The 111,969-nt window shown below is 43.7% G+C and overlaps 1 protein-coding gene across 2 annotated transcripts; it reads left to right on the plus strand.

Moving 5' to 3' along the window:
* The first annotated feature begins 57,014 nt into the window (after positions 1 to 57,014).
* On the plus strand, positions 57,015 to 111,386 carry egfl6 (EGF like domain multiple 6). Of its 2 annotated transcripts, XM_033033334.1 has the most exons (13): positions 57,017 to 57,366; positions 65,001 to 65,107; positions 69,971 to 70,063; positions 72,014 to 72,133; positions 78,168 to 78,287; positions 78,725 to 78,859; positions 82,647 to 82,769; positions 86,062 to 86,124; positions 89,811 to 90,110; positions 101,753 to 101,833; positions 103,277 to 103,372; positions 105,147 to 105,415; positions 110,771 to 111,386. In XM_033033334.1, the coding sequence occupies exons 1-13, from the start codon at positions 57,272 to 57,274 to the stop codon at positions 110,888 to 110,890; spliced, it is 1,722 nt and encodes a 573-aa protein (XP_032889225.1). In that variant the 5' UTR covers positions 57,017 to 57,271; the 3' UTR covers positions 110,891 to 111,386. The 2 variants fall into 2 exon arrangements, with proteins under 2 accessions (XP_032889226.1, XP_032889225.1); XM_033033335.1 differs by lacking the exon at positions 78,168 to 78,287 and having other exon boundaries at positions 57,015 to 57,366.
* Positions 111,387 to 111,969: the final 583 nt, after the last annotated feature.

Raw genomic sequence — 111,969 nt, forward strand, 5'->3', positions numbered from 1 at the left:
TCGTCTATGTCTCTCATTCCCCTTTCCCGTGACTCTCAGTCTGAAGAAGGGTCTCGACATGAAACATCACCCATTCCTACTCTCCAGAGATGCTGTCTGTCCCGCTGAGTTACTCCAGCTTTTTGTGTCTGTCTTCCACTGGGTTGTAAGCTGCTCAAGCGGGCACAGAGAGAGTGGTGAATGCACTGTGTGGGACTCAAGGTGTACTGAGGGAGGAGTAACATTACCCACTCATTTAGTAAGTGATGTCAACATCAAAACAATGTGTTCGGCAGCAAATCATATGCATTCTCTCTCTTTTATTTGTTGCCTTTCTCTTCCAATTGTTATTAAATTGTGATGAGGAAATTGCAATTTGCCTTGTGGGAAAGCATCATCTATCTTGATTATGCACTGTATTATAAGTGGGGCAGCTACAAAACAATGTCACGGTCAGTCAAAAAATTAAATCACAATTCTCTCTCTTTTTGGAAATCTCATTTGTTAATATTCATCAAGAGGACGTCAGCATGAGTAAGACATGACTGCCCTTGAAGTTTGCTTGCACCTCCTCCAACCTCATCTATTGTATCCGCTGTTCCAGGTGTGGACACCTATATATCGGTGAGACCAAGCACAGGCTCGGCGATCGTTTTGCTGAACACCTCCACTCAGTTCACCTAGGCCTCCCAATTGCTAAACACATTAACTTCACCTCCCATTTCCACACTGACCTTTCTGTACTGGGCCTCCTCCACTCTCAGAGTGAGGCCCAATGCAAATTGGAGGAACAGCCCCTCATATTTCACTTGGGCAGCAGTATGAATATTGATTTCTCTAACTTCAAGTGACTCTTGCTGTCCCTCTCTCTCTGTCCCTCCCCCACCCTAGTTCTCCGACTAGTTTCACTGCCCTTCTGATTAATTTGCTGATTGCATGCCTCCTTGTCACCTTCCCCTCAGCCAACAACAAACCATTCTACATTTACTTATCATCGTCTGTTTTGATCTATTGTTTTCACACCTTACCCTTCCATATCTCTGTGTCTCCCTTTCCACTGACACTCAATCTGAAGAATGGTCTTGACCCAAAACGTCACCCATTCCGTCTCTCCGGAGATGCTGCCTGACCAGCTGAGTTACTCCAACTTTTTGTGTCTATCTTCAGTTTAAATCAACATCTGCAGTTCCTTCCTAAATATCCTTGAGGTTGTGGTGAGCCTTCTTCTTGAAAGGCCTCAGCCTGAGTGGTGAGGCACTCCAATGATGCTGTCTGATAGCGGAGTTTCTGGATTTGGAGACACATAATGATACATCTCCAGGTCAGGACAGTGTGTGACGTGAATTGAAAATTGAAGGTGCTGTCTTCCCATGAACCTGTGAATAGTATACAGAAGAGTATAGCACAGGGACAGGCCCTTCGGCCCACATTGCCTGTGCCGAACATGATGCCAAGTTAATGTCTTCTGCCTGCATGTGATCCATATCCCTGATGACTTTGTAAATTGATCCCTCACCTTTGTCTCCTCTGTGTCACGTAGTTCTCTGACCTCCCCCCCCCCCCCCCCCCCCCCCCCCCCCCCCGCCAGATGGAAGATGGAGGAAGTTCCCCTGGCCATTTCCTTTCACCCCACCAGCCTCTGCATCCAACACATCATTCTCTGCCAACTCCTGCACGGACCAACCAAGTGGGGCTTTTGCGGCCATCTTCGACCTCTCTCACTGAGATCGGAAGTTCTCACGTGCTTTAAATGGTCACCAATAATATCAGTGGCCCCATCGCAGACGCGTCCATGTCACGGGGCTGGACACTGGAAGTATCCCGAGCTAATTCTGCTACCACCATTATCTTTTGCAACAAGTGACGACTCCCACTGATTGTTGCCGGAAGCCTGCGTTCTTTTCAGGACGGATGATGACAGTGATGTCAACATTTCAAACATGGAAGATGGGCACGAAAGTAGAAGAATAATATCAATGCACAAGAAGAATAAGGTGACGCGACTCAATCACTACCAACAGTAGTGATTGAGTGATTGTACAATAACGTCTGTGGTGGTGAAGTGCTTTGAGAGGTTGGTTATTGGGAATATAAACTCCTACCTTAGCAAGAACCTGGACCCACTACAATTTGTCTACTGCCACTGTAGATCGATGGCCGATGCAATCTCACTGTTTCTCCAGTGTGTGTTCAACCACTTGGACTATACACATACATCGGACTGTGCTTCATGGTCTACAGCTTGGTGTTCAATGCTATAATTTCCTGCTACCAAGCTCAAGAAATGGAGTCTCTGCACATCCCTTAGCAACCGGATCCACAAATTCCCCATCAACACAAAGCAATTGGTACAAATTGGCAATGACGCTTCCTCTTCAATAACAAACAGCACAGGGGAACATCAGTCCCTGCTCAGTCCCCTGCTCTACTCATTCAGTGCCAACTCCATCTTTAAATTCACCAACGACACCACCGTTGTTGGACAATTTTTTTTTAGAGATACAGCGCGGAAATAGGCCCTTCGGCCCACCGGGCCCGTGTCAACCAGTGATCCCCGCATATTAACACTATCCTACACCCACCAGGAACAATTTTTTTTCTTTACATTTACCAAGCCAATTTCCCTCCATACCTGTACGTCTTTGGAGTGTGGGAGGAAACCGAAGATCTCGGAGAAAACCCACGCAGGTCACGGGGAGAACGTACAAACTCCATACAGACAGCACCCGTAGTCGGGATTGAACCTGGATCTCCAATGCTGCAAGTGTTGTAAGGCAGTAACTCTATCTCTCTGCCATCGTGCCGGATTTATGGATAACCATGAATCGGAGTATAGGGGGGATTGAATTGTGCCAGAACAACAACCTCAATCACAGTGAAATCATGCGGCTGATCGTTGAATTTAAAAGAGAAAGGCCGAGGATCCATGAATCTGTCTTCATCAAGGGGTCAGCGATGGGGAGAGTCAACAACTTCAAGATCCTGGGCGTGCATATCTCTGAAGATCTGTCCTGGACCCAGCACATTGATGCAAGCAGAAAGAAAGCCCAGCAACTCCTCTACTTCCTTAGAAGACCGAGGAGATTGGGAATCTGTGGAATTCTCTGCCTCAGAAGGCAGTGGAGGCCAATTCTCTGGGTTGCTTTCAAGAGAGAGTTAGATAGAGCTCTAAAAGATAGCGGAGTCAAGGGATATGGGGAGAAGGTAGGAACGTGGCACTGAATGTGGGTGATCAGCCATGATCACAGTGAATGGCAGTGCTGGCTCGAAGGGCCGAATGGCCTACTCCTGCACCTATAGCCTATTGTCTATTGTCTATTGAGATTTGGTATTTCGACAAATGCTCTCTTGAACTTCGACAGGTGTATGGTAGTGAGCATAGAGACCGGTTGCATCACGACCTGGTTCGGCAATTCGAACGCCCAGGAACGAAGGAGGAAAAAGTGGTGGACACTGCCCGTCCATCACGGGTACTGACCTCCCCACCATCGAAGGGATCTATTGGAGGTGCTGGCTCAAAAAGTCAGCCAGCATCATCAAGGATGCACACCACCATTTCACACCTGCCATCAGGAAAAGGAGGGAGTGGAATCTGTAACATCCTTGTTCAGGAGCAGCTTCTTCCCAATAACCATCAAGTTATTGAACACTACGAACTCCAGTTACACTCTGAGCTATGAACTGACTTGCCTGCACAATAATGGCAGTTTTATTTATTGTTCATTATGTTATCTGTGGAGTTATTGAGCACTGCGTCTACAAACCTGTTATGCTGCTGAAGAAAGTAAGAATTCTTTTGTTCGGTTTTGGTACAAATCACATTTAGGCTGTGGGCCGAGCATCAAAAATGTGTCGAGAAATCAACTTTCGTGACCCATGTCTCGGAACTACATTTGGTATTTATCATTTTTATTTAACAGTTCACATTATAACTTTATAAAGATGAATCAATTGAAAATCAAAATGATCATTACCTTTATTCCTTGGAAACCTCGTAATTGTTTTGATGTAATGAGGAGGCAGCCATGATCCCAGGGTCCTCGCTGCCTAGCGACCATAAAACAAAGCACGGGATTGGTCAATTTGCGTCCTACCTCAATGTCACACGTGCATTGATTGGACAATTACTACTCAGAAAATTTGAGGTTTTCCTCATATTTCTTAAAAATGTGTAGGTTTTGGTCTTGATGAGTTTCAGGTATGATTTATATAATATTTTTACACAATATGTTAAAGATTTATGTAGTTCCGTGAGTTGGGTCACGAACCTGAAAGAAAAAGCTCCTCGGTCTAATTTAAATACTCTTGACACATGCCTCTCATGAAGTAAAACTGAGAAAGAGAGAAAGCAAGTTACATGAAGGAGTTTAGTAAGTAAGTAAGTACATTTTATTTATATAGCACGTTTAAATCAACTCACGTTGAAACCAAAGTGCTTTACATAGAAGAAATAATAAAGTTTCCGTACATCCATAGAAAAATAAAAAAAATTTAAAAATGACACAACACATTATAGAATTCAACATGAACGTCCCCCCACAACAGAATCAACATTTTCCACTGTGGGGAAAGGCACCAGAAAGTTCAGTCCTCTTCCTCTGTGATCATCCGAGGTCGGGGCCTATTTGTGGCCTCCGCAGCCAGTCCGATGTTTTCAGGCCCTCTTGCCGGGAAGATGGCACTCCGGCGTCGGGTGAACACTCCTCAGCGGCTTGGAATGTTTGGAGCGGCCGCTTCCTCCCGGGAGACCGCGGCACCCGAAGTCCTCAGGCCGCGCTGTTTGGAGCTCCGACTCTGGCGATCTCGGATCCCAGGCTCTGCGGTGATTTAAATCCAGCGCCGCCCGTGGCTGGACGCCCGCAGCCACAGCTCCTTGGAATGTTGGAGTCGGCGGTCACAGCACTCCGGAGCTTACCGCACGGCGACTTGGTAAGGCATCGCCCGCTCCGTGATGGTGTCCCAGCGATGTGCCGCTGCCGAGGCTGGGGTTCCGACCGATCCCGACAGGAAACGCCACTCCAGTCCTATGGTAGGCCGTGAGGAAGGGGCAAAGAAGCAACTCGGAGGGAAGCTGCCTCTACGACCAGGTAGGGATTAGGAAATAAAGTTTCCCCCTTCCCCTCCCCCAACCCACCACATAAAAGAAGACCTCCAACAAACATTTTGTTTTTAACAGGACTGAAAATAAAAATAAAAAAGGGTGAAAGGACGGACTGCAGGCGGAGCAGCCATAAACAACGACGACCCACTCCTGCAGTCCGCCATCTTAAGATGAGTTTAACAGTCAATTTAATAGCTGCATTATTTTACCCTCTCAAAGGCATTCTCTTTGCTCCATCCCTTGCTCACCTCCACCTTCTCTGCTATTCTGACTAAGGAGATCATACATTTTTCCTGATGGGACAAGGCAAAATTCAAGCTAGGGGTGTCACGGTGGCACAGCTGGTATAGCTGCTGCTTCACAACACTAGAGACCCAGGTTCGATCCTGACCATGGGTAGTGCCCGTGTGGAGTTTGCACATTTTTATAGAAAAGGAATGAAGGTAATAGTAGGATGGATGTAATAGAACATTGAACGTAGAACAGCACAACACATGAACAGGCCCGAACATGATGCCAAGTTAAATTGATCTCATCTGCCAGCACTTGATCCAAATCCCTCTATTCCCTGCACTTCCATAAATGCCACTACCGTAGCAGCATGTTCGAGACCCCACTAATCACTGTGGACAAAACCTGCCCCGCACAATTCCATTAAACTGACCCCCAATCACATAATAGCTGGATGGACATTTCCACCCAGGGACAAAGGTTCTGATTGTCTTCCCTATCTACGCCTCACAGGTAGCACTGCCCTCTACCCCAATAAAGACATTCCAGGGCCAACATCAGCTAACCCTAGCAGAAAGTGGAGTAAGTTATTGTTTTATGAGTGGGAATCCTGAGAAATGGAGAACTGATCGGGTGAACTGGGAGCACTGCGTTCTCATCATAGATAACTCGTCATAGATAACCATCATAGATAAACAGGGATGTAAAGCTGGAGGGCCTGTCCCACTTGCCGATTTTCTTGGCGACTGCCAGCATCATGGACCGACATATCAGGTCACCGAAAAAATTGCGGCATAATGCAGCGTAACGCGGTGGTGATGTGGAGTGACGCAGAGAGTTTCCGCAAGTGCTGAAACATTTTTTTTGTCACCGCTGGATTTTGAAATGTTCAAAATCTTTTGGCGACACTGATATGACGCCAGCAGCCACCGAAAAAAATGGCCAAGTGGGACAGGCCCTTGAGGCTTTATAAGGCACTGGTCAGACCGCATTTGGTGTATTGTGAGCATGTTGGTCCATATATCTGATGAAAGATGTGAGAGGGTCTAGAGGAGATTCATGAGAATGATCCCATGAATGAGTGGGTTAACATATCTTGAGCATTTGAAGGCACTGGGCCTGTACTCGCTGGAGTTTAGAAGGAGTTTCAAGTTTAGGGGGGACCTCATTGAAACTTACCGAATAGTGAAAGGCCTGGGTAGAGTGGATGTAGCGAGAATGTTTCCACTTGTGGGAGAGTCTAGGACCAGAGGCCATACCCTTGGAATAAAACGATGCCTTTAGAAAGGAGATGAGGAAGAATTTCTTTAGTCACAGGTGGTAAAGCTGTATAATTCGTTGCCACATACAACTGTGGAGGCCAAGTCAATGGATATTTTTAAGACAGAGATCGACAGATTCTTGATTAGTACTGGTGTCAGAGGTTATGGAGGGAAGGCAGGAGAATAAGGTTGAGAGGAAAAGATAGATCAGTCGCAATTGAATGATGGAGTAGACTAGATGGGCCGAATGGCCTAATTTTGCTGCCAGAACGTGAACCTATGAACCACACGTGCACACTCTTCCATCCCACACTTCCCTCACCACATCCTTACCTTCATCATCATAAATTCACTCCTCGAATGAAGGGTTCATCCCTCAGCATCCTACAGAGGATAAACCTCAAAATGTGTAAAAATGTAAAGATCATTCAATGTCTTTCTACTTCTCCATTTAGGACAAGGAAACAGGAATGGGAGCAAGTCATCTGAATGCGAGGGTTCATCCGGAGTGCAACATCTCACCAGGCTGAAGATGTCAGTCCTTCTCCTCGTGGGCAGAGACACCTCTGAGGCTGCAATCACCTCTTGAAAAGAAATCTGGCAGGTTTCATTGCTAAAGGTGGACACAAAAAGCTGGAGTGACTCAGCGGGACAGGCGGCATCTCAGGAGAGAAGGAATGGGTTTCAGATTGAGACCTTTCTTCAGACTGAGAGTCAGACAATAGACAATAGACAATAGGTGCAGGAGTAGGCCATTCGGCCCTTCGAGCCAGCACCGTCATTCAATGTGATCATGGCTGATCATCCCCAATCAGTACCCCATTCCTGCCATCTCCCCATGTCCCCTGACTCTGCTATCTTTAAGAGCCCTATCTAGCTAGGGGAGGAGTAGATACAGAGATAAGGAAGTGTAAGGCGTGAGAATGAAACATCAAAGAGGATGGAGATCAAGGAAAATGAGGAATAGATTATTGTCAGCTATGAGAAGGTGACAACAAAGCAAACAGAGATAAAATGGAATCAGGGACAGTTAGATTGGTCGGAGAACTGGGAAGGGGGAGGATGGAGTGTAAGGAGATTGCCTTCTCCTAGCTAACTGAGAAGAAAGAATCAAATACACAGGACAAGATGTTAAGAAGTCCCTTGTGCCAATAGGTGGGGAGCATTTCACGACATTCGTTGATTGTTGAGAGTGGTAGACGCTCAACATCGGTGGGGGGGCGGGAGGGGGGGGGGGGAGTGGATACGTATATCTTGGCCTGGGTAACCTTCAGGACAGTTGGGCACAGGACACATCATCAGTAGTGTACCCTTGCATCACTGGGTGTTTCGGCCTTTTAACACTATACACCCTCCACAAGGGCGGCCCGCTGCAGGATGATCAGCCCTCAGCGCGTGTCCCGTGTCAAACCGTCCCAAAGATTCACCCTGAAATACTTGGGGCCCAGCATGGGTCTTTACGCTTGAGCCAAATCCACCGGCTGCTTCTTTCAGCCGCCTCTGAGTGATCTTATGGTCTTCCGCAGAGCCTGACCGTGGATTCCAAGCTCCTTCAGCAGTCTGATGGTAGATGACGCAACAAATCCTCTGCATCCCACTTCAACTGGATAGACTTTGGTGTTCCAGCCACGCTGCGTTGCCTCTGCTCCAAGCTCTGCGTAACGCAGCTTCTTACGCTCATAGGCCTCCTCAACAGAGTTCTCCCATGGAACTGTGAGCTCTATGATGTAAGCAGTCTTCTGTGAAGGGGACCAGAACACCAAGTCTGGCCTGAGGTTGGTGGAAGCAATTTCAGGTGGAAAAACTAGTTGTCGGCCGATGTCCGCCAGCATCCTCCAGTCGCGGGCCCTGCATAGGTTTCCTTCTTCTGATCTGGTGGAAGGATGTTTAGATGTTTTCTGTCCTTCTCGGACAAAGGTTGTTGCCCTTAGGGGGGGGGGGGGGGTTGCTTGCTCTCGGAGGCAAGGAGTTGGTCGCACACCGCCTGTTCTCAAGGGCTGATGCCAGGCTTTTTAGTACCTGATTATGCCGCCACGTGTATCTCCCTTGCGTGAGGCTGGTCTTGCAGCCTACCATGATGTGTTTGAGGGTCGCTGGAGTTGGGCAGAGGGCACAGGTTGGATCCTCGCCGTACCACTGATGGAGGTTCTTTGGTGATGGAAGCACGTCATAAGTCGCTCTGATGATGAAGCTGGTCTTGCTTGCTTCCATTTCCCATAGTTCTTTCCAGCTGATCTTCCTCCGCTCCACACCTTCCCACTGCATCCATTGCCCCTGTTTGGCAAGAGAGACCGCCTTTGCACTTCTTGCGGCCTCCTCTTGTCGCCGCACCTCCTCGACCACCAATGTCCTCCGCTCTGATGTTGTGGCCTTTCGCCAAGTTGGTTTACTTGTCGTAAGGCCAAAGCCTCCTCTTCCCTGCTGGACTTGCCCCACGATGTCTTTGTGTCTCAGGGCTGATGAAGCTTGCTGTACTGCATCAGATGGTGTCCACTTCCGGCCAGTTTCTAGGGGCGGCGCAACAGCAGTGATGGTCTTGTCTCTAGAGTCCCTCAGTGTCATCTGAAGTCTTACTTTAGAACACTTGTATTCCTCTGTTAGACTAGTGAGAGGTAGTTCCAGGACCCCTTTGCCATATAGGCCGATGTTAGTTAGACATCGTGGGACACCGAGCCATTTCTTCGCGTATGAAGTTATGGTTCGCTCCATCTTCTCCACAGTTGTTATTGGGGCTTCATAAATGGTCAGTGGCCACATTGTCCGAGGAAGGAGTCCAAACTGTAGGCACCAGAGCTTCAGTTTCCCAGGCAGTAGGGTCTGATTGATGTTCTCCAGGTCATTGACAATTTCTTGCCTTTGTTGTTGCACCTGCTCTTTGTCCTTGAGACTTGCGTTGTACCATCTGCCCAGGCTTTTAACTGGCTGTTCAGACACTGTTGGTATAGGGTCGTCACCGATACAGAACCTTGTGTCTCTAAGCACCCCCTTGACTATGGTGATGCTTCGAGATTTACTCGGTTTGATCTTCATTCGGGCCCACTTGATGTTCTCCTGCAGCTTTCCAAGTAGCCGCTTGGTGCATGCTGCAGTAGTGGTTAGTGTGGTCATGTCGTCCATGTATGCCCTGATGGGTGGCAGACGGAGCCCAGCCCTGGTTCGTTCACCGCCCACCACCCATTTTGAGGCCCTGATGATGACTTCCATGGCCATTGTAAAGGCCAAGGGTGAGACTGTGCAGCCTGCCATGATGCCTACTTCCAAGCGCTGCCATGTTGTACTGAAGTCAGCTGTTGTGAAGCACAGCTGCAGGTCTTGGAAATAGCTCTTGACCAGTGTGGTGATGAGCTCTGGTACATGGAAAAAGGCAAAAGATTCCCAAAGGAGTTCATGGGGAACTGAACCAAATGCATTGGCCAGATCGAGGAAGATCACATGTAGGTCTCTCTTCTCCTTCTTAGCTGCTTGGATCTGGTGCCAGATCATGCTTGTATGCTCCAAGCAGCCCGAAAATCCTGGAATTCCTGCTTTCTGTACAGATGTATCAATGTACTTGTTTGTTACCAGATAGGTGGACAGCCTTTGTGATACAATGCTGAAAAAGATTTTTCCCTCGACGTTGAGGAGACATATTGGCCGGAATTGGCTGCTGTCTGACGCATCCTTTTCTTTAGGTATTAGCACGCCGCCGGCCCTTCGCCACGCCTTAGGTATTGTTTGCTTCTTCCACACCACCCTCATGAGCTTCCATAGAAAGCGTAACACATCCGGTGCGTTCTTGTAGAGCTTGTATGGTACTCCGTTTGGCCCCGGAGCTGATGCTGCTCTTGCTCGCCGGACAGTGTTCTCTACCTCTTTCCATCTTGGAGGGCTGGTGTCCAGGTTGAATTCAGGTGGTTGAATAGGCGGGATGTCATGTGGGATGACTAACTGCTCATGCCTTTTCGTGTCTTGGTGGGCCTTTTCCAGGTGTTCCTCCAATTCCCGTTTTGATGTTTTCAAAGTTCCACTTTTTTCCTTTGCGAAGAGGTCTTTGATGAACTTGAAAGGGTCTTTGTAGAACCGTGTTCTTGTGTGTTCTTTCTTCTTGCGAAGTTTCCTCAAGTTCTCTGCTTTTCGCAAGGTTGCCAATCGGCTCTTGATGTCCTCTTGGAGTAGCATGAGACCTTCTCTCTCTGCCTCAGTTGCTTTCTTCCATTGCTTTTTCAACTGTCTCCTCTCTCTGATTAGCCTCTCGATCTCCTGCTGCCTCCTGGACTTGATTGGTGTTGGTAATTTCTTTCCACCTCTCCCTTTACTCACCCCAAACCGTTCTTCTCCATAGCTGTAGATTGTGTTGCCCATCCTTTCAAGCTTTTCCACTGCTGTGCCCGCTTGTTGCTCCAAGATATGTATAAGGTCACTGTTGACCGTCTCCCACTCTTTCTTTTCAACAGCTTTGGGCCATTTCACTCCAGGTTTGTGCCCTTTGATCTTTCCCTCCAATGGAGGTCTTTGTCGTTGTTGCGTGGGCTCCTCCACCAGCATTTCTGTGCTTGTATCACCCTCTTCAGTGACATGGGTGCTGATGCTCTGCGAACTTTGGTTTGAGTCCTGTCGCTGTGCTTCACTCGACTGATTTGACTGGTTGCTTCGTAAGAAGTACTGGTCAATGCGAGGCCCATGTCTCTGCTCTCTCAAGCACTTTTTCCTCCCTTGGTGGATCTTCAAGCCCTTCACTGATGTAATTTTCTCCCAACCACAAATGCACACCTGAAGTTTGTGTCCCGCAGCTGTTGTGGATGTGTCATGTGCCATGCTCTCCTTGTCCGTAGTCGTTTCCGTTCCTGGGTCTGTAACCGTGTTATCAATCGGTGAGCCATCTTCCGCCCCCGCTCTCGCAGGCTCTAGGGGTATTCTCTTTAATTTACTTTTAGTAGCATTTAGCGGGTGTCTCCAATGTGATCTATTCTACATTTTCATTGATTTCCATCCTCTTTGATGTCTCGTTGTTTTTATTCTCCCCACATTCTTGTTAACTCACCCAGATTCTACCATTCACCTACACACGAGGGAATACTTCCAGTTGCCAATTTAATTCCTAACCGCATGTCTTTGGGATGTGGGAAGACAGCAGAGCACCAGGAAGAAACCCACAGCATCAAGGGAGTATTGTTCCACCCTAAGATCAATGTCAATGCTGATCAAGATACCCCATCCACGCTAGTCTTACCTGCCTGGCTTTGGCCCATATCCCTCTAAACCTTTCCTAGCTGCGCATAATGTTCGATTCACAGTGTTTGGAAGTGGCTGATGCCAAATCAGAAAGGCTTGAAAAATATTATAGTGCACGTCTAAAAGCTTCCAATTTACGTATCTATAGATGGTTTTACAGTCAATATGTGACTGCAGAGCCACCAGGGATGTACAATAAATGCTGCCATGTTCATAAACAATAACCATGTTCCATAAACAAATTAATAAATGTCTGAAGAAGAGTCTCGACCCGAAACGTCACCTATTCCATTGATCCAGAGATGCTGAGTTGCTCCAGCTTTTTTGATAAATCTTTGGAGTAAACCAGCACCTGCACCCACATAAGAAAAATCTGTAAGGTACACAAAATTGCTGGGGAAACTCAGCGGGTGCAGCAGCATCTATGGAGCGAAGGAAATAGGCGACGTTTCGGGCCGAAACCCTTCTTCAGACTGATGGGGGGTGGGGAAGAAAGAAGGAAAAGGGGAGGAGGACGAGGAGCCCGAGGGCGGGCGGATGGGAGGGTGGGAGGAGACAGCTAGAGGGTTAAGGAAGGGGAGGAGACAGCAAGGGCTAGCAAAATTGGGAGAATTCAATGTTAATGCCATACGGACGCAAGGTCCCCAGACGGAATATGAGGTGCTGTTCCTCCAATTTCCGCTGTTGCTCACTCTGGCAATGGAGGAGACCCAGGACAGAGAGGTCGGATTGGGAATGGGAGGGGAAGTTGAAGTGCTGAGCCACCGGGAGTTCAGGTAGGTTATTGCGGACTGAGTGGAGGTGTTCGGCAAAACGATCGCCCAACCTACGCTTGGTCTCCCCGATGTAAATCAGCTGACATCTAGAGCAGCGGATGCAGTAGATGAGGTTGGAGGAGATACAGGTGAACCTTTGTCGCACCTGGAACGACTGCTTGGGACCTTGAATGGAGTCGAGGGGGGAGGTGAAGGGACAGGTGTTGCATTTCTTGCGGTTGCAACGGAAAGTGCCCGGGGAGGGGGTGGTGCGGGAGGGAAGGGAAGAATTGACGAGGGAGTTGCGGAGGGAGCGGTCTTTGCGGAAGGCAGACATGGGGGGAGATGGGAAGATGTGGCGAGTGGTGGGGTCACGTTGGAGGTGGCGGAAATGGCGGAGGATTATGTGTTGTATTTGCCGGCTGGTGGGGTGAAAGGTGAGGACCAGAGGGACTCTGCCCTTGTTGCGAGTGCGGGGATGGGGAGAGAGAGCAGTGTTGCGGGGTATGGAAGAGACCCTGGTGTGAGCCTCATCTATGGTGGAAAATCTGTGGTGGGTGGTCTGTGCAGAGGCCACAAGAGGGCAGCACAAACCTATACCAGTGAGCAGGGTAACTCGATGGTGTTCAGATCATTACTCATACATTGTGCAAGAAATAACCGCAGATGCTGGTTTACTCTGACACAAAAATACCGGAGTAACTCAGATGGGACGGACAGCGTCTCTGGAGAGAAAGAATGGGTGACGTTTCAGGTTGAGACCCTTCTTCAGACTGAGAGGCAGAGGAATGGAAGGGTGGTGTGAAAACGACAGATCAAAGCAGCCGATGGTCAGGGATGTGTAGAATGGTTCATTGTTGGCTGAGGGGAAGGTGACAACGAGGCACACAAGTGGTAAAGTTAATCAGGAGGACAGTGAAACTAGTCGGAGAACCAGAGTGGGGGAGGGACGGAGATTGTCTGCATTGCTTCTACCCACAATATTTTTGAACTGATTCAAAGTCTGGTCAGGTCATGAGGTTTTGATAAAGAACACACTATTCACTGTCTGTTATCTACATAGGTATTCTGGAGATGTCTGAGGTTGTTGGAGACATCGTGGTTTTGTTTTTATCTATAAAACCTTTTTTTCTGGAAAGATACCACTGAAATTCTGATTTACAGTCGTTCTACCATTCCAGCCTGAACACGAGATGTCCGGAATGAATCTTAAACCTCACTGCACAAAGAGACATAAATATTCAGTGATATTCGTGACCACAGCACCATGTTATGGAAACTGAAACTGTAAATAGCTCGTTCTAAGCTTCCCCCCCCCCCCAGTCTAGTTTCAGTAAAAAAATCACTGAGTCAAGCACTTGCGCAACTAATCTTTATTTTGACAAAACACAATTACAGTTCCCATTACTATAGCTAACCACCGCAGGTTCGATCCTCGTATCTGCCTGGCCAAGCCCTCTTTAGACTCCTTCAAGCAGAGACACTCCAGAAGGTCATGCAGTCCCAAGCGTTCTCCCAGAAGATCGAAACAGGACCTCGTGGGAGCGGCCTTTTATAGGTCCCCGAACCTTGAGGGGCCGAACCACATGGGGGTGGTCTCTTTACAGTCCAATAACAGATATCGATTAACCCAGTACATGATAGACATTTCCCCAACCCAATAATATAGTGACTAATACATTGTATTCAAACTGAGCTTCTGAAAGGAAACAAACATCGCAACATGTGCCGTGATATTCAAGAAACCCAGACAAGGCTCAATACTTAATCCAATCGACATCCAGCAAAGTAAAGCTTTGCAACATTATTTACAATGTATACTAGACTAAGTGGGACCCGTTGGGTCCCAGCATCACACAGGAGGGCTGGTCATCCAATGCAATATTTCACCTCTCCACCAATTCTAATATTGGTGGCCAGTTGGGGGGGGGGGGGGGCTTTCTGGAGTGCTAGTATGGGTGTTATGGGCTGAAGGGACTGGTTTCCAGAAGGCTAGTATGCAAATTGTGCGCCAAATGGATTCTTGGGCTGGCGTCTCAGTCAATCAAGCCTGTTGTGCTGGCAACTCACTCACGGCTGATGGGCTGGTAGTTGACTCACGGCTAATCCTTGAAATTTTATTTCAAGCAGGGTATAAGGCCACCAAATTCAAGTGCAGTTTCTTACCACTTCTAGCAGGGTGCAAGCCCACCAAATTCAAGTGCAGTTTCATACCATTTGAAGTAGGGTGCAAAGCCACTAAAGACAGCGAGTCGTGAACTCTCCCTCCTCCATCTTGCAGAGACTGAGCCACACCCACATTTCCGGGTTTTATAACCCCTCCCCCCCCCACCGGAAAAGGTGTGGCTTTCATGGAGTGATTGACAGGAGAGAGATTCTCAACATTTAAAAAAAAACTAATAACACTTTTATTTTTCATTGATAGGAAGAATTCTCTGCATCTGCTCAGCGGAGGGGGACTGAGTAAGATGGCCAAAATCACAGCCGTAAGTGGTAGCGTTTTATCTAAAATCAATATACAGTGCAAACAGGAAGTAAGTGCATTTACAGTAGTGCCTTTTAACTTCAAGCCAAAGCACCCAAGCCACCATTTGCAGTAAGTAGTGCCTTTCAACTTCAAGCCAAAGCTCCCAAGCCACCACTTGCAGTAAGTGGTGTCTTTCAACTTCAAGCCACACCCAAGCCACACCCAAGTCAGCATTTGCAGGAAGTAGTGCCTTTCAACTTCAAAGCTCCCAAGCCGCCATTTGCAAATGGTAAGTAGTGCCTTTCAACTTCATGCTACCATTAGCAGTAAATAGTGCCTTTCAACTTCAAGCCAATGCACCCAAGCCACCATTTGCAGTAAGTAGTGCCTGTCAACCTCATGCCGCCATTTGCAGTAAGTAGTGCCTTTCAAATTCATGCTACCATTAGCAGTAAATAGTGCCTTTCAACTTCAAGCCAAAGCACCCAAGCCACCATTTGCAGTAAGTAGTGCCTTTCAACTTCAAGCCAAAGCTCCCAAGCCACCACTTGCAGTAAGTAGTGCCTTTCAGCTCCCAAGCCACCACTTGCAGTAAGTAGTGCCTTTCAACTTCAAGCCACCATTTGCAGTAAGTAGTGCATTTTAACTTCAAGCCATTGCACCCAAGCCACCATCTGCAGTAATTAGTGCCTTTCAAATTCAAGCCACACCCAAGCCACCATTTGCAGTAATAGTGCCTTTCAACTTCAAGCCAAAGCAACCAAGCCACCATTCGCAGTAATAGTGCCTTTCAACTTCAAGCCAAAGCTCCCAAGCCTCCATTTGCAGTAAGTAGTGCCTTTCAACTTCAAGTCAAAACTCCCAAGCCACCATTTGCAGTAAGTAGTGCCTTTCAACCATGCCACCATTTGCAGTAAGTGGTGTCTTTCAACTTCAAGCCACACCGAAGCCATCATTTGCAGTAAGTGGTGTCTTTCAACTTCAAGCCACACCCAAGCCACACCCAAGCCACCATTTGCAGTAAGTAGTGCCTTTCAACTTCAAGCCAAAGCAACCAAGCCACCATTTGCAGTAATAGTGTCTTTCAACTTCAAACCAAAGCTCCCAAGCCACAATTTGCAGTAAGTAGTGTCTTTCAACTTCATGCCACCATTTGCAGTAAGTAGTGCCTTTCAACTTCAAGCCACAATTTGCAGTAATTAGTGCGTTTCAACTTCAGGCCAATGCACCCAAGACCCCCATTTGCAGTAAGTAGTGCCTTTCAACTTCAAGCCACACCCAAGCCACCATTTGCAGTAAGTAGTGCCTTTCAACTTCAAGCCAAAGCAACCAATCCACCATTTGCAGTATGTAGTGCCTTTCAACTTCAAGCCAAAGCAACCAAGCAACCATTTGCAGTAAGTAGTGCCTTTCAACTTCAAGCCAAAGAAACCAAGCCACCATTTGCAGTAATAGTGCCTTTCAACTTCAAGCCAAAGCTCCCAAGCCACCATTTTCAGTAAGTAGTGCCTTTCAACTTCATGCCACCATTTGCAGTAAGTAGTGCCTTTCAACTTCATGCCACCATTTGCAGTAAGTAGTGCCTTTCAATTTCAAGACACAACCAAGCCAAGCCAACCAGGGGGAGGGGTGGGTGGGGGGGTGGGGCTTTCTGGAGCGCTAGTATGAATCATTTTAGAACCAATAGACTTTTTTTTTGCAAGCTTTAGAACCAATAGACACTTTTTGCAAGCTTTAGAACCAATGGTCATTTTTTGCGAGCTTTAGAACCAATAGACATTTTTTTGCAAGCTTTAGAACCAATAGAGACATATTTTTGCCAGCTTTAGAACCAATAGACATTTTTGCAAGCTTTAGAACCAATAGACATATTTTTGCAAGCTTAGGACCAATAGAGACATTTTTTGTAAGCTTTAGAACCAATAGACACTTTTTTTTGCAAGCTTTAGAACCAATAGAGACATTTTTTGCAAGCTGTAGAACCAATAGAGACACTTTTTGCTAGCTTTAGAACCAATAGAGACACATTTTGCAAGCGTTAGAACCAATAGAGACACATTTTGCAAGCTTTAGAACCAATAGACTTTTTTTTGCAAGCTTTAGAACCAATAGAGACATATTTTTGCCAGCTTTAGAACCAATAGACATTTTTGCAAGCTTTAGAACCAATAGACATATATTTGCAAGCTTAGAACCAATAGAGACATTTTTTGCAAGCTTTAGAACCAATAGAGACATTTTGTACAAGCTTTAGAACCAATAGAGACATTCTTTGCAAGCTTTAGAACCAATAGAGACATTTTTTACAAGCGTTAGAACCAATAGAGACACTTTATGCAAGCATTAGAACCAATAGACACTTTTTGCAAGCTTTAGAACCAATGGACATTTTTTTGCAAGCTTTAGAACCAATGGACATTTTTTTGCAAGCTTTAGAACCAATGGACATTTTTTTGCAAGCTTCAGAACCAATAGACATTTTTTTGCAAGCTTTGGAACCAATAAACATTTTTTTGCAAGCTTTAGAACCAATAGACATTTTTTTGCAAGCTTTAGAACCAATAGACACTTTTTTGCAAGCTTTAGAACCAATAGACACTTTTTTGCAAGCTTTAGAACCAATAGATACACTTTTGCAAGCTTTAGAACCAATAGACATTTTTTGCAAGCTTTAGAACCAATAGACACTTTCTTTGCAAGCTTTAGAACCAATAGACATTTTTTTGCAAGCTTTAGAACCAATAGACATTTTTTGCAAGCTTTAGAACCAATAGTCATTTTTTTGCAAGCTTTAGAACCAATAGACAGTTTTTGCAAGCTTTAGAACCAATAGACATTTTTGCAAGCTTTAGAACCAATAGACATATTTTTGCAAGCTTAGAACCAATAGGGACATTTTTTGCAAGCTTTAGAATCAATAGAGACATTCTTTGCAAGCTTTAGAACCAATAGAGACATTCTTTGCAAGCTTTAGAACCAATAGAGACATTCTTTGCAAGCTTTAGAACCAATAGAGACACTTTTTGCAAGCATTAGAACCAATAGAGACACTTTTTGCAAGCTTTAAAACCAATAGACTTTTTTGCAAGCTTTAGAACCAATAGAGACACATTTTGCAAGCTTTAGAACCAATAGTGACACATTTTGCAAGCTTTAGAACCAATAGAGACACATTTTGCAAGCTTTAGAACAATAGACATTTTTTTGCAAGCTTTAGAACCAATAGACATTTTTTTGCAAGCTTTAGAACCAATAGACATTTTTTTGCAAGCTTTAGAACCAATAGACATTTTTTTGCAAGCTTTAGAACCAATAGACACTTTTTTTTGCAAGCTTTAGAACCAATAGAGACACTTTTGCAAGCTTTAGAACCAATAGACACTTTCTTTGCAAGCTTTAGAACCAAGACATTTTTTGCAAGCTTTAGAACCAATAGATATTTTTTGCAAGCTTTAGAACCAATAGTCATTTTTTTTGCAAGCTTTAGAACCAATAGACACTTTTTGCAAGCTTTAGAACTAATAGACATTTTTTGCAAGCTTTAGAACCAATAGACATTTTTTTGCAAGCTTTAGAACCAATAGAGACATGTTTCTGCCAGCTTTAGAACCAATAGAGACATGTTTTGCCAGCTTTAGAACCAATAGACATTTTTGCAAGCTTTAGAACCAATAGACATATTTTTGCAAGCTTAGAACCAATAGAGACATTTTTGCAAGCTTTAGAACCAATAGACATTTTTTGCAAGCTTTAGAACCAATAGAAACATTCTTTGCAAGATTTAGAACCAACAGAGACATTTTTTTGCAAGCTTTAGAACCAATAGAGACACTTTTTGCAAGCTTTAGAACCAATAGAGACATTTTTTTGCACGCTTTAGAACCAATGGACATTTTTTTGCAAGCTTTAGAACCAATGGACATTTTTTTGCAAGCTTCAGAACCAATAGACATTTTTTTGCAAGCTTTAGTACCAATAGACATTTTCTTGCAAGCTTTAGAACCAATAGACACTTTTTTTGCAAGCTTTAGAACCAATAGATACCTTTTTTGCAAGCTTTAGAACTAATAGACACTTTTTTTTGCAAGCTTTAGAACCAATAGAGACATTTTTTGCAAGCTTTAGAACCAATAGAGAAACTTTGTGCTAGCTTTAAAACCAATAGACATTTTTGCAAGTTTTAGAACCAATAGAGACACATTTTGCAAGCTTTAGAACCAATAGAGACACATTTTGCAAGCTTTAGAACAATAGACTTTTTGCAAGCTTTAGAACCAGTAGACATTTTTTTGCAAGCTTTAGAACCAATAGACATTTTTTGCAAGCTTTAGAACCAATAGAGCCACTTTTTGCATGCTTTAGAACCAATAGATATTGTTTTGCAAGCTTTAGAACCAATAGACATTTTTTTGCAAGCTTTAGAACCAATAGACACTTTCTTTGCAAGCTTTAGAACCAATAGACACATTCTGCAAGCATTTTAGAACCACTAAGGGCACTTACATTTGAGCAGACATGTGTTCATTGTTATTCACAGCTCAGAGAAACATGACCCTCTGCCTTCCTCCATCTTGAAGAGTGAGTGAGGCACACCACTTCCTGGTTTTATAGTCCCTCCCCCCTGCCGCCAGCGGGGGCAGCAGAGAGAATGGGGAATTTTGTAGAAACATTAATATCTCTGTCATTTTTAATCGACAGGAAACATCCTCGGCACACATGCGGCGGAGGGGGGCTCTGAGCAAGGTGGCCAAAAATGACGGCCGTAGGTGGCGGCGTTCTCTCGGAAATCGCAGCACAGATGGCCAAAACCGGTCAAGAACAGACTTTTAGTAATATAGATAGATGTCTGGTTTGCATTCATCCAATCTATTCCATGCAAGTTGCACCTAATTGGCAGGTTCTGCAGATGTTCCATTCTCTTCCTGCAGCTCTTATCTAGGCTCTAGACAAACTGACACCATTCTGCAGCTTGTCCCATTTCTGCGGAAGGCAGACTAAAAATTGACCAAATGGCCCAGCAGCCCAGAAGCCTTTACTCAATTTTAGTGTCCTGGCCTCTCCAATTTGACCAGAATTAACAAAACATCTGGTGTAAACGTCAGTAAAGGAGATCTAGTCACATTCTTCACTTACACTGATTGATTGAGTCACAAGTATATTTTATAGGAGCTGAGAAATGTGTGGATACTTGTCTAATGAGGGTTTTAATCAGGAACCATGAATCCGAGGGATTGTTTCACACCAAAATATGTAAATGATTAAATGCAATAAGCTGCTGAAAATATATGGGTACGTGATATTATGGAAGTCTTTTTCTCTCTCAATTATCCCTCTCACTTTATAGAGTCATAGAGTCTTACGGCATGGAAACAGGCCCTTCGACCCAACTTGCCCACACTGGTCAACATGTCCCATCTACACTAGTCCTACCTACCTGCATTTGGCCCATATCACTCTAAACCTATCCTACCCATGTACCTGTCTAAATGTTTCTTAAATGTTGTGATAATCCCTGCCTCAACTACATCCTCCAGCAGCTCATTTCATACACCCCCCACTATTTGTGTGAAAAAGTTACCCCTCAGGTTCCTATTAAATCTTTCCCTTTCCCTTTCAACCTAAATCCTCTGATTCTCTATTCCCCTCTCTATGGGCAAGTGACTGTGCATTATTCTGATCTATTCCTCTCATGGTTTTGTACACATTACTCTTTCTATCTCAGCTTCTCTCCATCACCGTATTCCTTCATTCTCTTTCTCTTTTTTGGCCTCGCAGCATTGATACAGGGTCATCACAATCACAATCACAATCACTTTATTAGCCAAGTATGTTTTACAACATACGAGGAATTCCTGCCGTTTCTCTGATCCAGGTGAGTTGTGTGAAACGATTATTAATTCTCTGCTATCACCACAGGTAGGCGCCATCTCCTTACCTTCTAAAAGCCAGGAAGAAGGTACAGGAGCTTGAAATCTGGACCATCCAGGTTCAGGAACAGCTTCTTCCCCACAGCCATCAGGTTATTAAACACGACATCAAACAAGCTCTGAACAATAACAGTCTGTTATTACTATTGCACTTTATCTGTTTATTTATTGTGTATATATATGGTCTATGGTCTATATACACACTGAACTTTTATCTCCTGTTCTGTATTATGTTTACATATTCTGTTGTGCTGCAGCAAGCAAGAATGTCATTGTTCTATCTGGGACACATGACAATAAAACTCTCTTGACTCTTGACTCGATTTAATTTGACAAGTCAGTCATACAAATAAAAAGCAACGAAACACACAAAACACCTTCCTCTCTGTGATGCAAGGCGAAAAAAGTTCAATCTCTTCCATTTGTTCTCTCGAGCCCTCCGTTGATGGAACGATCTTGACTCCCATAGCCGGCGGCGTTTGGACCTTTCGCATCGGGGTGATCACCTCCTAGATCAGGGGGATGTCAGCTCCCCCTCGGCGGTGATCGGACCCCGCGTCAGGGGCTGGTCGAGCCTCTGCGTCGTTGGAGCTTCCGACTAGCCTCTCCCGAGACTGCGAGTTCACGCTGGTAAAGTCCGCAGGCCACGGTTGGAGCAATCCCAGGCAAGGGATCGGCTCCGATGTTATCCACGCCCCCGGTGTGGCTCAAGGTCAGTTCGAGAAGGCCTCCAGCTCCATCGATGGTAGGCCGCAGAACGACTGGATGCAGGATCCAGAAAGTAATCGCATCTCTGGCAAGGTAAGGTGTCAATCTCACCCTTATTGAAATCGCTTATTTCTAACTTACAGAAAAATTGGTTTACGGTCAAATCTCAGAAACAATATCCAATTATGTTACCCTGGGATGGTTGTACACTATCCTTGCTGAAATATGAAAACAAATTCATTATGGTTTGCAACTCCCCAGAGACGCTGACTGTCCACTGAGTTACTCCAGCATTTGGTGTCTGTCTATGACTGTCGGTCAGTACATATGTACGCACTATACAAATGTGATGATGAGGGATTCAGCCTCAGGTTTCCAGTCCTCTTCCACCCTCTGGGTTAAAAAAATACTTCATCTCTCTGTCCATCAACCACATAAGAAACTATTAGAGGTGAAATAAATGTTCAGCACCATGGGTTTTTTAATCAGTTTAAGGAAATTTGAAAGGCAAAGCAGCTAGATTTCTTAACATGCCGTATGAGATGTGATGGCTATGTTTTTGTGGGACACCTATCTTAAATATACCTCATAACTCCACCAAACTCCATTACTTTACTGGTAGGTAGACAAAAAGGCTGGAGAAACTCAGCGGGTGAGGCAGCATCTATGGAGCGAAGGAATAGGTGATGTTTCGGGTCAAGACCTTCAGACTGATGTGGGGGTGGGTTGGGCGGGAAGAAGGAAGAGGCGGAGAAAGTGGACTGTTTCAACGGGATACCACCACTGGCCACATCTTCCCATCTCCTCCCCTTTCGGCTTTCCGCAGAGACCGCTACCTCGGCAACTCCCTGGCCAATTCGTCCCAAAGATAGACACAAAATGCTGGAGTAACTCAGTGGGACAGGAAGCATCTCTGGAGAGATAGACTGTGACATTTCAGATCGAGACCCTTCTTCAGACTGAGCTACTCCAGCATTTTGTGTCTATCTTCTGTTATTTCAAAAGTCTGCCTGTCCCGCTGAGTTAACCCAGGATTTTGTGTCTATTTCCCTTCCCATTAACACTCAGCTACTGTGTAATGAAAATAAGCCTTTTATTTTTACCATATTTGAATAGTACCATTTATATCCATGGCCTTCATTGTAATAAATTAGAGCCCAACTCTTCTTATATACCCAGATAACAAATTATATTTAGCATCTGTGTACATGGAAGATTTGGGCTCTCATTTATCACCACGAAGGCCAATAGCAGAGTAGTCAAAGAGGAACAGAGGGATCTGTTCCCTTTTTTGGAAAATCTATTTCCTTCAAGTTCTGGATTCATTAGAATCCCAAAGCGTAATGTACACACCCTCTTACCAGTTAGTGTTTCATCATTCATCCATTTATTTTCCCTCTGCCGGTGCAGCCCTAATTCTTTACATTGTATCTTCTCCTAGGTCAGAACTCTATGATTCTCTATGGTTTCATAGCACTTCAACTAATTTATATTCATCAGCACCAATAGCAAGTTGTATCAAACATGGGGATATCCGAGCCATGCGCAGGAAGGAACTGCAGATGCTGGTTTACAACAAAGATAGACACAGATAGATATTCCGCTTGGGAGGCTTACAACCTAACGGTATGAAGATTGCATTCTCCAATTTTAGGTAAATTAACCTACCTACAAACAACCCTTCCCTCTTCCCCTCCCTCACTCTTCTCTGAGCCAAACCTGGACTAGGACTCATTTCTCTCCTTCCCCTTCCACCTATATTCCTTCTTTTGCCTTGACAATTATGACCTCTTCTAACCTTACCTCACACTTTTTGTCTTTTCATTTCTGGCCTTGGTCCAAACAGCTGCCTATCAAAACCTCTCCTCAACTATAGACCGATGTTGGGAGCTCCAAAAGCCGCACGATATTTGACAAGCCCCGACCCGGGGTCAGGTCGCCCGGCGTGGGGGAGCTGACATCCCCCCCGATGCAGGAGCTTGATCGCCCCGATGAGGAGGCCCGCCGCCGGCTACGGGAGTAAGATCGTCCCGTCAACGGAAGGTTAAAGGCCCCCGACCGCTGGAGAACAAAGAAGGGAGAGATTGAACTTTTATTCACCTTCCATCACAGTGAGGAATGTGGAGGAGTCACTGTGGTGGATGTTTATGTTAAAATGTATTTTGTGGGTTCTGTTGCTTTTTATTGGTTATGACTGTGTGGCAAAATTCCTCGTATGTTGCAATAAAACATACTTGGCTATTAAAGTATGATTATGATTATGAACTAGTAGCCATTCAGACTCGATGGGCCGAAGGGCCTGTTTCCGTGCTGTATCTCTAAAGTAAACTAAACAAAACTAATCAAGTCTGATAACCTTACAAGGGTCTTTTTATTCTCAGTATTTGCTTTCCATCTCACAAGATTTCTTTGAAGTGCGTGCAAGAGAAATTAGCTTGATTATTATATGTTTTTAATATTTGCTGCCAGCAAATAGTAGATCTTTAAAAATAATGTAGCAATAATTCAAATGGACAACCGGGTCATATCAATAACTAGAGTCGTTGCCTGATCAGATATGGTTTCCTTTGAAGTTTACAAGCTTCCGACTTTCCTGAAATCTGATAGTAAAATAAAAAAGGTTATGGGCTAAAAAATGAAAGAAAGCTGATGATCAAAGTCCTGCAGAGAGACAGATAAGTTGAAAAATGTTTTATTGGTATAGCTTGGTAAAAGGTCAAAATGAAATTCCTGTGTACCCTAAAACCACGGTTGTTAATACAAGATGTCTTGTATTAACCCGAGTTAAATGCATCATTCAACAGTCAGATTTTCTCCAGGAGTGTCAGGACTCCATCAGAAATCAATCACCTTACAAGGGAAAGGCAGAATGATTTATTTTTTAAGTTTACATTCAATCTTAATCAAGCCTGGAGCTGGTTTGTTACATTATATTATTATGTTCTAGTTATGGCACCATCAGAAGTTTTCATGGTTTGGACGTAGTAAGTTAGAGTTGTGTGTAATCATTAGTTCCAGAGGGGGAGCGGCTGTGACACCAGACTAGCTTGTTCTCGATGGCAAAATATATCACTTAAGCTCAAAGAAACCATCCCGTAGGCACTCTACAAATTCCTTCTCTTGGGATACAGTACCAACTTGATTTTCCCAGTATACCTGCATATTGAAATCCCCCATGACCACTGTAACATTGCCTTTCTTACATGCCTAATGTATCTCCTGATGTAATTGTATGCTATGTTTGAAGGCCTGTATATCGGGTCTTTTTACCTTTGCAGTTTCTTAATTCTGTCCACAAGGATTCCACATCTTCTGATCCTGTCACCCCTTGCTGAGGGCTGAATTTCATTCCTTACCAGCAGTTCCACCCCATCCCTCAGCCCCTCAGCCCCTCAGCCCACCTTTCCATAGGATGTCGAGACCTATCTTCAAGGGATTTAAAGTGTTTGGCAACCGGGAGATCAGGTAGGTCCAGGACTGAGCGAAGGTGTTCAGCGAAACGATCGCTCAGTCTACGTTTAGTCTCGCTGTTGTTTCACAGACTGTAGGAGGTTACCCTAAATGCAAAGGAGGAATCAAAAGCCTTTTATCAGCTCACTGTGACTAAAAATACAATGATCAAGAAGGCCATGTTTCCAATTGTAACATTTAAAATAGCATTTCCTGTCGTAAAATAAGGCAATAAATTTTCAGGCATTCAACAAAATAAATTGGCTGCATGTCTTCAATTCTCACCGTTCAATTTCCTGCTGCTGTTCTTTTAGAACAGTGTTCTGAATAAAGTCATTGTGAACTTCTGACTTGCAGGAGAAATTGAATTAGAATTCGAGTTGGCTTTCACAGATGGCGAACAAACACACAGCCATTGTTACAATTATTGACCAAGTTAAAGAAGGGAAAGTTCATGAATTAACCTTCATAACAAATTCCAATATGCCAGACATCTGAGCTTTCTTGGCAGAACACTTAAAAGTTTGGCTTTAAGTTTTAAAGAAAGTCATAGATTGGTCAATGAAAGTAACCTTACATAAAGTGTCCTTTAAAGTAGTATAGTTTAGTTTAGTTTAGAGATACAGAGCAGAAACAGGCCCTTTGGCCCACCGAGTCCACACTAACCAGCGATCCCCGCACATAAACATAATCCTACACTAGGGACAATTTTTTTAAACCATTTATACCAAGCCAATTAACCTACAAATCTGTTCGTCTTTGGAGTGTGGAGGAAACTAAAGCTTTTGGGGGAAACCTATGCGGTCAAGGGGAGAATGTACAAACTCTGTACAGACAAGCACCTGTAGTCAGGATCGAACCCGGGTCTCGGGCGCTGTAAGCACTGTAAGTCAGCAACTCTACCGCTGCGCCACTGTGATGTCCAATGTTCTTCAAAGAAACTTAACCTAAACATTGATCCCAAAATGGTTTGTGGATCAAATTCAAAGGCACGGAGTCTTCGTAGATTAAGCCTGCTGCAGGGCAAAATGAGGAGATGGGCCCTAAAGGGAAGACAGATTCCTAGAGCGGAGGAGGTACAGAGGTGAGGAGAATCATCAATAAGAAAATGAAATGAATTTTAAGCTAGAGAGATTTAGAGTAAATATGAGGTGATATATAAGTGATAGGAGCAGAATTAGGCCATTCAGCCCATCAAATCTACTCTGCCATTCAATCATGGTTGATCTATCTCTGCCTCCTAACTCCATTCTCCTACCTATCCCCATAACCCCTGACACCCGTATTAATCAAGAATCTATCTATCTCTGCCATAAAAACGTCCACTGACTTAGGCAGCCTTCTGTGGCAAAGAATTCCACAGATTCACCATCCTCTGACTAAATAAAGTTCTCCTCATCTCCTTCCTAAAAATATGTCCTTTAATTCTGAGTCTATGACCACTAATCCTACCTCTCCCACTAGTGGAAACATCCTCTCCACATCGATTCTATCCAAGCCTTTCACTATTCTGTATGTTTCAATGAGAATATAAGGTTAGATAGAGCTCTTGAAGATTAGCAGTCAAGGGATATGGGGAGAAGGCAGGAACAGGATACTGATTGTGGATCTGTTTCTACTGATTGTGGATGATCAGCCATAATCACATTGAGTGGCGGTGCTGGCTCGAAGGGCCAAATGGCCTACTCCTGCACCTACTGTCTATTGCCTATACCAGAGTGTGAAATTAAATAACTAAGTAAATCTTTGGAGAGCAGACATTAATATTGGTTGTGTTAATCCTGACTCCTTGTAGGTTCATGCCAGGCATACCATAACTGTTAAAAACAAAGTGCTGGAGTAACTCAGCAGGTCAGACACCATCTCTGGAGGATAGACACAAAACGCTGGAGTAACTTAGCGGGTCAGACAGCATCTCTGGAGAAAAGGAATAGGGGAAGACATAGATAAGCAACATTTTTGGTCAGGACCATTTTTCAGACCTAAAATGTCACCTAACCATGTCCTCCAGTGATGCTGCCTGGCCTGCTGAGTTACTCCAGCGTTTTGTTTTACTCAAGATTCCAGCATCTGCAGTTTCTTGTGTCTCCATGTATGTCAGTATGTCAACATAATTTATTTTCAAAAAAATAATTACGTTGTAAGTAAAATGTAATTTCCCATTCCCTAAATCAATTTTGCATAATTCAGCAATTAGAAGCAAAATTCTGTTTCTAGTGTAATGTTCCTGACTATAATACTTTTACTTCAAGTCAATGTGCTAAGTGCAGAAACTGAAACCAGATTGTCAAAGGGAAAATAGATTATATTGAGCTAGTTAGTTAGTTCAGTTTATTGTCACATGTACTGAAAGAATATTACGTTTCATGTCCCATGTCAATTTCAACCAATTTGGGCATTCACACTCAACATGAGTTCCTTATTACAGTAAATATCTCCTCTAGTCATCGGCAGGATCCCAAGAGCACACATAGCAAGGGCAAAATGGACCTCATGTTGTTCACAGCAGGCAGCCCCTCAGTCACACAGAATGACACGGCTTGCAGTTAGTTTTCAACACCGATGTACACGATTGCCCTATTCTGGTGAAATATGCAGGAAGGAACTGCAGATGCTGGTTTAAACCAAAGATAGACACAAAAAAGCTGGAGTAACTCAGCGGGTCAGACGGCATATCTGGAGAGAAGGAACGGGTGATGTTTCTGGAACGATGATCAAGGAAAATGTAGAATGGTTCATTGTTACTGAAGTCTGATGATTGGTCTCGATCCGATACATCACCCATACCTTCTCTCCAGAGATGCTGCCTGCCCTGCTGAGTAGGTCCAGCTTTTTGTGTCTATCTAAGGTTTAAACCAGCACCTGCAGTTCCTCCCTACACATGTTATCTGATCCACTGAGTTACTCCAGTGGCTTATCTTCTATTCTGGTTAAATCTATAACTTAAAGTAACATTTCTATTTGTAATCAGGTCCCAACATCGCCCAAATGAGATGTGGAAGGAATAACAGTGTAACAGAGCATAACCATTCAGCAAGTTCTCAGCAGGAGAGCTAATGGGGCAATGATGTTCACACAGAACACATAATGAAGCACTGAATGGCAACTAGAAATTTCCTCGGATTCTCATCTCATTATATTTCGCTTCACAATCTGAGTTTGCTGACAGGTATCAGTGAATTCAACCGGCCACTATTTCTTTCTCAGTAATGTCAAGATAAGGTTATTTTGTGAAAATAGTATGAAATAATTTGTCCTGTTATTAATACCCTGCACACTATTGAGTGTTGTGGATCTCTGTTGAGCCTTATTTTAATTAATGTTTGGGACATACAGTATGTGCACATAACTAAAACACCTGGTTCGTATACAAGATAAATACAAAACGCTGGAGTAACTCAGCGGGACAGGCAGCATCTCTGGAGAGAAGGAATCGGTGACGTGAGCTCAGTCTGAAGAAGGGTCTCGACCCGAACCGTCACCCATTCCATCTCTCCAGATGTGCTGCCTGTCCTGCAGAGTTGCTCCAGCATTTTGTGTCTACCTTTGGTGTAAACCAGCATCTGCTGTTCCTTTCCACACATGGTTCATAGATCTGTCTGCAGTAATTCAAGAATGGAATAATGTTGCCAAGGAATGAAAAGATAAATTATTATTAAAGATCAATTCGTGCAAGCAATTTAGTGTTAATGCAAGTCGTAACAAAAGCGATCTTTCTTATCACAGCATGTGATGGCCTCACTACGACTTAAGCAGCCAGCTAGCCTCACCACCGCGACACAGGTAACAGGTTAAAGAGAGACCGTTCATGGCCCCATGTGAGAATGGAGTATTCCCTGTCCCGTCCTTCAATAGACACTACAGGCAGGATCTATAAATCATACTCCTTAAAGGGCCTGTCCCACTTGGGCGACCTAATAGCCGAGTTTAGAAGAGTTTAGGAGAGTTTGAAAAGATGTCATGTTGAAGACCTCCTTCGCCTATGTAGAAGACCAGTTTCGACTAGTTACGACTAGCTACGACTAACTTCGGGAAAATTGGACACCGAATAGTGGAGAGTGAAGACAACCTCCTTCGATCTCCTTCGACCTCCCTTCGACCTCCCTTCGACTATGATGAAGACTATCTACGACAACCTTCGACTACCTTCGACTACCCTCGATTACCCACGACTAACATGCCAACCTACTACGACCTACTACAACTAAACCTACGAGTAAAAAAAGGGTTGATTTTTTTCCATGGCGATCTTTTTTTCCGCGCGGGCATTTTTTTTAACAATTTTTAACAGCGACCTAGCTGAGGTCTCGAGTACGCGGAGACCACTCTCGAGCATGAAGGAGTGTTACGAAGACCTTCTGCGAGTATGAGTCGAGGGCAAACTCCCCAGAACTCGCGGTGGAGGTCGCCCAAGTGGGACAGCCCCTGAATATCTGAGGGGAAGCTCAAGGACATAAATGCAGAACAGACATAAGCAACACAAAATGAAAAGAATATTAATTCTAACTCTATAGGAAATCCTCCAGCCAGCTTACTGCTTCCAGGTTGCCTCAGTGTTATGACCACCATGTTCATGGACACACAGTGTTCATTTCAATGCAACGTGTTAAAAGGGTTGATGAGTGAATTGGCCTCTGTAAATTGTCTAAAGTGCATAAGTGAGTGGTAGAATCTGGGTGGGGGGGGGGGGGTGAGGGGGAGGTGATGGGAATGTGGCAAGAATTTAAAAAATATTAAATATTAAAGATTAAAAAATATTACCCCAACTTACTAGTAATGGGAAACATTGGCTATAATAATAATAATGGATGGGATTTATATAGCGCCTTTCTAATACTCAAGGCACTTTACATCGCATTATTCATTCACTTCTCAGTCACACTCGGTGGTGGTAAGCTACTTCTGTAGCCATAGCTGCCCTGGGGCAGACTGACGGAAGCGTGGCTGCCATTCTGCGCCTACGGCCCCTCCGACCACCACCAATCACTCACACACATTCACACACATTCACACACAGGCAAAGGTGGGTGAAGTGTCTTGCCCAAGGACACAACGACAGTATGCACTCCAAGCGGGATTCGAACCGGCTACCTTCCGGTCGCCAGCCGAACACTTAGCCCATTGTGCCATCTGTCGTCCCAATATGGGATGCTATGGATAATATTGAACCCACAATATCAGGCTATCACTGCAATGGGTTGGATCACCCAACCCACCGGCCTCATACATTGCTAGCTCACCAATACTTCTATCTGCAGATCCTTTGGCTTTCTTCTTGGCTACTGCCAGGGTTTCAGTCCTCCCTCTCTGCCATACCTACAAATTAATGAAATAAAAATAGTACTTTTGCCAAAATGTCGAAGTCATAGAATCACACACCATGGACACAGACCCTTCACCCCACCAAGTCCGTGCCAAACATCAAGTGTCCATATATACTAACCCCATCTTATATTCTCACCACATTTCCATCAACTGTCTTTGGGATGGAGGGAAAAGCGCTGAACCCGGAGATAAACCCACACGATTACAGGGAGAAAGAACAAAAACCACACAGACAGCCCCCAAGGTCGGTATCGGACCGAGCTGTGAAACAATAGATCAACTTGCTGATTTATTTGCTATTCAGCTGCAGTTTTATTTTGAAGATCATTCAATGACATAGATAGGGCATAAGCAACGGCATTTAGTTTTAGTTTAGTTCAGAGATACAGCGCGAAAACAGGCCCTTCAGCCCACCGGGTCCACACTGACCAGCGATCCCCGCACATTAACACTACCCAACACGTACCAGGGACAATTTTACATTTATGCCAAGCCAATTAACCTGCAAACTTGTACGGCTTTGGAGTGTGGGAGGAAACCGAAGATCTTGGAGAAAAACATGCAGGTCACGGGGAGAATGTACAAACTCCGTATAGACAGCACCCATAGTCGGGATTGAACCCGGGTCTCTGGCGCTATCAGGCAGCAACTCTACCGCTGCACCGCCGTGCCAAAATAACACAGACTCCATATCTGAATGCACCCTTCAGTTTTCCCATGGGAGTCACCTGTGCTAAAATGAACAGATATAGCGCAGTATTCTTAACCAACCGTGCATAAAGCTGGGTGCAGGAAATACAGAGGATCTACAGCTAATCTACATTGGTGAGACCAAGCGTAGGCTTGGCAATCACTTCGTCGAACTCCTCCGCTCGGTCCGCAACCAACCTGATCTCCCGGTGGCTCAGCACTTCAACTCCCCCTCCCATTCCGAATCTGACACTTCTGTCCTGGCCCTCCTCCACGGCCAGAGTGAGGACCACCACAAATTGGAGGAGCAGCACCTCATATTATTTGCTTGGGCAGTTTGCACCCCAATGAATATTGACTTCTCTAATTTCAGGTAGCCCTTACTGTCTCCCCCCCTTCTCAGCTCTCCCTCAGCCCTCTGGCCCCTCCTCTTCCTTTCTTCTTCCCACCTCCCATGGACACATGAATAATCCAGCAACATTTTAAAACTAGGTATGCATTGTAATAGGTTTACTGTTTTTAAACAGTTTCTACTTTTCCTGTGATGAATTTATTTAAGTTTTACACTTTGTTCATTTGAACATTTAGCTCTGGAAAAAGGAAGACTTTCTCTGATTCTGAAGTCAGTCTGAAGAAGGGTTTCGACCCGAAACGTTGCCTATTTCCCTCGCTCCATATTGCTGCCTCGCCCGCTGAGTTTCTCCAGCATTTTTGTCTACCTTTGATTTTCCAGCATCTGCAGTTCCTTCTTAAACACTTTCTCCGATTCATTTCTTTGTTGTTATTTCCTGATTTGTTTGAGAAAATAAATCTTAAACTCACTTCCCTGAATATTCAGCAACATCTGTGCCAGTATTGAGGATAAGGATTGTCTGTATGGCCGTGATATTGTGAAATATTGGCTCTAAGTATTAAGCAAAATGACTCAATGGGACCAGGAACAGCTGCTATGAAGAAAAATTAAGACTAACAAATTTTTCATGCAATAATTCTTAACTCTTTTAAGTGGGTTTCCTTTACATCTCCAAATCGTAGACATTTTGGAAACTCCGAATATCTGGCATGTTCTAAATGAGAGATTCATAGTATTCCATTGCCAAAATATCCATAAGCCTTCTGCTAAACTCTTTAAATGAAATAATACTAAAAGCAACTGTGTAGACTGGAGAAAAGGGGTCAGAAAGGACAAAAGACAGACAAAACCATACAGAGGGAAGGAATCTTTCTAACGCACCTTCATCATCCCAGGACATTTGCATAGCCCATTAATTACTTCAGAAGTGTAGAATGAAGGGGCACGATTTCAAAACATTAGCGATCAAGGGTGGCACGGTGGTGCAGCATTAGAGTTGCTGCCCTACAGTGCTTGCATCACCAGATACCCGGGTTTGATCCTGACTATGCGTGCTGTCTGTGTGGAGTTTGTAACTTCTCCCTGTGACCTGCGTATGTTTTCTCCGAGATCTTCGGTTTCCTCCCACACTCCAACGACGTACAGATATGTCGGTTAATTGGCTTGGTAAATGTAAAAAATGTCTCTAGTGTGTGTAGGATAGTGTTAATGTGCGGGGATCGCTAGTCGGCATGGACCTGGTGGGCCGAAGGGCCTGTTTCCGCTCTGTATCTCTAAACTAAACTAAACTAAAGTACTGAAGCGAATTTTTATTTTCCATTCAGATGGAGTGAATAATTTATTGAGATACTTGATCCCATGAATTATGTTATTTATTGCATTTATTGCAAAACAGCATTGGTAGATTTCTGGATATTAGATGAACCAAGAACTATGGGGAAAGGTAGAAACAAGGAACTACAGATGTCGGTTTACTAAAGAAGATACTAACTGCTGGAGTAACTCAGCGGGTCAGACAGCATCCCTGGAGAACATGGATAGGTGATGTTTTGTATTGGGATCCATCTCAGACTGAATGTGTGTGTGTGTGTGTGAGGGGAGGGGGGGGGGGGTGAAGAAAGCTGGAAGAGAGGAGGGACTGGACAAAGCATGCTAGGTAGTAGATGAATATAGACAAGGGGGGTTGATAAGCAAATGGTTGGACAAAAGCCAAAGATGTATAAAACAGATGTTGTGAGGTCAAAGGATTGAAGAGTTGTGAATTGTGAAGTCAGAGGAAGGAATGGACGTGGAGGTGAAGGGGCAGGGGAAATATACGTGCAAGACCATGTGGGGCATGGGGAAGGGGTGGGAAGAAAGTTGGGGAGAAAGGGGAGGCGGAGTGGAGGAGTTGTTACCTAAAATTGGAGAATTGAATAATCATACCATTGGGTTGTAAGCAGAATATGAAGTGCTGTATCTTCAGTTGGCATGTGGCCTCACATGGAGGGGGCCCAGGACAGAAAGGTCAGTATGGGCAGGGGAAGGGGAGATTAAAACGGTTAGCAACTAGGAGATCTGGTGAGCATTGATGGATCGAGCACAAGTGTTTGACAAAATGGTCATCGAGTCTAAGCTTGGTCTTGCCGATGTAAAAGAAGCCATAATGGGAACAGAGGATGGGGTTGGAGGAGATGCACATGAAACTCAGTCTCACCTGGAAGAAGAGCTGGGGTTCCTGGATGGCGGTGAGGGTCAGGTGTTGTATCTCCTGCAGTTGCAGAGCAAGGTACCTGGTAAGGGGTTGGGAAGGGATGAATGAACCAAGGGGTTGCGGAGGGAGCGGTCTCTGCAGAAGGCGGAAAAGGGTGGAGGTTGGAAGATGTGATTGGTGGTGGGATCACGTTTGAGGTGACAGAAATGTCAGAGGATGATGTCAGTCCAAAGAAGGATCAAGATCCAAAACATCACCTTTTCCACTTCTCCAGAGATGCTATATATCTGACCCGATGAGTTACTTCAGCTTTTTGAGTCTATCTTAGCTCAATGACTCTCAGATTCTAGTCTTCTGTTTGAGATTTCAGTGAAATGTATTTCTCTGGGGACATACATTTAAAAATTAAATCTCTCCAGAGATGCTACCTGTCCCGCTGAGTTACTCCAGCATTTTGTGTCAATCTTCGGTGGATGAAGACTATTTAGCAAAGGGTCAATAGGCACTTCAGGCACATGCATGCCCACTGAATGAGTCTAGTTTCTTGGCCATTGATTCTGCATGGCACAGTGGTATAGGAGCATGAAGAATAGATAAGGTAGTATGATGGTAAAGGTCGGAAGGAACTGCAGATGCTGGTCTAAACCAAAGATAGACACCAAATGCTGGAGTAACTCAGCAGGACAGGCAGTATCTCAGTCTGAAGACCCGAACGTCCCCCATTCCTTCTCTCCAGAGATGCTGTCTGTCCTGCTGAGTTACTCCAGCATTTTTTTTGTCTATAATGGTAAAGGTGATGGTATAGTACCAGATGTCCAAGGACAGGTGTTCTAAATACCAGCAGTGGGGTATTTCAAATCAAACATTGAAATAAATCTGAAATTTTAAAGAAAATCTAATATCAGTAATGGTGACTATGTAATCACAGGTTATTGTAAAAACCCATCTGTTGCACTATTAGGGTCTTTAGGGGATTTCACACACTAAAAGCACTCAACTTTCTTTATCTCTAGTTTATCTGAATTACCAGGAGAGATATGTAATTATCTGTTGTGCCTGCAAACAACAGAATTTGAAGGCTTTCAAATGCCAAGATAGGAACTGCACTACGCACCATAGAGACCAGGGTATTAAATATGTAGACCTAAACAGTGGTCAGACAGACCAGAGAAATAAAATATACCTATCAGTGCACTGACCTAGTCTTGATGAGACTCCAGTTGCACTAATGTAGTTGGCTCTCAAATGGCTCCTCAGTTCTGGGCAATAATGAATGGACAATAAATAGCTATGAAGAGACCTGAATCTGCAGAATACATTATCCTTTGGAATCTCCTTTGTTCCTCTTGCAATAAAATGTGTTTAATATCTATAAAAGAAAACAATATTTCTGCTTTCATTTCCTTGTCGTTTCTGCCTGGCTTAACCTGTCACACTATCCCAGAATTTTAGTTCTATGATTTATGGCTCTTTGGTCAGCACAGCACTCTAGACATTTCCCGCCAGTCCGGTAATATTTTACAGAGAATTCCACTACAGAAATGGCTAAAAACGGCCAAAATCAATAGCCAAGTGAAGTTATTTCATTAGTTACACTGTGGTCACAGTTAGTGAGATATCAAATGTCTGTGATTTGCCTCAAGAGTCCAGAAAACATTGTAATTAGATAGCTAGGCAGAGCAATAGCTATGTTCAAATGACTTTCAAACCAACAGTGCTTGAACTTTAACTTATCTTTATCTAACTCACTGTCAGAGGTATGTGTAGCAAGGAACTGCAGATGCTGGTTTACACTGAAGATAGACTCAAATGCTGAAGATGGGTCTCGCTTTCACACCTCACCCTTCCATATCTCGTTTCCCTCTCCCCTGACTCTCAGCCTGAAGAAGAGTCTCGACCGGAAACGTCGCCCATTCATTCCGTCCAGAGATGCTGCCGGTCCCTCTGAGTTACTCCAGCATTTTCTGTCTATCTTCACCGCCAGAGGTATTTGTTTATCTTTTGTAACTCGGAGTGTTGCATTTGTGAGGCTTTCAACAGATGAGTTGGGAGTTATAATGCCTCGTTTTTTAATCAAATTTCTACACATATCAGAAATCAACACATAGATCAGGACACATCAGTCTGAAGAAGGGTCTCGACCTGAAACGTCACCCATTCCTTCTCTCCAGAGACGCTGCCTGTCCCGCTGAGTTACTCCAACATTTTGTGTCTATCTTTGGTTTAAACTAAACTAAACTTGTAGTTACTGAGATTGCAGAGCAATTAATTGTCTGAGAACTTAAAAAATACAAATATTGGTTCAGTCAGGATCCGCTCATCTAAGTATGAATCGGTTCTGATGAAGGCTCATTGACCTGAAACATTAGGTCTGTTTCTTTTCCCAAAGTTGAGGCCTGTTCTGCTGAGTGTTGCATTTTCTGTATTTTATTTTAAACTCAACAGCCTGGATTTCAAACAGATCGCCTGGATGCTTAATAAATGATTTGCCAACCTTAAAAGTCTCGTCTCAGTGTCTAACCCTATTTCGTCCACTCATGCCAACGTCATTTATTCTGAAGATTATTCATGTTTTCAATGCATTTTCATGAGCAAAGTAAATTTTTGGATCTGGGAACAAACTCTAATCTTGGCCCGAATGTAAAACAGAAACATTCTTCTGGAAAGGGAACCAAGAAAGGAAGGAATTTGTAACGCAATAGTTTACTTCTACAGTTTGAATCTTGTATCCTGGTACTTTAGACAAGATGTCAGGACTTTTATTTATTTTTACTTTTATTGGCACTTCGATTCTTTTCCACCAGTATTTATTAGTTTCCTTCTCCACTGTGATGTTCCATTCTTGCCTCTGTGGAGAATGGATCTATATTCAGTGGCAAAGACAATCTGAAGAATAGCGTGCTCTCTTTTGGTGCTTCTAGAGATTTAATTTTTAAATGTATGTCTCCAGAGAAATACATGGCATTGCACTCTTGAACTGAAGAATAGAATCAGAGAGTCATTGAGCTACACAGCATCGATACACCTTCTTCCACCTTCTTGTTCATGCCCACCAAGTTGGCATTGTGGGCCCATCCCACTTTGTCCACATTTAACCCATTTCCCTCTAAACCCTTCCTATCCATATACTGTATCTGTTCAAACATCTTTTGAAAGTTACAAATTGTAAGTTATTGGGGCAAATCCTCCAAAATTATGGAAGAACTCGGATAAGGACATGGACATTTTAAAAAGACAGACTTGCTGGCTGCAAAGGGGAAAAAAAAACAATCCACAAAGAAAGAATCAGTTTCAAGTTTCAAACCTGTCTGGCCTGTGGACTTGGGCATCACACAACTAGGCGGATGGTGTGGGCAGGAAAGGCTGAGACGGAGATAATGAGATTATCTTGGAAACACAAAGGAAGGTACCGAGCCTGAGCAGACGGTGGTAAACATGCCAGCACAAGCACAATCACCATCGTGGATGACCCATCCATCAGGACAATGGGAGCCCATGTAGGCGATGGGATAACGATCAGGCTGAGGGATCATGACATCAGCAAACTCCTTATCATCGGAAGCCTATTGTTCATGCCAGATCGAAACTGGGAATCATCAAAAGAACCCTTTTATCCAGAGAACCACCTGGGGGTTTCAAAGGAAGCTCAGGTATAAAAACAGGAGTCAAGCCAGAACTCGCTCTCTTTCTGCTCTGCTGGACGGCTCGTGAGCCTGCATCGACCTAGCTGTGAGTAGTGACCTGGTGAAATTCCCGAAATAGGATAGTTGAGAGAAGAAAGGGAAAGGGGGAGTGTACTTGCAAGTAAAATTGTGTAAAGTAAGTTTTACGACGTGCCCGATAGTTTTCCTTCCATACTCTTAGTTTAAAGCATAAGTTTAGCCACGTATTATGTAGTGTTGGTGAGATTCGATTTCTCATTGTTTAATAAAGCCTGTAAATTTTAGACTTGCTTTGAGTCCATCTTGGTTTCTGTTTTCTCTCATCAGCACACTCTGGTCAATTCAACCTTTTATCATATCCCACCATAATTCCGAGGTCTAGAACCTAGGGGAATCCCTTTTGTTGTATTCTCTCTCTTGGAAACCGCTCGAGTGGAGTGGTGGCCGTTTGACCCTCCGACAAGGGAGAGAATAACTCGGGCAGTTGGGCCCGAAGTGGAGTAAAGGGAAACGCAAAACCCCTACAGAATGTATCTGCTACTTGCGTGCTAGCCACAGAAGCAGATCTACAATCACATATCACAATCGCTCCACACTCTTAAATCTGTATTCTTACAGCAACATTTCTTAATCACCAAACGTTATTCCCTTATCATGTATCTGTACATTGGTGGCACCGAACAATGACTGCCTCGTCTTTTCTTCTTTGTTGTTTTAAGTCTGTTGTTAAATGTGTGGTTTAGTGTATCTTTAGTTTTTGTATTATGTGAGGGGTGGGTGGGGGAAACTTTTTTTTATCTCTATCCTCGAAGGAGATGCAACTTTTTTTCGTATCATATCTCCGTCCGCACTGCGGCCTAACATCATGGAACTGGCAGTCCCTTTTGCCCGGGATCGACCTCGGGAGCTCCAACCACGGGAGCCTGTAGACTTATCGTGGAGCTCGCAGTCCCTGGTTAGAGACCGACTACGGGAGCTCCAAGCCGCAGGAGATTCGACCGACCCGACGCGGGAGCTTCGATTGCCCCAACTGCGGATGGTCCGACTGCCTCGACAGCGGGAGAAAAGGAGGAAAGAAGATAAGACTTTATTGCCTTCCATCACAGTGGGGAATATGGTGGAGCTGCTGTGGTGGATGTTTATGTCAATTTTTATGCAGTTGTGTGTCTTGTTGCTTTTTTTTTGGTATTTTTTGCCAAAGTGCTTTACATTTCTTATAAGAATAGCACAACAAAACAAACTACATACATATATACATGTAGCCCTCACTCAGAGGACGTCAGGAAAGGCTTGGGAGTATAGATAAGTCTTTAGTCTTGACTTAAAAGAGTCGATGGAGGGGGCAGTTCTGATGAGAAAGGGGATGGTGTTCCACGGTCGCCCCTGAGCTTATGCCTAGACCGTGGGATATTCAGCAACCCCAAGTCGGCCGATCTGAGGGGCCTGGAGGTGGAGTGGTGGGTGAGAAGACTTTTTATGTAGGTGGGGGCAAGCCCATTGAGGGCTTTGTAGACATGGAGGAGGATCTTGAAGTTTATACGGAACCGCACAGGGAGCCAGTAGAGAGAGGCCAGGATCGGGGTGATGTGGTCCCTTTTTCGGGTGCCCGTCAGGAGTCTCGCTGCGGCGTTTTGGACCAGTTGCAGGCGGGACAGCCTAGTATGGTCTTTCTGCTGACTGGATAGCACTCAACAAAAGCTTTACACTGTAACTCGGTACACGTGACAATAAACTAAACTGTAACTGTTACCATCACCTATTCTTTTTCTCCAGAGATGCTGTCTTATTGTCTTACTGACCTGCTGTGTTACTCCAGCTTTTTGTGTCTATCCAGTTTAAACCAGCATCTGCAGTTTCTTCCTACACATAAGATCAATAGAGAATGGAAATGGGTGGGCATTGAGGACAGGAAGATCCCTGTAGTCATTTTGGGTCTGAAGTGGGGTGAGGAATGCCCAAGATATTGGATGGATGTAATAATTGACCATATCCATTTTATTGGCAAAAGGGTTTTCAATTGAACAAAATGATGAGGGAACCTAAAAATGTCAGGACACCAGAATTTTCCATGTATCCCATGAAAAAGCAGACATATCTCAATATGTTTTTAATGTTAAAATTATAATTATTACCAGCAACAGTAAGTAAATTGTGTTAAGAAATATTCATAATGAAGTAACTGTGCATGAACCAATGAGTTAATAATGGGGACAAAATAATGGGAACACATAACTGCTCGTATCCAAGTCAATTAATTAATACCTTTTTCAAATATTCGTGTATAATTATTAATAAGTAATAGACAGTACATAGTAAGCAATTACAATTCATTAAAATACCATAATTCATAAATTTATCGTAATGCAAAGTTTATACATAATGTAACTGATATGATGAATAACTGTTTGGTTTAACACCTAATATTGTGAATACAAATGAAATACTTAGTTGTTGATAGAAATTAATAACTTGGCAACTTGCAGATGGAAATGGGCTCACAGTGTAACGGATTGTCTCAGAGCAACTTTAGGAGGTGAGAGTAGGTGGAAAATTAGGTGGGACAAGACGTTCGAACAGCTGCTTCTAATTCTACTAAAATAATTGCCAACTGTTTATAATATTAGAAAATGTTCACGGCAATTCACAACCTTCAATCGTGTCAACCTTCTCCTTCCCTGCTCTGTAACTAATCAGCTTTGTTCCATTTCTGAATGCTTCACCTGACTCCTCTTGACAGTAGAATACCACTTCCGCTTTCCGAGCCCCACTTCCTCATCTTTACATAAAATCTCACAGTCTGAGGAAGGATCTTGACCCAAAACGTCACCCCAGCGTCATCTCCAGAGATGCTGCCTGTCCCGCTGAGTTACTCCAGCATTTTGTGTCTTCCTTTGCTTTAAACCAGCATCTGCAGTTCCTTGTTTAAGAAGGTAGACAAAAGTGTTGGAGAAACTCAGCGGGTGAGGCAGCATCTATGGAGCGAAGGAAATATGCAACGTTTCAGACTGATGTGGGGGGGGGGGGGCGGGAAGGAGAAAGGAAGAGGAGGAGCCAGAGGACTGAGGGAGAGCTGAGAAGGGGAGGAGACAGCAAGGGCTACCGGAAATTGGAGGTCAATGTTCATACCGCTGGGGTGCAAACTGCCCAAGCGGAATATGAGGTGCTGCTCCTCCAATTTCTGGTGGTGCTCACTCTGGCCATGGAGGAGGCCCAGGACAGAAAGGTCGCATTCGGAATGGGAGAGGGAGCTGAGGTGCTGAGCCACCGGGAGATCAGGTTGGTTAATGCAGACCGAGCGGAGGTGTTCGGCGAAACGATCGCCAAGCCTACGCTTGGTCTCACCGATGTAGATCAGCTGACATCTAGAGCAGCGGATGCAATAGATGAGGTCGGAGGAGGTGCAGGTGAACCTCTGTTGCACCTGGAATGACTGCTTGGGTCCTTGAATGGAGTCGAGGGGGGAGGTAAAGCGACAAGTGTAGCATCTCCTGCAGTTGCAAGGGAAAGTGCCCAGGGAGGGGGTGATGCGGGAGGGAAGGGATGAATTAACAAGGGAGTTATGGAGGGAGCGGTCTTTGCAGAAGGCAGACAGGGGGGGAGATGGGAAGATGTGGCGAGTGGTGGGGTCACGTTGGAGGTGTCGAAACTGACGGTGGACTATTTGTTGTATGTGACGGCTGGTGCGGTGAAAGGTGAGGACTAGGGGGACTCTGCCCTTGTTACGAGTGGGGGGATGGGGAGAGAGAGCAGTGTTGCGGGGTATTGAAGAGACCCTGTTGAGAGCCTCCTCTATAGTAGGGGAGGGGAACCCCCGTTCCCTGAAGAATGAGGACATTTCCGATGCCCTGGTGTGGAACACCTCATCCTGGGAGTAGATGCGGCGTAGACGGAGGAATTGGGAGTAGGGGATGGAGTCCTTACAGGAAGCAGGGTGGGAAGAAGTGTAGTCCAGATAACCATGGGAGTCAGTGGGTTTATAGTGGATGTCAGTCAGAAGTCTATCACCTGCGATGGAGATAGTGAGGTCAAGAAATGTTAGGGAAATGTGGAAATGGTCCAGGTGTATTTGAGTGCCGGATGGAAGGTAGTGGTGAAGTTGATGAAGTCAGTGAGTTGTATGTGGGTGCAGGAGGCAGCACCAATGCAATCATCCCCTTCTCAGCTCTCCCTCAGCCCTCTGGCTCCTCCTCTTCCTTTCTTCTTCCCGCTCCCCCACCCTACATCAGTCTGAAGAAGGGTTTTCGGCACGAATCGTTGCCTATTTCCTTCGCTCCATAGATGCTGCCTTATCCGCTGAGTTTCTCCAGCACTTTTGTCTACCTTACTCACCATTGTCCTGGGATGTAAATGAAACAAGTTATTGACATTTTAAACTTTACAAAAATCATTTTTCAAACCACGTTCCCACTTGCCCTGCCCGTCAGCCATGTTCGACATCACAATGAAGTCACAATGGGATCCCGAATCTCATTTACATTAAATTCTAATCAAGTACTTCCATTTTCATTAACAGCCAACATTGTTTAGGTTATTTTACAGAAAAAGCGTTATTTTCATTGAGAATTTCATTTTTTTAAATCCCACACTTTTCATTGTGAGGGGGGAGGGGGGGTGGGATAGTGGGGGGGGGGGGCTTTATTTCATTTTTTTAATCGTGGTTTTCAGTGTGGGGGTTGGGATAGGGGGGAGGTGAGGATTGGGGGAGCAGGGGGATAGAGGGAGAGGAGGGGGATATGGAGGTGAGAAGGAGGGGAGAGTGGAGGATACGATTGCTTTCATTTTCAGTCAATGATGCCGGCAGATGCCGAAAAATTTGCCAAGTGGGACAGGCCCTTTAAGGTTCAGTTAACATTGGCGATAAAGAAATGCAGACACAGAAAGTTCAGCCACCAGATTTAAACATAAGTCATTGTGGTCCATTGACTTCACGAACCTGCAAGTGAACACAGTCACGCTGACAAATACTAAAACACATCCCTCCACAGTTTGATTTATATTGGGATGGATGAGAGGGACTAATGATAAAAACTGATGGCTGCGGCCACTGCTTTTCAAACAATTCTCACAGTCACTTTATCTGTCGAAAGTATTGAAGTGCATTCTCACCATACACACGGGATTGTGGTGCTTAACCAATGCCAAGTGTAAGCCTACTGTGTATTCACTGCTGTTACTTCAGTTGTACTTTTCTGAAGATAATTAACTTCTCACGATCGTGAATGACAGGCCTAAAATTTCTGAAAGACAAAGTTTTTGGGAGAACTTTTACTGACTTCCAAATTATAGACAACAGACAATAGACAATAGGTGCAGGAGTAGGCCATTTGGCCCTTCGAGCCAGCACCACCATTCAATATGATCATGGCTGATCATCTCCATTCAGTACCCCGTTCCTGCCTTCTCCCCATATCCCCTGACTCCACTATCTATAAGAGCCCTATCTAGCTCTCTCTTGAAAGCATCCAGAGAACCTGCCTCCGCCGCCCTCTGAGGCAGAGAATTCCACATTCTCTGGAAAGTCAATTCCAAAATAATAAATACTATTCTCTTTCTCTATTTGTTTCTCACATGGACGGAAAGAGCTCTGAAACATCGTCACACTATTTCACAAAAAAATATTTTTTTCTGCAACATTTATCAGTGGAGGAAGGAACTGCAGATGCTGGTTTAAACCGAAGATAGACACAAAAAGCTGGAGTAACTCAGCGGGACAGGCAGCATCTCTGGAGAGAAGGAATGGGTGACGTTGTGGATCGAGATCCTTCTTCAGACTGTGTGGCCAATTATATATTTTTCAAATAGGAAATACTTTAAGAAAAATATTTTATTCTTTGATGTTCTGTGATGCCTGCTGGAAATTCTTGATTGGTACGGGTGTCAGTGGTTATGGGGAGAAGGCATGAGAATGGGGTTAGGAGGGAGAGGTAGATCTGCCATGATTGAATGGCGGGGTGGACTTGATGGACCGAATGGCCTTATTTCTACTCCTATCACTTCGGACCTTATGACCTCACAGTGCTTTAAAGAGCATGCCCTTAATGAGGTTAAAGGAAATTGAAATCAGTAAACGATGCACAAGGGAGGGAACTGCAGACGCCGGCTTACACCGAGGATAGACACAAAATACCGGAGTAACTCAGCGGGATAGGCAGCATCTCTGGAGAGAAGGAATGGTAACATTTTGGTTTGAGACCCTTCTTCAGACAGAGAGTCAAGCGAGAGGGAAACTAGAGATACGATGACTGAATTGATAATATCTAGAGTTCGCTGACTAACTAACAAAGACTCTTCTATTTACCTCAACGAAAGGGGAGCTAAAACTAATAAAAGTCTTTATCGCCATCATTTATTGTCAAGACTACCCCTCCTCATTTAATGTTTTGCTTAACTCTCCTAAAATTTTAACATTTTAGGAATATTTAAATCCCAATTTTGAGCACTTTGTAACCAAGTCTTTGTCATTTTCATCAGGTTATTTATTTCTGTTTGTGCTATTAATTCTTGTTAAAAACGCTCAGTGCATTCAAATGCAAATTGTTTCTTTACCTTTTTCCTATGTTATGTCCTTTTGTCCTTTCCTGACATGCCATTATCATGATTGAATTGACTACACTGCAACCTCGACAGACTTCCGGTGGCGCTATGGAGGCTTGAGTCCAGCGCCACCTAGCTCCGTGCCGAAGAAACTAAAAACGGGAGAAAATCGGGTCTTACCTGCAGCGATCGCGATCTGAACGGCTGCCTGCGTGACGTCATCAGGCGCGCTACTTTACGGTATGTCGTTACAACGTACCCCCCCCCCGTGTGACACAAAAAAAAGCCGTTAAAGGGAAACCGCAGATGGAAGAGGAAGGCCCTACAGAGGCCTCGGCCTCAGTTACAACGACGGCCCAGGAAGACCCTCCGAAGAAAATGAAACAGAAAAAGTCTGAAATGGAGGATCTTAAAACCTTTCTCGCTGCCGAAATGAAAACCTTTGGAGAGAATTTTAAAGAGGAACTTGACGCTTTTAAGGTAGATTTTAAAGCAGAAATGCATTCTACCGTTCAACAAATGCTGGAAATCTGGAAGAGGACGAGGGAGGAAGAGGTCAAGGATCAGATGGAAGTGCTGGAAGCCAGGCTCGTTTCGGTGGAAACGAAGGTTAAAACGGAGGTGGACCCCATTCATCACGAACTTGATCAACATAGAACAGCGATAACCGAACTTGAGAAATGGGCGACGACAAGTGCGGAAACTGTAAGTCGACTCCTTACTGAAAACCAACGCCTCTCCGATATGGTGATCAAATTAAGTGATAAATGTACCGATTTGGAGGGGCGTCAAAGACGTAAGAATCTAAGAATTGTAGGGGTGAAAGAAGGAAGTGAGAGGGAAATGGGCACTCGGGATTTTGTGGCAGACCTATTACAAAAAGCCTTAAAATTGGATCACAAACCTTCACTCGGTCGAGCTCATAGAGTGCAGCGACGTCGTACACAAGATGATGCCCATCCAAGACAAATTATCGTAAAAGTGCAACTGGATCATGAATTTGACGATATAATGAAGAAAATTGTTCGAGGCGGACAGCTCCTTTTTGAAGGTGTGAGATTCAGTATTTACCGAGATTATCCGGCAGAAGTCTTCAAGAAAAGAGCGCTGTTCACTGAGACAAAAAGAAGACTGAAGAATGTACCTGATTTGAGATACAGCTTGCTTTATCCCGCAAGACTAAGAGTCTCCTACAAGTCCAAGGAGCACTTTTTTACAGACCACGAAAAAGCACTGGAATATGCCAAAGAAGTCGGTAACATGACCATAGACTGAAGAATTTACATTACTCCTTAGGAGTCAAGGACTAACAGGACCGCCAGATCTAAAAGGACCCTTAAAGTTCTTTTAAGAGCTTTAAGGACATTCGGAAACCGAAATCGACGGAGGATATTGGATAAAACCGTGATCTTTGTTTTTTTTTTTTTTTTTTTTTTTTTTTTTTTTTTTTTTTTACTAATCATTATTATTATCTGTATATTCATATCTAACTATATATGTAACAACTAATACTTATTAAATATCCATATTACCACTAAAATTATTAACATTAACATTTCTCATAAAAATTTAATACTGTATATGATTGATAACAATGATTAATAATTAATAGTCTTCGATTAACGTAGAAATGAATTACATACTTATATTATATAGGAAGATATGCAAGAGGTAAATTAGCCTACGTCATAATAAAGTTTGACGGTTTTTCTCTTTATTTTTCAATTTAAAATTAAATTTATAGATTTAGCGAAAAAATTAATATGATATGTAGAGAATAATAACGTTGTGAATTTTTGCTGTTCTTTAACTTTTCTGCAGGGTTACGTGCTTATGTATGTATACATATGGGTATATATATATATATATATATATATATATATATATATTGTGTGTGTGTATGTATGGGTATGGGTAAATAAGTTTGTTACTCCCAAAGAAGTTATTTGAATGTTAGAAATAATCTTTTTTTTTCTTCGGGCACGGAGCTGGGAATTTTTTTTTCTTACAAAGGCTACGGAAGTCTTTAGAATTCTAGCCACGTTAGTGTGGCTATCACTAACTACACTAATTGTAGATGTAGTTCTTTTTCTTTCACCCTACACTAATCAACTCTATCACTTTTTTCACTTTAAATATTTTTATAACTTAATGTTTGAATGGAAAAATAAGACTAATACAAGGAGATGTGTTCGGAAGAGCGACGTAAATGATTTTTAATTCATCTATTTGAGGTTCGGGAGCAGGGTCAGGTTCTATGTGTTGTACCTTCTGCTCGGTTATAGACCACCTTAGAAACAATATGCAAGATGTTAACATGACAAGAGGGGGTCAGGGAATAACATTTTGTAGTTGGAATGTCAAGGGAATCAATGAACCAATTAAGAGAGGTAAAGTTTTGGCACATCTAAATTTAATCAAAACAGATATAATATTTCTTCAAGAAACACACCTTAAAAAGGAATCTCAACATAGACTTAAAGCTAAGTGGATCGCTGAATCATATCATTCCTCCTTTTCCCATAAGTCCAGAGGAGTTGCAATATTAATTCGTAAAGGAATACCTTTTACGAACTCTTCAAGAATAGTGGATATTGATGGCAGATATATTATATTAGTTGGAGAGTTAAATGGAGAAAAAGTGATTCTTCTTAATGTTTATGGGCCTAATTTTGATAACCCCACGTTTTTTAATAAAACATTTAATAAAATTCCTGAATTTACACAATATAAATTAATAATTGGAGGAGACTTCAATTGTACATTAGATTCATACTTAGATAGATCATCAAGGCAAAAAAAAGTAAAATCTCAATCAAGTGTATTTCTAAATTCATTTATTAATACCACTAATATTAAGGATGTCTGGAGAATAGAAAACCCAACTGGACGGGAATATTCATTTTACTCACCAGTACACAAAACATACTCAAGAATAGATTATTTTTTAGTTGACTCTACGTTTATCCCATTTATTTATAATTCAAAATACCATAACATTATAATCTCAGATCACGCACCTGTAACATTCATGATTAAATTAAATGGAATGTCCGAGAAACAAGCATATTGGAGATTTAACCCACAAATTTTGAACGAAAGATCATGCCAGGAATATATTATTAAACAGATTCAAATATTTTTTGAGGTAAATGACAACCCTGACACACCTACTTCTCTTATGTGGGAAACGTTCAAAGCGTATGTTCGAGGTACATTAATTTCTGCTCAAGCATTTTATAATAAAGAGAACAGGATTAAGCAACAAACATTGGAAAGTGAAATCAAGCAACTAGATATAGAAAATGCGAGAATGCCATCTACTTTAAAACATAATAAAATTGCTGTATTGAAATATAAATTAAATAAAATGTATTCAGAACAAGTAATAAAACTTTATCAAAAAAACAAACAATTACATTTTGAATTTGGAGACAAACCACAAAAACTATTAGCACGTCAGTTACGAAAAATGGAAGGGGAAAAAATAATTCATAAAATTAGAACAGAGACAGGAGAATTATTAAAAATGCCCAAGGACATAAATGATAGATTTCTCCAATACTATCATAACCTTTATTCAACTAAAACCGTAGCACAATCAGAAGGAATAGCATATTTTTTAATAAAATGTAATTTAAAAGGTTTAGATTCAAACGATAGAGAATTATTAGAAAGGGAGATTACGATAAAGGATATTGAGGAGTCTATTGGCTCTTTAAAAAATGGTAAAGCAGTAGGACCAGATGGTTTAGGCTCCGAATTTTATTAAAAAATTTATGATTTGCTTTGCCCACATTTACAAAGACTGTATGAGTATATCTATACTCAACAGAAACTTCCAGACACTTTAAATGAATCTATAATAACACTTATTTCTAAAGCTGATAAAGATCCGGGAGACCCGGGATCATACAGAGCAATTGCACTTTTAAATACAGATCAGAAAATATTAACTAAAATACTAGCGCATAGATTAAGTACAGTGATGAATAAATTAATACACCCTGACCAAACAGGCTTTATTCAGAAACGGTACTCATATTATAATCTAAGAAGATTATTTAATATTATATATTCCAAGAGAATTATTAATGAAGATCTAGCAATAATCTCACTTGACGCTGAAAAAGCATTTGATCAGGTCGAATGGTCTTATTTATTTTCGGTGATGGAAAATATGCAGCTAGGGGAGAAATTCTGTACATGGATAAAACTGTTATATACAAATCCCACGGCTAGAATATTTGCAAACCAAAGGTTGTCATCTAAATTTAGCCTATCTAGAGGTTGTAGACAAGGATGCCCGTTATCTCCATTATTATTTGCGCTTGCTATTGAGCCACTGGCAGAAAGAGTTAGGGGGCATCCGGAAATACATGGGTATAACACAAAGGACACAGTGAATAAAATTTCTCTATACGCAGATGATGTATTAATTTACATTACAAAACCAGAAATTAGTATTCCAAACTTATTAAAGCTAATAACCCAATTTGGTTCACTTTCAGGATACAGAATAAATTGGAATAAAAGTGAAATTATGCCAATAAGGGAACATAACAAACAGATAATACAACAATTCCATTTAAAATAGTAAATGAAAAATTTAAATATCTAGGTATTTATGTAACTAAGATATATACATAATTTTTTAAAGCAAATTTCCCCCCATTGCTGAACAAACTACATAAGAATATTCAATACTGGAAAACACTTCCTATCTCAATGGTTGGCAAAACTAATGCCATAAAAATGATTTTTTTACCGCAAATATTATACCTTTTTCAGACAATTCCGATATATCTGGCAAAAAACTTTTTTTTTAAATTGGACTCTATTGTTAATGATTTTATCTGGGATTATAAGAATCATAGGATAAACAAAAGACACTTGTGTAAATCAAAAATAAATGGAGGCTTGGTTTTACCCAACTTTTTGTTTTATTTCTGGGCAGTTAATATTAAAAATATGAATTTCTGGTTGGAAGAAATAGATCATCAACCAGACTGGTTAAAAATGGAAAAGGAAGATTGTTTACCTTTTGATATCGGTTCGAAATTATTTGCTACGTCTAAATTAAACAAAAAAATTTATAGGGAAAACCCTATAATATTTAGTGCTATACGAATTTGGAAACAATTAAAAAAGACATTAAAATTAGATAATTTATCACTTTTTCTTCCAATTGTGAATAATCCTTTGTTTAAGCCCTCATGGTTGGACGGGGGTTTTACACAATGGAAGAATTATGGAATTAAAAATATGGGACAACTTTACAAGGAAGGCACTTTTCTGACATTTCAGGAGTTGCAACAGACTTATGGACTTCGAGGAAATGATTATTTCAGATATCTTCAACTTAGAGATCATGTAAAATCGAACTCTCAAAATTTTCGAATTAGAAATTCAGAAATTCTTGATGAATGTTGGAACAAACATCCTAATACAGAAAAATTAATATCTTATATATATAATATCTTATTAGACAGTGACATTCCTTCAACGGAATTACACAGACAAACATGGGAAAAAGAATTAAATCAAGTAATAACGAAAGATACTTGGGAAGAAAGTTTGCAACACATACATCAGTGTTCACTAAACGCCAGACATTCTCTAATACAATTTAAAGTAATACATAGGTTACATTATTCAAAAACAAAACTACGTAAAAATTTTCAACATATCTCACCTATATGTGATAAATGTCAACATTTAGAAGCTACATTATCTCATATGTTTGCAAACTGTATAAAAATTAAAAAATTCTGGGTAAATATTTTCAGTATAATATCTAAAGTAACCAACACACAATTGGACCCAGATCCAAAATTAATAATACTCGGAATATTAGAATTAAATCAAACATTTAGAACAACACAAAGAAACTTTATTGATTATAGTTTAATAACAGGAAAAAAATTAATTCTAAAATTTTGGAAAGGCCCTACGGCCCCCACAATCAAAATGTGGATTATAGAAATGACGGAGACCTTAAACGTGGAAAAAATCAGATTTTCCCTGTTGGACAAACAGGAATTATTCGTTGGAACATGGTCTCCTTTTATTGATTACTTAAAGGGTCAGAATAGTTCAGCACAGGAACCTGACTAGCACTCGGGCTAAAGAATGGATGAAATCCTATACTCTGAAATGTACGAATATATCTCGAATGAAGTTTTTTATTTTAATAAATTTTTCCATTCTTCTTTAACTATCTTTTTCCTTTTTTTTTTTTTTTTTTTTTTTTTTTTTTTTTTTTTTTTTTTTTGTTTTCCTTCTCTTTCTTTTCTTTCTTTACTTCATCTATCTCTTTAGTTCTATCTAGTTTTTTTAAAAAAAGGAAGAAAAGGGCAAAAGGTATTGGAGACAATGTAATAATAATTGACAATATTATCAATTTAAAAATGTAAGACTGTAATGATGTAAATAGGTTATGTACCTATCTCCAATAAAAAATATTTTCAAAAAAAAAAAAAAACCTCGTCCTTTGTCATTAATCTCCAAAACAACGCCCCCACAGAACTCTTCTCTCTATTCAGTTTAAAGCCTGACTTGTAGCCCTGGTTATCAATTAAGCTCATGAGCCTGGTCACAGAATGAAACATCCAGTTCATTCCCCACTTGTTGGTCAGTCAGACCATTTTGGCAACTGCGCCTTCATCAGAACTTTAAGATTTTCAAACAATTCTTTAAGATAAACAGCCGGGGGCTGAATCCTTAAAAAGTATGTGAGTTTGAGATGAGGTGCTGTTCCTCCAATTTGTGTTTGGCCTCACGATGACAATGGAGGAGGCCCAGGACAGAAAGGTCAGTGTGTGAATGGGAAGGGGAATTGAAGTGTTCGGCAATGGGAGATCAGGCCAGAGATGCGGGTTCAATCCCGACTATGGGTGCTCTCTGTTCTCCCCTGACCACGTGGGTTTTCTCCGAGATCGCATTGGCATAGGTGGTCAGCAAAACGATCGGCCAGTCTACTCCCTGCTTTCTGGTAGCCAGCATTCTATCCATTTTCTGTAAATCCAAATCTATCCAAGTGAAATTTATCGCATCCCCAGCCTATCAGATAATCATTTTTAAAAACACCCCCCTTAACAGTTTATGTTTTCTTCCCAATTATCCTAAATTTCCTGGTTCGGAAGGAGATTCTTCCGACTTATAAAAGCCTCCTGTGATTTTTCAACCCCTACATTAAATCTCTCCTCACTTTCTCCAACTACAGACAGGAGAATGGCCGCTGAGGTTAGTGATTGGAGAATTATGAATGCCATATGTTGGCATCTGCTCTCCTAGCGAGTAAAATTAGATGCTGCCTGACATCAGAGAGCTAACAATACACAATGGTTGTGTAGGAAGGAACTGCAGATGCTGATTTACACCAAAGATAGACACAAAACGCTGGAGTCACTCAGCGGAACAGGCAACATCTCTGGAGAGAAGGAATGCATGAAATATCTGGTCGAGAAGAAGGGTCTCAACCCGAAACATCACCCATTCCTTCTCTCCAGAGATGCTGCCTGTCCTGCTGAGTTACTTCAGCATTTTATGTCTAATACAGAATCTTATACGACTTGAACATGAAGAGATTTGTGATCCATATTTACTTCTCCCGCGTAATATTTTTTCCCCATAAAGAAAATGCAAATATCTTTGAGTTCCAGCACGTGTATTTTCTAGAGAACAATTATAATGAGAATAAAGTCCAGGCAAACAGCACTGAAGCTTTATGGAACAGAGCAAATGAGTTCCTCTCTGTATTCCCAATAATACGCTTTCAAATTGTCGATGTTGGAGCCTGAAGAAGGGTCTCAACCCCAAACAGGGTCTGAAGAAGGGTCTCGACCCAAAACATGGTCTGAAGAAGGGTCTCGACCCCAAACATGGTCTGAAGAAGGGTCTCGGCCCAAAACATCACCTATTCCTTTTCACAAGAGATGCTGTCTGAGCCGCTAAGTTACTCCAGCTTTTTGTGTCTATATTCTAATTCTTTCTGGACATTGATTTTACCCTCTCAACATTGACAATTGCTAATAAATTGAAATTATTAATGGACTTCTATTTCTTGTACTTGGTAGTAAATCTGGATACATTTCCAGATGTTTTGTAGTCTCTGTATCATTATTGCTTCAAGGTGAGTGTAATTACCTAATAACAGGGAACTCTAATAACCTGCCCTTTGGCTGTTCTGGGTGAGGAAAGGTTATGACTCTAAAACATTCTCAGTGCAGGAACCAATTTTGCCACCAGGATAATTAAAGAGCAGCCACGCATTGGTCCAAACATTCCTAAATGTACAAGAAAAACATGACATTTAAAAAAGATGTTCATGAAAAGTTGTAATACATCCGTTTCCTCCAGGGCCATTGGAAAACGTTGCCAAGTCTATTGGTCTGACTCAGTAGTATAGTATACAGGCAAATTATTGTGAGCAGTTTGGGCCCAATATCTGAGGAAGGATGTGCTGGCTCTGGAGAGGGTCCAGAGGAGGTTTACAAGAATGATCGCAGGAATGAGTAGGTCAACATGTGATGGCTCTGGGTTATGTGATGAGTGTTTGACAGCACTGGGCCTGTACTCGCTGGAGTTTAGAAGAATGAGGAGGGGACCTCATTGAAACTTATCGAATCGTGAAAGGCTAGGATAGGGTGGATGTGGAGAGGACGTTTCCGCTGGTGGGAGAGTCTGGGACTAGAGGTCATAGCCTCAGAATTAAAGGACGATGGAGATGAGGAGGAATTTCTTTAATCAGAGTGTGGTGAATCTGTAACATTCTTTGCCACAAAAGGCTATGGAGGCCATCAATGTTCTTAAGGCAGAGATAGATAGATTCTTGATTAGTATGGGTGTCAGGGGTTGTGTGGAGAAGGCAGGAGAATGGTGTTGAGAGGGAGAGATAGATCAGCCATGATTGAATGGCAGAGAAGACCTAATGGGCTGAATGGCCTAAATCTGCTCCTATCACATGACCTTTTGACCTTATTTTCGGCAATGATTAATGTTTTTCACTCCATGGAGCTCTTTAGGTCAGTGGACAAAACTGCAAAATACTCGAGGATGAAATTGTGATAGGACATCAATGCTCCATCTGAAATATTAATTTTCTTGGTCATTAATCAAAGTCATCATTAAATACTGGTGAAGTGTCGGAGGACCGGAGGGTGGCAAATGTTGTGCCTCTATTCAAGAAGGGTTGCTGGGAAACCCTGGGAACAATAGGCCAGTGAGTCTAACATCTATGGTTCTTGACTCCCCTACTCTGGGTAAAAGACTCGGTGCATCAACCCTATCTATTCCCCTTATCATCTTAAACACCTCTTTTTAATTTAGTTTAGTTTAGTTTCGAGATACAGCGCGGAAACAGGCCCTTCGGCCCACCGATTCCACACCGACCAGCGATGCCTGCACACTAACACTATCCTACACCCACCTGGGACAATATTTACATTTACTAAGCCAATTAACCTATGAACCTGTATGTCTTTGGAGAGTGGGAGGAAATCGAAGATATCGGAGAAAACCCACGCAGGTCACGGGGAGAACGTACAAACTCCGTACACGTAGCAGCCGTAGTCAGGATCAAACCCGGGTCTCCGGTGCTGCATTCGCTGTAAGGCAGCAACTCTACCACTGTGCCACTTAGCATCACTGGAGAGAAGGAATGGGTGACATTTCGGGTCAAGACCATCCTTTAAACTGACCAGAAACGTCACCCATTTCTTTCTCCAGAGATGTTGTCTGTCTCGCTGAGTTACTCCAGCATTTTGTGTCTATCTTCAGTGTAAACCAGCATCTGCAGTTCCTTCCTGCACAAACCATTGATGCATTTGGACCAGGACCCTTGCAGCACACCACTAATCACAGGATTCCAATCAGAAAAACATCCCTCCACAACCTTCCTTTGACATCTTCCATCAAGCCAATTTTGAATTGAATTGGCCAGCTCACCTTGGATTCCACATGACCTTTTGCATGAGCCCACCTTTGACAAGGGCCTTGCCAAAGTCCATACAGACAAAATACCCCTCATTAATCCTCTTGGAGACCTCTTAAGAAACCTCTGTTAGATTTATGAGACATGATTATCCATGCTGGCAATCCCTGATCTGTCCGTGCCTAACCAGGGGATATTAGGGATACCATCACTAAGTATCCCCTTCAATAACTTACCCACCAGTGACAGCAGGCACACCAGCCTGGATTTCCCTGGCTCACTGTATTTTAATGAATGAATGAAGAAGTTATTGGATAAGTATGTACACATACAATGAATTTGCCTTGGTGCTCCGCTCGCAAGTAGCAACATGACATACAGTAAACAATCTTCAACCGATGGGGATTTCTTCTTTCAATATGTTACCGAAGGCATTTGTGCTCATTTGGAATCTTTAACAAGGCCTTAATTAATGTAGTTTTGTTCCCAGACATCCTTTGGAGGCTGACAAGCTCCCAAGTAGTTAGATAAACGCTGCTGTTTCATTCTTCTTGCCTACCTTAGAAGACCATGGGTGACCATGGTTTTGAGTTCATCGGAATTGGTCAAATTGAATGATTCAATTGTACTTTAGTGTCACATGTACCTAGCTGCAGTGAAATGATTTGATTTGTGTACAACCCAGTAAAATCAAGTCAAGTCAAGTCAATTTTATTTCTATAGCACATTAAAAAACACCTCTCATTGACCAAAGTGCTTCACATCAGTGCAGGTACTAATGTGTTACAAACAGTGGTACACAGATCTAACAATACAAACATAAATACACACATACAGCACTCCCTCAGATGACCTCAAGAAAGGCTTGAGAGTAGAAATAGGTTTTAAGTCTACTTAAAGGAGTCGATGGAGGGGCAGTTCTGATGAGGAGAGGAATGCTGTTCCACAGTCTATGATTCACAGTCCACTGGCACTCCGACAGTCCCCTCGCTCTCCGGCGATTGATTGCGGGACCCTCCTCGCGCTCGCAGCATGGGTCCCATAGACGCCAGTGGCCCGGGGCCGAATCAAAACAAATCTTTAGCTTCCATGCAGTGTTCATCCCCCATTAGCAGTGAGCGTGGATCTACCTTTACTGATCTAGCCGAATCAGGGAGGGAGAAAATGAGTGGGCAGAAACAATGAAGAGAAAGCATGTGAAGAAATTAACAAATTCAAATTCAACTTGACTCTTCCAGTTTACAGGAGTACAATAGATCAATTGTACACATACAAAGGGGAAACTCTGTCTGCCATTGGTCTGGTCTCAGTGGAAATTGGTTCACATATTTTAACAGGCATGCGTTCTAACCATTATTGTTGGATCATTGTTGGATCACTCCGCATAGAAAAAAGCACACATTTTCCCAATCATTCACAGAGCAAACAGGATGTCTGAAGAGAGTACACTTGAAGCTTTCATTATTGGTGTGCCCAACTATTCTCCCTCTCCCCCCCCCCCCCTCTCCCTCTCTCTCTCTCCTTCTCTCTTGCTTTCTCTCCTGCTCTCCCTCTCTCTCTCCTTCCCTCCCTTCCTGTCATTCTCGCTTCTTCCCCTCTCCCTCTCTCTCTCCTTCCTTCCCTCTCTCTCTCTCTCTAACTCTCTCTCCCTCTCCCTCTCTCTCTTCCTCTCTCTCCCTCTCCCTCCCTCCCTCTCTCCCTTCCTCTCTCTCCTTTGTGTTTTCTCTCCTGCTCTATCTCTTCCTCTCTCCCTTTCCATCTTTCCCTCTTCCTCTCTCACTCTCTCGCTCTCTCTCTCTCTACCTCTCCCTCCCTCCATCTCCCTCTCTCTCCCCCATTCCCTCCCTCCCTCTCTCTCTCTTCTTCCCTCTCTCCTCTCTCTCCCTCTCCCTTTCTCTCTCTCTCCCCCTCTCTCGCTTCCTCCATCTCTCCCTTCTGCTGGGGATGCCCCTTGAACAAGGGAAGGTATATCACTCCAAAGGGCCATGTGAGTAGCAAGGGTGTTGTGTTCAAAGAAAGTTGCGAACACTATTGAATATATAGACACTGAGAATGTGGAAGAGATTTTGCACAGTTTATTGTTTTGTATATATATATTTTATTCAGAATAATATATATATGTCTTGCTCCCAATGCCCCAAGCATTGCAAGCTTGGTGTTCTATATTAGAAGAATTTGGATGTATTCTTACCATGAGAGCCAGTGGCTGACAATGACAACCAAGAGCTCAGTTATAAGGCCCATTATAAACATGAGTTTATGTACATACATCACATATTTACTTATGCTATAAAAGCCATTGGGCTATTGAGTCAATGCCTGTTCCACCGTCATTTTAAAAAGCTTGATGGATATGTTCAGGTTAGTTTATTGTCGTGTGTACCAAGTTCCAGTGAAAAACTTATCTTGCGTGCTAACCAGTCAGCGGAAAGACAATACATGATTACAATCGAGCCATTTACAGTGTACAGATACATGATAAGGAAATAACATTTAGCCAGCATAGTCCAAACAAAGATAGTCCGAGGGTCACCAAAGAGGTAGATAGTAGTTCAGGACTGCTCTCTATTTAACAAGAATTTTCATTTACCTTTATCAGTGTGAAATAATTCATATCTTTCACCACTTCAAAGTAATTCCACACCAATTGGGATTTTGATTCTGTGCAATAACGCCCCTTTATCAGGTTAAAACAATTAATATCTGAAATTCATATCATGTTTGAAAACTGTTCCACAAAGTCAAACTTGTTTTAAATTGAGATGGGAAATCAAAAATACAAGACCCCGAAGATAGACACAAAAAGCTGGAGTAACTCAGCGGGCCAGACAGCATCTCTGGAGAAAAGGAATAGGTGGTGTTTCGGGTCTCGACCTATTCCTTCTCTCCAGGGATGCTGTATGACCCGCTGAGTTACTCCAGCTTTTTGTGCCTATCTTCATTTAAAGCAGCATCTGCAGTTCCTTCCTTAAACAATACAAGACCCAGGCACTGGCATGAATAATGTTAGTGAAACTTCTCTGTGAGATGCATTACTTTATAATGACTCTAACCAGTGTTTCTATCTGACTGAGCTGCAAGGTTTCGGCGCACTGCTGTGTCTAGAGGCAGGACTTGCAGCCCTCAGCCTCATCTACACCCCAGTACTTCATTACTGCAAGCCCTACTCATAAATCTGCCGAGCTCCAGCCTCCCAGGGCTGCTGGCAATCCAAATAGTAGCAACGTCACTGAATGGTTTCCTGGGGCTGCCAGGTTGTATCATTTACACAAGCACCACCATAAGTTGTGTGGGGGAAGGGAGTAGAGAACAAGAGACTTTCCTTTCAGCTCAATAGTGTAAACCATAAGTTGCACTGTGCACATGTACAGAGGAGAGGAAGGGAGACAGAGAGAGGGAGATCAGGAGAGAGAGAGAGAGGGGGAGAGAAGAGCCTGAAGTATTTCCAGCTGGAAGCATTTAAACAGTGCCTAGCCTGCGAAGTGCTTTATGGAAGAATTAAAGAGAAAGATGTTACACAGCATGTGGATAGGTCTGCTGGCATTTGTAGAGCTTACTGTGAGCGGGAGAACAGAGATTTACGGGTAAGAATTTTGTTAACTATGAATAAAGATTTCAGGAAAATTGTTGTTTTAAATTGAAATAAGACAACATTGTTCATTCTAACCCAACAGATTTCACCAAAATAGAAATGAAGTGCCAAATTTAAATGTTTTTGTTCATTAGGTGGGTATGTTTTTTGAGATTTTGCAATTAAATGAGGAGCGATATCAAATGATATACTGGACAGGCAACAAATACTAATTTACTAATAGTCCAACAAGATACAATGTACAAGTTTTGATCAGATATTGTGACATAAATATTGAATTATGCATGCATTTGCATTTAAATAGGGCAGTTGAGATTCTAATGCACTAAAAGGAAACTGCAGATGCTGGTTTGCATCAAAGATACAAGTGAAGTGAAGAAGTGAAGTGAGGGAAGTGAAGAAAATGAAGAAAGCGAATGGTATGTTAGCATTCATAGCAAAAGGATTTGAGTATAGGAGCAGGGAGGTTCTACTGCAGTTGTACAGGGTCTTGGTGAGACCACACCTGGAGTATTGCGTACAGTTTTGGTCTCCTAATCTGAGGAAAGACATTCTTGCCATATAGGGAGTACAGAGAAGGTTCACCAGACTGATTCCTGGGATGGCAGGACTTTCATATGAAGAAAGACTGGATAGACTCGGTTTGTACTCGCTAGAATTTAGAAGATTGAGGGGGGATCTTATAGAAACTTACAAAATTCTTAAAGGGTTGGACAGGCTAGATGCAGGAAGATTGTTCCCGATGTTGGGGAAGTCCAGAACAAGGGGTCACAGTTTAAGGATAAGGGGGAAGTCTTTTAGGACCGAGATGAGAAAAACATTCTTCACACAGAGAGTGGTGAATCTGTGGAATTCTCTGCCACAGAAGGTAGTTGAGGCCAGTTCATTGGCTATATTTGAGAGGGAGTTAGATGTGGCCCTTGTGGCTAAAGGGATCAGGGGGAATGGAGAGAAGGCAGGTACAGGATACTGAGTTGGATGATCAGCTATGATCATATTGAATGGCGGTGCAGGCTCGAAGGGCCGAATGGCCTACTCCTGCACCAACTTTCTATGTTTCTATGTTTCTATAGACGCAAAATGCTGGAGTAACTCAGCGGGTCAGGCAGCATCGCTGGAGAAAATGGATTGGAAGAAGGGTCCCGACCTGAAACATCACCTGTCCATGTTCTCCAGCGATGCTGCCTGACCCCCCTGAGTTACTCCAGCATTTTGTGTCTATTAGTCGAAATTTTAGTTTGGGCATGATCAGAAAATTGTTGAAAATGCACTTGAAATTACACTGGTTTGGCTGAGTTTCGGGTTTTCACTGATATTTATTTCATAAGCGCAAATATTAAATCTTCCACAAACCACATGCAATTGGGTAGCAGAATAGAATGTAATGGTGACCAAATTTTAACTTCCTAATAAAAAAATATTTTAATATATTTTGGTTTTGTAGGCTTATGGACTTTTATTAAGGATTTATCACAAACATAATGTTTTAAGTAAAGGTGGCCTTAACTTCCTCTCACAGCAGGAATGTCATACAGCACAGAGACAGGCCCTTCAGCTTGCCATGCCCATGCTAACCATTGTCCTTATCAAAGCTGCTTGCACTCAATCCATAGCTTTCTGTCCTTGGCAATTTAAGTGCTTGTCTAGGTGCTTCTTAATTACTGTAGAAATAAAGAAGTGTTCACTGGTTAATACACAAAAGGACACAAAGCCCTGGAGTAACTCAGGCAGCATCCTTGGAGAACATGGCTGGGTGACCTTTCGAGACTGGACCCGAAATGTCACCATTTATGTCTGCCAGAGATGCTGCCCGATCCATGGAGTTACTCCATCACTTTGTGTCCTTTTGCTTATTAATCACAATTGATTGTAAATTGCCAATTCATTAGCTTATTCTGGTCATGTTTTTGTCCCTGTCTTATGCCACCCTAGTTTTCTCTACAAGAATGTGAAGTATTTAAAATATATTCTACGTGAGTTTGTATTCAAATGTTTGGGACGCGGATGAGTGATGTCGATTTCTGTGTGACAATGTATAGTGTTATCTGAAAGTCGTAATCTTGACTTCATTGTAGTTCATTTGACATTGCCAGCCTCTCCCTGGTGATGTTTAAGAAGGAACTGCAGATGCTGGAAAATCGAAAGTAGACAAAAATGCTGGAGAAACTCAGCGAAGGAAATATTTGAACCTTTCGGGCCGAAACCCTTCTTTCGGGGGTTTCGGCCCGAAACGTTGCCTATTTTCTTTGCTCCATAGATGCTGCCTGCCTCACCCGCTGAGTTTTTCCAGCATTTTCGTCTCCCTGTTGATGGATTGGTGTCAATTTTCAACATTTCCAAAGTGTACAAGACCATGCTCTACAAAATGGTACGCCATGGAAATTGAATGAAAGGAAAATAGTGATTTACTGTCAATGAATGGTATGGAAAAACAATCAGGTTTCAGGTAAGAATCACACAGGTTTTCCTGTTTCATAAAAGGAGAAGAAACATTAGTACACCTAAGATAGACACAAAATGTTGGATTAACCCAGCAGGAGAGGCCCTTATAATTGTCTCGACCCGAAACGTCACCCATTCCCTCTCTCCAGAGATGCTTCCTGTCCCACTGAGTTACTCCAGCTTTTTGTGTCACCCTTCTTCAGAATCCTGATAAACCAGGTGCAAGTTTTTCAGTGAAAATGTTGCAGTTATTTGAGTTAAAAACTGCATAAATGCAACAAAGTGTTAAAAAAAAACAGTATCAGAATAATGTTAATATGTCAAGCAAATGGCACCTCTCTCTCAATGTTGCCTTGCCTGGCACTTGACCAAATGGACAAGTTGGCTGTCCGCCAGGCAGGACAAGCAGTGACAGGAGACTGCAGATGGAGGGGTGGGGGCAGTGGAATCTCTGAGAGCGTAACAAGCAGAGCACATCGACACTCGTGGTGAAGAGTTGAACCAAGCCAGTGAGTAGACAGCGATGAAGCGATAGAGGAGTCTGATTTAAGGTTATTTATAAGGTTCCTCACCTCTTCTCATTCATGTTTCCTCATCTACACCCATCCATTATAGATTATAGGGACATCATCCTCAAGACCAACTGCCCTCCATTAAGGATTCACAATAAATAACTGGCAATAAAACACTTTTTACTGATCTGTACTCATACTATATCTGAATTTCTTAACACTCCACAAAGGGCTACGGATATTACCCACTGAGTGTAATTTACAATAACGACTGTTTTCCTTGTGCTTTTAGCTGTTTTACATTTTCATGCATTGGTTGTCAAATGTTCATGCAGTGGATTTTATTATTTTTCTCAAATACATAAACTCAGTCAAATTATTAAATACATTTACGAAAGAGTTATAAATTGTTCTTAGGGCTAGTGGAATCGAGGAATATGATTTAAATTAGGGTCTCAATTATAACCCCTACTTCCCCAAGAAGATAGACACAAATGCTGGAGTAACTCAGCGGGACAAGCAGCATCTCTGGAGAACAGGAATAGGTGACATTTTGGGTCGAGACCCTTCTTCAGACTGAGAGTCAGGGGAGAGGGAATCTCCTGAAGAAGTTGTTGGCAAAGGTGGGTCATAAGTGATAGGATCAGGATTAGGCCATTCGGCCCATCGTCTACTCTGCCATTCAATCATGGATGATCTATCCTTCCATCCCAACCCCATTCTTCTGCCTTCTCCCCTAACCCCTGACACCCATACTAATCAAAAATCTATCTATCTTTGCTTTAAAAATATCCATTGACTTGGTCTCTGCAGCCTTCTGCAGCAAAGAATTCCACAGATTCACCACCCTCTGACTAAAGAAACTCCTCATGACCAAAGTGATTTCTACACCCAAAGCCGGAGGATTCTCCTGTAGCTACTTGATCTCCAATGTCAAAAGGCAATTGGTGTCCAAGAAACAAATATTAATTGAGATCGAGTGATGTCACAGGAGTTACGAGAGAGTATGGGAAATCAGTGAAACCTTCCACCTGATGTTGACTACCTGACATTATCACAGGAGTTTAAGGGGAGAATTTACCCAAAGTCAGAAGATGCCTCTTCTGCAAAGCTTATTGGTCTGCAGGCGAGAAGGGGTTGGTTAGGCCACATTTAGAGTATTGCGTTCAGTTCTGGGCACCATGTTATAGGAAATATGTTGTCAAGCTGGAAAGCGTAGAGAGGAGATTTACGAGGGTGTTGCCAGGACTAGAGGGGCTGAGCTATCGGAAGAGGTTGAGTAGGCTGGGATTGTATTCCTTGGAGCGCAGGAGGACGAGGGGTGATCTTATCGAGGTGTATAAAATCATGAGATGAATAGATCGGGTAGATGCACAGAGTCTCTTGCCCAGAGTAGGAGAATCAAGGACCAAAGGGCATAGGTTTAAGGTGAAGGGGAAAAGATTTAATGGGAATCTGAGGGGTAACATTTTCACACAAGAGGTTGCAGCTACTAGACTGTGGAACAGCAACCCTCTTCCCATCAGAACTGCCCCCTCCATCGACTCATCTGTACTCCCAAGCCTTTCTTGACGTCCTATGAGTGAGGGCTATATGTATGTAGTTTGTTTGTTACACTATTCTTATACCGATGTAAAGCACTTTGGCGGGTCATTCCGATGCATTCATTGCCATTGTTCCTCTGGGGATCTTATTGAAACATATAAGATTGTTAAGGATTTGGACACGGTAGAGGCAGGAAACATGTTCCTGATGTTGGGGGAGTCCAGAACCAGGGGCCACAGTTTAAGAATAAGGGGTAAAAGCCATTTAGAACGGAGACGAGGAAACACATTTTCTCACAGAGAGTTGTGAGTCTGTGGAATTCTCTGCTTCAGAGGGCGGTGGAGGCTGGTTCGCTGGATACTTTCAAGAGAGAGTTAGATAGGGCTCTTAAAAATAGCAGTCAGGGGATATGGGGGGAAGGCAGGAACGGGGTACTGATTGGGGATGATCAGCCATGATCACATTGAATGGCGGTGCTGGCTCGAAGGGCCGAATGGCCTACTCCTGCACCTATTGTCTATTGTCTATTGGTTGTAGACTCTGAGATTGGGGGGGGCACTTATTACACCACAAATATGAACGGGGTACCAATGACCAACCTATGGTGGCGCTTGCCAGTGCTGATAAACTAGTGAGGTCTGCAAGCTATATACATGGTGCTGATATCATGAACAATAATTTCTTGCAATGATCCCCAGACCCAACCCTCCCAAATCCCACAGCACGTTAAAATCCTGACCTCTGCTCCTTCACAAATATTCCAAATTCCTGTGGCAGGTTGCACAGTTAATTTGGCTCTTTCCCAAAATACTAATCCCAGCTCCGTTGGAATTTGAGCCATTTTCACGAAGGAATTTAGTTGAAGTCTACTGCACTGGTTTTATTGATCTTACACCGGTATTTATTCCATGATAGTTGATAGAACAGAGATGGCCTGGACTAATTGTGTGGATGCTGCAGTACGACAAAGGTTAAGATAGTTGTACAGCACAACAACCTTTAGGCATTCATAGACGCACATCAATGTAGTTTAGTTTAGAGATAGCAAGCTAGGACTAACCATTTAATTAAAGCTGTTGCATATTCATTACGATGTTGTACTTAATTGACTGATTGATGTTCTCACTTTCCAAGATGAGAAGGCATTTATTGTTTAGTTTAGCGTTACAGCACGGAAACAGGCCCTTCGGCCCACCGGGTCTGTGCCGACCAGCGATCCCCGCATATTAACCTTATCCTACACACACTAGGGACAATTTTTACATTTACAAAGCCAATTAACCTACAAATCTGCACGTCTTTAGAGTGTGTGAGGAAACCGAAGATCTCAGGGAAAACCCACGCAGTTTGCGGGGAGAACGTACAAACTCCGCAACAGCACAGCACCCGTAGTCGGGATCGAACCCGGGTCTCCGACGCTGCATTCGCTTTAAGGCAGCAACTCTACCACTGTGCCACCGTGCGGCCCTGAACCTAATGTACATAACAGATATTCCTTGAAGCACACTACAAGGTTCAAGAGCAAGAGTCGAGAGTCAAGAGAGTTTTACACTACAAGGGTCTAGATAGTCATCCTTGCTGAAAATTAAATAAAGGAATAAATGGCATGCAGTTTTACTCTAATTAGTGTTTTTGCATATGTATTGGTGTTTTGAGAACGTATTGTTATTGATGATAAGAAATGAGAAATTGTGCACAATTTCAAGGGTCAAAATCTGTATAAAAGTTAACCGTTGCGAGTGGAATTTCAGACCGTATAGTAAAGGGCCTGTCCCACTCGGGCGACCTAATCCGCGAGTTCTGGCGAGTTTGTCCTCGACTCATACTCGCGGCATGGTCGACACGAGGTCGTAGGAGGTCTTCGTACCTCTTCTTCATGCTCGAGAGTGGTCCCCGCGTACTCGAGGCCTCAGCTAGGTCGCGGCGTTTTTTGCAATAAGTTAAAAAATGTCCGCGAGTGAAAAAAGGTCCAAATGGAAAAAATCGATACTTTTTTTTATCTCGTAGGTTTTGTCATAGTAGGTCATAGTAGGTCGGCATGTTAGTCGTAGGTAATCGAGGGTAGTCGAAGGGAGTCGTAGATAGTCTTCATCATAGTCGAATGGAGGTCGAAGGGAGGTCGATTAGGTGTCCAATTTTCCCAAAGTTAGTCGTAGCTAGTCGTAGATAGTCGAAGCTAGTCTTCAACATAGTCGTAGGAGGTCGAAGGAGGTCTTCTACATAGTCGAAGGAGGACTTCAACATGTCATTTTTTAAAACTCTTCTAAACGCGCCAATTAGGTCGTGCAAGTGGGACAGGCCCTTAACTGGGACTGTGTTGATCTCCTTGTGCTGACATAAATAAAGTGTGTCTGGAAAATGAATGCCGTTGTCAGAGTCCAGTTGATCGGCGACGATAATAGAGCAGTGGATTTAAAACGAAAACAATCCAGATAAACCCAGGGCTGGTCACAGAAAAGGCATCGCTGCTGTAGATGGCTGATGAAACCTGCACTCAGTTTTCACTTTAGTTTATTGTCACGTGTAACGATGTAGAGTGAAAAGCTTTTGTTGCGTGCTAACCAGTCAGCGGGAAGACAATATATGATTGCAATCGAGCCATTCACAGTGTACAGATACATGATGAGGGAATAACGTTTAGTGTATGATATAACCAGCAAGGTTCGATCAAGGATAGTCCGAGGGTCTTCGTTGAGATAGAAAGTATCCACTTGTTAGGTAGGTGGGAGGCATCACCTTGAAGTTAAGGTTCAATGACATTACTTTGAAGAAGATCAAAGGTGTTCTCCTTATTGTCCGAACCACTATTATGAATCAATCATTCTACATCTAAAAGCTGGGTATCGAGTCATAATCACTTTGTTAGTTGTAGGAGATTGCAGTGCAATGATCGGCTCCTACAATTCATACACTGCTCCGCTGGCTATACATCAGGGATGAAGCCCGTGGCTGTAAACCACTTTGGGACATTTTGAAAGGCGTGTGAAAGAGTGCACGCCCTTTAGTTCCCCGATGCTGGTACTTGAGAGGCTGTCAACTTTAATGCACAGGTCTGTTAGCAGTATGAGGACAAAAACAGGAAATAGCTCTGAGTAGATGGTGATACATCTGTGTTTTTCTTCCTCAGGATTCGAGACCGAAGGCATTCTGCAATTCAGCTAGGGGTTTGTCGCTATGGATCCCGACTTGAATGTTGTTACGGTTGGAAAAAGAATTACAAGGGGCGCTGCGAAGGTACAAAATAGCTGTATCCTTCTTTCAATGTACTAAACTGCACCTCACTCACTGTATGAAGTTACTGCAACTTAACTAAATGTAACTGTACCTCCCAAACCTTTGGCTTCTGGCACCAGGTTTACCAGAATGCTACTGAGACTAGGGGGTGTTACCTACAGTATAACGGGCAGGTTACACACACTTGTGCAGGAAGGAACTACAGATGCTGGTTTACACTGAAGGTAGATGCAAAATGCTGGAGTAACTCAGCAGGACAGGCAACATCTCAGGAGAAAAGGAATGGGTGACGTTTCGGGTTGAGACCCTTCTTCAGACCCGAAATGTTATCCATTCTTTCTCTCCAGAGAGATGCTGCCTGTCCCGCTGAGTTACTCAAGCATCTTTGACACAAACTTGGATTGTTTTCTCTGGAATGTCAAAGGTTGAGGGGAGACTAAAATGATGTACATAAAATGATCAGAGTCATAGATAGGGTAGACAGTCGTAACCTTTTCCCCTGGGTGGAAATGTCCAGGTCTGAAGGACACAGCTTTAAGGTTAGAGGGGCACAGTGAAGGCAATGTGTGGGACAAGTATTTGACAGAGGTGGTGGTGGAGGCAAATATGATAGTGGCGTTTGAGAGGCTTTTAGAACGGCACATGGATATGTGGGGATTGGAGGGATATGGATCATGTGCAGGCAGAGGAGATTAGTTTTTAACGGCACGAGGTTCGACACGGACCTTGTGGGCTGTATTGCTGGCATTATCACCAATGTCTATGCCCTGTAAATGGACGTTAAAGGACATCGTATGACCTCTGACTGAAGACAGAAAAATATTACATTTAGTGTAAATACCATCATCTAAATCCCTGAAGGTGTCACCAAGCATTACACGGACACATGCGGTGACCACTTTGTGAACAGCGTGGACCCATATTTATATTGCCCCATGTAAATATAAAAATGCTTCACACTGCAACGGAAATGACTTCCAAACCTGCAAAGGTGTTATTAAGAGGGATGATCAAACGTGCGAAACATTCAATCAGAAGTGTGAAAATGCGCACCTCTAGATTCAGGGACAGTTTCTTCCCAACTGTTATCAGGCAACTGAATCATCCCACCACAACCAGAGAGCAGTGCCATCTACCTCTTTGGTGACCCTCTGACTATCCTTGATCGGTCTTTGCTGGCTCTACCTTACACTAAACATTATTCCCTTTTCATGTATCCAAACACTGTAAATGGCTCGATTGTAATCATGTGTTCATGTTTTTCCGTTGACTGGTTAGCACGCAACAAAAGCTTTTCACATTACCTCAGCACACGTGACAATAAACTAAACTAAACTAAACAGATGCTTACGTGGAGGTGGGTTCCAGGGGTGTTCTCTTGAGAGAATAGAGCAAGCTGACAAAGTGGAGGGATATAGGGAGAGAATTCCAGAGAAATGGACCAAAAAATCACCAGAAACAGCTTGGTAGAGTATGACATGGAACCAAATGTTTGCAAAGTGAACGTGTGGTCTTGTACATATTTAGCAATGAACTGAAGGCTGATTTCTGTCCCCAAGCTCCTCTAAACACATAGAGAAATGGAGCTTTCCAAGGTAATTCCACCCTAAAAGGCACAACGTTTGGTGCAATTTGGTTGTGCAAATAGGGTACAAAGCATTTGCAAACTTGCACCTCTATCTGTTACTGTGTCTGCCACTTTGCTGTTACGTTCTCCTAACTAACAATGATCTACTCTACATTTTCCTTGATCTGCATCCCATTAGTCCTGTTTTCACAACTCACACTTCCTTATCTTCGTATGTACCTCCCACACTCCTGACACCAGTCTGAAGAAGGATCTCGACCCGAAACGTCACCCATTCCTTCTCTCCAGAGATGCTGCCTGTCCCGCTGAGTTACTCCAGCATTTTGTGGCTATCCTGGATGATAGCTCAGGTGCTGGAGCTCAGTGCCAGATCGTGAGCAGAAGCTGAACAATAACAGTAATTGCCAAACGTCTAGTTTACTTTGAAGTTTGATTACAATCCGTGGATCACCATTTTTGACGAGGGCTTGTGAGAACCAGTCTTTGCAAGCAGACTGCACGAAGCGAGCACACCTGTTTTGCCAATGCCCCGGAGTGAGTGCATGAAGCATCTGATAAAAGCTACCGCACAGGTCATAATCTTGTGTGCAGAACTATTTTCCCACCAGCTAAGCCTTAGCTGTGAGAGAACAAATATTTGGCTCCAATCTCAAGAAAGAAGCATGCCAAAGACAAGGGAGCCCAGCAGCTGTGTGTCTGGATCCCACTGTCTGAATGGTTTACCACGTGTCCAACTATCACTCAGGCAATTATTCCACAGACGCTAATATCTATTGTGTTAATACATTTCTTATGTACCGACTGAGGAGTTACATTGTGCAGCATTAACTCTTGGTTAATGTAAAATTTTCCTGAGTATTTCTGTCCGCTGTCAATTAAATTGATCGTTTAAATGACACAATGCCGTGATGACCTGTGCAGTAGAGAAGGTACAAAAACTGAAAGTAGATTTGTGGCCAAAATTTCTTCCGACATATGGATTTTGTATTTAGAATGTGCAGCACGCAGACCTAAAGAGTTTTGAGGATGTGCAGGAAATATGGCCGCCTGTAGAGATGCTTATCGCTGGATCCCTAGAGACACAATGGTTGTCAGCCAACCGTGACTGTCAGTGGACAGCTCTATAACTGCCCCTCTGGGCATTTCTCCTCAATTCAAGATTGGATATTTTGGTGACTATCTTATATGAATAACTGATCAGCTACCCCACAAGATAAACGACCATCTTCACACCTATTCCATCAAGCCTTTTCATAAATTCCAAAGCTGTTTCCGCCATTTCTGTTTGATTCTACCCAATACCTATTAGGGGCGGTACAGTGGCACAGCAGTAGAGCTGCTGCCTTACAGCACCAGGGACCCGGGTACGATCCTGATTGCGGGTGCTTGTCTGTGCGGAGTTTGTATATTCTCCCCGCCCGTGACCTGCGTGGGTTTTCTCCGAGATCTTAGATTTCCTTCCACACTCCAAAGATGCACAGTTTTGTAGGTTAATTGGCTTGGTTTAAATGTATGAATGTAAAATTGTCCCTAGCATGTGTAGGCAAGTGTTAATGTGCGGGGATCGATGGTCGGCGCGGACTCGGTGGGCCGAAGGGCCTGTTTCCGCGCTGTATCTCTAAACTAAACGAAACTGGATGTAGACAAGTATAACATTAATGTATCTGTGTACAGAGTTATTCCAAATGTGGCCCAAGCACATTTCTAAGCATTGGACGTAACCACTCTTTAATAAATCAGCCCCAAACCTTGATTTGTTTATTACAAGGTCTTATGAACTGTCATTGTGCCATTTTGGTAACAACACCCCCTCACCCCCCCACCCCCCGCGTGGGTTTTCACTGGTTCCAAAGACATGTGGGTTTGTAGATTAATTGGCGTTGGTAAAAGATGGTAGGACAGCGCTAGGTATGGGGATTGCTGGTTGGCGCGGACCTGGTATTTCCTCTCTGTATCTCTAAACTGAACTAAACCGTGTATCACGTGGCTAAGATTTCCACAGCCAATAATCACTGATGCCACCTACTTGCTGTAGGCAGGGCCCCAGCTAAAGACCAGTGCTTGGATCTCAGTTGCTGGAGCTAAAGGTCACGATGATCCTGAAGGTCATCGCCCTAGGATCATTTCAGGCAGCTACAGATGAATGCTGCACATCTGTTACTTTAGTTTAGTTAATTATAATGCGTGTCGAGGTACAGTAAAAAGCTTTTGTTGCATGCTATCCAGTCAGCAGAAAGACAATACATGATTACAATCGAGCCATTTACAGTGTATAAATACATGATAAGGGAATAACATTTACTGCAAGGTAAGGCCAGCAAAGTCCGATCAAGGATAGTTCGAGAGTCATCAATGAGGTAGATGGTCTCTGGTTGTGGTAGGATGGTTCAGTTGCCTGATAACAGCGTGGAAGAAACTGTCCCTGAATCTGGAAGTGTGCGTTTTCACACTTTTATACCTTTAGCCCAATGGGAGAGGGGAGAAGAGGGTGGCCAGGTTGTGACTCGTCCTTGATTATGCTGCTGGCCTTGCCGAGGCAGCGTGAGGTATAAATGGAGTCAAGAAGGGAGGTACAGAAAAATGCTGGAGAAACTCAGCGGGTGCAGCAGCATCTATGGAGCGAAGGAAATAGGCAACATTTCTGGCCGAAACCCTTCTTCAGTCTGAATCTGTTCTCCAATGGAAGGGAGGTTAGTTTGTGTGATGGTCCGGGCTGCGTCCACAATTCATTGCAATTTCTTGCGGTCTTGGATGGAGCTGTTCCCAAACCAAGCTGTGATACATCCTGAGACAATGCGTTCTATGGTGCATCTGTTGGTGAGAGTTGTAGGGGACACGCCAAACGTCCTCAGAAAAAGTTGTAACCACTGGCTTGTGCTTTACACTGACCATTCCCAGTAAAAATCCTTTCATTCCATTTGATGACTTTATGCTTCTCGGACTGAAAATAAAGTGTATTTATGTATTTAAGAAGGAACTGCTGATGCTGGAAAATCGAAGGTAGACAAAAGTGCTGGAGAAACTCAGCGGGTGCAGCAGCATCTACGGAGCGAAGGAAATAGGCGACGTTTCAGGCCGAAACCCTTCTTCAGACTGAGTCAATATGTCTTGCTTAATGAATCCCTCAATACGAAAATACAATCTATATTAGTTAAAATTTACTTCCTCTAATTCGCATTGAAGTTTTCTAGCCTAGTGTGGAAAGAACAGAAGAATGCAGCCAGTCAATTCAATTTTAATTCTGCATTAATTCCCATGGTTTGATTTCTTTGCAGCTATCTGTGAACATGGATGTAAACACGGAGAATGTATTGGGGCAAACAAATGTAAATGTTACCCAGGATTTACTGGTAAAACATGTAATCAAGGTGAGTGCCAAGATAGACTTTATAAAGTTTGTAACGTTTGAAGCAGGTGAATTGATGACCCCAGTAAACACCAACAGGTATACCAGAAACCATGAGGTGACAAGCATCGCAATAAAGGATGTAATTGAGCTGGACAGAGCACAGGGAAAATTTACAAGGATAATAATAATAATAATGGATGGGATTTATATAGCGCCTTTCTAATACTCAAGGCGCTTTACATCGCATTATTCATTCACTCCTCAGTCACACTCGGTGGTGGTAAGCTACTTCTGTAGCCACAGCTGCCCTGGGGCAGACTGACAGAAGCGTGGCTGCCAATCTGCGCCTACGGCCCCTCCGACCACCACCAATTAGGATGTTGACAGGGCTTTAGTACCTGAGATATAGAGAGAGGTTGGGCAGACAAGAACTTTATTCCTCGAAGCGCAGGAGGTTGATGGGTGATCGTGCAGAAGGTAGACACAAAAAGCTGGAGTAACTCAGCGGGTCAGACAGCATCTCTGGAGAAAAAGAATAGGTGGCATTTTGGGTTGAGACCCTTCTTCAGACTGAGAGTCAGGGGAAAGGGAAACAAGAGATATAGATGGTGATGTAGAACAAATGAATGAAAGATATGCAAAAAAGCAATGATGATAAAGGAAACAGGCCATTGTTAGACAACTTTGAAGCTGGTACGACTTGGGTGGGGGAGGGATGGAGAGAGGGGATGCAAGGGTTACTTGATGTTAGAGAAGTCAATCATTATACCACTGGGTCGTAAGCTGCCCAAGCAAAATATGAGATGCTGATCCTCCAATTTGTGTTTGGCCTCACCCTGACAATGGAGGAGGCCCAGGACAGAAAGGTCAGTGTGGGAATGGGAAGGGGAATTAAAATGTTTGGCAACCGGGAGATCAGCTAGGTCCAGGCGGGCTGAGCAAAGGTATTCACACTCTCCACGAGCCTTTATAGACTTCTATAAGATTACCTCTCAACCGCATGCACTCTAAGGAATAATGTCTCAGCATGCCCAATGTCCCACTGAATTTCAAGTCCTTGGTAACATCCTCTTAAATCTTCTCTTCATTCTTCTCAACTTAATGGCACATTTTCCGTAGCAGGGTGACCAGAACTGAACACTCTTACTAGGCCTCACCAACATCTTGTACAGCTGTAACATAACACACTCATTTCTATATTCAACTCCCTGACTGATGCAGGTGAACAGGCCGATAGCCTGCATCACCTCCCTATCAATCTGTGATGCTGCTTCCAGGGAAGAATATACTACTACTCCTAGATCCCTCTGCTCTACAACACTCCCCAGGGGGCTTCCATTGTAAATATCCTGCCCTAGTTTGACTTCCCAAACTGTGACACCTCATACTCAGTGTGGAAACAGGCCCTTCGGCCCATTGAGTCGGCACTGACCAGCAATCCCCACACATTAACATTACCCTGCACACACTAGGGACAATTTTACATTTACACAGAGCCAATTAATCTACAAACATGTACATCTACGGTGTTTAGTTTAGTTTGGAGATACAGCGTGGAATTCAGTGGAATTCAGCCCACTGGGTCAGCGCCAGCCAGTGATCCACGCACATTAACACAATCCCACACCCACTAAGGACAATTTTTACATTCACCAAGCCAATTAATCTCCAAACCTGTACGTCTTGGAGTGTGGGAGGAAACCGAAGCTCTCGGAGAAAACCCACGCAGGTCACGGGCTCGAAGAGCCGAATGGCCCACTCCTGCACCTATTTTTCGATATTTCTAAACACAGAGGAGGTACTGTATATTCATTGAACTCTTCCCACCTTGATGAATATTGCACAGCACACCATCACTTTTCACATTCAGGCATAATCCACAAGTGTTATAAATCGTCTCGCAAAACAAATGAATGCAGTCTTTTCTGCTACTCATGTTTTGTTCCAATGTTTTTTTTGGCCGCTACAGATTTTAATGAATGTGGACTGAAGCCAAGGCCCTGTGAGCACAGATGTATGAACACACACGGCAGCTACAAGTGCTACTGTCTGAATGGATACATGCTGATGCCCGATAACACATGTGCTAGTGAGTAACTGGAATGGTGTCACAAAAGACTTCTCCTGCACGCATCATCTGAAAAGTTCATTATGTTTTATTGCCAGCCGATTTAGTACTTAGCTTTTTATAGTTTTTCCAGTTTTAGTGATACAGCGTGGAGACAGGCCCTTCGGCTCACCGAGTCCGCTCCAACACAATGTATGCAAAGAGTGGCCACATAAAAGGCACCGCTAATGTCACTAAGTATTCCATTTTATTCTTGGCGGTGCATTTCCGTCCGGCCTCTGACACCCACTGTGGCCTGTTCGTCCTCTGACGTCCACTGTGGGCCTGTTTGACCTCTGACACCCACGGACAGCCCATCCTCGACCCCCGATGCCCGTGCCCGTGGCCTTGACCGTCGATTGGTCCTCCCCTGTCTACTCTATGGCGCTGACCCTGAATCCAGCCGTGGGGACCTGCTGCCCAGCCTCTCAAAGCCATCGCTTTCCTTTCATAATCATTTAATTGAACCCAACTATAAATCATGTTAATACGTTAAGGCTACTATGAATAAATCTTGAACCAACACTTTGCTCCACGTCCCTTTCCTGATCAATCATTTCATGCAGGAAATAAGTTCAAGCTCCAAAATAAAGTTCAAATTGAGAACGCTCTTTCCAGCTGTCGGCTTCCTCTGGGAATAATGAAGAATAAAATATATACTTTGCTTTGCTCCCTGTCTACATGCACAGCTCATTGAAATAATGTCATCTGCATTGGAAAAGATTTGGAACAGATTTATGTCATTGGAGTAGAATTAGGCCATTCGGCCCATCAAGTCTATACCATTCAATCATGGCTGATCTATGTCTCCCTCTTAACCCCATTCTCCTGCCTTCTCCCCATAACCCCTGACTCCCGTATTGATCAAGAATAGTAAGATTAAACGAGAACTTACCAGTTTGAAGTTTGATCTGTATTTTATGAGGAGTTACGATGAGGGATTACGTGAAGAACCCGCTCAGTGCGCAGGCGCGGCAGACTTCCAAGCAGCGGTGTGGAATCACAGATAGACACAGTTATTTGAAGTAAACATAGTAAAGATAAGGAGACATCAATTTATTAGTTTGATCCATATAATGAGGGTGGGAGCGGAGGGCACGTAATCCCTCATCGTAACTCCTCATAAAATACAGATCAAACTTCAAACTGGTAAGTTCTCGTTTAATCTTACTATTTTACTTCGGAGTCACGTGAGTGACTACGTGAAGATTTCAAAGCTCTGTGATTTCAAACCGTGTAACAGTTTCATTTCACTCACTGCCAAAGTTCTTGAGGGAGGAAGTGTTATCGTAATCAACCAATGAGTCTATTTGTAGAAAAACACAATGGTATTTTTTAAACAATAACAACAAAGAATTAAGTTGCTCCCCTGGGTTTAAATTAAATATTTGCAGTTCGTAAATCTTTACTGCAAATAAACCAGGTTTTGCCAACGGCTTATTATAAAATTTCTGAACGGTCTTTTCCTTCCCACCATCCTGCTGTAGCCAGGATGTGGTCTATAGGCATGTCCATTCTTTAGCCGTTGACATGGATGCTGTCCTGGTGGAATAAAATTTGTACATGTTAGTGTTTATCCCAGCAGTTTCTAGCACCTGCTTGAGCCATCTCGCAATGGTTTGGCTCGTCACCCGACCATAAGGTTTTTGTGACTGACCCACAAGGCTTTTCATCTCCCTCGTATATTTTGGTTGTGTCTATGTAGGATAGTAGGTGAGTCATGGCACATAACCGTGGTTCTGGTGGGTAAGCCACGACTGGATAAGGTGTTCCTGGTCTGCTCTGTTTGATCAGTCGCTGGATAACGACAGATCTGGTCTGGAGCTGTGATCATGTTGTCCAGTCGCAATAGGTGTAGTGACTGGACCCTCTGAGCGGATACAAGTGCCATCAACATGAGCGTCTTTAGTGTAGCTTGCTCGAGGCCGGGGGATCTGGCTGGTGGCCATTCCCTGAGATATGTCAGGACCACACTGATATCCCAAATATGGGTATACCTGGGCTTAGGGCTTGATATTGTAAATGCCCTTCATCAGTTTTACCACCAGTGGATGGGATCCCATCGCCTGTTGTCCTGGCGCTGGTTGTTGATGACACTGTAGCTGATCCCTACATCGTGGTGTAGATAGGCCAGGAACTCCAGTATGTTGGTGGCTGTAGCTGTTGCGTATGTCGTCCCTGTTTCCTGGCAGTACTTCTCCCTTTTTTGATGCTGGTTAAGTACTGCCTCTGGTGGATGTTCGAAGGGATGCCGACATGGTGATGGTTTGTTTGGACAATTCCAGTTCCAGGTAAGGTCTGTTCAAACTTGCAACCCAGGCGTTTAATTTTCTCATGGCATGGGTGTTTAGCTTACCTGGTAGGTAAGTAGCTGATAGCCAAATATGTCTTTCGACACACCATTGCAAAATCATGTTGACCAATTTGTCGCATGACAATGATTTTATGCCACCCATATGGTTAATATAAGCCATCACCGTAGTATTTATCAATTTGTAACCGAACATGCAAGTGCTGCATATTAGATACATATGCTTTTAAACCATAAAAGGGGCCCAACATCTCTAGATAGTTAATGCCCAGTGTAAGTAGTAATGATGACTCTAGGTTAGTCCATCTACCACCTGTGCTGGATATGGTGTTAGTCGCTCCCCAGCCTTGAGCACTGGCATCTGTTTTAGTAACTAAAGTAGGGTTAGTGATAAAGATAGGGCTGAAACTATGCCAAACGTTTTCTGCCCATCACTGTAGCTCTGATATTGCTTCAGTGGGTAAGTTCATGACACGATAATAGTGACCTGTATGTCGTTTTATTGCCTGTACCTTTGCTCTCTGTAAATTTTTTGATAGTGCAAAGGTCCGAATTGTGTAGCCGGAAATGCTGCTACCATTTTCCCAATTACTCTTGCTACTTGTCGAATATCCTTTGGAATTCAGTTGTTTGGCAGTAACATATGTCTCCATTTTGAAATGTATATACTTAACAAATTTGTTTAGTGATGTTAAGTCAATGATGATGCGACAGCCACCATCTTTTTTGGTTTTAGTGAATATATTCGATACAAATTCCAAAGGTTCATGTTTGGTCTTTTCGATGACCCCCTTTGTGATAAGTCTCACCAGTTCAGCTTGTCCCTCACGTTTCTCTTTGACGGAGGGAGAAATACCCTTTGGGGCCATTGTTGAACTGGCGGCGTTTTTTCTGACATGGATTGTATTTTATATCCACTATGCTTCAAACCGGTGCAATCTACCTCCTGTTAGTATTAAGCCTCCACCTCCCAAAAGGTGATAGGAACCAGACCCACCTACCTCCATGGTTACGGGTATTTCCTCTGATTCCCTTTGGTCGGACGAGGCTTGCGAGGTGTCTGATGTGGCGTGTTTGTTGGGGGTTGGCGCATTTTCCATGGGGTCCGCTCTGGGCCCTGGTCTAAAAAAGACTTACGGTGAAAGTAAGTGGACCCCGAGCTTTCACCAGTGTTGAATGGTGGATGTTTACTGGTGGATGCGGCGGGGTGCTGCCACTTGGTGGTGTGTGTTTTCAGTTTGCTCGTTTTATATCCTGCCTTCCCGAAGAGCAGCCTGTCTGGCTTATCGGCTGGTGTTTTACACAGCCCGGCAAATCGAGGACTGATGGCAGGTTTGATGATTTCTTTCCGCAGATTATTAATTTCAAACTGCGTGTTACACAACAACGCGAGTGTATCCTGTTGATTGGTGGTCATCTCGGTGTTGTTTATAGAACGAGCAAACGAAGTGATGCCTGCTGTCAATAGTCGGAGTATCCGCTGCAGCTTTAGCTCGTGGTGCCGGATGGTTGCCCCAATGTGTCCCCAGATTTGGCTGTTCACCGCTGGTACTTTTTAGAGGTTCACAGTTCTCCGGCGCCGTATAGGTATCTAAAGCTTCATTAATCACCTGCCCCTGCAGAGCTCTGTTGGAAAGGTGATTGATACTTGCCGCTAGTTTGGCCTCTAGCGGTTCCCCTGCACGGGGTTTTGACACGTAGCGGCCCACTTAACCAAGCAGCTGTTCCTGCTCCTGCACCCCCTGCATACTCCCGAAATCTTCAGCCATAACCCCTTGTTCTGGACCAGCCCAGTCCTGGTCCCCAAAGCTATCCTCTGGAAAGGAGGATGCAATGGACAGTGCAGGAGGCACTGTAGAGGGAGTGCCTGACCTCCCTCTGCAAGAGCTCCCCTCCCGGGGTGCACCTTGCTGGAGCACCTGCTCCAAGAGCCGCTCCATGCGGCTCAGGCGGCTGTCCCTCCCCCTCCTGGGTGGAGAGACGTCCCCGTCCGACGAGTCGGATGCCACCGGCCGGTTGCTCTTCCATTTGGCTTTGCCTCCAGCCCGCTGTTCAGACATTAGCGGAGCTGGACTCGGCTCGGTGTCGGGGATAGCGGCGCGCCCGGATAGCGCTCCTACCGCCTGTTGCTGCCCCCCCTTCTCCTCTTGCGGAGTTGGACGGGGGCAGATATCTTCGAAAGTCTTGTTTTTTCTTTTCGCGAGAGCACTCTTTCTGCGCATCTCGCTGGAGCTGCTCCAATAGCTGTTGGATGCAGCTCAGGCGGCTGTCTCTCCTTCATTTTAGGTAGAGACATGTCCCCGTCCGACGAATCGGACGCCACCGGCCGGAGGCCTGTTCGGATGGCTAGACATCCAGCCCGTAGTTCAGGCACTAGCGGGACTGGGCTCGGCGCGGTGATGGGGATAGCAGAGCGCCCGGTTCCTACCGCCTTCTTCTGGAGCTTTTGCCTTGTAGATGCGAGAGCGCCCCTCAAGCAGCGCGTCTCGCAGGCACCTGCTCCGTGAGCCGCTCCAGCGGCTCAGGCGGCTCTCTCTCCCTCCGTGCGGGTGGAGAGACGTCCCGTCCCAATCGGGAACACCTGCCGGATGCCTCTCGAGTGGCTATGCGTCCAGCCCGCTGCTCAGGTACTAGCGGGCTGGCCTCGGCACGGTGTCGGGGAATAGAGGAACACCGGGTCGCTCCTACCGCCTGTTGCTGCCCCCCTCCCCAACGGGAAACCGTTCCTCCTTGAACGGGGGACAGTTTTGTTCCAGAGCCTTTTTCTCTGCCTGTAAAAAACACAAGCAGAAAAAAGGCTCACCTGTAAAAGAAACCCCAACCTCAGGGTACTCACCTGACGGTCCGGTTCATTCTGTAACGGGACAGCCTAACTCCCGTGGCAGCCGCTGTTGCACTGCTGGCGTAATGTCGCGCCTGCGCACTGAGCGGGTTCTTCACGTAGTCACTCACGTGACTCCGAAGTAAAATCTATCTACATCTGCTGTAAATATATCCATTGACTTTCCTCCACAGCCTTCTATGGCAAAGAATTCTACAGATTCACCACCCTCTGACTAAATAAATTCCTCCTCATCCCTTTCTTAAAGGAACGGCCTTTAATTCTGAGACCATGACCTCTAATCCTAGACTCTACCACCAATCGAAACATCCTCTCCACATCCACTCTATCCAAGCCTTTCACTATTCAGTAAGTTCCAAAGAGGTAAGTTCCCTCATCCTTCTAAACTCCAGTGAGTACAGGCCCAGTGCCGTCAAACGTTCATCATATGTTAGTCCACTCATTCCTGGGATCATTCTCGTAAATCTCCTCTGGACCCTCTCCAGAGCCAGCACATCCTTCCTCAGATATGGGGCCCAAAGTAGCTCACAGTATTCCAAATGCAGCCTGACCAGTGCCTGAGCATTACATCCCTGTTTTTATATTCTAGCCCTCTTGAAAGAAATGCTAGCACTGCATTCTCAGCTGGAGATTTCAGTAGCGGGAGGCACAAATGTGCAATCTTAATCTAAGACACCAAATTGGAAACTGATGAGATTGGGTGCACATCCTTCCTCAGATATGGGGCCCAGAATTGCTCAAAATTAAAATGTTACATTTCTGTCCCCCAAGAGAGGGGAGGAAAGTCTGAAGTGTCTGACCTTGTTGGCTTGCTCATGCACACTGAGTGCTAATAGCCCCACATGACCTCTGGTGTTTTTCAGATTCCAGAACCTGCGCCATGGCCAATTGTCAGTACGGCTGTGAGAACATGAAGGGGGAGATCCACTGCCTCTGTCCATCTGCGGGCCTGCAACTCGGACCAGACGGGAAAACCTGCGTAGGTGTGTGCGTCCTTCATGCGTTACAGCAAGTGCACCAGTTAAAAAGCATAGCCACAAAATGCTGGAGTAACTCAGCGGGACAGGCAGCATCTCTGCGCTGTTTGAAGAAGTTACAGCATGGAAACAGGTCTTTCGGCCCAACGAGTCCGCACCGACCTGCGATTCCCGCACATTAACACTATTCTACACACACTAGGGACAATTTACACATACACCAAGCCAATTAAGCTACAAACCTGTACGTCTTTGGAGTGTGGGAGGAAACCGAAGATCTCAGAGAAAACCCAAGCGGTCACGGGGAGAACGTACAAACTCCGCACAGACAGCACCCGTAGTCGGGATCGAACCTGGGTCTCCGGCCCTGCAAATGCTGTAAGGCAGCAACTCTACCGCTGCGCCACTGCGCCACCCTAAACTGTTACTGTTCCCTCTTCCAGATATTGATGAATGTGCAGCTTCCAGACCTCTGTGTCCACCTCTACGGAGATGTGTCAACACGTTCGGCAGTTATTTCTGCAAATGCCAAACTGGTTACGAGCTTAAATATGTTCACGGCAAATACAAGTGTATAGGTATGGATAATGTTGCTGATCTTTCATAACCGCATGGCAAACTTCAGGTCATAAGGAATAGCAGCAGAATTAGGCTATTCGGCCCATCAAGTCTTCTCCGCTATTCAATTATGGCTGATCTATCTCCCCCTTCTAACCCCATTCTCCTGCCTTCTCCCCATAACCCCTGACACCCGTACTCATCACTTATACTACACCGTACCTATAGCCAGGAAACAAGTTGTGATAACTTTCCAGTTCCCACTTCACTTTTAGAAGCCTTGAGGTTATGTTAGGATATAGTCCCTCTATTATTTCAATCAGTATAGAGTCATGGAGTCTTACAGTGGGGAAACAGGCCCTTCAGCCCAACTTGCCCACACCGGCCAACATGTCCCATCTAGACTAGTCCCACATGCCTGCATTTACCCCATGTCCCTCCAAACCTGACCTGTCCATGGACCTGTCTAAATGTTTCTTAAACGTTGCAATAGTCCCAGCCTCAACTACGTCCTCTGGCAGCTCGTCCCATACGCCCACCACCCTTTGCATGAAAAAGTTACCCCTCAGGTTCCTATTAAACCTTTTCCACTTCACCTTAAACCGATGTCCTCTAGTTCTCGATTCCCCTACTCTGGGCAAGAGACTCTGTGAGTCTACCTGATCTATTCCTCTCATTATTTTTTACACCTCTATAAGATCACCCCTCATCCTCCTGCGCTCGAAGGAGAGTCCCAGCCCACTCAGCTCTCTATAGTTCAGATCCTCTAGCCCTGGCAACACCCTCATGAATCTTCTCTGTACCCTTTCCAGCCAGACAACATCCTTCCTATAACATGGTGCCCAGAGCTGAACACAATGCTCTAAATGCGGCCTCACCTACACCCTGGCTGGTCCAGGCCAAGTTGTTGGTGATACTTACTCCTAGAACATGAACCTTTTAACCGTGTCTACTTTGGCGCCGTCTGCTTATATCGGGGCAAGTCTACCGTTAAATCCTAAACATAGCAACACCCAGTCAAAGCCCCACGGAACCTTTCATGATTTAGTCTAATTCTAACAGCTGTAATTGTTTAACTGCTTGGGAGATGTGGGTGAGTCCTGGCCTGCTCAACCTCTCTCTATAGCTCAGACCCTCTAGGCCCGGCAACACCCTCGTAAATCATGTCCCTGTTCGGTTGAAAGGAAATCGTAAAAATTGTAAAGAGCCATGGTTTTCAAGGGAAATTGGACACTTGGTTCGGAAAAAGAGGGAGATCTACAATAGTTATAGGCAGCATGGAGTAAATGAGGTGCTTGAGGAGTATAAAGAATGTAAAAAGAATCTTAAGAAAGAAATTAGAAAAGCTAAATGAAGATATGAGGTTGCTTTGGCAAGTAAGGTAAAAGTAAATCCGAAGGGTTTCTACCGCTATATTAATAGCAAAAGGATAACGAGGGATAAAATTGGTCCATTAGAGAGTCAGAGTGGCCAACTATCTGCAGAGCCAAAAGAGATGGGGGAGATATTGAACAGTTTCTTTTCTTCGGTATTCACCAAGGAGAAGGATATTGAATTATGTGAGGTAAGGGAAACAAGTAGAGTAGCTATGGAAACTATGAGGATCAAAGAAGAGGAAGTACTGACACTTTTGAGAAATATAAAAGTGGATAAGTCTCCAGGTCCGGACAGGATATTCCCTAGGACATTGAGGGAAGTTAGTGTAGAAATAGCAGGGGCTATGGCAGAAATATTTCAAATGTCATTAGAAACGGGAATAGTGCCGGAGGATTGGCGTACTGCGCATGTTGTTCCATTGTTTAAAAAGGGGTCTAAGAGTAAACCTAGCAATTATAGACCTGTTAGTTTGACGTCAGTGGTGGGCAAATTAATGGAAAGAATACTTAGAGATAATATATATAAGCATCTGGATAAACAGGGTCTGATTAGGAACAGTCAACATGGATTTGTGCCTGGAAGGTCATGTTTAACTAATCTTCTTGAATTTTTTGAAGATGTTACTCGGGAAATTGATGAGGGTAAAGCAGTGGATGTTGTGTATATGGACTTCAGTAAGGCCTTTGACAAGGTTCCTCATGGAAGGTTGGTTAAGAAGGTTCAATGGTTGGGTATTAATGGTGGAGTAGCAAGATGGATTCAACAGTGGCTGAATGGGAGATGCCAGAGAGTAATGGTGGATGGTTGTTTGTCAGGTTGGAGGCCAGTGACGAGTGGGGTGCCACAGGGATCTGTGTTGGGTCCACTGTTGTTTGTCATGTACATCAATGATCTGGACGATGGTGTGGTAAATTGGATTAGTAAGTATGCAGATGATACTAAGATAGGTGGGGTTGCGGGTAATGAAGTAGAGTTTCAAAGTCTACAGAGAGATTTATGCCAGTTGGAAGAGTGGGCTGAAAGATGGCAGATGGAGTTTAATGCTGATAAGTGTGAGGTGCTACATCTTGGCAGGACAAATCAAAATAGGACGTACATGGTAAATGGTAGGGAATTGAAGAATGTAGGTGAACAGAGGGATCTGGGAATAACTGTGCACAGTTCCCTGAAAGTGGAATCTCATGTAGATAGGGTGGTAAAGAAAGCTTTTGGTGTGCTGGCCTTTATAAATCAGAGCATTGAGTATAGAAGTTGGGATGTAATGTTAAAATTGTACAAGGCATTGGTGAGGCCAATTCTGGAGTATGGTGTACAATTTTGGTCGCCTAATTATAGGAAGGATGTCAACAAAATAGAGAGAGTACAGAGGAGATTTACTAGAATGTTGCCTGGGTTTCAGCAACTAAGTTACAGAGAAAGGTTGAACAAGTTAGGGCTTTATTCTTTGGAGCGCAGAAGGTTAAGGGGGGACTTGATAGAGGTTTTTAAAATGATGAGAGGGATAGACAGAGTTGACGTGGAAAAGCTTTTCCCACTGAGAGTAGGGAAGATTCAAACAAGGGGACATGACTTGAGAATTAAGGGACTGAAGTTTAGGGGTAACATGAGGGGGAACTTCTTTACTCAGAGGGTGGTAGCTGTGTGGAATGAGCTTCCAGTGAAGGTGGTGGAGGCAGGTTCGTTTTTATCATTTAAAAATAAATTGGATAGTTATATGGATGGGAAAGGAATGGAGGGTTATGGTCTGAGCGCAGGTATATGGGACTAGGGGAGATTATGTGTTCGGCACGGACTAGAAGGGTCGAGATGGCCTGTTTCCGTGCTGTAATTGTTATATGGTTATATCTTATCTGCACCCTTTCCAGCTTGACAACAGATACAATTGTGCATGTGAAACAGAAATCGCAAGTGATTCCATTCTTGAAGAGCTGTACTGTTTCTCCACTGATGTCTGTCGGTTAGTTATTAGAAGAAAGAGCTCAGCCTGTTTTTCTGTTTCTTAATAGGCCTGTCCCACTTACGCGACTTTTTCGGTGACTGCCGGCACCCGTCATAGGTCGTTGCAGGTCGCCGAAAATTTTCAACATGTTCAAAATTCAGCGGCGACCAAAAAGACGCTACGACTCTTTGGGCGACTGAGGAGACGACTCACGACCATACAGGTGACACCCTGGCGACCTGTATGGTCGCTGGATTTTCAACATGTTGAAAATTTTCAGAGACCTGCTCCGGCTTATGACGGGTGCCGGCAAGTCATCGAAAAAGTCGTGTAAGTGGGACAGGCCCATAACTCTAATCCCTTGTGCCACCTGTAATTCTTTCTCAGGATTCAAGCATTGGAATAATCCTGCTATATTGTCCTTCGTGGCTCAATGCTTTTACTGTAAGAAATGTCTCACTAGTTTTGTTGGTGGTTTGTTTTATTGCCAGATATTGATGAGTGTGCTGCTAACACACACTCGTGTAGTCCTCATGCCGACTGCCACAACACTCAAGGCTCCTTTAAGTGTAAATGTAAGCCTGGATTCAGAGGCAGTGGCTTCCAGTGTTCAGGTAAGTCTTAATAATTCTTACATTTGTACGCTCACATGAGTAGCTTCATGTGCTGGGTCTATTCTACATTTTTCTTCATCTTCATCCCTTTTAATCTCTTCCATTTCCTTATATCTGCAACTCCCTCTACCCTGACTCTCAGTCTGAAGACGGGTCTTGACCCGAAACGTCACCCATTCCTTCTATCCAGCCTGCTGTCTGTCCCGCTGTTACTCCAGGATTTTGTGTCTCTTCATGAAATCACAGGTTCACTCCTGATCAGCAGGTTTCACTTTAGTTTAGAGATACAGCGTAGAAACAGGCCCTTCGGAGCAGCGGACAAAACCTAACATGATTTTAGTTCCAGTGAAAAACAAACATGATCTAGGGTTCACATAGAAACATAGAAACATAGAAATTAGGTGCAGGAGTAGGCCATTCGGCCCTTCGAGCCTGCACCGCCATTCAATATGATCATGGCTGATCATCCAACTCAGTATCCCGTACCTGCCTTCTCTCCATACCCTCTGATCCCCTTAGCCACAAGGGCCACATCTAACTCCCTCTTAAATATAGCCAATGAACTGGCCTCGACTACCCTCTGTGGCAGGGAGTTCCAGAGATTCACCACTCTCTGTGTGAAAAAAGTTCTTCTCATCTCGGTTTTAAAGGATTTCCCCCTTATCCTTAAGCTGTGACCCCTTGTCCTGGACTTCCCCAACATCGGGAGCAATCTTCCTGCATCTAGCCTGTCCAACCCCTTAAGAATTTTGTAAGTTTCTATAAGATCCCCTCTCAATCTCCTAAATTCTAGAGAGTATAAACCAAGTCTATCCAGTCTTTCTTCATAAGACAGTCCTGACATCCCAGGAATCAGTCTGGTGAACCTTCTCTGCACTCCCTCTATGGCAATAATGTCCTTCCTCAGATTTGGAGACCAAAACTGTACGCAATACTCCAGGTGTGGTCTCACCAAGACCCTGTACAACTGCAGTAGAACCTCCCTGCTCCTATACTCAAATCCTTTTGCTATGAAAGCTAACATACCATTCGCTTTCTTCACTGCCTGCTGCACCTGCATGCCCACTTTCAATGACTGGTGTACCATGACACCCAGGTCTCGCTGCATCTCCCCTTTTCCTAGTCGGCCACCATTTAGATAATAGTCTGCTTTCCTGTTTTTGCCACCAAAATGGATAACCTCACATTTATCTTTGATATGGATATATAATTAACAGGTCACACTGAGATGAGCCAATTTGAATACTCATATGGCAGTCGTAGATATTTTAGATCGTTGAACGTCCATAGTAAGATGAAGGAGCAGGGACCTGTAGCTCAAGTTCAAGTGAGTTTATTGTCATGTGTCCCTGATAGGACAATGAAATTCTTACTTTGCTTCAGCACAACAGAACATAGTAGGCATTGACTACAAAACACATTAATAAATAAACTGATAAAGTGCAAATAACAGATAATGGGTCATTAATGTTCAGAGTTTTGTCCGAGCCAGGTTTAATAGCCTGATGGCTGTGGGGGAGTAGCTATTCCTGAACCTGGTCATTGCAGTCTTCAGCTCCTGTACCTTCTACCTGAAGGTAGCAGGGAGATGAGTGTGTGGCCAGGATGGTGTGGTTCTTTGATGATACTGCCAGCCTTTTTAAGGCAGCGACTGCGATAAATCCCCTCGATGGAAGGAAGGTCAGAGCCGATGATGGACTGGGCAGTGTTTACTACTTTTTGTAGTCTCTTCCTCTCCAGGGCGCTCAAGTTGCCGAACCAAGCCACGATGCAACCGGTCAGCATGCTCTCTACTGTGCACCTGTAGAAGTTAGAGAGAGTCCTCCTTGACAATCTGACTCTCCCTAATCTTCTCAGGAAGTAGAGGTGCTGATGTGCTTTCTTGATAATTGCATCAGTGTTCTCGGACCAGGAAAGATCTTCAGAGATGTGCACGCCCAGGAATTTGAAGCTCTTGACCCTTTCAACCATCGACCTGTTGATATAAACGGGACTGTGGGTCCCCATCCTACTCCTTCCAAAGTCCACAATCAGTTTCTTGGTTTTGCTGGTGTTGAGGGCCAGGTTATTACGCTGGCACCATAAGGACAGTTGCTCAATCTCTCTTCTATACTCAGACTCATCCCCATCAGTGATACATCCCACAACAATGGTGTCGTCAGCGAACTTGATGATGGAGTTCGCACTATGACCGGCTACGCAGTCATGAGTATAGAGTGAGTACAGCAGGGGGTTGAGCACGCAGCCTTGAGGTGCTCCCATGCTGATTGTTATCAAGTCTGACACATTTCCACTAATACGAACAGACTGTGGTCTGTGGATGAGGAAGTCGAGGATCCAATTGCGAGGATCCAATAGCTGGTTCTGCGGTCGAGGAAGAAATGTAGGGCTTTAAGGCCTTCCTGATGTGGAGGGTTCAGTCTGAAGAAAGGTCTCGATCTGAAAAAGTCACCTATTCCTTTTCTCCAGAGATGCTGTCCGACCAACTGTGTTAAAGGCCAGTCCCACTTAGGCGATTTTTTAGGTGACTGCCGGCGACTGTCCTAGTCGTAGCAGGTTGCCGAAAAACCAGCGACTGGACCCCTCTCCCCCCTACGACAATGTCTACGACAAGATATGACAACCTACCACCTAGTCGACGTGAAGTTACGGCAAGCTAACGACAACCAGCGACCCAATCGTTGTGACTTAACACCACACCTACGACAACCTACGATCACACAGGCGACAACCTACGACAAACGAAGTCAACCTACGTCCACCCGCGACAAGCTACGACAAGCTACGACCCTGTCGGCAACAACTGAAGATAATTCACTTCATTTTACCACCTGACTTCTCTTCTCTTAACGCCGGTACCCGTCGCCAGTTGACGTAGGTTGACGTAGATAGACGCCGATGGAATTCACCGCAGTCAGCACCAGCGACAACCTACGTCACTTAGCAACAACCTACGACAGCACCTACATCAGGAGAAGTCAAGCTACGCTCATTGGCGTCAAACCCACTGTCGCCGACGGTCGCCGAAAAGTTTTGAACATTTTAAAAATCCAGCGGCGACCAGAAAGACGCTACGACTCTTTGGGCAACTGAGGAGACTACTCACGATCATATAGGCGACACCCCGGCAACCATGGAGTGACAGCCTAGTCGCCTGTAGTCGCCTAAAAAAATTGCCTAAGTGGGACAGGCCCTTAACTCCAGCTATTTGTAACTATCACCTTTGTCTCGCTTCAGAGATACACAAGGTAAATAACTCCAATATTTTAACAAATAATTCTTTATTTTACAGTTAAACCTTTCCTGCAAGTAAACCTGGATGGGGAACAGGGCAGCACTGATGACATCCTTAATGGTGAGAAGCTAATTCATATAACACAGTGGTTCAAACTTCCCCACATCCGCATGTCACAGTTATTTACAGAGACCACTTCAGCCAAGTTTAGTGTGGTGTCACCACTGCTTTTAACTATATTTCAATCTTAATCATATTATATGCATAAAGTCATTCAAGCCACATCCATCTGTTCCCATGAAGTGCCCGTGGTTCAGGTCTCATGACTTATATTTTTATTGTACGTGTTCAAGTGTTTAAGTGAACTGAGGAATGGTCACCAACTTTAGTTTGGGTTAAAGAAGATAGACACAAAATGCTGGAGCAACTCAGCATTCAAATCTGGAGATGGAATGGGTGTTGTTTCAGGTCGAGCCCCTTCTTCAGACTGATGGCAGGGGAGTGGGCGGTACATAGATAAGGAAGTGTATAGATAAGGGAGTATAAGGTGTGACAACAGGACAAAGGGGGTGGAGATCAAGGAACATGTAGAATAGATCATTGTTAGCTGGGAGAAGCTAACCACAAAGCCAACAGAGATAAAATGTAGTTGGAGATATTTAGACAGATATTAAGATATTAAGACAATGGTCAGAGAACTGGGAAGGGGGAGGGGATGGAGAGAGAGGGAAAGCAAGTGCTACTTGAAGTTGGAGGTCAATGTTCACACCACTGGGGTGTAAGCAGACTAAGTTTAGTTTAGTTTAGTTTAGTTTAGAGATAAAGCATGGAAACAGACCCTACGGCCTACCGAGTCTGCACTAGCCAGCAGCCCCCGCACATTAACACTATCCTACACACACTGGGGACAATTTACATTTACATTGTAAGTTAGTTGGCTTGTTATAAATATAAAATTGTCTCTAGTTTGTGTAGAGTTAGTGTGCGGGGATCGCTGGTCGGCGCGGACTCGGTGAACCAAAGGGCCTGTTTCCGCACAGTATATCTCAAATAAATAAACTAAATAATTGAAGGTAGATGGAGGCATTGTGAGTAGGGGAGAGAGTCTTTACAGGATGCAGGGTGGGAAGAAGTGTAGTGTAGAGGTAGAGTTTGGGGATAGGGCCAGTGTAGACCTGGAGCTATGATTGTTCGACGTACCCTACAAAGAGGCAGGCATAGCTGGGGCCCATGCGAGTGCCCATAGCTACGCCTTGGATTTGGAGGAAGTGGGAGTAGTGGAAGTAGAAGTTGTTGAGGGTAAGGACCAGCTCTGCTAGGCGGAGGACAGTATTAGTAGACGGAAATTGCTGGTTCTGCCCCCAGACTCTACCTCCATTACATTGATGACTGCATCGGTGCCACCTCCTGCACTCACGCAGAACTCACTGACTTCATCAACTTCACGAATAATTTCCATCCTGAACTCAAATTCACTTGCACCATCTCCAACATCTCCCTACCATTTCTAGATCTCACCGTCTCCATCACAAGAGACAGGCTATTGACTGACATCTATAGCAAACCCACTGACACCCATAGCTATCTAGACTACACTGCTTCCCACCCTGCTTCCTGCAAACACTCCATCCCCTACTCCCAATTTGTACATTCTCCCCGTGACCGCATGGTTTTCTCCGAGATCTTCGGTTTCCTCCCACACTCCAAAGACGTACAGGTATGTAGGTTAATTAGGTTAAATAGGTTCATATGTTAAGGCAGCAAGGTGGCACAGGGGTAGAGTTGCTGCTGTACAGCAAATGCAGGGCAGGAGCCCAGGGTTCGATCCCGACTACGGGTGCTGTCTGTACGGAGTTTGTACGTTCTCCCCGTGACCTGCGTGGGTTTTCTCTGAGATCTTCGGTTTCCTCCCAAACTCCAAAGACGTACAGGTATTTAAGTTAATTGGCTTGGTAAATGTAAAATTTGTCCTAGTAGGTGTAGGATAGTGTTAATGTGCGGGGATCGCTGGTCAGTGCGAACCTGGTGGGCCTGTTTCTGCGCTGTATCTCTCAACTAAACTAAACTAATTGGCTAGGTGTACGTGTAAAGTGTCCCTAGTGTGTGTAGGATAGTGTTGATGTGCGAGGATCGCTGGTCAGTGCGGACTCGATGGGCCGAATGGCCATGTTCCTCGCTGTATCTTTAAACTAAACTAAACATACTTGGTGTGAATAGCATATTTATTTCCCAGTTCCCATTCATACAGGTCTTCTTGTAATCTGGCCATTCTGATTCATAGCATAATCATTTACAGAAGTATGGAATGAAATAATTAACATAGTGAAATCGTTAACAGAAAACATTATGAAGTGGCAAACAATGTTCCAACTGTTTCAATCGTGACAGAAAACCGTGTGTGGCAAACTTATTCCATGTGCGTCGGGCAATGAGACCCCTCACCCCATACACTGTTAGATAATTGAGGCTAATATGTAGCATTATTCACAAATTGACATGGCTGCCCATTCAGTGGCTAACTTTGAGGACAATAAAATGCACATGTTCACGCACTTACTCAAACCAGTAGAATCAGGTGTAACAGGGCTTCTTTGTAACCCAAGCCACCACCAATTAGCCATAAGTTGCACACTAATATTACAGAGCAGCCATTTAACCTCCTGTTTAAAAATAATTAAAAGATTTATAACCCAGCATAGTTTATACCTTTGCCAAGAGAACTGTTTCATTGTACCCTGTACCATCAAATTAGATTTGAATAACATTGGTGTTTTTGCCATCATGGCCTAGTTTACAAACTATTCCAAAAATGTTAAACTTTAACAATGAAGTTTATGTTGCTGGTACTTGTCGTTAAACAATTCATCCATTAATTTCAATGTATGTCCCTCTTTGCTGACGATGAATTATTAATTACATCTTTATAAAAAATATATACCTTGAAGAAGGGTCTCGACCCGAAACGTCATCCATTCCTTCCATCCAGAGATGCTGTCTGTCCCACTGAGTTACTCCGGCATTTTGTGTCTGTATACTTTGATGGAATCGTTCATGATTACTCCTCCAACTTGGTTCTTGGTTCTTGGTTTCTTGGTCCTCCAAAATATTCCAAATGGAATTTAAACTGGAGGTGGTGGAGGGAGGACTTAAGCCAGAAAGGGTTATTGGGAAGAAAGAGCTACTTTAAATTTAGTTGCATCTGGTTGAGTAACTATAGTAGGGTGGAGATTATTCCATGCTTTAATTGTGCAGGGGAAGAACGAATTGCTGTACACATCTGTCTTTGTAGCTGGGATCACAAATTGGATCGAATGCCCTCGTCTGCTCCTAATTGGTTTGGGTTTGGTGTAGGTCTTGCAATCTATGTCGAACTGACCCGCACTTTGACATTATCCTACGCATACTAGGGACAATTTACATTTATACCAAGTTAATTAACCTACAAACCTGTACGTCTTTGGAGTGTGGGAGGAAACCAAAGTTCTGGCCTAAAACCCACGCAGGTCACGGGGAGAACGTACAAGCTCCGTACAGACAGCGCCTGTAGTCAGGATCAAACCCGGGCCTCTGGTGCTCTAAGGCAGCAACTCTACCGCTGCGCCACCATGCCGCCCATTGAAGCGTTAACCGTCTTTCTCTTACTTAATAGACCTGATGTGCCAAGAGTTTGCAGCAATTTTGGTTTTACTTCCAGCTCTCGCTGTGGTTTTCATCGACAGTAGCAGGGGTGCTGTATATTAATAATAAATAATATTATATTAATAATAAATAATATGACTTCTCCTCACTCTCTTTCTCCCTCTCAGCTGTTCCTGAAATTCCCTACAAAGAAGCACCTCTGATTCTGGGAGGAAACAAGGAAGACGTAAAAAAAATGCTGGCACATAGGAATAAAGGTAGAAAGAGTGAAGTAATAAAGAATGCTATCCTTCGCCCTGTGGCCACCCCTCCGTCCCTAGAACGCCTCCAACCATTTGACTATGAAGATGGCGTCTATATTGGGAACTATGATGACAAAGAGCTTGACGTGGGCTATAAAACTAATGAAGATGAAGTTGAAAATTACATTGACTCGGAGGAGCAGACTCCCAGAGGGGATGTGTTTGGTAAGTGAAGTCACTTTCACGTTGCATTCAGAACACTGCAATTGGTGTGGACTGTAGACGTTAATGCCAAACAACTGTTGATCGACACAAAATGCTGGAGTAACTCAGTGGGACAGGCAGCATCTCTGGAGAGAAGGAATGGGTGATGTTTCGGGGCGAAGCTGAGAGTCAGGCGAGAGGGAAACGAGAGATCTAGATGGTGAAAAAGTGAGATCTAGAACAAATGAATGAAAGATGTGCAAAAAATTAATGATGAGAAAGGAAACCGGCCATTGTTAGCTGTGGGCTAGGTGAGAAAGAGTTAAGGGCCTGTCCCACGAGCAAGCGACTCCATGCGGCAAGCGCGACCTAACGTGGTCGCTTGAGCCGTACGTCCTCGCGGGGCCGGTCCAACTTCGATCGCTGGAGCCGTATGGAGTTGTGCAGATCTGGTCCCGACATCGCGCGGGGCTCCGAAAAACTGACCGTGTTCAAAAATTCCGTGCGGCAACGGCCTGCCGGCCTGCAGCCGCCTCGACGCCGTACGTCACGCACGAACTTCCCGCGGACTTTGCTTGAACTTCATGTCACTCACTCGACCTCCGCGCGGCCCCCGCTTCTGGTTTGGTCGCGCTCGCCGCATGCAGGTTGCATGCTCGTGGGACAGGCCCTTTACAGACAATATGACTCAACAAGATGACTTTGAAGCTAGTACGACTTGGGTGGGGGTGGGACAGAGAGAGAGAGGGGATCCAGGGTTTACTTGCATTTAGAGAAATCAATGTTCCTTCCGCTGGGTTGTAAGCTGCCCAAGCGAAATATGAGGTGCTGTTCATTCAATTTACGTTTGACCTCACTCTGACAATGGAGGAGACCCAGGACAGAAAGTGTGAGGATGGGAAGGGGAATGAAAATGTTTGGCAACCGAGTGACCAGGTAGGTCCAGGCAGAATGATCGGAGGTGTTCAGCATAATGATCACTCAGCTGCCTTTGAGTCAAAGAGTGATACAATGTGGAAACAAGGCCCTGTGGTCCAACTTGCCCACACCGGCCAACATGTCCCAGTTACACTAGTCCCACCTGCCTGTATTTGGTCCATATCCCTCTAAGCCGGTCCTATCCATATATCTATCTAACTGTTTCTTAAACTTCGAGATAGTCCCAGCCTCAACTACCTACTCTGGCAGCTTGTTCCATACACACCCCACCCTTTGTGTGAAAAGGTTACCTCTTAGATTCCTATTTAATCTTTTCCCCTTCACCTTAAACCTATGTCCTCTGGTCCTCGATTCCCCTGCTCTGGGCAAAAGACTCTGTGCATCTACCCGATCTATTCATCTCATGATTTTATACAAATCCATAAGATCACCCCCTCATCCTCCTGCGCTCCAAAGAAGAGAGACTCAGCCTACTTAACCTCTCCCTGTAGTTCAGGCACTCCAGTACTGCTGTTGCTCTTTGAAGAGAGAGCTTTATCTTCCTTGGCATTCCACAGTGCAGCTGACACAGAAACTTTGGTGAATTCCATTGAAGACTTCCACTGAAGATGTTGGTGGGCTTTTTTCTAATTTCATGGGCATATTTCCATCAGTTCCTGCTTTTGTTTGTGTGTGAGGCTGTTTCTCTCCGTTCGCTAAAGATCAGAGACCAGTGAGTTCTCCAATCTGAACCTGAATCAATGTTGTGTTTCCCGCAAGGACTGGAGTGCAGATGTACAGAGGTTTAGAGCAAACCACAAGCATGTGACCGTCAACATTGCCTGATGGTTAAATAATTTTCCCTCTGCATCTGTAAAACAGACTGTCTCCCAAATTATTTATTCTTGCTTCAAACACTAAAGCTTTACCTTCACTGGGGCTTTACCATGCATTAAACATTATTCCTTATCATGCATTTATACACTGTAAATGGATCGATTGTAATCAATCATGTATTGTCTTTCTGCTGACTGGTTAGCACGCAACAAAAGCTTTTCACTGTACCTCGGTACACGTGACAATAAACTAAACTGAACTAAACCAAACTACACAAATGGATATTTGTGCCAGGGATTGATCCGATGGAAGAGATTCAAAATCTACCCAGGCCATTGGAGAAAATAGATCACGTTAATGAATCAAAGTACCATCAACAATGAAAATATAGGATTGTTTTAAAAACCTATTGGATCTTTAATGTCTTATGGGGAAAGCGGTCTGCCATCCTTCTGGCCTAGTTATAACTCCAGACCCAACAATGTGGTTGACTGGCCTTAGTTTAGTTTTGTTTAGAGAAACAGGCCCTTCGGCCCATCGAGTCACCACCAACCAGCGATGTCCGCATATCAACGCAAGCCGACATTAGGGACAATTTACATTTATACCAAGCCAATTAACCTACAATCCTAATAAATATTAGGAGTAAGGGAGGAAACTGAAGTTCTTGGAGAAAACCCACGCAGGTCACGGGGAGAACTTACAAACTCCGTACAGACAAGCACCAGTAGCCAGGATCGAACCTGGGTCTCTGGCGCTGTAAGGCAGCAACTCTACCATGCATAGCAATGGCCTGACAAGCTGATAGTTATTGGGGTGGGGGGGGGGGGGGGGGGAATCCTGGCATAGCTACTAATGTTCACATGCCAGAAACAAATAACTCAAAAGAAATGTACCAGTAGGGCCCTTGATGCTTTATACAATGAGGTCAAAGTACAAAATTAATGAAGAAAATAAATTGAATGTAAATAGAATAAAGTGCCAAATAAAAATTAATGAAGAAAATAAATTGAATGTAAATAGAATAAAGTGTCAAATATTACGGCAAAACATTATTTTTTTAATTCATTGGCTCATTAAGTAAACGACGGAACAATTACTCTTGAACAGATTAAAGCATTCATTGCAAGTATCACACACTCAATTCAATACTACAGAATCCCATTTTGTCTTGTTTAGTCCGATATTGCCCTCGTCCAATTATGTGGGGCATGCAGGAAGTGAATACTAATTACAGACTGTTGTTATAAATCACTAGTTCATTATTTCTTGGAAAGAGAGTATTGTTATATAATGTACAAATAGTGAAGTAGTTTGACTTCGAACAGTGTGCACTCTGTTTTTTATTCTGAATGAATTTTTATCTTAATACCCAAAACCTCAATAGAAGTATGATTTTTACTTTGTTCCAACTCATTCTTCACAAACCCATCATTAAAAAAAAACACGCAGTTGTTTCTCGAGTATTGGGAAAAAGCCTTTCTTTCAGTCCAAACCCTATCTGTACTCCCACACGCCAAAGACATACAGGCTTGGTATAAATGTAAATTGTCCCTAGTGTGTGTAGGATAGTGTTAATGTGCAGGGATCACTGGTCAGTGTAGACTTGGTGGGCCGAAGGGCCAGTTTCCACGCTGTATCTCTAAACTAAACTAAAGTTGTAGGGTGGAAAAGAGACAAACTGATGCAGACAATGGCTCCTCTTCAACTAATTGAATTGAATTGAATTGAATTGAATCCTTTATTTGTCATTCAGACCTTTCGGTCTGAACGAAATGTCGTTGCCTGCAGCCATACATGTAATAATAAACAACACACAATAAACACAAATTAACATCCACCACAGTGAGTTCACCAAACACCTCCTCACTGTGATGGAGGCAAAAAGTCTTAGGGTTACTGTCTCTTCCCTTCTCTTCTCCCTCTGCGCTGAGACGATACCCCACCGGGCGATGGTAAGTCAGTCCCGCGGTTCAAGCTCCGCGGCCCGGGGGTGGTCGAAGCTGCCGCCCTCCAGTCCAGCGGACGCAGTTGTTGCCACGGGAGCTCCGGAAAACAGGCACCAGGCGAGCCGCAGCTGTTTCACAGCGCCGCCACTTCCGGATCAGATTTTTCATGGCAGAATGTCCAGTTAATTTTACAAATCCCAACACAGGGCTCCATACTCCAAGGCGCGCATTGGAAAATGTTAGCTTGCCCGTGTATTTTAAGAGATTTTATCAAGGGAACTGTCAAGACTGGTCGGAGAATTAGGAAGGGGGAGGTGATGGAGAGAGAGGGAAACCAAGGGTTACTTGACATGGGAGAAGTCGGAGAAGTCATACCACTGGGGTGTAAGCTGCCCAAGTGGAATATGAGGTGCTGTTCCTACAATTTGCACTGGGCCTCACTGATAATGGAGGAGGTCCAGGACAGAAAGGTCAGTGTGAGGATGGGAGGGGGAGTTAAGGGGAGATTTTATGATTCGTCAATTAAATGAAAAGGAAATTCCAGACCATGCTTTTGTTTCATCCCAGCTTTCTGGTTTGAGTTCCAGGAACTTGAATTCATAAGATTTATGCACTACGTTTAAATCAGGTCAACTAGAGATTTTCCAGATTCTTTTCCTGCACCATGCTTGCTGAAACAGTCAGAACAATGATTTGAAGGCATCTGAAGTTTGGTTTAACGGGCCTGCGATTCCTGGCTTTTGTGGTGCAAAGGGCCTATATAAACCTTTATTTAGTTGAGGAAAAATAAATTGCAGCATTTCCTCATGGAGAATGTAACAATGCAGCTTCACCTTCTAGTCACGGCAGAATTGACTGAATATCAGTTCTGTTAGGTCCAACTAAACCTGCTTGATCTCTCGTTTGCTCAACACTTTAATTCCCACTGCCATTCCCACACTGACCTTTCTGCCCTGGGCCACCTCCATTGTCAGAGTGAGGCCCAGCGCAAATTGGAGGAACAGCACCTCATATTCCACTAAGGAAGCTTACATCCCAGCGGTAGGAACATTAACTTCTCTAACTTCAAGACTTGGCCAAGTATTCACATACAAGGAATTTGCCTTGGTGCTCCGCGTGCTAGTGACAACATGGCATACAGTGACAGTTGCTTTCCCCCTCTCTCCACCCCCTCACCCTTCTCAGTTCTCCTACCAGTCTTACTGTCTCTGACTACATTTTATCTCTGTACCACCCACTCACCTGACATCAGTCTGAAGAAGGGTCTCGACCCGAAATGTCACCCATTCCTTTTCTCCAGAGATGCTGCCTGTCCCGCTGAGTTACTCCAGCATTTTGTGTCTACCATCAGTTCAGATAAGTTGTATTGGGGGGGCTCTTCATTAAACGTGACATGAATTTTCACCCGAACAGACAGAATCTCTGGGTTACCCATTTATCCAAAGAAAAGCACACAGCAATTCAACTTCCTAGCTCGCTTCCATTTGATGATGTACACACCTTCTTGTGGAGCTAAAAAAAGGATTTAAGGTAGAACCTGTTGCCACAAACATTTTAAGACACCTATCAAGCTAAATTGTAGATAGACACAATAAGCTGGAGTAACTCAGCGGGTCTGGCAGTATCTCTGGAGAAAAGGAATAGGTGATGTTTTGGGTCGAGACCCTTCTTCAGACTGAGAGTCAGGGGAAAGGAAAACAAGAGATATGAATGAATGAATGAATGAATGAATGAATGAATGAATGAATGAATGAATAAGTTTATTGGCCAAGTATTCATATACAAGGAATTTGCCTTGGTGCTCTGCCCGCTAGTGACAACATGGCATACAGTGACAGTTAAGAATGATACATTAAACATTAAACATTAATAATAAAACATTAGAAATAAATTAGAAAAGCTAAAAGAAGATATGAGGTTGCTTTGGCAAGTAAGGTGAAAGTAAATCCAAAGGGTTTCTACACCTATATTAATAGCAAAAGGATAACGAGGGATAAAATTGGTCCATTAGAGAGACAGAGTGGACAGCTATCTGCAGAGCCAAAAGAGATGGGGGAGATATTGAACAATTTATTTTCTTCGGTATTCACCAAGGAGAAGGATATTGAATTATGTGAGGTAAGGGAAACAAGTAGAGTAGCTATGGATACTATGAGATTCAAAGAAAAAGAAGTACTGACACTTTTCAAAAATATAAAAGTGGATAAGTCTCCAGGTCCTGACAGGATATTCCCTAGGACATTGAGGGAAGTTAGTGTAGAAATAGCAGGGGCTATGACAGAAATATTTCAAATGTCATTAGAAACGGGAATAGTGCCCGAGGATTGGCGTACTGCGCATGTTGTTCTATTGTTTAAAAAGGGTTCTAAGAGTAAACCTAGCAATTATAGACCTGTTAGTTTGACTTAAGTGGTGGGCAAATTAATGGAAAAGATACTTAGAGATAATATATATAAGCATCTGGAAAAACAGGGTCTGATTAGGAACAGTCAACATGGATTTGTGCCTGGAAGGTCATGTTTGACTAATCTTCTTGAATTTTTTAAAGAGGTTACTAGGGAAATTGATGAGGGGAAAGCAGTGGATGTTGTCTATATGGACTTTAGTAAGGCCTTTGACAAGGTTCCTCATGGAAGGTTGGTTAAGAAGATTCAATTGTTGGGTATTAAAGCAGGAGTAGCAAGATGGATTCAACAGTGGCTGAATGGGAGATGCCAGAGAATAATGGTGGATGGCTGTTTGTCAGGTTGGAGGCAGGTGACTAGTGGGGTGCCTCAGGGATCTGTGTTGGATCCACTGTTGTTTGTCATGTACATCAATGATCTGGATGATGGTGTGGTAAATTGGATTAGTAAGTATGCAGATGATACTAAGATAGGTGGTGTTGTGGATAATGAAGTAGATTTCCAAAGTCTACAGAGAGATTTAGGCCATTTGGAAGAATGGGCTGAAAGATGGCAGATGGAGTTTAATGCTGATAAGTGTGAGGTGCTACATCTTGGCAGGACAAATCAAAATAGGACGTACATGGTAAATAGTAGCGAATTGAGGAATGCAGTTGAACAGAGGGATCTAGGAATAACTGTGCATAGTTCCCTGAAGGTGGAATCTCATGTAGATAGGGTGGTAAAGAAAGCTTTTGGCATGCTAGCCTTTATAAATCAGAGCATTGAGTATAGAAGTAGGGATATAATGTTAAAATTGTACAAGGCATTGGTGAGACCAATTCTGGAGTATAGTGTACAATTTTGGTCGCCCAATTATAGGAAGGATGTCAACAAAATAGAGAGAGTACAGAGGAGATTTACTAGAATGTTGCCTGGGTTTCAGCAACTAAGTTACAGAGAAAGGTTGAATAAGTTAGGTCTTTATTCTTTGGAGCGCAGAAGGTTAAGGGGGGACGATAGAGGCCTTTAAAATGACGAGAGGGATAGACAGAGTTGACGTGGATAAGCTTTTCCCATTGAGAGTAGGGAAGATTCAAACAAGAGGACATGACTTCAGAATTAAGGGACAGAAGTTTAGGGGTAACATGAGGGGGAACTTCTTTATTCAGAGAGTGGTAGCTGTGCGGAATGAGCTTCCAGTGGAAGTGGTGGAGGCAGGTTCGATTTTATCATTTACAAATAAATTGGATAGGTATATGGATGGGAAAGGAATGGAGGGTTATGGTCTGAGTGCAGGTAGATGGGACTAGGGAAAAATAAGTGTTCGGCACGGACTTGTAGGGCCGAGATGGCCTGTTTCCGTGCTGTATTGGTATATGTTTATATGGTTATATTATTGATTAAACATGTGAATTAAATAATATACCAGAGCAAAAGGATGGTGATATAGAGAGATATAGAACAAATGAATGAAAGAGATGCAAAAATGTAATGTTGATAAAGGAGACAGGCCATTGTTAGCTGTGGGTTAGGTGAAAACTAGTTACAGACAATGAGACTCAACAAGACGGCCTTGAAGCTGGTACGAATGAATGACTTGGGTGGGGGAGGGACTGTGAGAGAGGGGATGCAAAGGTTACTTGAAGTTAGAGAAATCAATTTTCATACAGCTGGGTTGTAAGCTGTGCAAGAGAAATATGAGTTACTGTTCCTCCAATTTGCATTTGACCTCACTCTGACAGTGGAGGAGGCCTTGGACAGAAAGGTTAGCGTGGGAATGGGAGGGGGAATTAAAGTGTTTGGCAACCGTGAGATCAGGTTGGCCCAGGTGGACTTGTTGCAGTGATAAGGTGCCAAAGAAGGATGCGTACCAGATTGGTTGTGACATCTCTGGTTTAAAATAAGATCATCAAAAATAAATCACTTAAACTTCTCTCCCAGAGTATGGAAGACTTTGAGGAAGAGTTGTGGTGTTCTTCCTTGTGTCCTGGCTATTGTTTAACCCACAGTCGACATCATTACCAGAGCTTGTCCAGTCATTCCCACATGGATACATGTGAGACCACAGTGCAGGCAAATTTGCTGCTGTTTTAATAAAGTACAACATGACTGCACTTGAAAATACAGGCATTCCTCAATTTGCAACAGTGATAAAAAGTTAGACAACATTATAGAAATCAAAAGCCCTAGGCAAAATGCATGATGGGCATTTGCGTACAGTGTTTTCCTCTGCATGGAAAATTCATCATATTTTATCATAAGACCTAGTTTTGTAAGCCATACAGTCATAGAGACAGCACAGAAACAGGCCCCTCTGCCCACCACAGTCTGTTTGCCTAGCTACAATAATCATATTTGCCTGCATCAGAGCTGTATCCTGCCAATATGTGTCTCAATAAATGTCTTAAATGTAGTAAATGTATTTGATTCCGCCATCTCCTCTGGAAATGCATTTCAAATTTCAACCACTTACGGGCCTATCCGACTTAGGTGATTTTTTGGGCGACCACAGGTGACTCCCACAAAATTTTCAAAATGTTTAAAATTTTTCGGCGACAGTGGTGATAATTTTTGCTGTCGTAGGTTGACATAGGTTTTGTCGTTGGTTGTCGTAAGTGTTGTCGTAGGTTGTCGCCAGGTGTCATAGGTGAATTCATTAAAATTAGTCCCTGGCAGTTGCATAAAGAGTTGCCTAAGTGGGACAAGCCCATAAGTCAAAGACACATGGTCCAAAGAGTTGTTGAAGATTCTACTGAAGCAAACAGAAGTATTTTGCTATTTTGCACAAGAAGATGAATACTAATCCTAATACTAATGTTAGGATTATTAGTAATAATTAGTATATATTAATTAGTGTATACTGGAGCATGTATCTCTGGAGAAAAGGAATAGGTGACGTTTCGAGTCGAGATCCTCCTTCTGAGAGTAGGGGGAAGGGAAACAAGAGATGTAGACGGTGATATGGAGAGATATAGAACAAATGAATGAAAGATATGCAAAAAGGTATCAATGATAAATGTTAGCTGTGGGCTTAATGAGACTCAACAAGACGGCTTTGAAGCTAGTACGACGACTTAGGTGGGGAAGGGAGAGAGAGGGGATGCAAGTATATACCAGTAAATTAGTACATATTGATTATAATAATAATAATATATAATAATACTGCTATTAATACTAACACTAATTTTAGCAAAAATTCCTAAATCGAACATTGTCAAATTGATGAATGCCTCCACCTCATTTGCCCATTAGCACTGCGCTGCCTCCTGAGGTTCTAGAAGTAGCCAGAGAGATTTGCACTATTTTTTATTTTAACCCGTAGTCATATTTTCTGCCTGCTAATTACTGATCTACAACATGTGCAAAATCTCCACAATGACCTTGTTTCTACTTAGGCTGCACCATGACGCACTTTCTGGGAAGGATAAATTCTCCCAAGCTTCCAAAACACTTCACGAATATCCCAGCCCAAAGGCAACTTGGAAACTTGTGTCAACAAAGAGTTTGTAAAACTGATTTATTGCTATGAATTAAACATTGGGAGAATAGTCTTTAATAAATAATTTGGAGTCTGGAATTTATCTTTAACGTAAGATTAACAGCCCTTGTTGGCAGATGTTTAGTAGCTGAAGGACATTTTCAGACTAAGGAACCACCAGGGGATCATATGATAAAGAACTTGTTTCTGAGAATTGTTAGTGACAGTGCGTTTGAAATAAAGAAACTGTAGCACAAATGAATGCCCAGCAGCTAGACCTTTATCACAGCAATTTAGCCTAAAGATTACATTCTCCCAAAACAGTAGGCGGCAGGTCTGAGAATTCCACCATTGATCACCAGAGCTCCAAACAAAGGAGGAAGGTCCTCTGTTGGAGATTTCCCAGAGGTAATTGTCCTCCAAAGAGATCATAAGGTCGTGTCATAAGGAATAGCAGTAGAATTAGGCCATTCGGCCCATCTACTCTGCCATTCTCTCCCTCCTAACCCCATTCTCCTGCCTTCTCCCCATAACCTCTGACACCTATACTAATCAAAAATCTACCTATCTCTGCGTTAAATATATCCACTGACTGGTGAACAAGAGTTGAGCTTGGCTTCAGTAATTTAATACCAGCTTTACGATACTCATTGAAAATTGGACAAGGCGAAAACTGTAGGAATATTTTAAAAACTCTGCATCTCACACCAGGCAAAAGCAGGAGACAGATATGTATTCGGTCTGAAGAAGGATCCTCCTTTCACAAAACGTATAAATTAAACACCTCTGGAGGAAATGTGACGTTTTGGGTCGTGACTCTTCCTCACCCAAAACTTCACCTATTCCTTCTCTCCAGAGATGCTGCCTGACTAGCTGAGTTACTCCAGCTTTTTGTGTCTATCTTCGGTTTAATTAGCATCTGCAGTTCCTTCCTACGCAGACATATACTAGCTACATACAAAGCATTACTTCTGGTTATTTCATCAGCCACATTCCTTTGCCCTTGACATTATAGTTATGAAGCAATTTTGATGCAAAACCACTCAAAGTGAATGCTCCTTTAAAATAAGCCATGAGGAAACCATTGACACCTTTGTCTTGTCACAATGTGAAACTCTTTACATGTTTTCAGGTGTTTTTTTGAGTGGGACTTTGCATGTTATCAACGTTTATCCAAAGGAAAAACGGCCTGAGTACATTTTTAGTAGGGAAACCTTTAACAGGTTTGGAACAATGTTCAATAATACCATCGCCAGTTGATTAATAAGTGTCACTAAGCAACAATTTTATGGTATGGTTTGTACAACAAAAATCTGACTTTTTAAGTGATATCTGATTTATATTTGTATTCAGATATTTTAGAACAAAATTTACAAATGTTCATGAGGAATTTGAAATAGAAATATTGTATTGTTTTGTATTATATATCTTTATTGTTATTTTCCTGAGTACTCACCTACCCAGAGGAAACAAAAAAACGTTCCTCAAACCAGTGTCCATTCAGTGTGCAGCGTTGCGATCACAAATAGAAATGAAATATTTGAAATTTAAATTTGAATAGATTCAGGGATTAGTAATTCTTCATCACATAAATCCACTAATGCTGCCCAAAACACAGCCCAAATTTAGATACTTGCTAAAGGGCCAGTCCTACTTGGGCGTCATTTGCGCATCACGCAGGTGGCACGCAAAGATTTTGTGAATCCCAAAATCTTGGGGCGCCACGCGCGACCACACGTCACTGCCCATGTCACCACGCACCATGCGCACGTAATGCATGCCATGCGCGCGTCGTGTGTCGTGACGTGTAAATTATGTCACGTAAATGACGTGCAATTGACGCCCAAGTGGGACAGGCCCTCAAGATGCTGCTCAAATTATCTGATTTTAGTTCTAAAGAGGATAGGCATAATATTGATAAAACCAGTAGTTTAGGCCAATGATTGAGATGAGTGGATATTGAGCATGTTGAGTTGCCAAGGTAAACAGCTCTGTATTAATATTCAATACTAATTTATAAGAATTTGTATGCATGTATTATCTAATGCTGTATTATCTAATGTTACCTAATCTTACAAAAATGGTTTGTTTCAGTCCCCAAGCGCAATGAAGCCACGGTGTTTAGTCCAGTGCTGGGCAAGAAGGAACTCGTGGTACAAGATCTTTTTAATGACGGTAATAAACAAATAAACTGCTGAGCATCTGAAAACAGTTGGCTTTAGTATTGTAGCTTCTTGTCGACATCTTGTCAGGGCAGGGTTAGTGATGCTCTAAAGTGATATTTATCGTAGTATCCCAAATACATCAGGTGTGCAAGTTTGATGAGACATGTATAGCTACTGGTTGTGGTGCTCTCTATTAAATTTAATCCCACTTTGAATTAAAAGCTTCAGCCTCTCTGTGTATGTATGTGCTGGTTTAGTTTAGTTTAGGGATACGGCATGGAAGAGTCCACGCTGACCATCGATCACCAATTCACATAAAGATAGACAAAAAAAGCTGGAGTAACTCAGCAGGTCAGACAGCATCTTTGGAGAAAAGGAATAGGTGACGTTTCGGGTCGAGACCCTTCTTCAGACACGGAACGTCACCTATTCCTTTTCTCCAGAGGTGCTGTCTGACCCGCTGAGTTACTTCACCATTTGGGTCTATCCAACACCAATTCACATGAGTTCTATGTTATGCCACTTTCACATCCACTCACCCACATTCGGGGCAATTTCGCAAAGACCAATTAACCTACAAACCTGCACATCTTTGGGATGTGGGAGGAAACCAGAGCATTCACAGAGAGAATGTACAGAAGAGGTGGGGGTGTGTGGGGGGATTAAGGAGGTGGTTTCAGTGTTAAGTGGTGACTGACAGAGGATACTTAACATGAAACACAGGCTTCAGTTAAATGAGTGTTTTGGTTTCAGGCTGGTCCAAAACTGAGCAATCAAATGTCATTGCTCCAACCTCATCTAAGACCAAGCGTAGGCTTGGCGATCGTTTCGCCGAACACCTCCGCTCGGTCCGCATTAACCAACCTGACCATCCGGTGGCTCAGCACTTCAACTCCCCCTCCCATTCTGAATCTGACCTCTCTGTCCTGGGTCTCCTCCATGGCCAGAGTGAGCACCACCGGAAATTGGAGGAACAGCATCTCATATTCCGCTTGGGCAGTCTGCACCCTAGTGGCATAAACATTGAATTCTCCCATTTCCGGTAGCCCTGTCTCCTCACCTTCTCAACTTTCCCTCACCCTCGGGCTCCTCCTCTTCCTTTTTCCTTTCTTCGTGTTCAAGAGAGGTTTTGATAATCAGTAGTGATTCACTTTACAAGTCCTTCTCTGATTGAAAACTGTTATACATGCGTCCAGATCTCACTACATACTAGAAATATGTTAAGCTTTACAATTGCTGGACATCTTTCATCAGTGGTGGAGATTTCCATTCAATATTTCCATGTTGAAATTCATATTATATGTTTTTGAATATGACTATAAAAAATCCTCTTCACTGACGTCAAAAGGATTTCAGTGGGAAAGCCTTTCTCTGGTCAAAATAGATATATCAAATACATGAACATATATCAGCTGGAATGGATTGATAAGAAAGTCTCTGTGTTTTTCCTTAGATTTTTCTGTAGACTGCAATTTTAACCAAGGTGTTTGTGAATGGATCCAGGATACAGAGGATGATTTTGACTGGAAAGTTGCTGATCTGCCTAATGGTGAGTTTTTAATTAAGATGAATTTTAATGAAATGCATTTTGTTGAATTCAATTGCTGTTGCTTAATATTTACTAATGTTTACGGAAGCACACAATGGTCAGAGCATGGAAGGCCTCAGAATCTGTACTGGTTCAGCATAACGACAATCAACTCAGTCCCATTCTCCAGATCTCTCCTCAGGGTACCTGCAAACTCTTTCCTCGCAAATAAGACTTTTGTTATGCCCCTGTCCCACTTAGGAATCCTGAACGGAAACCTCTGGAGACTTTGCGCTCCACCCAAGGTTTCTGTGCGGTTCACGGAGGTTGCAGGTGGTTGCCGGAGGTTGCAGGTAGTGGAAGCAGGTAGGGAGACTGACAAAAACCTCCTGGAACCGCACGGAAACCTTGGGTGGGGCGCAAAGTCTCCTGAGTTTTCCGTTCGGGTTTCCTAAGTGGGACAGGGGCGTTAGGCTACATTTGAGGTATTGCATGCAGTTCTGGTCGCCCCATTACAGGAAGAATGAGGATGCTTTCGAAAGGGTACAGAGGAGACTTACCAAAAGGATGCTTGGATCAGGAGGTATTAACTACACTGAGAGCTTGGATAGACTTGGACTGTTTTCTTTGAGACATCAGTGGTTGCAGATAGACCTGGTAGAAGTAATATAAAACTATGAGAGGCAGAGATAGGTGCGATAGTAGAGGGCATAACTTTAAGGTGAGGGGGGGCAAGGTTAAGAGGAGATGTGCGGGCTAATATTTTACACAGAGTCTGGTAAGTGCCTGTAACATAAGGTCATAAGGAATAGTAGAATTAGGCCATTCAGCCCATCAAGTCTACTCGGCCATTCAATCATGGCTGATCTATCTCTCCCTCCTAGCCCCATTCTCCTACCTTCTCCCCATAAGCCCTGACACCCTTACTAATCAAGCATCTATTTATCTCTGCCTTAAAATTATCCACTGACTTGGCTTCCACAGCCTTCTGTGACAATGAATTCCACAGATTCACCATCCTCTGACTAAAGAAATTCCTCCTCGTCTCATTCCTAATGGAATGTCCTTTCATTCTGAGGCTATGATCTCTAGTCCTGGACTCTCCCGCCAGTGGAAACATCCTCTCCACATCCACTCTATCCAAGCATTTCACTATTCAGTACGTTTCAATGAGATCCCCCCTCATTCTTCTAAACTCCAGCGAGTACAGACCCAGTGCCGTCAAAGTCTCAACGTATGTTACTCCATTACCATTGCACCCTTACTTCATTCCAACTCACTCTGGCCCATTGAAGCTGCATTCAGCACCATTACTGCTTCCACCAGCTGTGTGGTACACTTGTTTGGTCCCCATAACCTCTGATACCTGTACTAATCACAATGGTGTCGGGGATGGAGGTTGAGGCAGATACGATAGTGGCATTGAAGAGATTTTTGGTTAGGCATATGGATATGCAGGGAATGGAGAGATATGCATTATGTGCAGGCAAATACAAGTTGACCTTAGCATCATGTTTGGCACAGACATTGTGGGCCAAAGGCCAATGTTCCTGTGCTAAATTGTTCAATGTACTAGTTATAAATACTTAACCAACTCCGTGTTGAGTGCTACAAATGAATTTGTCTTCCTTATTATCGATTGTAGTGTAATGCAAGCTGTCTACACTCTTTCAATCTTGAAAGTAGACTGAATTATGAACGTCAGGCTTCAGGAAGCATTGAAAACATGCATGGAATTTTAGAAGACATGCTAGTTTAATTCCGCAACATTACCATGTTATTTCCCACTCGCCAGGCAACGGGCACTACATGACAGTCCCTGCATTCGTCGGGATTAAGAACGAGGTGGGCCATTTGAAACTTCTCGTTGGCGATCTCGTTCCGAAGAAGGATTTCTGTGTAATCTTTAAGTATCGGCTTGTGGGAGAGAAGATTGGAAATCTCCGGGTACTTTCCAATAACGGAGTTCCTTCGATCTGGGAGTGGATCCGAGACAAAGAGGAAGGCTGGAAAGTTGGACGCGTTACAATAACTGCTAGAAGCAGTTCTGAAACCCAACAAAATGTAAGTGAGGAAGCTGCTTAATACTTTAATAAAGCAGTATGAGCTTGTAGACACAAAATACTGGTGTAACTCAGCAGGTGAGGCAGCATCTCTGGAGAGAAGGAATGGGCGACGTTTCAGGTCGAGACCCTTCTACAGATGTAAAATTGTCTCCAGTGTGTGTAGGGAGTGTTAATGTGCAGGGATCGCTGATCCCTGTGGACTTGGTGAGCTGAAGGGCCTGTTTCCGTGCTGTGTCTCTAAACTAAACTAAATCTGTGCCCCACATGATGTTATACACTTTCACTGAAAGGACCTTCAGCACCCTCATTGTATGGTTAAACAATAGAGGGTACTCAAATAGCTCAGCAGGCCAGAAATTGAGTTATCATTTCATCAGAACGGGAAGAATTTGTATGTGAAACATGATATCAAATGCAGGAAAAAAAGAATTAAGGGAAGATTTTTCTCTCTACACATCTTTGAACGCATAATCTCCATCCATCCGTCCGTCCGTCCGTCCGTCCGTCCGTCCGTCCGTCCGTCCGTCCATCCATCCATCCATCCATCCATCCATCCATCCATCCATCCATCCATGTGTTTGTTTGTGAGTCTGTATGTGTGTCTGCATAACCATGCCCTGAATGACGCCAAAACGGTACACAATAACACTACAATATTTGGACCACCTGTAAACCAGCATCTGCAGTTCCTTCCGACTCGATTTGACCTCTGCTGTAAACATGTAGAAGTTCAAAAGAGTATTCATCAATATACCAAATCTCATCTTCTTAGGAAGTAGAGGCGTCGATGAGCTTTCTTTATGATTGCAACAATGTGCTGGACATGCACAGATCTTCAGAGATATGCACGCCCAGGAACTTGAAGTTATTGACTCTCTCCTCTGCCAACCGTTGATGAATGCAGGCTTGTGGATCCTAGGTTTCCCTCTTCTAAAATCAACAATCAGCTCCTTGGTCATGTTGACATTGCGGGCAAGGTTGTTGTTCTGGCACCATTCAATTAATGATCGATCTCCCTCCAACACTCTAACTCATCATTACCGCAACTCATCCAACAGTGGGGGTGTCTTTGGTGCGTTTAAAAATGGAGTTGGAACATGTCTGGCTACACAGTCATGGGATAGGGTGAGTAGAGCTGGGGACTGAGCACACACAGCCTTCAGGTGCTCCTGTGCTGATGGTTAGGGAGGAGGAAAACTAAGGAGAATTCATGAGTAATTCGGGAAAGTGGGACAGGGGCTTAAAAGGTTTTCAGTAGGGTATGGGTAGGTTTTCTGTACTGGTCATGGATAAAGCTTTAACAGTATTGGGCGGCATGGTGCGCAGTGGTAGAGTTGCTGCCTTACAGCGCCAGGGACCAGGTTCGATCCCGACTACAGGTCCTGTCTGTACGGAGTTTGTATGTTCTCCCCATGACCTGCGTGGGTTTTCTCTGAGATCCTCGGTTTCCTCCCACACGCCAAAGACAGGTTTGTAGGTTAATTGGCTTGGTATAAATGTAAATTGTCCCGAGTGTGTGCAGGATAGTGCTAATGTGCGGTGATCGCTGGTCGGTGCGGACTCGGTGGGCTGAAGGGCCTGTTTCCCCTCTGTATCTCTAAACTAAACTAAAAGTACCTGGTGGTCTGAATAATATTCAAGACCTGTACATGCACAAAGATTGAGATGTTGTACTAAGTTTGCATATGATCCACAAGATATGCACATTAACAGCCACAAAGACCAAGAGCCTTATATTTAATCTCAAACAGCCCATGGTATACACATAGTCAAACGAGTATATTGACATAATTACCTGAAGTCCCTTTTTCCAGTGTCTTTGCACACTTAGACTGCAAATCAAAGACAAATGTATCTCCAGCAGAAACAATGTTTTTATTCTATTTTTGTTGAGTATCGTGTCACACAGAGCATGTTTTCTAGTGAAACAGTATGGTAGGTTTGCATTAGTTAAGAAACTGGACCAGACTGATGTTTCCTTCTGAAATGCTTTACCAAAACTTATCCTGCATATAAAAGTTTTTTGTATTCTGGTACCACACTTAGTAAACATTTTTATCTCTGATATCTGTTGCACTCAACCTTTGACGAGGATTGATTCCACTTGAAATTCTAAAATGGTGCGAGTTGGATTGGGTTGCTGCAATACTACTGCCCAACTAAGAGGGGGGAAAGGGAACTAGCAGGGTGCATAAATATTAAAAGCCTTTGATATTTGAGATCGCACTGAATTATACATAGAACAGTAAATTATGTCGAAAGAAGGAACTGTAATGCTGGTTTAAAAAAGAGAGACACAAAGTGCTAGGATGTCAGGCAGCATCTCTGGAAAACATGGACAGGGTCAGGACTGTTCAAGTAAGAACCAGGGGGCCTTGAGTCCTTCCTGGTGGGGGGTGGAGGTGTAAAGGGACTGGACGTCCATGGTAAAGATGGGGCAAAAGGGGCGAGCAATTGAAAGTTGTTGAAGAGTTTAAGGGAGTACGTTGTGTCGCAGATGTAGGTCGGAAGGGACTGGACAAGGGGAGACAGGATGGAATCATGGGATGTGGAGATGAGTTCAGTGGGGCAGGAGCAGGTAGAAACAATGGATCTGCCAGAGCAGTCGTTTGTGGATTTTGTGAAGGAGATGGAAACAGGCAGTTGCGGGTTGGGGAACGATAAGGTTGGAGGCTGTGGAGGGAGATCGCCAGAGATGAGGAGATTGGAAGCTGTCTGGGAGATGATACCTGGTGTTTGTCTATAGGGTCATGGTCAAGGGGTAGGTATGAGGAAGTGTCCGAGAGTTACCGCCTGGCCTCAGCATGGTGGAGGTCAGCCCGCCAGTTTTGTTTATTGTCACGTGTACTGAGGTACAGTGAAAAGCTTTTGTTGTGTGTATTCTGTTCGGGAGAAAGATAATACATGATTACAATCGGGCCATTACAATTGATATAAGAGTGTGGAGCGATTGTACAGGTGATTGCAGATCTGCTTCTGTGGCTAGAACACAAACAATCGCCTGAGTTGGGCGCCATCTTGAATCTGTGCCGTATCTCTGTCATGCCCTTTATGTGTCGACTCTTTGCATACCTTGTGCATGCAAAACAAAGAATATTACTGTGACAGGTCACATGATAATAAAGTATCATTCATTCATTCATTCATTCACTTTCCTCATGGATTTAGAAAGCCCATCAGTCCAAGTCCTGTTGCCCAATTTCTCATATCAGCTTCAGCCAAAAGCAGGGGCAGGTTATTATAAACAAATTTACATATGTAAACCAACATTCATTGCCCACTCTAGCTTCACTGGTAAGGTGGTTCTGGGTTCATTTTGGAATGACTGCAACTAGTTTAGTTTCGAGATACAGCGCGGAAACAGGTCCTTCGGCCCACCGATTCCGCGCTGACCAGCGATCCCCGCTCACCAGGGAAAATAAACAATTCTTTTTACTGAAGCCAATTAATCTACAAGCCTGTACGTCTTTGCAACCGGAAGTCACACGGAGAACGTACAAACTGCATATAGACGGCACCCATAGTCAGGATCTAATCCAGGTCTTTGGCGCTGTAAGGCAGCACCTCTACCCATTGTGCTACTGTGCAGCCAATATGACGTCCCACCTCTTGTGTTGGTAACAATTCAGTACCGCTTAAGGGCTTGCTCAAGGACATTACTGAGCCAGTGGTTTCTGTATTAAGAACAGCTAGCATTATATTCAGTATTTTTTAATCTCTATTGAAGTTCAGGAAAGTTGTAATAAGATTGAATTCACGCTTCTCTGATAGTAACCCAGGTTGGAACGCCATTGTCTGCAGTACTAATTGAACCAGGTGGTTTGGGGGGTATTTAGAGAATGGAAACAGATGCAATCACTTCTTGTCACTGTACTACTAAAACCTGAGAATGACTGGAACAATAGGGAAAGAGAGAGATAAGCGGCAGCGGAGACCCGACTCGGCCCCGGGGCTGTAGCGGAGGCAGCGGCAGCGGAGACCCGACTCGGCCCCGGAGCTGTGGCGGCGGCGGCAGCAGCAGCGGCAGCGGAGACCCGACTCGGCCCCGGTGCTATAGCGGCGGCAGCGGAGACCCGACTCGGCCCCGGAGCTGTAGCGGCGGCAGCGGAGACCCGACTCAGCTCCGGAGCTGTAGCGGCGGCAGCGGAGACCCGACTCAGCTCCGGAGCTGTAGCGGCGGCAGCGGAGACCCGACTCGGTCTCGGAGCTGTGGCGGCGGCGGCAGCAGCAGCGGCAGCTGAGACACGACTCGGCCCCGAAGCTGTGGCGGCGGCGGCAGTAGCAGCGGCAGGAGCAGCGGCAGCGGAGACCCGACTCGGTCTCGGAGCTGTGGCGGCGGCAGCGACCACCCGCGGAGTTTGAACCGGCCCGTTCGCGGAGCACGGTTGAGCCGCGGGATTTACCATCACCCGGTGGGGTCACAACATCTGGAGCCTGGATCGCCTCGGCGCAGAGGGAGAACAAAGAGGGAAGAGACAGAGACTTTTAGATTTTGCCTTCCACCACAGTGAGGAGGTGTTTGGTGAACTCACTGTGGTGGATGTTAAATTTGTGTTGAATGTGTGTTTTTGTCATTTTTTATTATATGTATGACTGCAGGGAAACAAAATGTCATTCAGACCGAAAGGTCTGAACGACAATAAACGAATCTAATCTAATATAATACAATCTAAATAATTTTAGACCTCCGAGCGTGTTCAGTTCAGTTTAGTTTATTGTCACGTGTACCGAGGTACAGTGATCAGCTAATGTTGCATGCTATCCAGCCAGCGGAAAGACAATAAATGATTACAAAACAAACGGCAACAGCATTCTTCATTCGTGTCCATCTTGTTACAAATGTTGACCTGGCTGTCATCGTCCGTCCGGAAAAGGACGCAAGCTTCCGGCGACAATCAGTGGGAGCCGTCACTTGTCACAATAGATGATGGTGGTAGCAGAATTAGCTCAGGATACTTCCAGTTTCCAGCCCCGCGACATGGACGCTTCTGCTATGGGGCCGGCAACAGCATTGAAAATAAATAAATCATCCATTACTGTTGAGCAGACAGATGGGAATTTAATGGTAGCTTTAGTACATAAGTTCATAAGTAATAGGAGCAGAATTGGGTCATTCGGCCCATCTAGTCTACTCCGCCATTCAATCATGGCTGATCTGTCTCTCCCTCCTAACCCCATTCTCCTGCCTTCTCCCCATAACCCCTGACACCCGTACTAATCAAGAATCTATCTATCTCTACATTAAGAACATCCATTGGCTTGGCCTCCACAGCCTTCTGTGGCAGTTTAAAGGAATCTTTTTATTTGTCATTCATGTTGTGCTTTACAATTTCTTCTTTTAATTATGTTGTAGATTGTCTTTGAAGCCAAGCGAGGAAAGGGCAGCGTTGGTGAAATTGGACTGGATAATGTAATTCTGACGTCTGGGCCCTGCACAGAATGGACCTCAGAGAATGATGACCGAGAGACATGAATTTCATCTTAAGATTCCCGGGTTCTTTGGTCTCCAAACACACGAGAGCACCTCAAATGACTTCCAAAAGGGTTGTTCGCCAGCATGTAACACTGAGACATTTTTGCAATAAGGTACTCTCACCCTGATGCCAACTTTCATTTGGAAGTGCAGGATTCCTACACTCAAGATTGTGGTATCAGCTATTATCAGCATTGTATTATGCTTCTTAAATGTACAATTGTAAAGGTGCTATGTATATCAGTTGTGCACTCCCCCAGTCATAAGTGATAGGAGCAGAATTAGGACATTCGGCCCATGAAGTCTACTCTGCCATGGCTGATCTAACTTTCCCTCTCAACCCCATTCTCCTGCCTTCTCCCCATAATCCTTGACACCCTTACTAATCAAGAAAATGTAAACCTCCACGTCAATCTCCAATGACTTGCCGTTTATGGCAATGAATTCTGCAGATTCACCACTGTCTGACTAAAGAAATTCCTCCTCATCTCATTTCTAATGGGGCTTTTTCACGGGGCGAGTTGACGCAAGATGTCACCAGAGTGAAGTGGTCGTGGTCCAGCACGAGTCTCGCACGATATAACGGGGGGTAGATAAAGAGTTCCCACGGTACTCGGCATTTCTGTTATTTGTGCGAGTGACTTGTCCGTCTCCCGAGCTTTCGCGTTATATCTTGAATGAACATCGTGAACTACACGTGACACAAATGATGTAACTTTTTTTTTCACACACTATAAATATCCTCCCTTGGTTGAATTGGCTCATTTGGAGACATGTTTTACTGTGTATGTGGGAGACACAGATGGACTGAGCACAGTACCTCGGTCTTACTGTGTGTGGGAGAGGGGGAGAAAGAGACGTACACTCACAGAGGCAGAGTCTCTCAGCCTGTGTAAGAGGGAGGGAGAGAGAGAGAGGCACACACAAGGTGGATGTGAAATCTCACCTGCCTGTTTCAGTGACAGACACCCGCCGCCAGTAAATGAAGACACCCCCATCTGTCTCCCCCTCCTCTCCCTCAACTCCCCCACCTTTCCCTCCCAACTCCAGTCCTGTCCCGACCCCCTGGGAAACTGAAT

The sequence above is a fragment of the Amblyraja radiata genome, chromosome 14 (assembly GCF_010909765.2).
Source record: "Amblyraja radiata isolate CabotCenter1 chromosome 14, sAmbRad1.1.pri, whole genome shotgun sequence".
Taxonomy (NCBI): Eukaryota; Metazoa; Chordata; class Chondrichthyes; order Rajiformes; family Rajidae; genus Amblyraja; species Amblyraja radiata.

Bases quoted from the DNA above. Each gene is read 5' to 3' on its own strand.
- egfl6 (XM_033033334.1), top strand. From the start codon at position 57,272: ATGGAAGAATTAAAGAGAAAGATGTTACACAGCATGTGGATAGGTCTG. The intron at 78,288-78,724 runs GTGTGTGCGTCC...TCCCTCTTCCAG, and splicing joins AGACGGGAAAACCTGCGTAG to ATATTGATGAATGTGCAGCT. The intron at 82,770-86,061 runs GTAAGTCTTAAT...TTTATTTTACAG, and splicing joins CAGTGGCTTCCAGTGTTCAG to TTAAACCTTTCCTGCAAGTA.